Raw genomic sequence first — 121896 nt, forward strand, 5'->3', positions numbered from 1 at the left:
AGAATTAGGAACATTTTCACTGCAAATGGGCAAGGGACTAAAAAGATAATTCACAAAAGAGCTATAAGTGGCCAACAAATATTTAAGTGGTAATTAAAGGGAAAAAAATAAATATCTTGCCTTTCTAGTAGGAGTTGTATTTCAGAGTAAACAAGTGGTCCCAGTTGATGAGAGAAAGCTCTATTTAATAAAATAATAGGAAGTAAATGTAACAGAAGGAATGATAGAATTATAAAATCATCATTTTCCACCTGAATGAAAACACTGATTTAAGCAGAAATTAACTATTGGTGGTAAAGTCTGTAGGTGAATGGTGGATGCACACAGGACATTCCTCTGGTGCAAAAGTGCACCACACAGATTACTGAGCAGTTGCAAAGGGGAAAACCCACCTGTGCAGTGGAGGGAGAAGGTTGTCACCACTGTCATCAGGGGTCAACCTGAACATTCCTAATGACTGACCACAAGATGTTACAGGTTAGACCCCTGATACGATGCAATAAGAAATACACAACACCTGTGATGTATTCTTTCCAAAAATGTTTAGCTTGAATCTCATGCCTTTAGAGCTAGCTCCTCATTTACAGAAAATACAGGGAATAGAGGATCAAAGTGAACAGCACTGCAGGGAAACAAGACAAATCTGGAAAAATAAAACATTCTACAGACAACTGACCCAATCTCTTCAAAAGTCAGTACATGAAAAGAGAGAGAGAGAAGAAAAGAAAGAAGGAAGGAAGGAAGGGAGGAAGGAAAGAAATGAGAGGGAAAAAGAAAGAGAAAAAAAGGAACTGTAGATTAAAAGAATCTTAAGAGACATAATAATCAAGTTCAACGCATGGTCTTGGGTTGGATTTTGTTTTAAACAAACCCGCAAAGACATTTTTGAGACAACTGGTGCAATTTAACTATCAAATAAATATTCGTATAATATTAAGAAATTATTATGATAAGTTTTTACTATGGAGGGAAATGTTCTTTTCTAAACTACAAACTGAAGTAAAAAATATACTTAAATTTTTTCAGCTACACTAACAAGTAAATACATATTTTAAAAAGGAAAAACATTTTTACCTGTTAAATAGATTTCTTCTTATTATTTTGGTTTCTTTTTATATTTTATTTAAATTAGAAATTAAGCCACTGGTCAGAGTAGGATGGTTGAAGTTTCATTCACTTTGATCCCCTTCTGGTAAAAGTGCAAATTAATTCAGCCTTTCTGGGAGTGAATTTGACAATATGTATTCTTTAAAATACTCATGCCAATATTGCACTCCTCCTCCTTTTATAAGAAATTTATCTTGAAGAAACAATCAAGAGATATAATGGAATATATACTTTATATACATATATATACGTATTCTTTACCATAGTAAAAAATTAGAAACTATCAAATGTTCACTATGAAATAACTGATGGTATATCTACAACATGGTATATTATGTAACTATTAAAGTTATGTCAAAGGTGGTTAATAACATGGGGAAGTGCTCATAATAAAACATCAAGTTAAAAATCAGTACATAAAAAGAAATCAGTGTATGATACCATATCTATAACTCTAATTTTTAAGGATTTATTTTAAAAAGCCAAACAGAAAAATAGGTACAGTTTATTTCTAGAGAGTGAGATTAGTGTTGTTTTATTTTATTTGACAGACTTCTGAATTTTGCAAATTTTCTCCAATAAATAGACATTCTTTTATTATAATTAGAGGGAAAACTTGTGTATATTAAAAATGCCTCTCAGGGCTTCCCTGGTGGCATAGTAGTTAAGAATCGACCTGCCAACGCAGGGGACATGGGTTCGAGCCCTGGTCCGGGAAGATCCCACATGCCGCGGAGCAACAAAGCCCATGCGCCACAACTACTGAGCCTGCGCTCCAGAGCCCGTGAGCCACAACTACTGAAGCCCGCATGCCACAACTACTGAAGCCCGTGCGCCTAGAGCCCATGCTCCGCAAGAAGAGAAGCCACTGCAATGAGAAGCCCGCTCGCCGCAACTAGAGAAAGCCCATGTGCAGCAGCGAAGACCCAATGCAGTGAAAAATAAATAAATTAAATAAATTAATTTATTTTTTTTAAAAAATGCCTCCCAAAACAAGAAGAGAAAATCCAGTAAAAAGTTTGGCCCGGTGCAATGCGGGAGATGGAGAAAGAAATAGCTGTAAGAGCCTATCCATGTAAAATTACATGCTATTTTAAACTATTTTAACAAAAAAAGTAATTTATACTTGTTTAAAAAATTATAATGTATATAAAGTAAAAAAAGAAGTCATCCTTTAACTTTTAACTTCTTTTACAATCTTCTTCTTACTGTTTTAGTATCTTCCATACAAACCTTTTTCAAAAAATGAGATATTCCAAATATTGTTCTACAACTTGTTTTCATGACAATATTTCATGCACAGTCCCTTTTTCTACCCCAGTCAGTATCTGTGGACTTACTTCATTCTTTTTCACAGTGGCAGATGGTAATATGGATTACTGTAAGTGATTGAATCACTTTCTACTAATGGATGTTTAGGTTCCCTTTTCAGGCCATTACAAACATTGATATCGTAAAGACTGTCATATGTGAGTATTTAGGACAGATTCCTTGAAGTGGAATTTCCTGGTCAAAGGGCATGTGGATTTAAAATTACTACCAGATTGCTGTCAAAAATCCTATACTAACTTATACTCGCACCAGTACTGTGTGCATTTCCCCAGTACTCACCAAAGCTGGACTTGTATCATCAGACTGTTTAATTTTTTTCCAATTTGAAAAGTGAAAAAAAAGTTACATCGTTGTTTAGCTTGCAGTTTTTATATTATTAGTGGAGATGGTAATTGTTTTATGTGTTTCTTGGCCAAATGTGTTTCGTCTTTTGTAAGTTGCCCATTCATCTGTTTCTTTGGCTGAACAAAGTGTGAGTACTATTAATCTGTTGAAATTCTAGATTTAAAGCAGCATCTTCGAACATTACAAACTCTGTTAACCAAGGATAAAATGTTTCGGGTTAAACAAGGATTCTAATTTCCCAGACTCTTGTTTTGAATGTTTGTCTGTTTGGATCCAAAAGTCCAAAAATCTTTCTGATGTTCTATGTTTATAAAAAATAGACTCTTACGCCATACTTTCCAGTTAGGTATATTACCATAATCTTCCAGGTGGAGACTCAGAGCACGAAGTGTAGTATTTAAGGTCACAAAATGATTCAGTGGCAGACATGCATCTCAAGTCCATCATTCCATCTTATTTTTCAATTACATGCCTCACATTTTCCTTCTTCAGTTCACTCCCCCATCAGTCTCGTTTGCAGGACTAAAGAGGCAGTTAGTATTCACAGGTTTTATTCAAATACATAAATATGTAAGTTCATGAAAGAATGAAACGATCGCACATAAGCTATAAATTATTTCTTGTTCCTGTTTACGTATAGTGTTTTAATTACTGTATACTTCTTGGCTAAAGGAAAAAATGACTTAGAAATAATTTTCACTCCAACCAAAATTCAGTAAGAAATATGTTTTAGTACAGCGGTGCTTGCTCAGAGAGAGAGACCTCAATGTGACATTGCTGCTGAGGTTTAAGGAAAAAAATAAGCTGCAAGGAAAGAACTTTAAACTTTTATTACAGGAGAGGGTTTTAGGTGGGGGAAGTTCTCAAAATCCAAAGTACAGTTTCCCTACCTGCTATAAATACATCTGTCATTTCTTCACCGCCCCCGTACGGCAGTGACCTTGTAGGATAGATGGAGTGGAGAGAAAAGCCTATTTCAGAAACGAGGAGTTGCCTGTGTGCTATAGTAATCCCTCCTCTTTAACCATTTCCTGGGGACTAGGAAATGTTCTATTAACACTGATAATATGATTAAAAATAACTATTACCATTTCTTTATTTTGTGCTAATTACTTTGCACCCATCTCATTTAGTTTTTCTAGCAACCCTGTGCCTTAAATATTATAATTATTATTATTTTACAGGAGTAAGTCTCAGAAAACTTGGTCAAGGTCCCACAGTTAGTGAATGTAAGAGCCAGGATTCAAATCCAGGCTTGCTGACTCACATGCTGGTTCTTTTCACAGTGACGCTTTGCTGCCACTTGCAGCTGGTAGTTCTGTAACAGGGAAGACAGACCAGCTGTGCTAGGCCTGTCATCTTAGGACACTTCACATGTCTTAGGGATCCAGCCATGTCAGGGTTTGCCTCTCAGCTCTGCAAGTTCAGATAGCCAATATTATCTATGTGTTGGTTCATCCTGGAGTGGAGTAAACCACTGGGCCACGAGCATCCCGAGGGAAGAAATCTAAGATCACGCAAGGGGAGTGTGAATACACTCAAAATCTGCAGGTCTGTGGAGGGAAGAGAAGGCAATGACCAAGGAAGCCACTGAGACTGGAGACAGGGATACAAAAGCAGGACAAGAGATGTCCAGTCCATGCCAGGGATCATAGCAGTCTATCGGGAGCCACGTAATGTAGTGGATAAGTTTTTCCCGTGGCCAGACAAATGGCAGCCAGGGGCAGAAAGGCCTATGGGAGCCTTGGCTTCTCTCACTTGGGGAGAAGGCAGCCTGTGCAAGTCTGGAGGCCTGCTGTGAGTTAAAGGCAAACTGAGCTGAGGATACAGGAGTAGAAGGCAGGCACAGCTCTTTGAGGTGCATTGATTGACCCAGCTAGGAAACCATACTAGAGACTAAGTTGTAGGTTACTCTCAACTTTCCCTTTCAGCTTAAGTTTTGGACTCATATTCCTGAAAGGATTAGTCTGTCAATTACATGATTCATTCCCACTTAGCCACAGCTGATTGGACCATGTGACCAAAGGAGCTAGGTAGCAATCAATCAGACTCTCTGAATTTGACCTAAGAAACACAAAGAATGGGTTGGTCAGATGCCACGTGCATGGAGCTAGCTGCAAGGTCTTTTAGAGGGTGGGCCAGAGAGTCTACGAAGTGCCACAGGGGAGCAGACATTTAGAACATAGCAAAGGAAGCCCAAGAGAAGTGAACAAGACTATATCTCCTCAGAGAGAGATGGGGTAGGTAACTCATTTTATGGTTCCCAATGAGGATAGGTTATTTCTTGCAATTAAGTCTCTGTCAAGGCACTTTTCCTTTTGGGCACCCTATCTCCCAGGGACCAAAATACTAGCAGCCACCCATGACAGCCCTGTCCTCTTGGGGCAGTGTGATGGCTAATGTTATGTGTCAACTTAGCTAGGCCACAGTGTTTGGTGGTTGGTCAAGCATTATTGTGTGATGGTGTTTTTTGCATGAGATTTACATTTAAATCTGTGGGCTTTGAGAAAAGCAGGTTGTCCTCCATGATGTGGGTGGGCCTCATCCAGTTACTGGAAGGTTTAAATAGAACAAAGACTGACCTCCTCTGAGCAAAAAGGAATTCTGCCAGCAGACAGCCTTCAGACTTGAACTACAGAATTGGCTCTTTCTTGGGCCTCCAGCCTGCCAGCCCACCCTACAGCTGTATCTTTATCTATCTATCTATCTACCTATCTATCTATCTATCTATCTATCTATCATCTATCTATCCATCCATCCATCCATCCAACCATCTATCTCTCCTATTGGTTCTGTATCTCTGGACAACCCTAAGTAACACAGGCAGTGATGGATAACTACTGCTAGATTCCCTTTTTAGTCTGTATGAGTTAGGGGCATTACTTCTAACATCTTGGGCTCATAGAAAAGAGTGCTCGAAACCACAAAATAGGATATGTTACAAAAACTCCCTTCCCTTGTATATTAAACCTCATTAGGTTCCATATTAGAGAGTAACTTACCTGACCTTGCCTTCAGATTCCAGCTTAGCTCAGTGCTTCTAACAGTGGGAATATATAAATTCACCAGGATATTGCTTGTCATACTTTAACACCAGCAATAAGAAGTGCTGATTCTGGACCTATATTCTTCAGCACCATCACAAATCTCCATAACCTCTAACCACACACAAATGTCATTGATACCTGCAAGTGCCAGAGAGGAGATGCTAATTTGAAAACTTTTATTGGCTATAATTTGTTTGAGGATGATGAACTGAATCACAAATCAAGCTAAAGGTGTGTTTCCGCTCTTCGTGAGTATCCAGAATTGTTGGAAAGGTGTGGGGAGCGTGAGCCGATCTGAACTTTTAGGTCAGTCAGTTATATATACTCTACTTTGAAACATTATTGGTTTTGTTATTTTGAAACATTATTTCCTAATTTCAATCAACCAATAAATGTTTTGGAGGGAAGACGGAACAGCAGATGGACAGTATTTATTAAAATTATATTGTGAGCCTTGTGGCAAATGACAGTGATATTATTTAGACTACAAGAATGCCTATGTTTTAATAAGATAAAATTAGTATTACTAATAATTATTATTTCATATATTTCAAACTAAAAGGCAACTTATAAATAATCCATAGGTTAAAGGAAAAATTATAACATAAATTATGACCATTAAAATTGTACAACAATGAAAACGCTCCTTATGAAAACTTGAGTGAGGCAGTCAAATAGAACTAGAAGAAATACTATACTGTCTGATGGTTTACGTTGGGAAAAAAGAGGGGTGGTAAGTTAATGAGCAAAGTGTTCAATTCAAGGAGTTAGAAAAAGGGTAATAGAATGAACACCAAAAAAATGGAAGGAAGAAAAAAATTAAGATAAAACCAGAAATTACTGAAAATAGTAAACATACAATAGAATGATCAGCAAAACCAAAACAGATTCTTTGAAAGGTGAATAAAGAACTCTTGCCGTCCTGTTCAAAGAGGAAAACAGGATAAGAAAAATCACAAATGAATATTGTTATAAATGAATTAATGGAAAGGGTGACATAAATATATACCCAATATAGATTTCAAAACACATTGGGGAATAATACAAATTAATATCCTGTCAATAATCCTGAAAACACCCTTGAAATGGAAAATTTTTCAGAAAAAAATACCAAGATTGTCTAGAGAAGGAATATAAATCCTAGATAGACCAATAACTAATTTCAAAAATTGTATCAATAATCAAGGCCAATAATCAAGGCCATGCCCCAAGGCATGGGGCCTAGATTTTTTTAACTTTTTATTTTGAAATAATCATGGATTACAGAAAAGTTGTAAAAATAGTACAGAGAGTTCCTGCATAATCTTCACTCAGCTTCCCCTACTGCTAACAAATTACATCACTACAGTATAATTATCAAAACACAGAATTTAATGTTGGTGCAATAACTAAAAAACTATAGACTTACGGAGAATTTTACAAGTTTTCCCACAAATGTCTTTCTGTCTTGGGATTCAATCTAGCATCCCACATTACATTTAGTAAACATTATCTCCTTAGGCTCCTCCATCTGTGACATTTCCTTAATCTTTTCTTGTTTTTCATGACCTTGATACTTTTGAACAATAACAGCAAGTTATTTTGTAAAATGTCCCTCTGTTTCCTTGATCAGGTTGAGCTTATGCACTTTGGGCAAGAATATCCCAGAAGTCATGTTGTGTCTTTCTCAGTCTACCATACACTGAGGGGTACGTGATGTCAATATGTCTTATTAGTGGTGACTTATTACAGCTGCTGGGACAGTTCTGGCCCTTGAGGCCTTCTTGTTGGCTGCAGGACATGGCATTCATCACTTTCCTTTGCTCTGGGAAGAAGGAAGCCTTGTGGTTGTGGGAACGCCTATCTCCAGGCTCTGCCAGGACCAGAGCTCTTCCTTGTCCTAACCATCCCTCCATGTGTGACGTGCACACCCAAGCCTCGGTTTCTTCTCAGGATCAGGCCCATGACAGTCATGCACGCTTGAGTTTCAGCATCCCCACCGCCCATAAAGTCAGCTCTAGTTTCTACTGAGCCTGGCTTGGTGCAGAAGCTGACACTGACTTGGCTTTTTGAAAGGCATCTTCTTGACTCCTGCCTTTTTCCCTGGAATAAAGCCACTGTAAAAAGTGCTTCAACCTTTCCCCCAATTTTCTTTCTGCAGGAATCTGTTCATTCTGTGCCAGGAGTTGTGGGGTCTTGCTTACAAGAATCTCTGTTCTGACCTGGGCATGCTGGCTCTACCCTCTGGCTGGGGAGGTCCTCAATTCTGCCTGCCCTCCTCCTTGCTCCCCTGTATTAGATCTCTTAGAGTCCTCTCACCCTTCCATTGGGGATAAACAATTGTTCTGGCTTTTCACTGGGGCCAGAAGCTCAGAAACAGTGTTCCCACTGTCCCAGGCGGCTCCCTCTGGCCTCCACAGGACACCCAGTTCCTGAGAAGCTGCTGTGTCCCCACTGGGCACACTCTGGCCAGTGAGATCTGAGAAGCCAAACTGACCAAGAGGCAGACCTGGGACTGGTTCTGTGACTTCATCTCAAATTTGAGCTTCAAATCACCAGCAAGCTGCCCTGTAAGGCATGACAACAGCATTCCTTATGGTGGAGGGCATCCCTGGGTATAAATACCCTGATACCCATTTTCCTTTGGGGAGTCTCCCAGTTCACTGGATCCAGGGACATCTCCTGATTGTAGCTGAGGAGCTCATCCTTGATCATTTTCTTGGATTCTTTGACCCTTGAAGGAATTCCTAAGTTAATTTCTCACATTGTTTTCCTAATGTGGAAATCAGCATAGAGGAGCCCACCTTCTTAGGCAATTGACCTGGAGGGGTCAGTGTCTGAGATTCTGGGGACAGAACAGGCCAACCAACAAACAGGGATTCCATGGAGATGAGCTCTGTGGGACAATATTCAGTGGGACTGGATTAGAGTTAAAGTGATGTGTCAATATATTGAGTCAGGTTGAATCAGAGTTAAAGTGATGTGTATTGGGGGCCAGATGACAGGGAAGGGCCCAGTGACAGAAAGTGAGGTCTAGTTGGTGACGAAGATTTCAGATCTGAGCATGCCCCAAGGAGAAAGAAGAGAAGGCAAATGATGGGGGTGGAAGACTACCTGTTAAGAATGTGGGATCCACCCACTCCTGGGTATATATCTGGAGAAAAACATGGTTCGAAAGGTTGCATGCACCCCACTGTTCACTGCAGCACTGTTTACAATAGTCAAGACATGGACGCAACCTAAATGTCCATTGACAGAGGAATGGATAAAGATGTGGTTCATATATACAAGGGAATATTACTCAGCCATTAAAAAGAATGAAATAATGCCATTTGCAGCAACATGGATGGACCTGGAGATTATCGTACTAAGTGAAGTAAGTCAGACAGAGAAAGACAAATATCATATGATATCACTTATATGCGGAATCTAAAAAAATGATACAAATGAACTTATTTACAAAACAGAAACAGACTCACAGACTTAGAGAACGAACTTATGGTTACCAGAGGGGAAGGGTTGGGGGGAGGGATAGATTGGGAGTTTGGGATTGACATGTACACAGTGCTATATTTAAAATAGATAACCAACAAGGACCTACTTTATAGCACAGGGAACTCTGCTTAATATTCTGTAATAACTTAAATGAGAAAAGAATTTGAAAAAAGAATAGATACATGTATATGTATAACTGAATCACTTTGCTGTACACCTGCAACTAACACAACATTGTTAATCAACTATACTCCAATATAAAAAAGAAAAAAGAATGTGGGATCCAAAGGAATTAAGTAATTTGGTGGCAGAGAGGTGCCAGTGGTGAAGGGTGAAAGAAAGGAGAGAAAAAAACGTGATTGGAACTGGTGGCAAAAAGGTTCCTGGTGACAGGGAGAAGGCCTATATTGAGTGGGAGAGAAAGAAAAAGTTGGGAGGAGTAGAAAGGACTCTGGTGGTAAAGATGAGAAAGCTGGTGATGGGATAAGAAAATGATAAACCCAGTGGCAAGGAGGGTTTTGAGACAGAGGAAATAAGAGCATTGGTAGGAGTGGAAAAAAGGTAAGTGAGGACAGGGGAGCAATGGCAGAGTGGTGGCAGAGAGAAAACAGTGACAGGGGAAAGGAGTGAATGGAGGTGGTGTTAGGGTGCACCCAGAGGGAGTGAGACAATGAGTATAAAAACGTCAGAGCCAAGATGGGGCGCCAGGCCAAGAGGCTGCTGATAGGCAGTGATCCAGGGGCCTCACACAGAAGGGCTACCAACTGGTCTTCTAGAGGCTACAGTGAGAGTCTGGGTGCCAGGGTTAGAGATGGCTCAGTCAGAGGAACTGTGGCAGCCAAGGGGAACCAGAGGCAGTGTCATCTTCCAAATTCTCAGCCACCAACACAATGCTGCCTTCATCAGGGTACTTGCCTGGGTGGCTGCAAGAGACAGAAGAGGGAGCTGCACTGGAAACAGGATGAGCAAGGACGTCCAGGCAGACCTGCCAGGGAGGGGGCACGGGAAGCTATAATCCCCGCACTCCCAAGCATCAATTCTCAGGAAATTCCCTCACATGTACACAAGAGGACGTGCTCAAGAATATCCGTATCAGCGTTGTCCGTCATAGCAAAAATAAACTTCAGTCGTGTGTGTAATAAAACAGATGGCAGTGGTATTTGAATGAATTAGAACTGCACACATTAACAAGAAAAAAATCTCCCCAAAATTAAAAAGCTACAAAAGGATACTAAGAATATGATATCAATTATATAAAGTTTAAAATCTGTAAAATAATACTTCTGTTTTAGATGCATATATGATTAGTAAAAGCATAAAGACTTACCTGGGAATGATAAACATGAAATTCAGGATGCTGGGGTTTTGGCAGTGGAAGAATGGAGGGGAATATGGGGTCAGGAAGTTGCCTTCAACTGTGTTTGTGAGATCTAACCAAGGAATGGACACAGTGATGCTCTTCGTATTCTTTTAATGCCTTTATAGATATATATGAAATAAATTATTTTTCAAAGAAGAAATTTAGAGGCTTGAAATTTATTATATTATTCTCTCTACTTTTCTGGAATTTGAAGTTTCTTCAAATTAATAAAATACCATTTTTTTTTCAAAAAAAGTCAAAGTTGTCAATATTCTTTTTAATGATAAAATATATACTCTTTAAAATAAAATAAGCTTAGAGACAAAGAAATGAACTTCAGTGACTATCAGTATATTCCTAAGAAAGGAAAGCTGGCGTTTTATTCCAATTCCTGTGGTATACTGAGTTATTATGATAATATATAATATCAGGAAAAGAAAAGCTTTTGATACCTCAGAACTGCAACATAAAATGAATTTAATTGGGGAAATTAAATACAGGATTAAAGGATAATAAACTTCTTCTTGGAACTTTTCATCTTAGTCATCTGATCTTTAATATAGAACCTCACACAAGAGATGATTCGGTCTTATACTGTGCGTTGCTTTATTTATTTATTTATTTAGGCCAAAATACCACACTTTTTTTAATCCAAGGAAATGTACCGTTATTTTAAGACATATTAGAAAATACCATATTTTAATATAAACTCTACATGCATAACTTCCCCTTTCTTGTCACCTGTATTTTTCTACTCATATGAATTGAAGGGAAGATGAAATTATTTCAAAAGTAGTGAACCAAGGCCTCCTCTGCTAAGAACCAGAACTTGAAATAAATTAGGTTTGGTTTAGTCTGGAATATTAATTGGATTTAATTATTTATAAGCTAAGTGTCATATGTGTCCCTGATCCTTAAAAGAACTAATCACATTTCAAAGGGCACTGAAAACCATATAAATGTAATAAAGTTGCACAGTCTAATTATCAGCACATTATCTGAGAGTCTGTGGAGAAAGTGGCTTATTTGACATTCTAGAAACTAGCCTAGACTTTTGCATCAGACTTTGTACAATGTCATTTAATACCCATGGAGAAAAACAAAGATTTTACACACACACACACACACACACACAACACAACACAACACAACACATACTTCATAAGGATACATGCATATTTAAAAACATATATCAGGTGCATTGGTGGATGACTATCTGGGAGAGAGTAGAGATGAATGGGTAAAAATAAAATTATATAAAACTAGAAAGGGACCTTATATGGACTGACAATAATTTGCTATGAATTTAAGAATAAGATTAATCCAGCTCTCAGCACTTGAGATTACAAAAAAATTCAAAACACAAAAAAACAAAAACAAAACAACCTGGACCTTCCCTTGACCTTAAGGTGCTTATAAATTAGAGGAAAAAAGATTTTGTAATATAAATGTGATAGCTTGTAAGGTGCTAAGAACTTCTGGATTCTTAGCCAAAGAAATAGTACAGTAATCTTTCACTTAATGAGTTACCCTAATGCATTAGTAATTTGGTTACCAACACAATTTTTTTCCAAAAAGGGGGAAAGACTATCATAATGCATTCAGTGGAAGATAGCTCATAGTTTATACCATTCTTCATGCATTCATCTCTTTTGAACTGTCACATTTGGCTACAAGTGAAGAACTAAGGCACACAGGTTAGAGAGAAGCCATAGGGAGAACAGTGAGCCTGGTGAAAGATGTTACAGCCCTGACATGGGTAAACAGGAGCCCCTCTTTTGTTTTGGAGTGAAAAGAATGTAAAGGCAAATATCCAGGTGATGCTACACATAACATGTAAGGATGCAGACTGCGTGAACATCTGATCCTAGCTACATTACTAAAGCAGAATATATAAACCAAAATTATTCACAGTTACTGTGATAGGACACCAACCGTCTAATGGGAGAATTCGGGAGTTTCTGTGTTAAAATGCAGGTTTGTTTTAGATAAGACAAGGTAGGCTCAATACAATAAACTTTTACGCATTGCTCATGTCATGGTCCAGTGTCTCGGGCTGCTCCCTTAGCAGCTCTTCTCCAAAGGGGGACCCAGGGATCTTGGTTCCTTCATCTAGAACACATGGCATCCAAGGGAAGAGAGAGCTGGAGGATCATTACAGGATGCTTTAAGAGTCAGACTGAAGGTTGTTTCCATTGCTCCCCCTGCATTTCACTGCAGAGAAGCCAGTCATAGACCCCACAGCATAACTATAAGGAAAGCTGGGAAATGCAGAACCCCCCGCCCCCCAGCATCCAAGAAGAACAAACAGAATGAGGAACGCCCTGAGTTGCCTCTGCCAGACAATTGGTATCAGGAAAATTATTGAAGAAATCAGAAATTGCTACCTTCTGATGCTTGTGACAATACACAATATGTGACCACTTATTTATAGACACAAAATGCTAGTCATTAAAACAATTAATCCCAATTTTTCAGGTTGATCTGGACAGCAAGTTTCAGAATAAAAAGAGCAAAAATCCAGCCCAGTTTTCCCCTAGTTGTGCAGAAGCTCAGTAAAATGGTAGAATTTATGGTGCTCCTGTTGAGACAGATCTGATAGTAGTAAATAAACCTGTATTTCATTAAGGTTCATTACTCTGTATCTCTTGAAGTGTAGTCTTGAACCCAACAAGGTAATTTTATTTAGTTGAAAAAATTCAAAATTCAACCATTTATTTGGATGTGAATTTTAAAAAGAAGAAAGAAAAGGAGCAAATTAATTGTACATAGCAGCAAAACTGAAAAAAATACCATTGCCTGGCTTCCCTTTGGATTCCACAAAGCTCACAGAAAAAAATAACCAGTATTAGGAATTCAAAATGTCCAGGACACCAAAAGAATGCTTTTCTCAACATAATCTGCAAAAGCCCTGTGAGTCAGGGAGGTACCCTCCTTGCCCTCCTCACTTACAACAAATGACCAACTGGCAGACAGAGGGCCTTGCCACTGAGGGTGGTGGTTCTTAACCCTTTTTGGCATTGTGGATCCCTTAGTACTACCACCACTAGTACTAATACCACTACTATTACGACTCCTATCCCTAACTTACATTTATTGAGATTGCCATATGCCATGCACTCTGTTCTGCACTTACACGAACTCTTCTATGTTAATGCTCAAAACAACCCAGTATGGAGAAATCATCATGATGTCCTTTGTGCAGAAGAAGAAACTAAGGCACAGAGAGGTCCAGGTGACTTGCCCAAGATTGCATAACTAGCTATCAGCAGCCTGGAGCAAGGACTGTGACCCAGGTCTGTCTGCTCCAGAGATTGCTTAAGCTCTTAACAGCACTGCCTCACTGGACCTCTGATATTACATAACAGTTATTACTGATATACTTTATACGACAATGCTCATTATGAATACTGGTTAACACCAAAAAATAGGAAGCAAATGAAAATCAACCTGTCATCCTACTATCAAGAGGTAATGGCTACTAATTTATTGCTCTATTTCCTTCAACCATTTTTAAAACAGCTTTGGGTCAAAATAAAGGTGTCATTCTTTTTCCTGTTTAACTGCTTTGTTGAAATATAATTCACATACCACATAATTCACCCATCTGAAGCCTATGGATTCAGTGGTTTTAGTACCTGCACAGAGTTGTACAATCATTACCACCATCTAATTTTAGATTATTTTTGTCTCCAAAAAATGCTCCGCATCTATTCCCCCACACTCCTACCTCCCAGCTCTGGCAACCACTAATCTACTTTCTGTCCCTATTGATTTGACTATTCTGGACATTTCATATAAATGGAATCACACAATGTGTGGTCCTTTGTGACTGGCTTCTTTCACTTAGCATGATGTTTCTAAACATGTATCAGAACCTCATTTCACTGGATAGCATGTATCAGAACCACATTTCATTGGATAATATTCCATGGTATGCATATACCACATTTTGTTTCTCTAGTCATCTGTTGTGGACATTTGGGTTGTTTGTACTTTTTGGCTATTATATACAATGCTGCTTTGAACATCCATGTATAGGTGTTTTGTGTGGGCATACATTTTCATTTCTCCTAGGAATGGAATTTTTGGCTTATAAGGTAACTCTATGTTTAATCTTTTGAGGAACTTCCAAACTATCTTTCAAAGCAGGTGCAGCATTTTACACTCCCACCACAATGAATGAGAGTTCTAATTGCTCCACAACCTCTCCAATGCTAGTTGTTGTCTGTCTTTTGATTATAGCCAAGCTACTGAGAGTGAAGTTGTAGCTCACTGTGGTTTTGATTTGCATTTCCCTAATAATTAGTAAGGTTGAGCATCTTTTCATATCTTCTTTGGAGAAGGAGAAGTCTATTTAAATCCCTTGTCTCTTTTTAAAATTGGGTTATTTCTTTTATTGTTGAGTTATAAGAGTTCCTCGAATATTCTGGATACAAATCTCTTATCAGATATCTGATTTGTAAATATTTTCTCCCATTCTGTGGTTGTTTTTTCACTTTCTTAATGGTATCCTTTGAAGGACAGAAGTTTTTAATTTCCATGAAGTCCAATTTATTTTTTTTCTTTGGTTGCTTGTGCTTTTGATGTCATATATAAGAAGGTCATGCCTTATTTTTAATAAAAATATTTTTAAACAAAGCAGAATCATATTAGATGAAACATTTTGTATCTAGATTTTTTTCACATCATATTTCATCATGTGCATTTTCACCTGTAATTCACCTTAAAAATTTCCCCAAAATTTTACTTTAAGGTTATGCTATTTAGTTTTATCAAGGCTTCAGAGATATAGTGGGATTGGAGAAGATGCTGGAAAACATTGCAAAAAAAAAAAAAATCCCAAACTAGCTAATCAAATCTCCAATCCAAACATTTAATAACATTCATTTTTAAAGTAATATAATTACATTACAAAAATGTAGAAAGAAGAGAAAACAAAAATACCCATAATCTCATCACCGTAACAGCCCCATCATTATCATTTTAATGTATTTTCTTCTGGTACTTTTTTTTTAAGCATATCTTTGAAGAATTGCAATCATACAGTATATACAAATTTGCATTCTGCTGTTAAAATTTAACACACCATAAGATTTCTTCCATGTTTCTCCCTAGTTTTCATAACTATCATTTTTACCAGCTGTAGAATATATCAAATGAATGTACTATAATTTACATAACTATTCTTTTATTAGATATATGGCTTTTTTTCTGGAACTTCTCCCTCTTCCTTTTTTTTTTTTCCCTATTATGAGTAATGCATAGATTAATGTTTTCTTGCTTATAACTATTTCCATGCTTGGGATTATTTCCTTAAGATACATTCCTAGAACTGGAATTGCTAAATTGAAAGTTATATTTTTTTTCTTGTCTCTCAATATTATATTGCTTGATTACTTTCCAAAAGAGTTGAATTACTCTGAAATGCTATTGATGATGATTGATGATGATGCTTTGGGTACTATCATTTTAAAAATACTTTGTTAATTTAAGTTTTTAAAAAAGCTTCTTGTTTTAATTTGCATTTCATTTTATTACTCCTTAAACAGCCCACATAGATGGAATGTTCTGGTTTCATTTCCTTTTAAGTTAATTATTAATGTGAGGAACACAGTTAAGCCTGTCATATATTAAATATGTAGCTAGCTATATTTATAGATATATGAATACGAATATATATTTCAGGGGATCCACTACTTTCAAGTTTTATTTCAATGGTAAATTTATGTTTATAACTTTGCCATAGAGATATAATTCTAGTAAATTTCTTCTGTACTTGCTGAATCAGGGTCTGTATATTAGTGAGAGTTTTTTTCCCCCTAAGCAGAAGGGCAAGTGGGGTGAAAAGATAAATTAGTAAAAAAAAAATTCATTTAGATAAGGTATTATTATATCTTGATATTGCTCATGTTAAAATTTTATAGCCAAGTTCCCATCATTTTGTAGACATCTTTTAGTATGTATTATTTTAAATATAGTTTATTATTTTAATTATCTCCAATTAAAAGCACTTTTACATATCAGTGTGTATTCTAGTAAAAAGGAGCTTTGAATTCTTTCCATTTTGTAATACGGCCTCTATTTCTCTCTTTAAAGTAATTTTAAATATAGCCAATAAGTCCCAAGGAGTTCCTTTAGAAAAGCTATGAATTTTACAACTAACCCACATTTTATTTTATTGTGCTACAGAATAAATGTTAAAGGATTTTCATTAAGTGTTTTTGTACCTTCACTAAGTACTTTTCTTTTATCTGATTATTCACACACTGCTTTCAATGAATACTAACTACTTCTATTTGGCATTCTATTTCTTAGTGAGAAGGTGGATTCACCACATCCTAATTATCATTATGATTCCATTACTCAGGTAGCCCTTGGAGACCACAAGAATTTGTCCAGTAACTTGCAGTTACGGTCAATCATTGCCACCTGAAATTAATACACAATTAAGTCAAGTCATGAATATCCCGATTCAGATGTCTATCTTGAAAAACCGAAGTTAAGAAGGCATTTTGGGCAATTTCAGAATACATTTTTTCTTCACTGCTTTTTAAAAGAGCCCATCAAAAGTTTACAAAATGGGGCTTCCCTGGTGGCACAGTGGTTAAGAATCTGCCTGCCAATTCAGGGGACACGGGTTCAAGCCCTGGTCCAGGAAGATCCCACGTGCGGCGGAGCAACTAAGCCTGTGTGCCACAACTACTGAGCCTGCGCTCTAGAGCCTGCGAGCCACAACTACTGAGCCCACGTGCCACAACTACTGAAGCCTGCGCGCCTAGAGCCTGTGCTCCGTAACAAGAGAAGCCACTGCAATGAGAAGCCCCCACTCATAGCAGCTAGAGAAAGCCTGTGGGCAGCAACAAATACCCAACGCAGCCAAAAATAAATCAAAAAAAAAATTTTACAAAACGATATCCATTTACTTACCACTTAACTTTGGATTTTTTAGAAATTTAGGAAGCTCTGAGGGTGGGCACTTATTTGAATCAAAACGAGGACATTTTTCTGTTCCACTTCCCCTCCTCCATTATTATTTTCACCCCTCCCTGTGGTTGGTTCCTTCTTTCTTTCCCTATTACTCTTTTATCTTTATCTAATCCAGGTCCGTATTCCCACATTATACCCTCCTTCTGGGTGCCCCTCCTCTTGTCTTGCCCTGCCCTTTCTTTGAACACCACCAAATATCTAGCTGTGTCTCTAGTTATCTCATTTTTCATAACTCCTATTCTTTTTTTATATTAATATTTGTTGTCCTAATTTTCATAGAGTATCACAGTAATTCATGCCCATTATAAAGACTGCAAAAACACAAAATGTAGGAATAAAAACCACCAGTTATTCCAAGAGGTAACTACTATTAACTCATCCTTGTATGTCTTTTGTCTTCTTTTCATTAAAAAAAAAAACAACCAAAAACTTAAATCAGGATCTTATTAGATACATTTTGTATCTAACTTTTCTCACTTCATATTTCATCACAAGCATTTCACCTCTAATTTATCTAAAATGTGTACTACCTCATTGAAAAGAAACTGGAATATCTAGAAAAGCAAGATGAAGAAAATGAAAATCACCCCGAGATAATCACTTTTAACATTTTGATCTATTTATTTCTGGTCTTTATTCCTATGAATATTGTTACAAAAGCTGGATCATACTCTACATATATTTTATAAAATACTGAATTTTGTGTAAAAATTTTCAACATTTCCTCAACAAACATTCATTGAGCACTTAGTATGTTCTGGGTGTTGGGAAATATAGAGGAGACGGAAAATGCCTTCACTTTCATACAGCTTACTTTCTAGTGAGGAAGAAAGACAATAAGCAAACAAATAAGAAGAGATATGACATCCTGAGGGACAGGTGCTATGGAAAAAGAAAGCAGAGCAAGGGGATGGAGAACAATGTAAAGGGTGCTGGCTCCTTTGTATGGGGTGGTGAGAGAAGGAGGGGCGCCCAAGGAGATGATATCTGAGCAGACATCTAAAGAAACAAATTTAAAAAAATAATAAAAATACAGTATTTTTTTCCTGGATTTTGTGTTATTTGTAGTGGATTTCTGCTTTTTAAGTGTTTAACTTGAGATTTCTCCTTTTTATCCTTTCTTTTTTAAGATTTTTTGATGTGGACCATTTTTAAAGCCTTTACTGAATGTGTTATAATATTGCTTCTGTTTTGTGTTTTGGTTTTTTGCCCACGAGGCATGTGGGATCTTAGCTCCCCGACCAAGGATCGAACATGCACCGCCTGCATTGGAAGGCGAAGTCTCAACCACTGGACCGCCGGGGATGTCCCTCTCCTTTTCATTCTAAATAAATATCTGCCTTTATCCCAAATTTTGTATTCTTTTTCTTAAAGAGGGCCCCTAAATGGAATAGGCATCAGTGCTCACAAATCGCGGATCTGTGGCTGGCAGTGCTCTCTGCGATGGGGGCTGGCAGACATAACTCTTAAAGGGAGAATGATGTTGGGCGTCAGTCCTTAGACTCCACCATACTGATGGGTGGTCACTGACTCAGCAGATCAGAAGCCCAATCTGGCAGTGGAAAAGCCCAGAAGCAGATTCACATTACATAATTCTGGGCAGGTTTAAGATTTGGGTCGGGAATTCCCTGGAGGTCCAGTGGTTAGGACACGGCACTTTCACTGCCATGGTCCGGGTTCGATCCCTGGTCAGGGAACAAAGATCCCACTAGCTGCGGGGGCGCGGACAAAAAAGATTTGGGGCCCCAAGTACATCTGAAAGTGATGCTGGAAACAAGAGGATGGGTTGAATACACATATAGCAGAAAGTTATGTGCCCAGATTCCACCGCCACCTCATGCATCACCCTGGCTGATGGAGCTTGGTTTACTCCAATTCATTCTCTGAGCTACCGCTATCAGCAATTTACCTTCTTCAGACACCTCTGTTTTTTTCAACATGTCAAAGTCTTCTGAAAACCCAGGGTCTGCTTGCACTCAGATAAGCCCCTCTATACCTTCACGGGTTCGTTTATTTCTTGACAGAAGAATTTTGAAACCCAGACCAATTTGTTTCCACACTGCAGAAAGTGGAAGGTTTGAAAGCAGTCAGATGATGAAGGAATTAAAGTCTGTGACTGCTGAGGTTCTAACATCCTGTCAGAGGAGACATTTGCTCAGCACACTCCCACCCTCAATGCCACGCAGAACACTCAGTGATGTGGCAGCGTTTGAAACGCCATGTTCCACACGTGCTGCTTATTCTATGGTCTGGAAAAATAGAGGGGTGGTATTATTACTGTCACTTACTTTGCTGCCTTTTGAGTATTAGAGTCAAGATTATTTCAGCTGCATAGATCCTGTATTGCAATGATAATGTGGATGGATTTACATATATAGCTCCCTAGTGAACGTTTTTTAGAAACAATTTTCAGGAGAGTTAAAGGCAGCAATAGATGAAAAGCAACTTAATTACTTAATCATAATGAAAAATTACCAACCTTTCGGAGGATAACGTTGTTGGAAAAACGTCTTCCCCTTCATTTTTCCATTTTCCCAGCCTTGGTTCCATATATACAAGTAAGCACCGCACTCTGGTGAAGCCTGCCGTACTCAGCCCACCGTTTCTGAACTCCGGCTGCACTTCAGAACAACCTGGAGATATTTTGAAACATATCAGTGCCAGGACCCCATCCCCAGAGACTCAGGTTCAGTTGTTTTGGGGGTGGGGCCCTGGCTCTGATAGTTTTTCAAGCTCCCCAGGTGGTTAATCATTCAGCCAGGATTGAGAACCGATGCACCTGGGAAAAGATGGGCAGCAATGTGATCTATCCTTTTCCCAAAGAGCGAAGTAGCAGACAATACTGGTGACTGCAGGGAACTCAGCCCCTGGGGTTACCAGTTTCCAGTGACAACATGCTGATGTCACCTCTTATTTCCTTTTCCTCATCATGAGGTACTTAGGGCTTGAAATAGGAGGGCATCTGGGGTCTGTGGGGCACAACTCTCAGCTCAGGCTGTGAAGGTAACTGTCATAGAAAGGATGCCCTCCCTCTCAGCTAAATACTCAGAGTCGGAGATGTGGGCCAAGAGGATGAGGACATTCTCAAAGTGATTGAGACTTTATTGCTGGAAGTGGTTCAGTGAAAAGAAAAGGAGGATCTACATAAAAGAATCCAATGGCGGTTGAACTGGGAGGAGCACAGATCACAAAGCACAGGGAGCAAGGAGGGCACACGTAAGAGGCCTTGAGGAGAGTTCCTGGAAAGCCTAGCTACTGAGGCTCGCAACAAAAAGCTAAGACAGCAGAAAGGGCTGTTTTAATTAAGTCTAGAGTAAGAGGTTCAGGGAGGGACATCTGGGCTCACTGTCTGGAGCCAACTGCATAATTGTGATGGATGAGAAAAGAAAGTGAAACTCCACACCTTTTTATTTCTGTTTACTCTGTCCAAGAACATGATCACTGTACTGAGAAAGAGAGGATGGTCTTTGGTTAGAAAGAACTGAGATCCAAGATAGAAATTTTAACTGAAAAAAAAAAAAAAAAAGCCAAAACAGCTAAGAAAATTCTATTTAAAAAGAAAGTAATTAAAATGGGATTTAAAAATAAAATAAAATAGGAATAGATAGATCAGTGGAACAGGGCAGAAAAGTAAGGCATCTGAACACATTTTGAAATTTACCATATGATAAAAGTGGCATTTCAGTGGGGAAAAGGTAAATTAATCAAAATGATGATGGGGCAAGTGGCTAGCCATCTTGAAAAACAAAAAAGCTGGATTCCTACCTCATTCCTTATATCAAAATTAATTTGAGGTATATTTTCAGATATCAGAAAAGCACCAGTAAATATATATATATATATGATCTTGAAGTAGAAAAGAATTTTCTGAATCTATATATCTATATACACATACACATATACATGTACACACATACATACTCACACATAAAAAGCACACTACAGGGACTTTCCCGGTGGTCCAGTGGTTAAGACTCCGCGCTCCCAAGGCAGGGGGCCCGGGTTCGATCCCTGGTCAGGGAACTAGATCCCGCATGCTGCAATTAAAGGTCCTGCATGCCACAACTAAAAACCCCATATTCGGCAACGAAAATCCCACGTGCCGCAACTAAGACTCGGCACAGCCAAATAAATAAATAAAATATTTTTTTAAAAAAGCACACTACATGTTTGTTTATGAACCAGAAAAAAAAAAAAAAAAAAAAGCCCCAGACAAAATGCTTGGCAGGATACACACCACACTTAACAGAAGTTATTTCTGGGGCATGAAACTGGAGGGCAATAAAGTAAGACAGTTTCTCTCTCCTCTCTCTCTCCATTTATATTCTCTCTCTATATATAGAGAGAAAGATACACATGTAGATGTAGATATATATACACTAAGTTAATAACTAAATACATATTTTATATATAATATAAATATATAATATATATTTAATATGTATTTAGGTATTAGTTTATTTAGTTTTATAGAGAAGATATATAGAATTTTAAAAACTGTAAAAAATCAACACTGGTTAAGAGTTTGAAGACAAGCACTTGCTTGCTCTAAATAATTTCAGATTTTTTTGACCCAGACAAATCTCCCCTCAGGGTCCTGAAAGAATGTGAGACATGGCTAAGTCATAGTCCAGGAAAGGGAAGACTTACTGAGCTGGCGTTATGCTGGGAAGCTCAATACTGACTAGTGGGGCTTGGAAAGGAAGCAATAATTACTAGAAGCAAGCATCACCAATGGAAAGTTTTGTTGGTCATGGCAGTAAGGAAGGAAACCTGCATTGCATCTGAGCTCTGCTACTTACCACCTCTGTCAACTTTTATGAGTTACCTAAACTCCCAGAGCCTTGGCCTCCTCATCGCAACAACATGGAGTTGTGTGAGCGTTGCATGAAAGGGTCCTAAAAATGACTCCCGACTGTAAGGGGCTGTGCACAGGTAAAGGATTATTATTTTTTCACAGGGATATTAGATTGGTTCATCAGAGGAATGTGGTAGACACAGTATATCCAGACCTCAACAAAACATCTGACAATATCTGCCACTGTATCTTTTAGGAAAGGTTGGAAAATATGAGTTAGATGCTGGGACAAGTGAGGAACTTGCAGAATGACTGTGCCTAGGGAAGCTGAACTAGTAGACTGACAGGAAATTTATATTGGCCTGATACAGGAGTCTAGGCTACACTCTATCTTTTGCAATGTTTTAATTCTCATCAAATTTGCAAGGGACATGAAGTTAAAGACAGAAAACTTGTCAGAGACAGAAACCGAACCTAAAACATCCTGGCAGGCTAAAACAAAGAATTTTCAAGATAAAAGGTAACTAGAATAACTGTGTTTTATAATTACAGTTGACCTTTGAACAACTTGGGGGTTAGGGGCACCGATCTTTTGCGTGGTCGAAAATAGCGTGTAACTTAGAATCGGCCCTCCACATCCTCCAATCCTCTGTATCCGTGGTTCTGCAGCCATGGATTCAAGGAACCGTGGATCAATTGTGTAGAATTATAGTATTTACTACTGAAAAAAATCCAGATATAAGTGGACCTGCAAAGTTCAAATCCATGTTGTCAAAGGGTCAACTATATATCAAAAATAAAATGTGCAAAGATCTTTACAAAAATATAAATCCCAGAGCTAACAAGGGTTAGGAAAACAGGTTACTTCATAAACTCTTGGTAAGAGTATAAATAGGTACACTGCTGAAGGAAAACTGACAATATATATCACTGGCCTTAAAAAAACAGGCCTTAAAAACAAGTATATTCTTTGACCCAGAAAGCAACTTTTGAAAATGTGTAAGATGCATAAAATAACAAAACCAGAGCTGGCCATCCCAGCATTATTTATGATAGAGAATAATTATATATAACATATATATCTAATGGTATGAATTGATAAGTAAAGGATAGTATTTACATAGGATAAAGTACTATAAAGCAGTGATTCTCAGCTGGGGATAATTTTGCCCCCATGGGACATTTGGCAAAGTCTGGAGATATTTTTGGTTGTCACAACCTATAGGGAAGGGGAGATGCTGCTGGCATTTAGGGGGTAGAGACCAGAGATACTGCTAAAAATTCTACAGCGTGTAGAAAAGTTCCCCACAACAAAGAATTATCTGTTCCAAAATGTCAATAGTGTCCAGAAATAGTGTTGAGAAACTCTGCTGTATGGTCTTTTTTTTTTTTGGTCAATGAATTTAATATAAGGTGCTCATACAAAATACATTTTACATAATAAAAAATATTTCACAGTAAAAGGCTATTGAATTTATAAAATATATAGGGAAGAAGGAGAAAATTATTCTCAGATAAACTTTTGTCACCTTATGATCTCAGAATCATCACCTGAGTGATGAAAATACTTGCACTGATGAGGAATCTGCGAAAGAAAAAAAAATTTTTCAAGAAAATCGGTGTGAAATGCTGATTAGCTAGTGCTACAGAAATAATCTGAAGTTTAGAATCTGAAATGGGAAAAACCCTGAAAGTGAGCTATTGTCGTTAAACTGACCAAAAGCTGCTGTATGGTCTTAAAAATTATGTGGAGAAAGAATAATGACAGGAAATGATCCGGGAGAGTGTTTAAACATTTTGCAAATTTTTTAAGTTATAAAATACTAAGAGATTTTATTTGTGTGTGATTTTTAAAAATTGGAAGATGATATGCTAATCAATAGTAATTGATGAGTAGCAGGGCTATGAATGATTTAAATTTTCTTTTGTCTGCTTTTCTGCATTTTTCAAAGTTTCTTGTAACACATGTATTACCTTGAAAATAAGAAAAATATTCAATGAAAATTAATTATCAAGGATTGGTCTTTTCTGTGAGCAGTGTGAAAAAGTTTTGATGGTTTTTGCTGACAGTGAGCCTGTAATCTTAGACTAGATTAATGGAGATATATCCTATAAGATCTGGAATGAGGGATTCATGGTCCTCTCCCCCTTGTGCTGGCCAGGTCTCACCTGGACTCTTATGTTCAGGACTGGCCATCACATTTTATCAGGAATGTAGAAGATGTATATTTACATTCTGCCTATTTATATAGAGAAAAGTGTGTGTGTGTGTGTGTGTGTGTGTGTGTATTTTCCTATTAATTGATTTAGTAGAAGTGGTTATCTCAGTCTGATCCAATAACTGAAAGTTCTCTTTAGGCAACTCTAGGATGGCTCCCTAGGTAAAAGTCCAGTCTTTCAAAGCCCCTCTTCTCCATGAGGTGTGGACAAAGTGAAACTGACAGTCAGAGAGAGGGACCTAGATTCACACCAGGCCCTGCAGATCCTAGCGCCCCCTGCTGGTCAAGGCTGCACCTGGCGTGGTGGCTGCTGAGGGTCACAGGGTCCTGCTCTGGGGTATTCTGTCGCTGTCTGCTCCTAAAGCCTGTGCTCATGCACTTCCTTCCTTCTCTAGACCTGGCTGGGCACCACCTCATTCCCGCTGGTGCTGTGGACCCCCGAGGTCAGCCTGTGATCTCGCTGAGGTGACAGCTTCTGGTAAGCACATTACCTAGATTATCAGCCCATTTCTGCACCCCTCTGTGCGGGCACAGAGGAACTCTGGGTCCTGGCCAGACAAGAAGCAGGGCTGCCTAGAGAGAGTTGAAACTCAGGCCCTCTTTGCTAAATTGGGTCACTTAGTTTATATATTTAGGGCATGCTCTTTTTAGGGCATGTGTAATTTTTTGGGGGGTGTGGGGGTGTGGGGAGAAGCACTTTTTATTTTGATGTAATTTCACATGTTAAAAAGTCACATATGCCCTTTACCTAGATTCACCAGTTATTTACATTTTGTCTCTTTAGCCTTATCTATGTGTGTGTTTGCACATATATATATATTTTTTCTGAATCATTTGAAAGGATATTAAAATCCCAGAAAAAATTCATATATAGATAAGATTATTCTAAAATTTATACGGAAAGGCAAAGGAACTCCAATAGCTAAAACAATTCTGAAAAAGAAAGGTAGTGGGAGAAATCAGTCTACTTGATTTCAAGGCTTACTATACAGATACAAGTAATTAAGATTGCATGGTGTTGGTGGAGGGATAGATAGAGATCAGTGGAATAGAACAGAGAACCCCAAAATAGACCTCTGTAAGTACAGCCAACTGATTTTTGACAAAAATGTAAAAGCAATGCAGTGGAGGAAAGACAGTCTTCAACAAATGGTTCTGGAGCTATTGGACATTGACAGGTCAAAATATGAACCCTGACTTGAGTCTCGCATCTTATATAAAAATTAATTCAAAATGGATCATATATTTAAATGTAAAACTTTAGGAAAAAAAACAGAAGAAAGTCTTTGGGAACTAGAGCTTGATGATTTTTGACTAGCGTGCCAAGACTGTTCAATGAAGAAAAGATAGTCTTTTCTACAAATGGTGTTGGGGAAACTGGATATCCACATGCAAAACAATGAAGCTGGACCCTTACCTTATACTTAACTCAAACTGGATCACAGTCCTAAATGTAAGACCTAAAACTATAAAACTCTTGGAAGAAAACAGAGGAGAAAAACTTCCAACATTGGATTTAGCAATGATTTGTTAGAAATCACACCAAAAGCACAGAAGACAAAAGAAAAAATAGAAATATCAGAGTTCATCAAAATTAAAAACTTTTGTGCATCAAAAGACACTATCAAGGAAGTGAAAAGACAACCCACAGAATGGAAGGAAATATTTGCATATCATATATCTGATAAGGGATTGATATCCAGAATGCATAAAGAACTCCTACATGGGACCAATAACAACAACAAAAAAACCACACAAACAATCCATTTCAAAAATGGACAAAGGACTTGAATACACATTTCTCCAAAGGAGATATACATATGGCTAAAAAGCACATGAAAATATGCTCAACATCATTAATCATTAAGAAAATGCAAATCAAAACCACAATGAGATACCACTTCACATCCATTAGGATGGCTATTATTAAAACACACACACACACACACACACACACACACACACACACACAAACCCAGAAAACAACTTTTGGCAAGGATGTAGAGAAATCAGAACCCATGTGCATTACATGCATAGGTAGGAATGTAAAATGGTGCAGCCACTATTGAAAATAGTATTATGATTCCTCAAAAAACTAGACATAGAATTATCATATGATCCAGCAATTCCACTTTCAAAAGAATTGAAAGCAGGGACTCAAAAAGATGATTTGCACAGTTTTGTTCACAGCTGCATTATTCACAATAGCCAAAAGGCACAAACAGCCCAAATGTCCATTGACGGATGAAAGGATAAACAAAATGTGGTGTATCCATACAATGGAATATTATTCAGTCTTAAAAGGAAGGAAATTCTGACACATGCTATAACATGATGAACCTTGTTCATCATGCTAAGTGAAATAAACCAGACACAAAAGGGTAAATACATGCTTTCACTTATATGAGGTACCTAGAATAGGCAAATTTATAGAGACAGAAAGTTGAATGGTGGTTACCAGAGGCAGGGAGGAGCGGGGTATGGGGAGTTGTTGTTTAATGGATACAGAGTTTCAATTTGGGATGATGAAAAAGTCCTGGAGGTGGATATTAATGATGGTTGTATAACAATACGAATGTACTTAGTGCCACTGAACTGTATACACTTGAAAATGGTAAATTTTGTTATGTGTATTTTACAACACAAAAAGGCACACACACACACACACACACACACACACACACTCCTCAGTTGCAGTAGCTACATTTCAAATACTTAATAGCCACATGTGGCTAATGGCCACTGTGTTGGATATTCTAGGCCTAAAATAAAGGATTTGGGGGGAGACATATATTTGGCGGGCTCATAACAGTAATTTGATTTTCACATGTAGCTCAAGGATATCAGTTTCATCTTTCCAGCCTTAACATAATAAAATAATGGTAAACAGTAAGAGCATGCCGGCAGGGAGCTCAGTTCTGACCAGCAATGCCCAGTCACTCTAACTGGGAGCCTCTTGAGAACAGGACTGGCCCCTCCTCCATTCTGTGTGATCTGGGCAAGTCACGTGAGCCACAGGCTTCACCTCTGATACATAAGAGGGCCCGGTGCTTTCCAGATGAGATTCCACATCTTCTTACATTGGTGGAGCAAATCAGTTCCTGAACCCAGAGCATCACCTTCCTGTGCCTGGCACAGAACAGTTTCTGGAAGCCAAACATCTCTAGAAAGGGAGGGCACCATGTGGGGAAGAGGAGAAGGGTTGGGTGGCCAGCTCTGGGAGCTCTGGTTAGTGGTGATGGGGAATCACTGGTGGGCGAGAGGCATGCGGGACGCAGAGTAAGGCAGACCCATGGGGAATGGAAACAGAAGCAATGACCCAAAGCCGGGGAATTGAGGTTATGCCAAAGCCACCAGAACGAAGACTGGGAATCAGTTCTCTCCTAACTCTACACTTGCTTCTTGCAGAGAAATCAGCCCGCAGAGGTAAGATCTAGGGGAACCGAGGGGATAATGGCAGGTCCTTGAGTGAGGGCTAGGGAGGGGTCTGCACTGAAGATCAGTGAACCCCAAATGAACCAAGCGAGGCCACTGGGAATGGAACTAACCAAGGGCCATGATCTAACCAATCTGCAGAGCTCCAGAATTGGGGCACGGGGTTGAGGGGTGGGGGACGGGGGGAGTGGAGGAGGGGAGCTCTGTCTGCAGAGGCAGCTGCCCAGAGCTGGGATGAACTTGCTCAGGTCATGCCCAAAGTCATGGTAATCACTAGACCTTCCGACAAAGGCCCCATAATTAACAAATCCTGCAAATAAAGAGTGAAAAGGGTGCCATTTCCTGATGCTTTCAAGTCCTCACACAGAAGCCAACCCAGGCTATGGAACAGATGGAAAGAAAGCCCTGTGCCTTGAATGTGAACCCCCATGGTCCTCTGCCAGGAAGTGGATTTTGTCAGGTATTAAAGATGCAGTTAAAAAACAGCAACGTTTTTGGAGGCACAAATAAATATGTTCCTCCACAAATACTCCATTAAGTGTGCCCACGTGCACACACACTCCCTCATGAGCCCCTTGCAGGACAGGGTACATGATATTCAGCGTCAGGATTAAATGGCTCTTTGTCTGACAGCATACAGCACCAGCTGAGCTCAGTAAATGTGACATTTAAACGTGTGCTTCTTTCATACCCATTCACCTGTGGGGAGACCAGGGGCCACTTAAAAATGTAGGTGCTTAGGGAAAAGAAAAGGCTGACCTTAGGGAAGCTGGGACACGGCACCAGAACAAGGGCTTTCAAAACCTTTGATCTCACTTAACAGAGCTGTGTGCAGTGGCACTTCATCAAGGGCGCCCTGGGGAACTCTGCGGCTCTCACCCCCACTCTGGGGGATACATCAGAAAGAAGGCAGGGGCTAGTCCAGGAAATAGGGCTGTGCCCACAGGCCAACTCCCCTGTAAGGCCACCAAAGTGTGCTGCCCAGTGCTGCAGCTCTGGCAATGCCACCTGTGAACTACACCGAGGAGCCCAAGGCTAGGACTGCTGCTTACCATGAAGTCAAGACAGGGGAGTGAAGCTGCTCTACTCCCTTCTTCGCCCCATGGAGAAGGACCACGGCTCTGGCAGCAGCACCAGGCACAGGCCTGGTGTTAGTCATGCAGGGATGCAGAAAGCAGACCTAGTGGGAAAGACAGGAGAGAGACATGACAGAGGCAGAGTGAGGCCTGGGTGGCGCCCATCCATGAGAATGCGGTGCAAAGATGTGGAGGTTCCTGTGGCAGGGCGAGGGGAGCTGGTTTACAGACCCGGCATCTGCACACAGAGAAGAGACCACCACGTCCCCCACACCGTCCCTTCTAGCCAGTGTGCCGAGCAAGCAGCTGCACAAAGGCCCCTCCCCAGCCCACCTGAGATGCCCCTTCCAGCCTGCGCTTGGTAGCTGCACTCACCCCTAAGTGGAGACTTACTTTTCTTTAAAGGGAGAACTGGGAGGGAATGGAGAGAGCAAGAGAAGACAGAAATAGCCGGAGAAAGAGAAATATGTAAATGCATTCCAGGAAAACACACCACAGCAATGATCCAGAAAAAGCTAATGCTTGGTTCCTGTCAGCTCCACAATCCCATTTTCCTTGATCATCTTAACGTATTTCCCCTCAGAATCAGTCATTTTCCAACAGGAGATTTTGTGGTCCGACTCCCCTGTTCCGCTCTCCAGTGGCTGATAGGGGCCCGTATCCCATGCCTCCCTCCTCACCCACCTGCCCCCCAGTCCCTTCTGGGCAGACGTGACCATGGCGTGGGGCTCTCCACCTCCCAGGAGAGGACGTGGAAGGAGGGAGAACACGGGTATCTCTCTGTTAGAACAGGCTCCCTGGAAATAAGCCACACCACCAAACAATTGGTTTAATTTTATTTCAAAATTGTACAAAACGGCCGTAAGCGGCTATAAAAAACTTCATCTTCAGAACACGTGGAAATTCAGAAACAACAACAAAACAGGTATCGTTCACAGTGTAATGGAAAAGCTTTCTCTGAGGCAGAAATTACAACTCCTCCTTCTTCTTTCCTAGTCTCTCATGGTCTCCCTCCCGGAGTGTTCGAATAAAACTAGTAAATCCCAACTCCTGTAGGGGAGGGAAAGAGGAAAAAAAAGGAACTTTAACCTGATGCGGATGTGTGCCCGGGTCTCCTTACTCCCCTTCCCTGACCCGCCGCCGCGTGCTCACTCCTCTGGACACAGAGAGGCGGCCGGGGGGCTGGGGAGCCGGGGTGCTGGGGAGCGGGGCGGCGCGGGGCTGGGTGGAGCCGGTGGGGGGGTGGCGGTGGTGGCACGGCGGCTGGCCATGTGGGGAGGGTCTGCTTGGCTACAGAGAAGCCCTGAAAAGTGGGTGAGGAAACTGTCCCACGCCCTGGAATCCGCACCGCACCCCCGCACCCCCCCAGTTCTGGGGCCAGGACTTGGGTGAAAACCCCTTGGGATTTTCTTTCAGCCCGGCCAGAGCCTTGCCTTCTCAGCTCTGAGCATTGCAGCTGACCTCTGTGCTGTCCGGGAAGCCTCCTCAGTGGCTGTTTCCCTGCCCGTCAGCAGACAGAGCTCGGGGCAGGTGCCTCCCTGCAACTCACCGTCGGATTGGTGTCGTACTTTTCTGCAAACTTCCCGTAGTGGTAGTAGTGGAAAGTGGGGTAGGCCTGGATGGCCTCCTGCTGACACAGGTCCTGGTTCTTCTCTCTGATGCAGTCAACAGCGGCACAGGCAATCTGCGGGGCCGAAGAAAGGGAGGGTCAGCACGGGGGTCTCCAGTCTGAGAGCTGAGGCCTGGACCAGGCTGCACTTGAGGCCCACATCATTTGCTTTTCGATCTCCTCCCCAAAAGCAGGGATACGCTGAACCAAAGCATCCCCAGCCCAGAGCTCCAGAGACTGAGAGTGCCTGTTTTCAATTCCCCAGGCAGACAGGTGAGGTTAGGGGACTTAGCTTGGAATGCCCTCAGACTACCCTTTAAAATCAAGAGTATAATGACTGTAAAGGAAATTATGACTTGAAAGCATCTGTAAACACAAGTTTTGTGATGCTTTCTGTGAGGCCCTGTGGGACTCATTCGTTCATCAACTTAATATTTCTTGAACATCTTTTGGGGGAGGCAGGGTAGTACCAAGGTTAAGAATAAGAGCTTTGAAGTCAAGTTTCCCATGTGCAACTCCTGGCTTGGTTGCATACTAAGACTTGAGGAAAATTACCTAGCCTCTTGGTGCCTCAATGTCTCGTCTGTAAAATGGAGATAACAGTACCTAGACTATCAGGACATTATGAAGACTGAGTGAGAGAAGTCAGGTGAGGTGAAAGCGCACAGGACCTGGCACGTGGTTAATGGTCAGTACACGTTAGCTGCTGTTATAATGACTCCTACCGGCCCCGGACACAAGCTCTGTCCCCAGTAGGAGCTCAGCATCTGGTCAGGGAGTTGGATAAAGAGGTGAATCCAAGGCATGACAGGAGGTGTGTGGAGGTGGTCCAGGGTGCCAAGACAGCCCAGGGAGTGGCACAGAGGTGCTCTGCAAAGTTTGCCACCTGGGCCAAGGCCTGATGGCGGAGGAGAAGCAGGTTCCAGCCAGGGGGAGCACATTCCAGAAATCAGGACAGAGTTCAGCATGACTAAAGCAAACAGTCTTTGGTCAGAAGGAGGTTAACTGGCCGTTGGCCTATTCTTGCCCATTGAACAAATTCCACATGCAGGGTAGTTTTTCCTTATTTATTGTTCTTTCCCAATAAGAGGGTAAAAAGCAGACATGGGAAACTTTTCTCCTGTTGAGGGTCACAGAGCAGGGAAGGAGGGGAGAGGGTCAATTAATGGCAACAGCAATCCACAAGCATTACAGAAGAGGGGCCGGCAGCTTCTGATGAGAGGCGGCACTGATGGAAGTCCTGCTATGGGCCAAGCCTGTTCTAGATGCTACGAGGACAGTGGTGACCTTGACAAAGTCCGTCATCAAGTGACTGACATTCTTACTGCAGGAAGGCAGTTAACAGACACATAACAAGCGAGATCACTGCAAAGTCCAAGGGACGCTCTGAAGAAATCAAAAGAGGGTGCTTGGATAAGACCATGGCCAGAGGGGTTGCTTTCGCCACGATGGCCAAGGAGGCCTTTCCAAGGAGATAACATTTGATCTGAGACCTGAGTGATGAGGAGGCAGCCAGCTGCGTGAAGGCCCGAGGAAAGAGCACCCAGCTAGGACCAGCCCATGCTGGGACCTGCCTGGGAGAGGAATGGGCGCGGTGCCTCCGAGGGCTGGAACCCACGCAGGAGCCCTGGCACAACTACTACCACGCTGGAGGTTTAAAACTACTGAACAGCCGCGACTCACAGAGTTCTCTGGCTGCTGGTTATTTCCATTTGGATGGAGGCCCCCTTTCCAGGTAGGAGAGCCCTGCAGGCCGCCAACAGTCAACGCTTACCGGTCTCTTACCTGTGCCCAGGTGAGCGGGGCTACCGTTCCGCAGGCAGCAGCGCTGACAGGCAGTGAAGAGTGAGTTGCGGCCTGCACTCTGGTTACCAGTCACTCATCCTCCCTCACCCGCCCTCACGCCCCGCTTCTACCGCTTCGGCTACGTTACGTTCTACATGATGAGACTTCGTAGAGCAGAGTCTGCAAACTCTGCACAGTCCCTATCTGGCTCTCAGGCCTGTTCTATTTGGCCCACGCAGAATATTTTAAAAACATAAATCTGAATTAGCTGCCAACCTAGAAAAAGAGCCAGAAGATTTCATGTAAAGTTTGGCTCTCCAGCTTCTCTTTAAAAGTCAAATCTGAGGGCACTTACCCTGCCTTCCCACAGGCAACGTGTGGCTGGAAAAGAAGGGCAGCTGTCCCCTTCAGGCAGGGTCAGCTTGCTGTTTGCCTGCGTCCATGCACACCAGCAGGCTAGCCCCTGCAGGCTTCTGAGAACCCCAGCTTGCCCTCCAAAGCCCCTCCTGAATTATTCAGAAACGTGAGGCAGAGCCTCCTCTGGCCGTCCTCAGGGTTCCGTTTCTCGGGGCAGGTGCTGAGCGGCCGACCCAGGGGGGACCATGCACATGGTGCAGCCTCTGTGTCCGGCCCTCGGCTAGGGGCCGTCGCTCCCCTGCTAGGCTGTGAAAGTGTTTGATGAGCATTGCTCCGGGCCGCTGCTCTCCCTGCATCCAGTTTAAATTATGAATTTAATTTGTACTCGTGCCCTGGAGCTGTGGGAAGTGTCGTGTATAGTTTTACAAATCGACTAAAATAAAAATGGGTCCTTATTCTGAATCCCGTCAAATAGCTGCCAGCCACACACACAAAGTGCTACGTCTGGCTGCAAAGGCTCCTTTGCTCTCAGTCTCTGTAGGAAAAGGGGAGACAAGCACAGGCCCCTCTACAGGAAGTGACTGAGACTCTTTGGAAAGAAGGCAGCAAATAAACCTCTTCGCATCTAACCCAATTTCACCTAAGCGCCTGCCCCCCTTATACTCACTCAAGATCTGCACCGACTCACCTACAGCACCAAACGTACACTGACTTCTAGATTTGTTCCATGGTAGGCGGCTGTCGTGCCCTGCAATGTCCCCTCCGCCCAGCACTTGACTTGCCACTGGCACCTGCAACTCCTGGCTGAAGGGAGCTAGAAGTAAGGCCCACAGTGGACGGGGCTTGCGGACACGTCCCCTGGCTTTCTCGCCTCTGAGGGGGATGGCTCTGTCCCTGCTGAGGTCTCCAGGGACTGAGCCTAGTTACCCATGCGGTAATTTGCTCATTAACGCACCTGCTCTGGCTTCCCTTCCTCCATCCCCTCAACTGCTTCCTAAGACCACCTCCCCCAAAATCCCCTGCACGAGAGTCCCAGGCCCCGAGTCCACATCTGGGAGACCTCTGACGATGCCTATTCTTTCAGTTCTGATGCTGCCCCTTTCCAGCTGGGTAACTTTGGGCTAATCATGTAACCTCTCTGAGAGTCAATCTCCTCATCTGTAAAATGAGTAATAATACCTAGCTGACTAAACGACTGTGAGGACAACACAACATAAGGCTTTAAAAGTACTAGCAGAAAAGGCGCTCTTAGGAAACACCAAACACGTCATCCAGTCAACGTTTACAGAGGTTTCAGGCGTCAAGACTGTGGGGGAGTCAAGGACAAACGAGGTCCCTGCCCTCAGGGAGCGTTCCCTTCTGATGGAACTTGGGGGCCCATACACAGCACATGCAACACGGCCAGAGCCTCGTCAGCCAATCACAGAGGGGCTCCTGCTGCCCCAGAGCCCACTCCTGGGACGACCTTGCACCTGGCTGGGAGCTGTGCTGCACTGCTGTTCCCTCAGCCCCTACCCCCAGGCTGGGACACCTTGAGGTACAGGGAGAGACAGGCCCCACTTTGCCAGCCCAGTGATCCCCTGACCCCCGCCTGCACCCACCAGCCTTCCACCTGAGACCCTTGTCCTCCATGGCCACATCCAGAATGCTTCTGTTCCAACACTAACAGTGAGCAGCCCTTTCTCCTCTCCAGCATGTCAACTGCTAAAGTCCCCAGTAACCTCCTGGGAGGGGGAGGCTCCCCAGTTAAAATATGAGCTGCCTCATGCGGCTTTATTGATTCAGTAAAATAAATCTCTGCAGGAGCTAATATTGACTTTGGCTATGAAAATGGAAGTGAACAACCAACTGCATATTGATTGGGGAAGGAACAGGGACCAGCTTCTGGGTGGAAAAAAAAATGCAGTTCTGGCTCAGAGGTGGCAGCACGGGGTGTCAGGAAGAATCAGGAGTCAGGAGACCCAGTTCTGGCTGTCAGTGACCCACTGCGTGTCCCTGGGCAAGAGACGCAGCTCCTCTCTGGGCCTTGATCTGCTTGAGGAGAAGGAGAGGGCTGGACAGGCCAGTGGTCCCCAAACACCAGCCTGTGGCCAGCAGAAGAGCCAGCTCTTAAAAATCACACATTCCTGGAACCATCCCCCAGAGGCTCTGAGCTGATAGCTCTAGGATAGCACCCAGCCATCATGGCACCAGTACCCCAGACCAGAGACAGGATGCTTCCCTGGTATTACTGAGAGCCGCCTCTAGGAACCCCAGGCCTGCCTGCTGCCTGGGACAGAGAAGTTAAGTGTGTTCCTGAAAATGAATGAGAGTGACGCCTGGCTTGGAATAAAGGAAGTTGGAAGGAGGGACAGAGGGAATAACAGGGGGAATGACTACAGGAAAAGGTCAGCAACATTACTGGCCCAAGTTAAGACAATTAAGCAAAGGCATATCAGTATCTCAGAGAAGGAGGGGGTCACCATGGAAACGGGACCCCTGTGCATCAGCAGATGGGACAGGGAAGAAGAGGAATGGCCCTCAGCTGCCTACCACGGGCACGGCCAGCCTGGCCTCGTTGGGACTGATGCGATCCCTTCACAGACCCTGGAGCGCGGAGACCTGAGCATCTGGGGGGGCAGGGAGCCCCCACACCTGTCACTCTCCTGTGTGTCCAGAGCACCAAGTGTTCTGGGTAAAGAATGATGGGAGTTGATATGGAGAGACTGCCAGTCTAGTCCTGGCCCCAGGGAGTAAAGGCCTCCCCACACCAACCAACACCCAGCCCCACAGGGACGAGCAGCCTGGGCTGTGCCGGAGCTCCCAGACTGGGAGCAGCCACTGCTCAGGCCCCGGGTGGCAGAATCGGGTGGAGTGGTGAGGGAGACAGAAGACAGGAAGTCCCTTCTTGCCGTGCCCCTCTCAATGCAGGCCAAGTGGCAGGGAGAGGAGAAAAATTTTTCTGGTCCTTGTATTCCCTCCTGATGGTGAAGGGTGCCTCAAGGGCACAGGCAGGACATGTGGGTGACAACGGGACTCCCCGAGTTCAGGGAAGGGGCTTGCAGTCTAAGTCTTCACATACGTGCCTGTGGCCTATCCTGGCTTCCTCTGACTCACTGTCCCTGTACAGCTCTCACCATCCCATCTCCACCACTGTAGGGCTGATGCAAGGTGATCTCAGCATCTGTATCCCACCTGCCCTGGCTGCACCTGACAATTCCACCCGGGAAAATAAGGCAGCAGGCAGAGATGCATCGGACTCTGGCCTTGGGTGTGCGTGAGCGCATTTTGGGGGCCTTTCAGGGGACAGGTTCCTATGATGGAGCCCCAGGCTGGGAAGAACCTTTGAGACCATCTAGACCAGCACCCTGACTTTAGAAGAAGGGAACTCGAGGCCTGGAGAGTCTTCCAGCTCACGTAGTTTAGCAGCAGCCCAGATGCACCAGTCTGAGTTCCGGGGTCTTCTCCCTGCCATACACCCCCTCAGCCTTGGAGTCTGCCCTGGCTGCTGGAGCTGCCTGGGGGAATGTGCCTGGGGCCCCCTCCCCGCTCTCTAATCCAATCTGCAGCTCTGGCTTGTTAATTTTATGCTTCAACAGTCAGCACCTGCAGGAGCCTTTCACTTAGGCGGGATGAGGCCCTGCACACATGGCCGTGCTCTCCTCCACCTTGGCCGCCTCCAGTTGACTTTTGTTGGATTTTTTTTATTTGTACTTTTAATTATACAAGTAATGCACGACTACAAATCCTACTGTAAAAAGATTTGAACGCTAAAGAAGAATAAACAAAATGACCCCTTTACCACCCCGTCCTCCAAGGAAGGGCTGTAACAGTTCAGTGTATCCCTTTTAGTTGATTTTGCAGCATAAATGCAGCCTGTTCTATCCTCCCTTGTGAAAAGGATGTCCTGGTTGCCAGGAATCCCCGGGTCTCAGCAGAACCTGTCTGGGGAGGGAGGGCACCTGAACAGAAGGGAGGAAGGTGTGGGCACTGGTGGCAGGGGGAAGCTGGAGGCGGGACGAGGGGTGAAGAGGAAGGGGGTCCTTACCTTTCGGTCATCTTTGAAGGCATCAGCAGCGGCAGTAAAGTGTGGAATGACCTTCTTACAGTGCGGGCACCCTGCGTGAGAGGGGAGGAGAGAGTTACACACGTGAGGGAGGCTGCAGAGCCAGGGGTCCTGCCTGGAACCTCCAGAGAAGCCTATCCAGGAGTTTCTCTCCACCCAACAGACTTTGGGGTTCATCTGATTCCCACCCCCTGCACACCCCACTGTCAGGGTTCACGTATCAACCCCACCACTCAGACCCTCCACTGTGCGTCTGCCTTCGGCAAGAGGGCTCTGTAGGAGGCCTGTGCCAGCGTCAGGTCCACTCCTGCCCAGGACCTCCCACCCCACACTCTCCCATCACACACCCACCCACGAGGCTGGGGGTCGGGGAGACGGACACTGTGGTCTTTCTCTGCAAGCTCCTTCCACACAGGGCTGCCCTCAGGGTCCAGAAGAGCCTGATCCAGGGTGCAGCGGGAGCTTTGGGCTTAGAAAGGAGGACGCATGCTCGGGATTCTCTGAGCCTGTCACGAGGTCCCTTCTCTCGCCCCAGTGACAGTAGCAAATCTCTCCACTTCACGACTGAGAAAGTGGGGCTGGGGAAGTAGGGGGCTGGGAGCAGCCCCTCTGCCTGACCCCGGCAGCTCATGCTTTGCCGCTGATTCCCACATTCCCAGCAGCCCTCACCCCAGACTGAGCAGCCAAACCAGGCTCCTGGTCCTCATGCTGTCCTTCCTCCCTGCTCCACAATCCACCCGAACCCCACATCCAGGAAAGGGAGACTCAAGGTCAGGCTAAGAGGAGGATAAGCTGCCGGGAGTCCCTGCCGCTTCTCAGGGCCTGGGTTCCCAACCCAGGGACGAGGACCCGTAGTTTTGGAGGCCCTGGATGGGACAGAGGTGTATGTGGTGCCCTGAGCCCCTCCAGCTCCAATGACAGGTCTCAGGCCCGGGGCTGGGACCTGTGTGGGGCCACTTTCTCCTCCTGTTTCAGCAAGCCCGGGGCAGCATCCACTGAGCAGAAAGCCCAGGAAGCTGCAGGCCACTCTGGCCCAGACCCGCTTTCCTGGCCCTTCCCTCAGTGTTCGCCAGTTAAAACCCAAGCCCACCCCTCCCAACCACTCTCCGCACACTGAACGCAACTGCCAAGAGAACAGAACCGCTTTGAGGGAAGGGGTTCCCTGACTGTGGTAATTAATTCTGATCAAAACACAGGTGGGAGAGGCCAGATGCCCCATGGGCAGACTTGGCTCCAGCCAGCTTCCTGACAAACAGCTGGGCCAGGCCTCCTGGCCCTCCCACGGCCTTGGGGAAACCCAGGCGGGGAACTGAGACAGCTTGGCTCATCTGCTCTTTCCCTTTTTAAAATAAGATAATAATGATTGGCATTTCAAAGGGCTTTGTGAATCCAAATTAAGGCTGAGCTACATCTGAATTTAGCACTTGAGCCGGTTCCTGAGATGGGTGGGACCACCCATATGGCCTAGCTGGCAGAGTGGCCAGCTGGCCCCAGAGCAGCGTGGATGGTGATGGGGAGGCGGCTTAAGGGGATTTTCCCAGCATCCATCACAGGAGCAGAGAAGAGAGCTAGGCTGGTTACGTGTTACACCAGAACTGAGATAAAGTACCCAGCAGAGCCAAACTCATGGCAGGTGCTAATGGCAATTACAAAAACACTGTACTAATTTGACCCAACAGAGGCAAGAATGGCTCAAATTCATGAAAACATCATACTACAAAGGAATGATGGTATATAGCTTTCAAAACGTGCAAAGAGCACAGCGTGCTGGTTGAGAGCGTGTCAAAGCGTGCCCTGTGGCACCCAGAGGTCCCCTGTGAGCGGCACATGGACACCCATTAAGACATCAGGCTGGCTGGAAATAAGCTACTCCCTTCCCCCAAGTCTGGTGTCACTCCTCATTTCTCCTTTCTAACCTCTCTGCTTACTGAAAGTATAAAGGTCACTGTCAGCCTAGTGCAAATTCCTGCTGCCATCAATTTAAAGCATCTAGGTCTCAGATTAATGGCCTTCTGGTACATCTCATTTTCTCATTATCCAAAAGAAAGAGCATGGCAGATGAATAACTAGAGGGGAGGCTGTTTCAGAAAGGGCATGAAGATGTTTCCCAGACGTGTCAGCTGGGCCAGAAGAGGCATGATTTTTTAATTTGGGCTCTTTAAAAAGGTACCACCTCTGTGTAACTGGAAACGAAAGCAGCCTCCCAGAGTGGGGAAAGAGGAACAAAGACCAAGGACAGGACAGAAAATTCCAATTCTAGAGACTCAGCCAAGCTGGCCTAAGCAGGGCAGTCACCATGACCAGACCATTCAGAGCAATGTGGGGGGGCTTGGAACAGAAGAGAACAATGAAACAGCAGGAGGAAGAGCTGTGTAGAAACTGGGCAGGTAGGAAGTGGGGGGAGAGGAGAAATGGGGGTTGGTGTTTGCTTTTTAACTTTATACCTACCTTTATCTGGTGTGCGACCTTTCTGTACTATTTAGGTTCTTTATATATAAGTATATGTTCTATACTACATAAATTATAAATAAGGATATATTATTTTTATCATTGAAAACATTTTAAAGATGTTTTTTGTCTTTAGCTAGTTCCCGCTTTCCCTGCCTCTGTCCACTGATGAACACACACGTCTCAGGAGCCTGGAGCAGAGCTCAGGACAGGAAAGTGCAGCAGGGGCGATGGGAGACTCCAGGCCCCAAGCCCTCTGCCAACAGCTGAGTCGCTCAGTGACGGGGCCCCGTGCGGACTGTGTTTAGTTATTTTTGTCAGGACAGTCTGTGAGGCCCTTGAAGCCGGCAGGGACCAGGCCTCCTTCCCTTGTATCCTGGGTCCCTGACAACATCCAGCACACAGCGGTTACTTGAGGCAGGTCGTTAGCACCCCAGCAGGGCAGGCGTCCCCTGAGGTCTGGGGGGAACGGGGGAGCATTTCTAGGGAAAGTATTTAGTCTGGACGTTCTCAAATCCACCCAGCGGCTGGTCAAGGACTCCTACTTCTCTGGCCAGGTTCCTGCCGGCTGCCGGGAAAGCAATCACCCTCCGAATCGGGCCTGTGACTAAGAGAGAGCACCAGCCCAGGCTGCAGGAAGGGCTCTTGTCACTGACTTGCTGCCATGCCTTGGGCAAGTCAGGCATCCCCTGAGTCTCAGTCCTGCACCCCCAGCTCTGCCCAGAAGGAAGACAGCTTCTTAAAATCCACTCAGTCTCCCAGGCTTACTCTAAGGACAGAGGAGGACAGCAAGAAGCTCTCTGAGGAACCGACACAGCACAAGGTCCACTTGCGGAAGAAAAGGCAAAAACTGAGGGAAGTGTCAGCTGCCTGAGGGCGGGCTCTGCGGCTGGGCCAGGAGGCGACCTGCCCGGACAGTGAGAACTGAGGAGGGACTTTACAGATTATTGACACTGGAGAGGTAGGGGCAGGAGGTTAGGACTCGACTGAGCTGCCTGCTTCTCTGAGGAGCCCAGCTTTATGATCCCCATTCCATTACGCTAAGCTGTAACCTGGGGGAGAGAGAGGGCAACAGAAGAGTGAGAAATTCAAGAGCCTTTCCTTTACGTATCAGTGAACAACTTTAAAATGGGAATACACAAAATTTGAGATCACAAACACCAACATGAGCAGACGTGTCATTCCCTCAACTTAGGCTTTGATTAAAGCGGGGATCACGGTCAGGAGCTCTGAGTGACTATGGCTGTACTTTTACCACAGTTTCAAATCCATGGCTTCACAGCCACTTGGGAAGGTCAGGGAAAGGAGGCTGGGCTGGGAGTGCTCAGCAAGATGGGGGAAGCGGAGGCCTAACTGGGCTGGCTGAATTCCCAGCTGCTAAGTTCCAGGGTTCAAAGGTGAAGTCAGTGCCTGCAGGGATGGAGGGAACAGACAGGAGGGAGGAAGCGGCTGGGTGGGAATTTCCAGGGAGTTGAGGAGACTTAATAATTACAAGGCAGGCCCCTGGCACAGACAGAAGCAGAGGGCTTTAGGACTGATGTGAGGACAGAACCTGACAGAGCTGGACCTGGATTTTGAAGGACCTCAGCCTGGAACGAAACCTGCTCACAGCAGACAGCCCAGAGTCGGCTTGAGGCTGCCCTGGTCCCTGGAGGGAATCGTCTCAGTTCAGTCAGGCCCACCCCTCTCCCTCGCCCCTCAGCGAGTGCCCCAGCTACTTACAAGGGGCGTAGAACATGACCAAGGCGTGCTTCTTCCTCTTCAGGGTCTCCCGGAAGTTGTCCCCAGCCAGATGCACCACGCTGGTCTGCTGCTCTTCCCAGGCGGGCTCCGGGGGTGGAGGGGACTCGGGGCTGCAAGAACCGGGGGTGGAGGGGAGACAGTCATTAAGAGAAGCTCATGTACAGGCAAGTGCTTCCACCACCCCCAACCACTCAGGGGAGCACATGAGAAAAAAAATCACTTTGCATCCTTTCTAAAACTGAATTTAAAACCTCAGTTTAAACATGAAGAAGTGTGAACCATCCGCAAAGATTCCCTCTAAGGAGCCTATTAAGAAGCCATTTTGTGAAGGTGTGGAAGACCTGAGTCGCTTTTAGGACCTCTCCAGTCGTCTCCTTGCCATGGGGAGAAGCCCCTGCACCTGGGCTCCCTTCCCCTCCCTCCTGCCTCTTCTGGGACCCTGAAGCACCCTCCATTATCTTCTGCTCCTGAGCCTTTGTTCTGGTGGAGAGAGCATGCGCCACAGAGCGAGGTGGGTCTGGGTTCAAATCCAGATTACTGATCACCTGTGTGACCTTAGGTAAGTTACCAAACCCCTCTGAGCTTCCATTTTCTTTTCTGCTAAATGAGTACAATTGAGACCTACTTCCTGGGCTCCTTATGAAGAGCAGAGACAGTGTATGTAAAGCACCTAGTCGGTCAAGCAACGAACAGTTGCTAAGAGCCTATTATGCTCTCATAAATGACAGGCATTCGATAAGGGTTTATAATTTTTCAGTTTCTTTCTGTTCACTGGTTCCCTCCACTCTGCCTCACAAAAGTATAGATCTCCAGGGTCTTTTAAAGCCTTTGCTGCCCTTGTCCCCCTCCCTACAACCATACTTCTCTCTCCCTTCTCTGAGAAGTGTCTCTGGGGAGCGGTCCGGACCCCGTGCTGCCACGCGCACCCCCTGTACTCCCTCCTTCGCGCCGGCACCACTTGGCTTCTGACCACCAGGCCTCAGGCCTCGTACCCAGCGAGGGCAGCACAAGTGCAGCACCAGGCACCCCACGGCCACTCTCACCTTTCAGAAGCCCTCCTACCAGAGACCCCTTCCCTACCTTCCCGACAGCCTTCTCTCTTCTTCTGGTTCTACCTCCGTGCCCCTGCAATTCTCATAAGATCTCATCCATCTGCCTGGCTTCCATAATCCCCTAGGCTGAGGATGACTCGAGTCCTGGCCTCTCACCCAAGCCCCCTATTTCCAGGTGCTTTTCAGGTATTTCCACCTGGAGGTCCCACTGTCACCCCAATCCCAACAAGACTTAGAAATCTTCCCTCTCCTCCACACTTCCCAAAACAGCTTTCTTCCCCAACTTCTTCGTTTTGGTTAATGGCACCCCTGCTCTCGTGACCGAGACCGGCCCCTCCCACCCTCCCTGTCTTCCCCACTTCTTTGCCCTCCAGGTGCCCCATCAAACACCATGGACTCTTCGGCTGATGCCAACCTTCTGCTCTGCCCTGTCCCTGCATCCTGCCTCCCCGGGCTGGCCTGCTGGCGGGCACATCTCAGTCACCCAAGCGCGGCCACCTGTGCACAAGCCTGGAAGTGCCATCAGCCTCCCCCGACACTGTCCGCTTGTCCTCCTGCTGGCGACCTCAACCCTTCATCTCAGAGCATCTGCTGTTTATGCTATGCCTGGAGAAGTCCTTCCGAGCTCCCCAAAGAACCACTATTTGTCCCCAGGCAAGGCCCTTCACCTCTCTAAACCTAAGTTTCTTCACCAAGGAGATAGGAAGAAAAACTCTGGCCTCAGTAGGATCTGAGTATAAAATGGGGCAACAGCTCTCAAAGCACGCTGCAAAGGCTGGGAAGGTTCTAGCACTTAGGGGGCGGTGCTGTCAGTTACAGCGCCGCATGAGAGCTGGAATCAGTAATAAACACAGCTTCCTCTCTTTGAGTATTTCCACACACCATGCACTGTGCTAAAGCACAATAATCCAATTTAATTCTCTGGACAAGTCTATGGGAAAAGTATTGTCTCCACTTCACAGATGGGAAACCGGGGCTTAGCAGAGTCAAGTAAATGGCTTGGGGTCACGATCTGAGTGCAGGGCTCTTAGACTCCAAAGTCCATGCTCTTACCCTAGTGCTTTTCAGGCGCTCAGCAGTGGTGACTATGGACGGGACGGACAGAGACCCTCCATGCTCGCTATTTGTGCCCAGGCTTCCGGAGCGGGGATTAGCAACGATTAATGCTCTGGTTCCCCCAGCTCTCTAACCACAGTGCACGCACCAGGGACCTCCCCTGAGGCCCCACCCCACTCAGTCCTTCCCAGTAAACCAGCACTGGCACCAGAGCGAGGCCAGAGAGGCGGGTGTGAAGAGCAACCTGCCTCCTGCACCAAAGGCCCGGAGGAGAGAGCACCTCGCCCCTCTTGGAGATGAACCACTACTCCGTTCTGGTCCCTAAGACAAGGCCTGGCTACTCTTAGAACCTACCCCCAGTGACCAGCAGGAAGCTGAGACCTGGACCTGGCCAGCCCACTCACCTCTTGCCCGGGCCTCTCCTGAACCTGGTGGTTCATCCCATTCCATAAGCTGGCGTTTCTCAAAACCCCATGGCTGAGGGTTTCATTCACACCTCCTGAATCAAAGCTTCAGGGACAGCAGCCCTAGCATCTGCACTTTGAGAAGCACCTCAACACCTGTAACGCTTACGTCCACCCAGGTTTGAGGACCGATGTCCTAACAAAGTGACTCCTTCTGGATGCTGCCATTTTGCACAGTTCTCACGTCACTTTGTGACCCTAAAGTCTTGGTTCTCACGTGGACATCATTACCATGTACCAGGGGCCTCTGCAAAGGCTGAGTATGTCTTCTTTTACTTCATGTTCCCCCCCAGTGCTGAAATAAGGCAGTATTCTCAAATATTCAAGTTATGTGTGGATGCAAGCGTGTGTGTGTGTGTGTCTCGGGGGAGGGGTGTGGACAGGAGAAAGCACCTGTGTGGTGGCCCAGTTAGTCCCCTCACAGGAGGGGGAAATGCTAAGAACTGTGGGTTCCACGGTCCTTGGATGAGCAATTGCAAGGCTCCTCGTGTTCTCTGGACTTGCAGGCTGTCGTGGGCTGAACTGTGTCCCCTGCCCCAAATTCACATGTTGAAGTCCTAATGCCAACTACCCTAGAATGTGACTGTATTTGGAGACAGGGTCTTTAGAGAGGTAATTAAGTTAAAATTAGGTCATTAGGGAAGACCCTAACCCAACCTCACTGGTGTCCTTTTAAGAAGAGGAGATTAGGACACAGACACTGAGGGAAGACCGTGTGAAAACACAGGGAGAAGATGGACATGGAGAGGCCTCAGAGAAAGCAACCCTCCTGACATCTTATCTTGGACTTCTGGTCTCCAGAATTGTGAAAAAAATAAACTTCTGCTGTTAAGCCACCGGCTCTGTGTTCCCTGTTGTGGCAGCCCTAGCAAACTAATACCCAGGCTGAGGGAGCTCTTCAAACCTTTACTTTCAACCCCAAACCACCACAGCCTGCACTGTGGACACTACTGAAGGCCCAGACTTGGGCCCCTGTGAGTCCAGCTCTGGATGTGAAGAGATGTGTGTTTCCTTCGTTCACTCAAAGGGAATGGAATAAAATGTAGACGATGAAACCTGGGGCCAGGACACTGGGGAAGGAGTCCTAAAAACAGAAATACACGGTTTACTGGAGCTGATGAAACTGCACCCAGAAAGGCTACCCGTGACCTGCTGGATGAGTACACGTGATCAACACACCAGAGGTGGCGTCAGGATTGGGAATACATAGCTGTCTTGGCTCTCAGGCCCTGAGCCAAGGTCAGCGGCTCCTAAGGTTTACTTCGTCTCCTCAAGGCCCTCTCCAGTGGCCGACAGCCAGGGACCAAGATGTGCTATCAAGACCATCAGACTTACTTTTGTATCCACTCAATAAAGCTCTTCTTTGTTCTGAGTGCGGGCACTGCATACTTCTCTCCATTCTTAAAATACTTGAGTGTAGGAAACTCGGAGATGTGGAATCTTTCTGCCAGGGCCTTGTTGACGGTGGCATCAACAGCTGCAAGGACACCAGAGCTCTGGGACGGGGGAGAGGCCAACCATGCACGACAGCCTCAGATGCGGTGCTGGCAGAAGAGGAGCCCAGACGCCAGCCCCCAACCCACCGAGGGCCTGCCGAAACCTCACAGGGCGGGAACTTCATACATCCTGAGAACAACTGGACACGGGCATGTCCATCATTCTCATTTGTGGGCTGAGATGAAGACTTTTAATCTCCCCCACCAACCAGGCTGTGTAGACTGTGGCTGTTCCCAATCAGCAGGCTCCCACAGAAAAGAGGGAGAAACTTGGGGCTTCACCCCAGAGCCATGACCTGGCAGAGGTCACCTGGAAGGGTATGGGAATGTGACCCTAATCTCCCTGCACCCCTCCATCCCTGGTAGGGGCCCCACCTGTCTGACTAAGACACATCTACTCAGGGACACAGAAGTCCCGCAGGCCTCCAGGGACCAGGAGAGCTGCTACAGAGCTTGCAGGGGAAAGTCACTGTAATGATTCCTATCACTGACTCTTTAGGAGACAGCGGTGGAGGAGTTAAGGAAAGGAAGCTTACATCTGCTTCTCTGTGGAGGACTTCTGCTGCATTCTCAAACTCTGGTTTCATTTTCTTACAGTGTCCACACCCTGCAGGAAGAAATCAAGAGAAACCATGTCCATGGCACAGAGGCTCCAGGGATGTCCCCTGCCTCCAGAAGAGAGCTGGGTCCTAGTCCCAGATACCAGGGGTACCCAGGAGAAAAGAACAGCACCAGCTCAGAGAAAAGAAATCTTTTGCCTGATCCACTGGGGGTGGGGGTGTGGGAGGGGCACAAGAGGCAAAAATGAAATAATTACATCAACAATACTGGTGATATGCATATAGGTCCTGTGTGCCAGGCATGGCTCTAAGTGCTTTATACCCTCACAACAGCCCTACAAGGTATGAACTACATTATCTCCATTTTACAGATGAGAAAACTGAGGCACTGAGAGGGTGGATGACTGCCCAAGGCTACATACACAGCCACAGGTCACAGAGCTGGGCTGAAAACCCAAGCAATCTGGTTGGAGGCCACAGCCACTGGCAGCGTGTGCTTCCCGGCACCATGCTACTGTCACCACTATCATCTTCTCCAGGGCAGAAGGGATTCGGGGCCTTGAACTGGGAATAAGAATTCGCATAAGCAAGAGTATGGGAAAACATCAAGTTCCAATTGTCCCAATAAGGGAAGAGGTATGATATGACAGGCACAGTGATCTGACTTGTCATTCCCAAATAAATTGTATTTTCTTGGGATAAAGACTGCTTTGCCCTCCTCTCCTTACAACACTTGAATGCAGTAATATGTTATGAATAATGACATTTGATACATTAAAAAGGAAGCAAGCACTTTGTGTCGGTGATGACAGGACATTTGTAAATTGCTTTCATTTTAGTAGAAAGAGTACTCTCTGGCATCTACGCTGAAGGGGCTGTGAGGCGAGTAGGACCAGACTGGCTCAGGCTGGAGATGACTCTAAAGGGAAACCTGGCTCGGAGTGGGGGGTAGGGGGGCACAGACAAGGTTAAATGGATGGCGGACATGTGACTTGGCCTTCTCATGGGGTGTGCTACTGCTTGGGAGCTTAGAGCATCACAATTCTACTACTGATTATTGGGAAAAAGAAAGACAAGAAAGGAAGACACGTGGAGACCAAGCAACATGCTACTAAAAAACCAACAGGTCAATGAAGAAATCAAAGAGGATATCAGAAAATAACTCGAGACAAATGACAATGGAAACACAACTTTCCAAAATCTATGGGATGCAGCTAAGAGGTAGGTTTATAGTGATACAGGTCTTCTTCAAGAAATAAGAAAAATCTCAAATAAACAACCTAATCTACCATCTAAAGGAGTTAGAAAAAGAACAAGCAAACCCCAAGATCAGCAGAATGAAGGAAATAATAAAGATCAGAGAGGAAATAAATAAAACAGAGACCAAGAAAACAATACAAAAGATCAATGAAACCAAGAGCTGGTTTTTTGCAAAGATAAACAGAATTGATAAACCTTTAGCCAGGCTCATCAAGGAAAAAAGAGGACCCAAATAAATGAAAGAGGAGAAATAACAACCGATATCAGAGATACAAAAAATCGTAAGAGAATACTACAGTCGTATACCAACAAATTGGACAACCTAGAAGAAATGGACAAATTTCTAGAAACATACAACCTTCCAAGACTGAATCAGGAAGAAATAGGCAATCTGAACAGACTGATCGCTAGTAATGAAGTTGAATTTGTAATAGAATCATACACCATGATCAAGTGGGATTTATTCCAGGGATGCAAGGATGGTTCACTATCCGCAAATCAATCAACATGATATAACACATTAACAGAAGGAAGGATAAAAATCACATGATCATCTCAATAGATGTAGAAAAAGCATTTGACAAAATTCAACATACATTCATGACAAAAACTCTCATCAAAGTTGGTACAGAGGGAACACAGCTCAACATAATAAAGGTCATTCATGACAAACTCACAGCTAACATATTCAATGGTGAAATGCTGAAAGCCTTTCTTCTATAAATTTATTTATTTATTTATTTATTTTTGGCTGTGTTGGGTCTTTGTTGCTGTGCGCGGGCCTTCTCTAGTTGCAGTGAGTGGGGGCTACGCTTCGTTGCAGTGCATGGGCTTCTCACTGTCGTGGCTTCTCTTGTTGCACAGCACGGGCTCTAGGCGTGCAGGCTTCAGTAGCTGTGGCACGTGGGCTCAGTAGTTGTGGCTTGAGGGCTCTAGAGCTCAGGCTCAGTAGTTGTGGCGCACGGGCTTAGCTGCTCCGCGGTATGTGGGATCTTCCTGGGCCAGGGCTTGAACCTGTGTCCCCTGCCTTGGCAGGTGGATTCTTAACCACTGCACCACCAGGGAAGCCCTGAAAGCCTTTCTTCTAAAATCAGGAACAAGACAAGGATGCCCACTCTTGCCCTTTTCATTCAACATAGTATTGAAAGTCCTAGCCGCAGCAATCAGACAAGAAAAAGAAATAAAAGGCATCGCATACAAATTGGAAAGGAAATAAAATTGTCACTATTTTCAGATGACATGATACTATATATAGAAAACACTAACACCTCCACCAAAAAACTATTAGAACTAATAAATGAATTCAGTAAAGTTGCAGGATAGAAGCTTAATATACAGAAATCTGTTGTTTTCTTTACACTAATAATGAACTCTTAGAAAAAGAAAGCAAGAAAACAATCCTGTTTAAAAACTGCATCAAAAAGGAAAAAACACCTAGGAATAAACTTAACAAAGGAGGTGAAAGACCTATATTCTGAAAACTATAAAACAATGATAAAGGAAACTGAAGATGATACAGAGAAATGGAAAGATAACCTGTGCTCATGGATTGGAAGAATTAATATTGTTAAAATGTCCACACTGGGACTTCCCTGGTGGCGCAGAGGTTAAGAATCTGCCTGCCAACGTAGGGGCCATGGGTTCGAGCCCTGGTCCAGGAAGATCCCACATGCCATGGAGCAACTAAGCCCGTGCGCCACAACTACTGAACCTACACTCTAGAGCCCGTGAGCCACAACTACTGAGCCTGCGTGCCACAACTACTGAAGCCTGTGCGCCTAGAGCCCGTGCTCCACAACAAGAGAAGCCACCGCAATGAGAAGCCCTCCTCACCGCAATGAAGAGTAGCCTCCACTCGCCGCAACTAGAGAAAGCCTGTGCACAACAACGAAGACCCAATGCAGCCAAAGATAAAAAAAAAAAAAAAAAAAAAGTCCATACTACCCAAAGCAATCTATACAGATTTAATACAATCCCTATTCAAAATACCCATGACACTTTTCACAGAGCTGGAATAAATAATCATAAAATTTATACAGAACCACAAAAGACCCTGAATTGCCACAGTAATCTTGAGAAAAAAAGAACAAAGCAGCTGGAGGTATCACTCTCTCTGACTTCAGACTATACTACAAAGCTACAGTAATCAAAACAGTATGGTACTGGCACAAAAACAGACACAATGGATCAATGGAACAGAATAGAGATCCCAGAAATAAACCCACACACTTACGGTCAATTAATCTATGACAAAGGAGGCAAAATATACAAAGAAGAAAAGATAGTCTCTTCAAGCAGTGGTGCAGGGAAAACTGAACAGCTAAATGTAAAAGAATGAAATTAAAATTACATTTTCTCACACCATATATGAAAATAAACTCAAAACAGATTCAAGACCTAAATGTAAAACCTGAAACTGTAAAACTCCTAGAAGCGAACACAAGCAGAACACTGACAAATTGTAGCAAAATTTGTTTGGATCTGTCTCCTAAGGCAAAAGAAACAAAAGCAAAAATAATCAAATGGGACCTAAGTAAAATTAAAAGCTTTGTACAGTAAAGGAAACCACTGACAAAATGAGAAGAAATCCTACTGAATGGGAGAAAATATTTGCAAATGATATGACTGGCCAGGGGTTAATATCCAAAATACATAAACAGTTCATACAACTCAATATCAAAAAAAAACCCCCAAAAAACAAAAACAAAAAACCCCAAAAAAACCCCTAACAAAAAAACAACCTGATTAAAAAATGGGCAAAAGACCTGAACAGACATTTTCCCAAAGACATCGCTAATCATCAGAGAAATGCAAATCAAAACCACAATGAGTTATCACCTCACACCTTTCAGAATGGCTCTCATCAAAGTCTACAAATAACAAATGTTGACAAGGATGTGGAGAAAAGGGAAACCTGGTACACTGTTGGTGGGAATGTAAATTGGTGCAGCCACTATGGAAAACAGTATGGAGGTTCCTCAAAAAACTAAAATAGAATTACCATATGACCCAGAAATTCCACTCCTGGGTATATATTTGAAAGAAACAAAAACACTAATTTGAAAGGATACATACACCCCAATGTTCATAGAAGCATTATTTACAATTGCCAAGATACAGAAGCAACCTAAGTGTCCATGAACAGATGAATGGATGAAGAAGATAGATACATATATACAATGGTATATTACCCCGTCATAAAAAATAATAAAATTCTGCCATTTGTAACAATGTGGATGGACCTAGAGGGTATTAAGCTTAGTGAAATAAGTCAGACAGAGACAAATACTCTATGTTATCACTTACATGTGGAACCCAAAAGAATAAAACAAGCAAATGTATATAACAAAACAGTAACAGACTCACAGATATAGAGCACAAACTGGTGGTTACCAGTGGGGAGAGCGAAGGGGGAAGGAGCAAGACAGGGGTATGGGATGAAGAGATACAAACTACTATGTATATAATAAATAAGCAAAAAGGACACAGCACAGGGAAATATAGCCATTGTTTTGTAATAGCTTTAAATGGAGTACAATCTATAAAAATATTGAATCACTATGTTGTATACCTGAAACTAATATAATATTGTAAATCAACTATACTTTAATTTAAAAAAAAAGAATCTGGACCAAAAAGAGAAAGAAACAAAGGAAGGAAGGCAGACAGACAGACACATACCAGTATTATCACAGAAGACCTCCCACACCCTCCAGGAGCCACTGAGCCATGTAAACAGCTTTCCTGCCTCCATCTGAGCACTTGGCTGGGACAAAAGTTCCTCTCTCCTCCAAGGTCATTCCTGCAGAGCTCAGCTCCACATGGCACTGAGACACAAACAGGTCCGTTCCATTCCTGCCTGTTCCAACTTCCTTAGTCCATTCTCAACTTGTTCCTCCCAGGGACAGAGGGTCCCACAGTGGCTACCCTAACTGCCCCCTCAACACACACACACATGCTGATAACAGAAAACCCAGGCCAGTGTTGTCAAGCCCTCCTCTGGACAGAGTGCTCTGGGGGAGCCATGAGATGACTCGGTGGAGGAAACTCACTGATGGAATCCAACCCAGGGAGTGGCTACAATTCTCAGCCGTACCAACATGTTGGTCCTTCTCAAATGGGCCCAAGCAAGGGGGAGGGACACCTGTGGGCTCATGGTCTGACTAGAGAGCCCACTTGGGACCCCCATGAACCATACAGGTATCAAAGTCATCATGATATTAAAATGTAAGAACATTATTTCCCAGAAATGAACACTTAGTGTTATCACGACCCATTTGCACTTTCTAAACAACTGAGTCACAAAAGCATTTTTTGTTTTGTTTTGGTATATTGTTTGTTTGGAACTGAAAATGTGATTTCCCCACAGAACCAACCTTATACACAGATTCTACGCAGAGTGTCGAGAGTGACCACAAAAGCCCATTTAACAGGATGTACCTGAAGCATGTAGAGCACGCAGTGCTGTTTCTACTTCACTGAGCCGTGCCCCAGGTGGAAAGCACAGACCACGGTCCAGCTCGGGACTCGCAGTGGGCCTCTCTCCCTGCAGGCAGCAGCCGCCACAACAGCCAAAGGGAGAGCATCTTCCTCAGCTCGGGGCAGACTCTGGGCTTTTCTGGGTCACTGACATTGTTGAGAATTTAAGCTTCTCCCCCACTCCTCCCGTACTGATGCATATATGTTCCATACTTATGCATAACTTCAGAGGGCTCCGAATGCCCTGACCGGCTCATAGACCCCTGGTTAAGAGGCCAAGGCAACGAAGGGCTGACTGCGAGGCAGTCACTTTCCCGGCGGGGGGCCGTAGAAGAACAACAAGCTGTCCCCACAGGTGTCCAGGCTCAGGTATCCTTCCACGAAGATCCGCATGTCTGGAGTAAATCGGATACCCTAAGGAGGATTCTACTGACTTAACATGACATATATTAAGACTTAAGCTTTTTTTTTTTTTTGATTTTCACTAAAATAAGAAGAATAAATCACTCTTTGGGGCTTACAGTCAGGAGGCTCTACAACTCTCAAAGGAACCCCCCCCCCCAAGGCCTGCCTCCAGGCTGACCGCTCCCTGCACCCTGCCCCGAGGTGACCTCCCCATTCTCCCGCTCCCAGGCTGACCTCCCCTGACAGGGGCACAGGGAGCTCACCCTGCGTGAAGAGACACGGAGAAAAGGAAGCTCAGAGGCTCTCCTGCTGATGGAGGGTCTGTCACCCAAGAGTTCGGTCTCCCCTGGAGAGTAGGAAGTGAGCGGCCTGAGTGAGAGCCACTCAGCCCAGCAGAGCACAAGGGAGGACGCCCGGGCAGGCCTCAGGAGACCCGGGCTTCAGGCCCCAAGTGGTCTCCATGGCAGGCGGGAGGGGCAGGAAGGGGATGTTCCCCTGACCAGCCTCTCCTCTACCAGGTTATGACTGGTGCTGTCAGGCCAGTGCTAGCAGGCCCCACGGTCAAGGTGGGTGGTGGGACTGGGTGGGAGTGGGGGGAAAGAAGACAAAAAAAGACAAAGCCACTCATAGAAAACCACTGTTTCTTTCCAAAATGTCCCAGTCAATGAGGAAGGACCCCTGAAGATGAGAGAGTTCACCTTCATAGCTTTGCCAGGCTCAGCCCTTTGATGCCACTGCCCGCTGGGGAAGCAAATAGACTCCACATCGCCTGCCAGCTTCTATCAGTGGCGGGCCGGAGATGGACTCTTAAGACAGAGAATTGGCTCACTGGGAAGAAGAGCTGTGATCGACCCACGATGTCTGCTCTGGATGCAGGATGGGTGGCTGGAGGACATGCCAGGAGGCGCCAGATCCTTTGGCGTGTACTCACAGCTCTCTCCTGAACCTCTGGCCCCATCTCCCAGGACTCTGCCAAGTAATTAAAGCGCTCGCTCTCTGCACTGGCCTTCAACACACTATCTCAGCAGCCCCACGAGACACAGGGCAGGGATCATCAGAAATGACGGCTCTGGGAGATAGTGTGATAAACTGGGGATCCCAGGGCCACCGTTAAACAAGATGGGATTAGAAGGTGGATCTTCTGGCTGGAGCTGTGACCACATGAGCTGACCTTTTCCCTGAAGTTCTGTCCCCCAGCACCCAGCTCACTTCATCACAGCCCCTGCCGTGATAGATGAGACCTCTCCATGCGGAGTGTCCACCTGGGCTCTGGCCCTTACTTTGAGTCTCCAGTTCACTCCAGCCCCACCGAACCACCTATTTCTCTTCTACTCACAAAAGACATCTTATTCATATCCTCCTATGGCATTTCATTTTGTAGTGCCCTGTGACTATTATATTGCTGTCTCTTGGTATTTAGGGGCGGCCAGGGCATCTTTTCAAATCATAAATCATATCAAATTCCCTTGGTCAAAACTTTCCAATGGCTCCCATCACAAGTGGATCGAAATCCAAACTCCTTCTCACAGCCACAAGTCCCACACCATCGGACTTTCCTACCCTCCAACCTCAACTCAGGCCATCTCCCTCCTGTCCTCTACTCTGCAGCCTGTGGCCTCTTTCTGCTTTCCTATCTCACCAAGCTCATGTCTACCCCCATGGCTCTTATTGGGCTGTTTGCCTGGAACACGATCTTCCCTCAGGTCTCTGCGTCTGATCACTTCACATCATGCAGGCTTTAGTTCAAATTTCACTTCTTCAGAGAAATTCCCCGACCACCTGACCACCTAACCCCAAGAAGCCTCAACCCATCACACTCACTTCCAACAGCCTGCTTATTTTCTTGACTGTACTCAAAACAGCTGGAGTAATCTGCTTACTTGAAACTTCCAATCCCCCAAGTGGATGTAAGCTCTCTACAGGCTTGGATGTCCGTCTCACTCACCACCTCATCCCTGGTACTGAGGGTGGCATCCCACACACTTTGTGAATGAATGAACCTCATGGCTGTGTTGTTCAGGTTATACCTGTGCACACAAGGTTTAACTGAACTAAATCCTTTTGGGGCAAAAGTCACACCAAATAGTTGCTAGTTTAACTAAACACCTCTACTTAGTAAAACTAGCAGCCAAGCCAGTTACTATGTGCATACCCTCCTCTCCACACCACCATTTACATACTTCCCCTGCTCCTTACTAGGTCTGGAAAACATCTTTGGAAATCTCCAACATCTCTGGATGTTGTTCTGAAGTTACCCATACATTCCCAAGAGTTCTCTTGATAGCGTTACGGTTTTCACTACTAACATCAATTCCCTCTGCTCCCTAGACAAGATACTAAGGCTAAGCAATAAACCTCTGTAAACAGAGTTTATGACGAGGAGACCAGCCAGGCCCCAAGGAGGAGAGAGGTCTGGCGGAGCAAGCGTCTCCCTCGCTAGCACCCACCTGTCCTGGGGAACTGTGGCTCACGAGCAGTGACTGCCTTGACCCCAGCCTCCGGGCCTGGCCTTCAGGCTGTCCTGGCAGCGTGGGCTGCAGGAGAGCCAGAGGAGGACGGTCAGAAGCAGGAGCAGGACTCCAGCCCACTGCGTTTTACTGTCCTGATTGTGATTTGATGGGCCATTAAGTTTTACTGCCAAACTTCCTTGTTGGGTTTTTATCAGCTGTGTAAGTGCACTTACACTGACTTTCATGACCTGGCAAAGAGGCTGCCCGTCAGTTCCTTGACCACACTCTTTTCTGGCTGTGGGAATGTTGGCCTCCCGTCAATCCCAAACCTTCAGATTCCTCTGGATTCCGTTAACTTCAGTTACACCTATGATTTTATTGCAGGCCAGCTATGGAGACTCTCCTGGCTCCTGGAACCAGAATTTTCCAGGAGACCAGATTACTCTGGAAAGCTCCCTAGTACCTGGTTCTCAAGAGGAGCCTGGATTTTCCTACCCACATTCCTGCTGCCTTGCCTGGACCTTGACTTGGGCGTGCCAGGGAGGTGGGGTTCCTACAGATGCTAGCAGAAACAATGATGCTGTAACATTGTGATGGGCCCCCCAGAAACCTCGGGGCTCTTTCGAGGCTTCCCGTTGTATACGCACCAAAGCGGACTTGTAGACACTCTGGGGCAGACACACACTGATGAATGCCTCGTCTACCACGCAGCCCTCTTCTTGCACAAAGAGAAAGTTGGGATTTTTTTTCTTCCTTTACGTTAGTGTAAAATGTAGATAACAAGCTTTAAAATTTTTTCTTCCAGGCTTCTATCCTAAGGAAATAATCTGACATGTGGACAAATATTTATGCGTGAAAATGCTCTCTGCGGCCTGATTTATAGTGGGGAAATACAGTAAACAACTCAAACCTTCAACATTATGGTGCTGGTTAGGTAATTTATGGTGCCATTATATAATGGAATATTATGTGACCACAAAAAGTATGTACAAATAAGCATTTTTAATAAGAAAATACCTACAAGATAATGTTAAGAAAAATGTAAAGGAAAAAGCACGGAAAAAAGAACTTAACGAATAAAATGAAATCCCTTCCTCCCACGTGGCACAACAAACAAATGAAAAATGCAGATGAATTAAACAAAATGAGAAAAACAAAAATATTATCACAAAATGCAGGGCACTACTTTTATATCCCGGATGTCAGGATGGGAAAAGGCAGCCTCGCAGAGGGCTTGGTGATGAGGCTGTGGCCTCTAGAACTTGGGTTTTAATCCTGGCTCTACCTTTTTGGCTATGTGACCTTTCGCAACCTTCTCAACCTCTTGGTGCCTCCCTTTCCTAACCTGTAAAATGGGGATAATCACGTTATCCACTTCACAGGATTTGCTGTGAAGATTAAACGAGTTAATATATGGAAAGTGCTTCCAGCAATGCCTGATCCACAGCAAGTGCTCAATAAACATTCTAGCTTTTATTTGACTACAAAAATGTAGTGCTCTTTTTTTTTTAAAGTTTTTTTTTTTTTTGATGTGGTCCATTTTTAAAGCCTTTATTGAATTTGTTACAATATTGTTTCGGTTTTATGTTTTTGGTTTTTTGACCACGAGGTACATGGGATCTTAGCTCCCCGACCAGGGCTCGAACCCGCACACCCCTGCGTTGGAAGGTGAAGTCTCAACCACTGGACTGCCAGGGAAGTCCCGAAAATGTAATGCTTTTGTACACTGAAAGGCAGCATAAAGAAAGTTAAAGTAAGCAACAGACTAACAGAGAACATCTGAACACAGAAAATAGATAAAGATTAATATCCATAAGTATGGAACTCTAGGTCAAGAAGAAAAAGACAACCCAGTAGAAAAATGGGCAAAGGGAATGAACAGTTGGTTCACAGAAGAAATATGGAAGGCTGATTACCACATGAAAAGATGCTCACCTCCCCTGGAAGCCAGGGAGCTGTGGACAAGTTGCCCCTTTGCCCTTTTTAGCAGCAATGTAGACAGCTGATACAGGAATGTTGTTAACATTGTTCTTAAATTATTTGTGTAATTAAAAATTAAAAGTGGTAGCACAAAGGAGTTTTACAGCAAGATGGTTACACAAATCTACACGTGTTAGGAAAACAAATCAATTTAACTTTATGGTAATTTAAAAAAATAAAAGTTAAAAACGAGGGAAAGGGCTTCCCTGGTGGCGCAGTGGTTGAGAATCTGCCTGCCAATGCAGGGGACACGGGTTTGAGCCCTGGTCTGGGAAGATCCCACATGCCGCGGAGCAACTAGGCCCGTGAGCCACAACTACTGAGCCTGCGCGTCTGGAGCCTGTGCTCCGCAGCAAGAGAGGCCGCGACAGTGAGAGGCCCGCGCACCGCGATGAAGAGTGGCCCCCACTTGCCGCAACTAGAGAAAGCCCTCGCACAGAAACGAAGACCCAACACAGCCAAAAATAAATAAATAAATAAATAAATTTATAAAAAACAAAACAAAAAAAAAACCAAGGGAAAAATAAAAGAAAATGCAACTAGAAAGAATGATGACAAAAAATGGAACGTGGTTCCTACCTATGGGATTATAGGTAGTTTTTTTCCTTAATCATTTATATTTCTCTGTACCGTCTACATTTTCTACAGAGATCACATATTACTTGGGAATAAGACATAAATGACGTAAGAAGCAGAAATTCTGGAGTCTGACAGGGACCTGCTGCCGAATCCAGAGAGGCAGCCCAGCCCTGGAAGGCAGGCCAGGCCCCGCGGCCTCCCACACACCTGCTGCTGGGAGTTACGGCAAAGGAAACATCTCATCCCAGGCGGCCCATTGCCAAGGAAAGGGGCAGAGCTGTGGACGGGCCGCCGTAGGCCTGGGGAAGGGGCAGCAGGGGTGCCCTGGTGCCCCAGCAGCTTCTTCTTAGGCCCCTGTCTGCCCCGTCAGCACCCGCATGGGAGAGACAGGGTCCCCCTTCCTGGGAGCCGCACTTTGTCCCTTCTACCTCCCCGTGCGAGTGACACTCACTCAGGGGGGGACATTACAGCATCATGTCCTTCCGGGCCTAACGCAGGGCTGCAGGTACACGGAGAGGGAGGAGCAGGTAGACATTACTGCAGCAAAACGGACAGTGACAAGAGAAGACAAGTAGCAACGTACAGTGACTCTTCTCGTTCAGAACGCTGCGGAAAGAAACAAAAGCCACCATGGGGCGGTGGCCGCTGGTGTCCTGCTGCCTCGCCCTCTTCGGACACCGCTTAGTGCTCTGTGGGATCAGGGGGCCAGGCCTGGTGCTGCGGCCTCCCCCATCCACTCAGGGCCCCGCGCCGAGGGCCAGATGGACGGCAGAGGGGCCCGGGCTCTGCCCTCGCACCTCATGGTGCTCACGCCCCTGTAGGAGGCCACTGCTCGCATCACACTGTCCTTCCCACGAGGCCCAGGATCCCGGGCAGTGGGCTCTGGAGGGCACACCTGCTTGCGAATCTTGGCTCCCCCTGCTCCCTTGGTGTGAGTGGGGCCGGGACTGGAGCTCACGTACGTACGTGGAGGGCCCCGCACTGTGCTGGGGGGCTGAGCTTATTGGTTCAATGACAACTCAGGCACCAGGAGTACAGGCTGCAGAAGAATCTATGTGGGGTTTCTAAGGGACTCCAGCTGGGAGGGGAAGGGAGGAAAGGCTGAGATGGGAATTCAAGCAGCAGGAAAGCTGGAAGGGAGGGTAAAGAAGCAGGGGGCCAATGGAGATGTTTACTAATATGCAGCAACCAGCGGCCCAGGTGCCTTTCCTGCCAAGAACCAAGGAGTGCGGCTCCTCCGAAGGCACCCAAAGAAGGTTCCAGGCAAGTGGGACCCGGAAAGAAACGAACAGTGAGCATTTCCTCTGTACAGAAATCACACTGCAAAGAGAGACCATGGCTCTTTCTGGGAGTCTGTATCAGGAATAATGTTAATCCTCTTCTCTGTATTTTCCTATATTTTGCCTTTATAAAACATACACGCACTCCTTTTTAATTATCAAAAAGTCATCAAGATAAATTCAGCTTTTTAGTTTGAGCTCCACTATTTCAGTCTGTGGGGATCTTTTAAAATCTTAATACAATTGTTCGATATTTTAACTAGCTTCCTTTTTCCAACTCTAACCCTTGCAGATTTGAAAGTTTGCCTTGTTTTTTATAGTTTCAACAAAACTGCTTATAAAAAAACAAGTACCACCCTCTAGACAGAACCAGGCCAGACTCAGTCACAGAGCACCAAGGGGATGGTCCCCTCATGGTGGCCTCATCCTGCCTGGTTCTCCCTACTGCACTTAGGAAAACAACAACTCATTTTTGATAAAAGAAAGACACACTAATTCATCAACTTAGCAATCCTATCCCAAGAAACAAACCACGCACATGTGGCAATCCTTAGTAGAATCTATGGTCTTCTATGTTGATAGATCCCAACTTGTTTCCCTGGGTCTCCAAAATGGTCTGTTTCTTAACCACTCTCTATTTGGTCTGGGATCGGCACCTGTAACACTGTAATTTCTGGAATTCACATTTTATTCGCTTGGGAAACATGAGCCGGCACTGCCAGTCTCTGGCCTCCTGACATTTGTCCTTTTCTCTAGGTCCCTCAAACACCACAAAAGTGGTTTCCTGATCAGTGTGGGTTCTCGGGAGCACTCCGGCACGAGATGCCCAGCTAGGCAGCTAAGAGGGCCCTGCTGTCAGTTCACCCCTCCTGGGCTCAGATTCCTCTCTAAACCATGTACAGTCCATCCCTTCTAAAGCCCACACTCCTAGATGAAGGAGGAGGACTGTGTAGAGAGATTAGTTAATGCAGAGCCCCTCCCATCGGATGGGAACTTAAACAGGCAGTTCGTCAGGGAGCTTCACCTCGGGCTTTTGCCCGGATCCCCTCTCACTCTGCCAGTCCAGCAGAAATACATACATACACACACATACACACACACACACATACACACACATACACACACACACACACACACACAGGCAAAGCCGGGGGGCTGACAGACACCTCATCAGAGAATGCAGGGTCCCTAACAGGCAGCCACCCACCAACAGAAGCCTCAGATATTTCCATTTGCTAAATTTGAATCGGAACCCTCTCAACAAGGGCAGTGTACTCATTAACAATGACTAATGGGGAAAACAAAAGCTGCCATCTGGTTTCTAGTTCACATTCTCTAATTTAGCTCTCAACAACCTCATTTGTTCGTTTTCTCATTCATTAAGCCCTTACTCTATACCCATAGGTGACTTGGATTGGGGGAGTGATGATCATTCTGGTTCAGAGAGCGAGGAGGGTGCCTTATAAGGGGAGGGGGCAGGGAAAAATTTATAGCCAGGCTCTGGGGCCCAGACCCTGCAAGCATCAGGTACTACAATGGATTGCTTACAACCTAAGAGTACAAGAAAGAACACAGACCAAAATTTTTGCGGGTCTGCAACCAGGGTTCTATAAAGAAAGGGCTTAATAAACAATTATTAAACAATTCCAATCTATCAGGTACATGTTGTTAGGATTCATCAAAGGGGATACGTACTCTTCGTGCTGTGATGCATAAACCACAAAGCACTGCTCAAACCACTCTGTGCTCTTCCAGGAGCCAGACGGCTCTCTTGACACAGACTGGAAGGACTGACACACAGCGGGGGAAGTTCCTAGGGGGGAACTGAAAACAGTGAGCTGGTGTCTGCTTCTACTGCTGGGACAGGGACGCAGGCAGGGTGAGTTCAACCCTGGATGCAGCATGACTCCCTGCAAGACTTGCTTCCATCAGCAACTCTGAGACTGGCCGGGGGAGCACACCTCAGCAGGGAGAGCACTGCAGTGCTGCCCGGCGGGCATTCATCAGGTACCTTCAACCACAGGGATGCCCTCACGGAGCCCCTGCAGGGCTGGGCGTGATGTGCTCCTAAGGCCCTCTCTGTCATTGCCCCTAATTAGGAGGCCCTTTGAAACTTCGTGTTTTGGGGGGTTTTTTTTAGGTTTTTTTGGGGTCATTTTTCTAGAAATTCAGAAGAAGAAAGGCCAAAAATAATTTTCCTTTGGATTCTCTTTAGAATTTGGCACTTACAAGAAAGGAGGACTTGGGGAAATCCCCAGTAGCGGTCTGTACATGAACAGTTCCTGATTAACCAAACCCATGTGATACGACAGGGGAAGCGGAAGACGGGAAGGCCAGGGCTCAGCAGTACAGGGCTCACAGAGCAGTGCCATTTCTCCGTGCAATAGTCTCCTTGTCTGTAAAGTGGGGCTAATCATATTCGCTTTGCAGCACTGTGGGTAAGATAAAAAGAGATGACCCTGCGGGCAGCCACTTTGCCACCGTAAGGCAATACACAATGAATAGCGTGAGGATCTCTACGACAAAGATGATTAATAAAGTATTCTCTCACTACAGATGCCTCTGTGGACTGGGCAATTATGACACTGATCCATGAAGTAGTTCTTTTTGCTTTTTTTTCCTCTTACCCACCATCACTGGGCCCAAGAGCTGGCAAGAAGTTATGAGAGAGGAGCACCCCACACACATGCACTCTGTCCCAGGGTGCTGGGGACCCACCTTCTTCACCCATCAGGATGGGCCCACCTTCCCCAGGAGCTGCTCCCTGGAACTCTGTGCCCAGGGGCTGTCATCCCCTTGCTCACCTTTCCAGAAGCAGCCTTCTCCCTCTCAGAAACGAATTACAATCAATTTTCCATTCTCCGCGGGAACGGGGAGGACACTGGCCTAGAAAACTCCTGAGCTACAGGGCTTTTCAGCCAATACTGCAAACACATTTTACAGCATTCACATGTTTTCCTTCCTTGATCCACCAAGGCTGCTTCAGGCTGTGACGGACGCCAGCTGAAGCAGAAAGAAGCTGTTCTAGATGCTGCGGGGTCTGAGTCTCCAGCCCTGGCCTCCCTGTGCCCTTTCAACTACTGGGCAAGATTCGGGCCCTCTTGGGGCCTCAGTTTCCCCACCTGTAAGTTGAGGGATGACTGCCGTCCTAGGTAATATCTAAAGGCTCAGAGCGGCGCCCGCCCTGCAGCGCCCGAGGGAGGGAGGCTGTGGCAGAGAGGAGCAAGGTTCCACTCACATGGGGCGTGGAACAGGACGAGCACAGAGGAGTGTTCCTTCACAAACTGGTCAAAGTCTTCATCGGTCAGGTGATAAACGGAGCCGCCCTCATCTGCCCAGGGAGTCTCGGGGACCTGGGGCTGTGGCGGCTGTGGACTGGAAGACCAAAAACAGGCAGAGCTCAGAGCACGCGCCGGGGCCCGCGCAGCCCTTACCCCCAGCGGCTCGCACGGCCTGCTTCAGGGGCGCACCGCCACCCCCCGGAGGAGCGGAGCAGGACTCCTCAGCCCTGCCCACCTCCGCCGTCCCCTCAGAGCCCAGAGGTGCTCAGCGGATAGCCTGTGGCAAACAGTGGCTTCAGCTGCAGCTCTCTGGGCAGATCAAGAAACCTCACTTCCTCCCTAGAATCGGGGGTGTTCGTTAGTATCTCAAGCTCTTTCAAACGTTCAGCCAACTGGCAAGAATAAACAGCAACAGCAAAGAGTGAGCTTTGGCAAAGTTAACTGTTGTGTTGCGTGGTGCCCACAGGGTGGGGAGCGGGGAGAGGGAGTTAGAAGGGAGGGGTGGTGGTGAGGAGGAAAGGCAGAGGTCAGGTGTCTGAGAAAGACCAAATACCCGGGAAGGGCTGGGGGGCGGGGAGGCGGGTGCAAGGCGTTCACCGACCAGCGTGGGAGGAGGGTCGTAATGAGGAAGAGTGAGGCCCAGGGGAACAAGGCACCCTAACTATGACAGCATCCAGGCTACATCACGAATCCTTCCTAGAGACTGGAACAAAGTTATCTGGTTCTCCAGAGGCAGAATGCTGGAGCAGAAAGGGCCAGGCTCAGAGGTCAGTCCAAATCCGCGCTCTGCCACCACGAGCTGCAAAACCTCAGGCTGGTGCTTAACCTCCCTGGAGCCTGCCTCCACCTGGGACAGCCATGTGCTGACCTCTATGTCACCAGCAGTTGTGACGCGGGAGGCTCACAGCTGGCCTCTCTTGCTCCAAAGTTGAGGATAAGGCTGCTAGTGACACAAACTCCCTGATGCTTTATGAACACCTTTGCCAGAGCACCTTAATCGCTACTTTGAAAAAACGCTTTAGGATGACAAATGTGAAAAGACAACCATTGTTTCCTGCCTTTGAGAGCTTACAGTAGAAAAAAAGTGTAAAGTTCCAGCAGCCAGGGCTGAGAATTCATGAGACCAATGTTGCCCACGCAATGGACTCTGCAGCCCTCCCATGCAGCTGACACAGTGGAACCTGTCAGCCCCACCCCACGGCAGAGCCTGGGTCTGACGGCACCTTCGGAAGCCCTCTCTGGTGCTTTGGACGAGGCCCCACTGGTGGCTTCAGCCACCCTGGTCTGAAGCAATGGGAAGTGGCAGGGAGAGGGCAAACCACTCTGAGCCCGTGCACATCCAATGTCAGGTAGCGCTGATGGCCAAGTCAAGCTTTAGAATGAGTCACCAGCCAGACAACGGTCCCAGACCAACACCAAGAAACCTAGGTTCCAAAACCGGGGCTCAAAACACCGATCCCTGAAAACATCACCAATTCCACTTCTGGGAATCTGTCTTTCCAATACACCTGGACACATGCAAGATTACGTACATTCTAAGGTATTCATTGTAGATGATTTGTCATAGCAAAGACTAGAAGAACGCAGTGTCCCTTGGTAGGTAAACTGCAGTCCTTCTGCACGATGGAGGGCTGAGCGTGGTAAAGGAGGACAAAGAAGCTCCCCTACACTCTGATGTGGGTAGACTGCTGGGATATACACAACAGGCCATGATATGCTAACTTCTGCATAAAATAGAGAGAGATAAAAAATACTTACTCATGTTTGCGTGTTATCTGCATAAGGACTAATTAAAGTTGTTACCTCTAGGGGGTAGGAGGGAGAATAGGATGGAGGAACCAGATAAAAGGAAAACTTCAATGTAATCTTTAAGTATCTTTTAAAAAATTATTTTAATTATGTGAAAGGAATCTATTCTAAGATTAAAATAATTTTTAAAAATCCAGCAAGAATATACACACAGAATGGAGACGCCGTGCCTCAGCAGCAGTACAAGCATATGAAAGTGCCTGAGAAATTTCTAGTTAAACACGGAGGACATACTCCAAAACCACTAAAATAACAGTACAAGAGTTTAAAAAAGAAAAGTATGAACCCACAGGAGCAAAAAGAACAGGGAAGAAGACAACAGCAAAGAGAGAAAAAGAGGTCAGTGCAAATTTAGAAGCTAGAAAGCCGACTTAGCAAAAAACTTCTGCCTTTCTTAGAGGGTGGAAACTTGAGGTGCTGGGTGCTCAGAGGGGGCAGGGGCCCAAGAACCACCCTAATATGCAAAGGCTCCGAAGGGCCAGGAGGACCCCCTTAAAGCAGGGCTGTGGCCTGGGGCTGAATGGGGGGCCCTCAGATCCTGTCCATCTCCCCAGCAGCCAGGTGGGTGCCCCTCTCCCACTCAGTGGACAGCAGGAAGTTTGCTTTCTGGAGAGGCCTGCAGAGCTGGGCACAGCAGTAAGAGGGCACTATGCCTGAACTATGCTTTTTACTGTCTCTCTCCTTAAAGAATGGGGTTCCCTCTAGATTCTCTCTCTACCTCCTACACCTAACACAAAGCAGATACCCAATAAACTCTTTCTGAATCAACAAGGGAATGAGAGAAGAATAGTTGAAGGAACTGGAGATGTCTAACCAGGAGACACGGGGAACACAATAGTTGTCTTCAAACACTTCAGACTGCACTGGGAAGAGAAACTAAGATTTATTTTCTATGGCTCCATAAAGGAGAACCAACACCAAGTGGAAGCTCCAGAGAAAGAAACTTTAGCTCAACAGAACTAAGAATGTTCTATCTACAACAGATAAGAGAGAAAGAGCCGGACTGGGAGTCAGAAGACCTGGCTTTGAGTCCTGTTTCCTCCACCTTCCAGCTCTAGAGGCTTAGGCAACCAGCCTGACTTAAAACATCTACAAGGCAGTATATCTGTAGGCCCTTCTTCATCTGCCTTGCAGGTACACATAGACAGATAATGGACGTGAATGTATGAAGTACTACCCAAATGTTCCTAGGTATCATTCATAACCTCAATAAGATTCATTCAAACATGAGTGGACACCCTCAAAATGAGTCGAGGCCCTGTCCTCTGAGGTGTTTAAGTGGGATGGAGTAACTACATCTGTCTGAGAGGTAACACAACACTGAAAGAGAATTGCTGGGGGCAGATTCACTGACTTCCACATTCCCTTCCAATCCTGCAACTCTGACTTCCCAGGTTCACCAGGACTGGGAAGTTCACACAAAGCACGTCCTTGACTGAGGCAGGTGCACATGCCATTGATAAGAAGATGCAACTCAAAACATGACAAGTCGAGAAGGCTTTGTGTTTGTTTTCAGTCCACTTCCGGTTAGTATAAAAATACACAGGCAGAAATGGGTAGCTAGGTCAAAATGGATTGCCACTTCTGCACCCTCTACCTGCCAAGCCCAACTGAGTAGCAGGAAATCTGCAGAGAGTGGAATGAGAAACGCAGCTGCCAGAAGCACCAGAGGGCACACTGCCAGGATCATCGCATCTACCCCAGAGCCCTGGGGCACTCCGACACCAGGGATGCCCTGCCTGGCCCACTCGCCAGTCACATGTCAGAGGGCAGGATTTGGCTCTTCTCTCCTGGGCTTCTGAAAGTCATCTAGAGCAGCGGCCCCAACCTTTCTGGCACCAGGGAGTGGTTTGGTGGAAGACAATTTTTCCACGACGGGGGTGGGGTGGGGGGGGATGGTTCAGGAGGTAATGTGAGCGAGGGTTCAGGCGGTAACGCAAGCGATGGGGGGCGGCAGACGAAGCTTCGCTCGCTGGCCCGCCACTCACCTCCTGCTGTGCGGCCCGGCTCCTAACAGGCCGCGGACCACTACTGATCCACGGCCCGGGGGGTTGGGGACCCCTGATCTAGAGAATTAGCAAGGCTGGATCCACCCTCATCCTTCTACATTTGGTGACCATAAGCCATGAGCAGCCAATGGAGAGGCCCAAGGAAGAAGTGCAGGGCAGCAGGAAAGGTAGGATCACTGCTACCCACCCACCAGGATTTGGTGGAAACCTGGTGAAGACTTAAAACACCTGGCACCAGGAAAACACACACACACACACACACACACACAACACACACGCACACACACAGCTGGGTATATGTTGGGGGGAATCTAGAAGGAAATTTGCCAAATATCACCACACATTATCTTTGGGTAGTGGAGTAAGGGGGCCACTTTTCCCCTTGTTTAACTAAATATTTAAGTTTTTCAATAATGATATAGCTCACTGAATAGCCTTAAAATCAGAAAGGACTTTTTAAAAAATTAAGCGAGCTGGCAGCACAGTGACATTGCTAGGTCTTGCTGAGGCATGAGATGAGGCAGCTCACTGGGGGTCCTTGAGGAAGTCGCCTCCCTGCCCCCGGCCGTGCTGGGGGAGTGGGCTATGGTCATGCCTTTGGAGGAGCTGCCCCCATGTGTGCACCTCCAGCACAGGGACCACAGGTGGTTGGGCGGCTCCGGAGGTGCCGCCCAGGGGGACCCGGATGCTGTCTTCCCTTCCCCGGAGTTACCCCACCAACCTCAGCCGCCTGGAGACTGGAGACCCAGGGTGAACCAAAAGCTGCTAACAAGGTCTCCGGCCCATGGGGGTGAGGAGAGGGAGGAAGGCGGAGGTGGGAAGTGGGGAGGGCCAGCCCAGGACAGGGATCAGGAGGCAGCCCTGGGGGTAGGAGTGGGGCCCGGGACAGAGTCTGGTGGAGGAGCTGCGGTGGGGCTGGATGGGGTGGGGGACGGAGTGGTGGAGTCCAGTGGGGAGATAATACCCCATCTCAGAAAAGCCACTGACGTGCTCCCCTGGTCCAGGGCTAGCAAGCAATTCTGAACACTTTCTAAAAAAAATAATAAACCTTACCCTTCAAGAAGATAAGAGTGTATTTTGAAGCCAGAAAAGGTTAGAGGAGGGGGAGGGAAGCAGATTTTATGCTCTGGTGACAAATGAGACTGCCATTTGTTGAAACCTTCTCCCAAAGCAGAGCGAGATATGTCTGGCTGGAGGAGAGGACATGCTTATTATCAAGTGAAAAATGAAAACAGGGGTGCGAAGGCCCAGGTTAAGACATTGAGTAGAGGATAATGGGGAGCTGCCTTCCTGGGCAGGGGCTGGAAATGAGGTAATAGATGGAGACAGAGATGTGAAAATGTTTCCAAGAAATAAAGGACACCATGCAAACACAGTTCTGCCATGGTGTTTTATCTCCTGGGCCCCCGGGAACCCACGGAACAGAAGATTGAGAGTTTCAACCTTTAGAATCAAACAGTTTGTTGTGGGTTTGGGGGTATTTTTTTTTTTTTTTTGGTACAAAATTTATCTTCCTTTCCCATTCTGAAAATACACACTTTCAACCTCACTGCTTTGGATAACTAATTCTTTAACCCTCTGCCCCTGCGGTAACGATGTCAATAAATATCCACCGTGCTGGCAGCTGGGGAAAGGGCAGAGGCTCCGGCCAGAACTCGGGGGAGCTGCTGCCGGGGGCCAGCACTAGCCCTTCTGTTTGTCAGCTGCAGGAGCTTGGACGAGCTGCTTCATCACTCTGCTTAGTCACCTCATTCGTGAAATAAGGGTAATAATAATATCTTCCTTATGGGGCTGTCCTGAGGATTCCATGAGACACAAAGTGCTTAGAACAGGGTCAGCCACAAAGTGGAGCTCCAAAATGCTCCAAAACGCCGTTCTTATTCTAAGCGCTGTGCACAAATAACCACACACCGGCAGTGACTGGCAAGTGCCAGGCCGGTGACAGGCACAGCCCAGAGCAGGTGAGTGTTCCGGGGCGGGCTTCAGGAGAGCTCCGGCCACGGAGAAGGCGTTGGGGAGACAGATTCCCCATCCAACACACCAGTCAGGGTCCAAGCATCACGCAAAAGTCACATACCTAGCATGGGGGGCGGGGGACTCCAGGTGCACGGCTGGTTTGGGTTATAAGGATCTAATCACATTATAAACAGGACCACAGGTTGCTATGAAGCAGCTCCGCGGGGCTGCATGGTGAACGGCAAAGCAGTCTGCAAATCTAAGGCATGAGGGCACTTCTTAGCTTCATGGCACATAATACAAAGTGTTATGTTTAAAATGAGTGTTCGACTGACAACTCTATTTTCAGAGAGACTTGCAGCGGAACCTCTCTCAAACCTGCCATCCTGGGTGAGAAATACTTCTAGCCATCAGGTAGACTAAGGGGAAAAAACCTATCTGAAATGCAGTCATCACGGCCAGTCACACGAAATCCGCCCGACTCGCACATTCTGCACGCACAGATCCCCACCCTCACCTAGATGCAGCCCACAGACAGTTGCGTGGGCAGCACAAAATGGTCGTTTCTTTCCTCATTCTCTTCCCAACCACCAGCCGGAGCCCTGTGACCAGGGAGACCCTGGGGCCCGGCAGATGCCCCTCCCCCTCTGGGCACCCTTCCCCGCCCCCCAACCAAGGCAAACGCCAACTTACTTCTTCAGCCACTCCACGATGTCCTCAGCTGTGGACCCATAGCTGTCGTACTGGAACAGAAACCGTCCTTTCCTGTGAAACATGGGGAGACACCGTGGGCTCAGCCAGGGAGGCAAACGCCGTCAGGGAGGGGAGCGAGCGTCAGCAGAGAAGCAGGGGACTTACTCGAAATAGCAGATGGTGGGGTAGCCGCGCACGCTGTACTCCTCCTTGATGTTTTCAAATTCCGAGGAGTAGACGTTCATCCCGGCCAGCACCTGGGAGCAAAGGGAGAACAGACCTGTCCACTCTCCGCCCGCAGACGCCCTCACCTTGTCCACGCCTGCCCAGCTGTCCCACCAGAAACAGACGATGGGGACGAAGCCTCACAGTCTGACGCACAGCCCGGGGCAGCGGGGGAGCAAGGCTACCCGAGCCAGCTGCGAACGATGCCCCAGTGCTCTGGAAGAAGCAGTCATCTGGGCCCAAGTGCTGCCCCCCATACCGGCATTCCCTCCTGCCTGCCCTGTGGGAAAAACTATCCCAGAGCAAAACAAAGTTCTGAGGGTTGAAGAAGAAACCTGGCCTTGTTACCAAGGTCAACCAGGTCCGAGAGTGGGTTCACTGCCATCCAAGTACATATTATGCCTTTTCTCTGCCCATGTCAACTAAGGTTGTACCCTTCTCCCAAGTTATGGAATCACCACTGAGTCACTCTACCACTCTAAGGCGTCCTTGGACACCTTCCTGGATAGCTCAGTCTGTCCGCCCCGGCTTCATGTGCAACATTCTCAGATCTCACAGTTAATGTGGCCAAGGAGGTTGCATGGTTCTCATGACCATCTGCCTGCCTAACTCTCCTCCCTCCAAACCCTGTTAGGCCTCCTGTGGGTGACCAGCACCTACAGCATCATTTGACCATCATCTCTGAAGTCTGAACATGTTCTGGTTGCAGGGGTCCACATATCCAACACCCCTGAATGGGGAAGGGAAACTGTAGTAGCTGTGTTACAGATGACAAGCCTATGTACTAAGAACAACCCAGAATGAGTCCCCTAGAACTCCTTTCCCGAAGCAGGAACTTTTTTCTATATGGCAGGATCAGGTGCCCGGAAAAAGGACTTTGAATCTGTTCTCACGAGAGAACACAGTGTGGTCAGATGCAAGAAGGCTGTTCCACAATGCCGGGTGGCATAGAGGGGCGGGGAGAGGAAGTTCAAAAACGCCAGCACCAGTTACAGAAGCAGAAAGAAGAAACCAGGAAGCGGAATTTTGCTGAATAATATGTAAGGAGGCATAGGGAGAGAAAACGGGAAAGAGCAGTCTCAGTGGACAGTGAACTTGATTCAGAAGACTCTTTCCACTTGGCAGTCGCGTGACCTTGGACAAGTCACTCACCCTCCCTGAGGTTCCCTGTTTGGAAGGTGTGGGTGAGGAGACTATCACAGGGTTCTTAAGAGAACTGAATGGGATGACCCAAGTCAGAGGTTTTAGCACAAAACTGGTGCTCAAGTTCTTTATTTCCTACCAAATCCTGGGTGATGGGAGCCACCTGTGCCTCTGGCAGCTCCATCCCTAGAGGCGTCTAAACATATCTTATGAACCATTTTAAGTACCTAGCACAGTGCCTGGCATACAGCAGACACACAATAAATGCTTGCTAAATCTGTTTTTTTTTTTTTCTCCCACCCCCTTGTGGGATGCTACAAGGAATACAGGGAAAATAAGCCTGAGACAGAACTTACTAGAAGCCCTGGAACACTCTAAAACCCCGTCTGCTCATCTCCCCAGACTGATTCAGCAGCCTGTTCCAGTAATAATTGTCTAGTTTAGAGTTCTTTTTAAATGTCTAATTGATCTCCCCAGTGTCAGTGCACATTCACCACAAGATTAATCTTCCACATCCTCCTCTTTCATTACACCACTTCCCGGTGCAAAACCTTTCAATTCCACTGAATGCAGGCTAAAGTCTAACTCCACACTCAAAGACCATATGGTCCCTATCTCGTTTTTTAATTCTTCTTCCCTACAAAACCCTTAATTGTGCACCTGCTAGGGTCTAGGTTTTTAATTCTCCCAGGAATGAGACAGTCTGAGATTTCTGCACAGGGAGGAAGTTGGACTGTTTGCCGTCTGGGGCCCCTTGCAGATGAGAATATACCACAGTGGCTAGGAGCCTGGGCTCAGGGGTTAGGATGCTGGGTCTAAATCCTAACTCCTCTCTCAGTAGATGTTTTCCTTGAGCAAGTCACAGTTGCCTCTGTGCCTCAGTCTCCTCATCTGCAGCCCCCTCCTCTGGTTGCTGTGAAGACTAAATGAGATGGTACAAGTATCTACAACGGTCAAAATCTGTTAGCCGTCTTCACTAATACCACTAAGAAGCTCTGCAGATCTGCTCACACTCCCAGAACCCATGCTGTATTCTCCTTGCCCTGACTTCGAGTATTCTACCCCCTTTGCTCAGGTTGCCGGCTACCACCGAAGACTCATCCATCTTTTAAGGCAAATCAAATCCCACTCCCCTACGCGGCCTTTCTAAACCACCTTTGCTTGTGATGAACTCTTAATTCTCTGAGTTTCTGTAGCACTTCTGACTACTTTGGGGTCATTTATTAATGAGATAACTGTTTTTTTGAACAACTACTTACAAACACTTTTTGGAGTTTGTGAATCCAAATGAGGCAAAACTGGTCTCAACCCAAGGAGAAGTTAGGGCCACCATGCCTGACACCGAGCCATGTGTGCTTGGGGCCAGTCGGCTGACACAACATGATCTTCCTCGTGTCCAGCCCATGTTGTGACAGGAACCATGAAGGAAACTCCACAAAGCAGGAGCGTGTGAGCTAGTGGTCAAGGAGGGTAAGATTTCCACAGACATTCCAGGAAGAGAAAATGGAGACAAGACAAAACAAGACGTGGCTCAAGAACTGAGACCATGTTGGTTTAACTGTAGGACACACAGAAGGGAGTAGGGAGAGAAGGCTGGGCGAGTTCACTGAGGTCGCTGTGGACCAGGCTTTAATGTCTAAGAAACCAGGACTTTATTCAGGAGGTGCCGGAGAGCTATCGGGGGTTGCAAGGGGAAAGTCACAGGTCAGGGAGACAAGTCAGCAGTCTTTGGCAACCACCCTGTATGGGCTAACCAGGGTCTGACCTGGGCTGGTGGGCAGGGAGAGGATGGAGGATGTGAGGGGGAGAGATGGATGACAATGGCCTGGCAGAAAGGCACACCGGCAGAGGAGCCTGCAGCGCTCGGGAGGAGTCGTGAAGGAAAGCTGGCCACCTGCCAGATGGAAAGACACTGAATTGTATTTTAGACATCCTGCATCTGGGACCCAGGGAGAAGAATCCAGACCAAGATGGGAAGCAAGCAGTCTGACATGTGGTACTGGAGCTTAGAGACTCAGGCTCCATGGAGCTACATTTTGCTGAGCTATAGATGTAGATACAAATCACTGAGGGACAGTCCATAGCAGACAAGGAGAGTACAGTGCCAGGCCCTTGCTCCAATGTGTTAATAAGAAAGAAAGGAGGGTGGAAAGCAGGCCCTTGGGAGCACCCCGTTCGGTGAGTGGAAGGAACAGTAAGCACAGAGCAGTGAGAGCCGGGTGGAGGTGTCAGTCATCTGTATCTGTGAAGTGTCTGCAGGTTGTAGAGGTGTCTCCACACACCAGCCCATTCGCTCTTCCAACAGCCCAGTGAGGTGGGCAGGGTTGGTGTTACCATCCTCATTTTAAGGATGGGGGAAGTGGAGGCTCCAAGGCAACTTGCCCAAGATCTCCCAGTCGGTTAGTAACAGCCAGCACCACAGTCTGATCTGCACAAATCTGTCACCGAGACCGACACATTTCACTGTTTACACCCAGATGGCCCATCATGGCCCAGGTTAACAAAAGACTCAGTGTCAATGTCAATAACTGGCAAGGCTGGGAAGAGGAGACAGACAAGGATGGGCTCTGCTCTGAGACAGGGGAGCGGCTGCTGATGGGGATGTCAATTAGTAGGAGCAGATGGGACAGATGCCGATGACTCACCAGACATCAGTGACAGCAAAAGAGAGGCAGATCTGAGTCTGGAAAATGGCAAAGGCTGTGCATCCCTGACCCAGCCTCGCTTCCAGCTTAATGACATCATTAGGTTGGACACCTCCCAAGAAATCTGTAGAGGAGGAAGGTTTCTAACCCCTGCCACAGACACGGCCAGCCAGAAAGGGCCCAAAGATGACAGAGATGAAGAGGAAACAGGAGGTGCTAACCCAGCTGGATTTCAGCAGTGCGGTGGGGGGCAAGCTTTTGATTTCAGGGGACCAGCAGCCCATCTCTGCCCCGTGTGCAAGGACAAAAAGGAATCCACACCTCTGGCTGCCCCGTTCCTGGGAAGCTGTGGCTGTACCATGAGCCCTGGCCTCTAGAGGCCTCCTGAAGTAGGTGATGTCCCCGGTGGCTCGGACCCTTCCTCCTTTATGGAGCTGGGAAAGGGTGAGAACTTTTCAAAAGGTGCTTTCCTAAGAAACTAAGGGGAAAGCAGAACAAAACAAACCCCAAGTAAGAAAATACAGAAGCAAAGTAATGGATGAGTTCACATAACACAGAGGTAACTAACACCTGGCCAAAGCTGGGCTTGATTGGCCAGCCTCACTGAGTACCTGAACAATCCCACTGACTTTTCTATAACATTGTCTAGGGAACTGGGAGGGTCACCTTTTTCTATTTCTTGACCTGGGCCCAAGCAGGAGAAGCAGGCACTGGCTTTTTTTTGGGGTTTTTTTTTTCCATTTTTGGAAGCAGGTACCCTTAACAAGTAATCTTCAGGGCTAACCTTGCAAGTGAGCCTAGTGTGAACCCAGGGCCAGAAAAGAACCCAGGGCCCTTGTCCCACAAACGTCCTTCCCACTTTGCCTCCGTCCTTAGGAACTGATGCTCTGAATTCCTTTCAAAAAGGAGAATATCGCTTTTAATGTAAATATAGAGCTTAAAATAAAATGTACCCAGTAAGCCACATGCTCATTCATTCATTCATCAGCATGTGTTGGGCACCTATTCTGAGCTTGGCCTGTGCTCTGTGCTGAAGAAATGCTCAAGAGCTCACATCTCAGTGAGAAAACCTAATTATAATTAGTATCAACTGGTGGACAAAGTGATCCAGAACAAAAGCAAAGATGAGCAGACATGACCATGCAAGGCAGGGACAGGCTCTGGGGGAGCACAGGAGGGGCCTGGAGGAATGCTGAGTTTGGCAGGTAGAGGCAGCATTGGCTGAGAATCTTCCAGAAAGTGCACGAGACTGGCACCAAGACCTCACCTGCTCTGACGGAGCTGGCCAGCTAATTTGTGATCTGATTGGGGCTGGAGTTCTTTACCCTCCACGGCACCACAGAGTTAGGAGGGTGAGCTGAACGGTTGTCTTAAGTGTATGCGGGTGCAGCAGAAAGAACTCTGTGGGTAATTAAGTCTCTTCTCCAGGCGAAATAATCTTAAAATATGGTATCTATTGAGGCCCCAAAATGTGAAGTGAAACTTCCCCAGAGTGATATATGTGTGCCCCAGGGCCAAACGTCTCCAGGCAAGTTGCTAAAAGTTTATTAGTGAGAAACAAGCAGGACGTTGGTGTCTCCCCAGAAATGAGGTCAAAAGAGAAAGCAGCTGGTTCTTTGCAACCCAATCCTGGGGCCAGCTAGCAGGGCTGTCACCATGCTTAGGGGCTGCCATTTAAACTTTTTTTTAATTGACTCTGAACTAATCAGCAACTTAATTTGATCCATAAAGATCATGATGCAGTTTTAAGATCTCAGGACTCCCTTGGTGGGACTCTGGCCCGCCCCACTGAGACGGCACCTGATGACCTTTCATGAAAGGAATATGGATTTTGCCATGCTCTCAGAGGAGCTAGCAGTTATTTTTCTGTTGCCACCAAAACAAAAAAAAAAAGAACAAACACCCAAAACTAACAGAACAAAAACCCCCAAACCTCTGTGGCTCGGAGTAAGTGCAAAAATGGATAGACCTATGGCACAGAAGAGACAAGCCTGGCAAAGTGAAGGACACACAGAGACGACCAGGCCCATCAGTGACTGATGCTCAGCCCTGGGTGAGGTCTGACCGCCCCGGCCTCCCCTCCTCCCTCACTGACCATCCTGGTTGCTCCTACTTCTCTGAAGGCCCGTTTCCTCAGTGGCTCCCCTTCCCCTCCTGTCTCCTAAAGGTGGACATCCCTGAGACAACCCTGTCTCCTGTCCGCTCCCCGGCACACTCTCCTTCTGAGAACCCGTGGGCTCAGGTTTCCAGCTCCCCACCGCCTCTCCCCGCTGTGGTTCCAACGTTCTTTCTGCCCCACAGGAACCACAGAGCCCTGCAAGCCTGGGCAGGAGGCTGCCTCGTGGACCCTCTTGTGCTTTGGGCCCACCCTTGGTGTCACCGTGCCCCCCTTTCTTTGCCACTGGGCTCCCCGGCATCGGGAGAGCCTCGGCCTGCTTTGGAGCCCAGCCCCCATCATTCTAGACCCCTGACGGTCTGCTGTTGGCCCCTGGCCTCTCGGCGACACCGAACGTGCTTCGCTGGTTTCCTGGCTATTTCATTACTGGTCTTTGACGGGCGCCAAATTCTCCTGGTCCCAGTAATTCTGGAGAGTTCTCAGCATCCACTGAGGACAGGTCTTTGAACTACACGCCTGGGGCAGCAGGGGCAGCAGTAATAGAGTAAGTCCTTCTCGTGATTTCAAAACCTGCCCTCTCCCCTCACCCTGCACCTGTCCTCCGCCATCTCCCAGGGAGAGAGGGAGAAGTAGGGAGCTGGCAGGCAGCCCCGCCTGGCCCATGGCGCCTCACTTACGAACTGGCCCCGCAGCTGGGTCGCAGCCTTCTGGAAATGCGGCATTATCCTCTTGCACACGCTGCACCCTAGTCACCGGCAGGAGAAAAACCAAACGGTTACAATTGGCCCCATGCTCCGCCCTCTCTCCCCTCAGGCCAGCCTCCACCAACAAGCATTTATCCCACCTCCAGAAGCCAGGGCTGCCCCAGGCTCTGGGAGCACATGGGGACAAAGGCAGAGGCCCCAGCCCCGCAAGAGCTGACAAACTGGATGGCATGAACAGGACCCAGCCCAGCAGTCACTCAATAAATGCGGGATTGACAGGCAAATGTGAAGCAGCTGGGGGAGGGCAAAGCACTGAATAATTTAGAGCTGAGGATGAGCTCAACGGGGATTCAGGGAGCCACAGCAGGTGCCAGGAAAGCACCCCCTTCGTGCACAACTAAAAGCCTCCCCTCGCTGCCCAGCCAGGGGCTGCAGATGAACCTGAATCAAATGCTATTAGGAGGAAAAATGTGCAACCATACATACAGTGGCTTTGGGGATTTTCTGCCTCTTTTCCTTCATTAACAGTGAATCACACCATGGCTAGAGGCAGCCGAGCGCTGGCCAGGATCAGACACTCAAGTTCTCATCTTCCCTCGACCTGCTGGATGGCCCTGACAGGTCACCTCTTTGGGCTGCCGCCCCTTCCGGCAAATGAGGGGTGTTGGACCAGATAGCCTCAGGCCCCTTCCAGCACTGACACTGGGGAACTCTGTGATGTCTTTGACTCAACCCTCTCTGGTCCACCACGGTCACACTCCCCTCCTGGGTGGTGAAACCTCCAAATGTGGGGGGCTCAGGGCCAAGACAGCCAGGCCCCAAACACCCACTACTACTTCAGAGAGACTCTGATTTAAACCCACCCCTTCCCTTCAACCAGAACAAGCCACACATAGGCACTGACCCCACAGGACACGAGCCCCAGTTTCCTCAGACAGGAGGAATTCTGACACACAAGGCTGTTACTCTTTCTGACAGCCGCTCTGCTGCAAAACAGGCTCTGAGATGCTTCTGAAGGCCACAGATACCAAAGCTGCCTGGAACCCACGTCAGTCTGGATGTCATCTCGACACAGTGGGGACAGGGCCACGCAGCGGCAGATTGACAAGCTCTAATCCACGTTTAGCTAATGCCTTGGCAGGCTGTGGGCAGAGTAACGCAGGTAGAGAGCTGCTCTCAGCCACTGGGCCAGATATAGATACCGTAGAACCGTGAGCAGGTCAAAACTCCCCGGAGACCACCTGAACCTCCCCAGCACCAAGTCTACTAGACAAGATGCAATGCAGGATATTTTGACATAAAACTCTCAAAATACCCACAGCCCCCTCCTTGTCGTTCCTGCCTGGCAAACAGATGGACACACACACACACATCAGCGCATTACGCCTGAGCTTAAGTACATGCCGTTAGTGCGGGCTCAGACTCAAGGAGACACAGGAGCTGCTGTGAGGTCAGCCTGCAGCGCAATCCCATGGCATCTGCCCTCAGAAGACAAGAGGCACCTCTCCCCAGCAGCTGCCACCACAGCATGGTTCCCACAAGCACTGGAAGGGAGGAATGTGACACTTGTCAGGGGGCCTTGTTCCCTCTGTGGGGATTCGGAGAGGAGAATGGAAACAGAGACAGCAATGCCAACTCCCCGGGGTGCCCAAGCTCCACCAGGTGGATGCCACGTGGTAGGGATGGGAGGCCGCACGGCAGAGGCAGAGGCGGGAGCTCAGCTCAGGGGAGAATGAGACCCAGGTGTGCATCACCCCTTGACCACTGCTGCCTGTGTGACCCCCGGGCTAGCAATGTAAGCGGTCTGAGCCTCAGCCTCCCCATCTGTAAGGTGGAGACAACACCTGCCCTGCAGGCTGAGGGTAGAGCCAACACCTGGGAGGGCGGGCAGAACTAAGCACCAGCAGGGGGGCCTCTACCAGCACAAGGCCTGAGAGCCTGCCTCCCCGTCCATGGTGGGGTGACACTTCCACCGGGAATGGGGATGTCACTCCACTCCCCAGGAGAGAGGATGAAGGGGGCACACATGAAGCCCTTCACCCCCCACTTCAGTCAGTGACTTGATGAGATGGAGGAAGTGGGACACCCACTGGGTCACATTCAGGAGTTTACTGCCTGTCCTCACAAGTGTGGCCTCTCTCCTCCAGCTCGGCCGGTCTACAGCCTGCAACAACATTATCCCCCGTGACTCCTAAACAAGTGTCAGTCAGCCAGCTGTCCCCATGGGTGGAGTACTGGGTGAAGAAATTATTGAGGGGAAGAAGAGATGGAAGAGTAACAGGAAGCTCTGGGCCAAGCCAGTTGCCACTTGAACTTTACGAAAAATAGAGCTCGTACTGTGATCCCTATTGGAGTTTATCTTTCAACTGATTCACTTGGGAGGAAGGGGAAGAGAGAAGACTAATTACCACTCTCAAACCCCAAAAGTTAGAGCACCAGCCCTTTTATTTTCTCATTAATTCAGTCAACAAACATTCACTGAATAATCAGTAGGTCCTCGGGACCGAGATTTGTCACAACTAAAGGCTTCCACTGCCTTTAGGTTCCTTCATCCCAATCTTTGATCATTTAGGATCAAAGAATCCTAAAGGACTTCCCAATTAGGGAATTTGTGTTTCCCAGGAATAAGCTGAATTATGAGGCCATGACTGCTTGGTTGGACTAGTAAAATAAAAGCACAAGCTTGTTTCATTAAAAACAACAGCAACAACACAATCTGGGGATACCTGGGACCCAGGAGGCCAGCCAATCTGATCCCTCACAAGTATAAACTTAACAGCTCCGAGTTTTCTCCCTCCCTCTCCACTACTCATTGTTCTATGACACCTACAAGGAACCTAGCTTCTTCTGTCCCATCTTTCTATTCTACAAAGATAATAAGCCTGCTCGCAGCTCTGCCTGCTGTGATGAGGAGGATGGTCGCCCTTCCAGACAGCCTGGGGAGTCGGGGTGAGGCAGGGGGAATGGCACACACACTTCGGTGCACACTGCTAGTGAACCTCTCTCTGTGATTACCTACTGTCATTATGCTGAAACCTGCACGGTTATACCATGACCCTGCCTTGTGACACATACTGTATACTGACATCACTGTTTTAGTCTCATTTAACCAATGTGTTGAGACCTGAAGGGTTCTAAGATAAACAAAGGGAGGCCGGTCCTCAAGGGACTACGCAGGCAGGATAATTCCTGAAGCAATTCACAGCTGGGCAGGTAGTAAGATCCCTCCAAGGAGAAAAAAAAAGGGGTGAAACCAACAAGTGAATATTAATAGAGAGACTGACCCGGGGTTAAAGAGCAGACCGCCTGGGCAGAGCCAGCTCTAATAGGAAGTGGGACTCCAGGGCCTCTTTCCATGGGCAGGCACACCCCTGGGGCAGGGAGGGGTGGGGGGAGGCTGGGTGGGGGTCACCCAGCAATCAACATGGGCTGGGGAGAGGCTGTTGTCATAGTGAACAAGCCACAGGCCCAAGTCAGGCAGAACCCACAGAAGGGCATCCAGCCTGGGGAGGCATGGTCAGCAGGGTTGAGATGGGAGGAACCTGTGCTGGGAGAACTTCTCAGGAAGGGGGATTGGAGGCAGGCTTTTAAGAGGAAACAGAACCCTGTGCCACAGCCTGTGGTACCCACTCGAGCCACAGACATGCCTGGGCACACCCACCTCCCATCACACACAACCCCCTCGCTCCGGCCTTTAGTCCTTTGGCTTCCTGAAGGCACATGCAGCTCACAGAGATACAGCTCTGAGGCCACACACAGGCTCTAATCCGAGGTTTTTCAATCCATGGAGTGGGGGGGGACCAGTTAGACTTCAGAGGTGGCCCAGATGGGGGAATATCCGTGGCTTTGAGGACATACTGTCAACTACTCTACTCCACAGTTGTAGCTTGAAAGCAGCCACAGACAACGTGCAAATGAACAGAGGTGGCTGTGTTCCAACAAAAATTAATTTACAAAAAAGGCAGCCGGCCCACAGGCCATGATTTGCTGACCGTTTATTAGAGGGTTACGAAGTAGTAGGAAAAACCAATTAATGTTTAAATAAAACAATGAAAAAGAGAATATCAACGTGCTCTACATCTGGTGGAGTGGATGGCAAGTAGTAAGGGTTAAGTATGGTTTAGTGAAACTTTTCAGCTTACTTATATACACTTTATATACCCATAGTACTGGGCTGCAATGTAAAATATGTTTAATACTACAAATACAGTCCAAAAGTTTGAAAGCCACTGCACTGATCCAACCCCTTCCTTCCCTTACAGAAATGGGAACTGAGGCACAGAGTGGTGAAGGACTTGACCAAGGTTGCCCAGCCTGCTGGTGGCACAGCTGGAATTAGAACCCAGGTCTTCTGGTCGTCATCTCAATGATCCTTCTGCTGTTCCCACAACCTCTTGCCTCATACAGAGACCGAACCCCAAGAGTGGGCCCCTTTCTCCCTGGTCCTGATCCCTCGGCCCTCCCAGGTGGCTCTGCAGGAGCCAGAGCTGGACGTGCAGCCGCCCCGAGGCCGGCCAGGCTCCGGGCGGTCAGCAGCAGCAGCCAAGGAGAGCGAGCCAAGGCCGAGGTACGGCTCCACCGGGCACACGGCTGCCAGCAAAGGGCTACAGGCCCGCAGGAGGCAGAGGGCGGGGAAGGCGGAGGGACCTGGAGCAGAGACCCATGTTGCTGCTGGGGGAAGAGGGCAGAAGGATGCGGAAGCTAGTGAGAGGAAAACTGATGTGGACCGCAGGAGAGGCGGAGCCAGACGAAAAGGCAAAGACAAAGGAAAAGAGGTGCAGGCGGAGACGGTGTGAGCACCGTGACCGGGCGTTCTAAGTGGAGGCCCGGGGCTAGCTCCCAGTCCCCCTCGCGCCCCCAGCGGCCCCACCCAGAGTCTGAATGTCTGACTTGAACCCAAAGGAGAAAGTCACTCACAGGAAGCATAAAACATCATCAAGATCGGCTTCTCTTCCTTCTTCAGGAGCCGTCGGAAGTCCTGAGGCACAGAGAACACTGCAGGTTACAGACAACGCAGGAATGGAGACGACATTCCCGGGGAACCACGGTGGCGGGAGGAGTGCGGTAGGGGTTTGGAAATCCCATGGTCTGACTTGGGGGCTGGGGGTGCAGTGCAGAGTCCTGGCACATCAGGGGTGGAAAGACCCTCACGAGACCATCTATTCTAGCCACCTCACATGTTACAGATGGGGAAACTGAGCGCCCGAGGGGACAAATGGCTTTCCAAAGGCCACCTGGTGGGATGAAGTAGTGGGAACCAGGTTACCAGCGTTACTTTCAGCCCCCACTGAACAATGAAGACTGCAAGGAGCTAACTGGGTCCCGTGAGGCTGTCTCTTCTTATTCGATCTGTGAAGTGGCTCTGTTGTGGTGGTGCTTGTTTTCATGGAGGGCCAACTTGGCCAGGCGCGGATCTGCTCATCACATAACATGGGGTTAACCCACCGCTATGAATCTCCCCCAGCCCAGCCCTACAGCCACCATCCAGGGCCCGAGGAGACCACGGTGCACACAGGAGTGTAAGGATGAGATGCGCCCCCATCCCCGGGAGGCTACAAGCTAAATGGATCATTTCTGTTTGTAAAACCTTTAGAACAGCGCCTGGCTCGTTATCAGACAATATATAACCATTTGTTAAATGAATATAATAAAGGTAAAAAGACAAATGGTCACAACAGTGCTAATGGAGATACTTCAGTGTAAAGCAAGGTAGGAGACTTTTCTTCCAACCAGAGTCAATGATGTTTGGGAAAAAGCAAATCTGTCAAGGACTGCGGAGTAGCACCATGACAGAGCATATTTTGATTAAAATAAGCTCGTCTAACCAGTTTCCATGGAAGAAAATTAGAGGTTTTTCTCTCTTGAATAATAAGGAAAATAAGAGGAAATTTCAAAATGCAGCTTTCTGGCAGCAACAAGGCATTAGGTAGATAGATGATGGTACATCCCGCACAATGGAATACGACTGCATCATTAAAAATGATGAAGAGGAATATTTCATGTCACAATAAGATGTGCATGTTACATTAAGTAAGGGTGAAAAGCAAGTTACAAAACAGCATACAAAATGTGATGACACTTTTGTGAGTAACGATATTTATGTGCGCATTAAGCAGAAAGCCTGGAAGGCTACAGAAAATACTGGCAGTGGGTATCTCTCAATGGGGAGGGATGGGATGATTTTTTTTTTTCTTTTATGCTTAAGCTTAATTTTCTAAATTTTCAACAATGAACATATAGTACTTATAATTTTTCAGTTAGACTAAAAAGATTACAAATATTTTGTGGGAATTTAAAACATTGCATAACAAATTCTGAAAATGTTTACTCTTATTTACATAACTAGCGGGTTAAGGCACTCATTTTAAGACAGAATTAGTAACGAAGATCTTTGACCCTGACTAGGGGTGGAGGATGCTTTGAAAATGATCTTCTGGAATCCCTGGAGCTAAAACCGGTAAAAGATCTGAGAAGAAAAGGTTTTTCTGAGCCTGTAGCAATTTGGTTTCATACCCTGAACAGTAACAATATCACATTACATTCATAGATGCTTAATTACCTTCAAATTAAGTGTGGAACTCTAAGCTTACAAATAGAAATCGGCAATTCAAACTTGAATTTGGAACTTGTTATTTTACGTGGGGATTCTATTAGCAGAAAAGCAGCAGCACACAGTATAACAAGAGGATTGCCTACAGGTGTGGAAAAATATTTCTGTTTAATATTTCTAGTTACAGAAGAGCAATTTCAGGAGTTTCAGGACATGAACATTTTGGGGGAGGCGGCAGGCAATCACTTTCCAGAGAGGCTGAAAACACGTATTATCACAAAATATACCCGGGAGAAACCATCAGTTTAGGCTGTTTGTCTTTTCTTGACTATAGGCACAGGTGCCACCACCTCCTGACACCTGCCTCTCCTCCTTTCCCCCAACATGCCTATTAAAAAGGCTTCATCTTCAAGCTGAGGACACTGGCACTTTCTATCCCAGAAACGTTGATGCCCATCCCCTAAATCGAATCACCCCTCAATTGAAAGGCCCACTTGGTTAGCCCACGATGATCACACATGATCTCTCCTGCAGAAAGTATAAATGGCATCATTTTCTTCTGAGCTAACAAGCATCAAGAGTCAATAATTTTAAATGAAAAGGGGAGGCAGAGGAAGATAAAAGGCACATTTTATGTTATCAACAGAAAAACGAACATTCTCCTTCCATCTACAAAAAAGCACTGTTTGCCTCACAGGCCATTTGAAATATGACAAAGAAGTTCTTGCCCATCCTAACGTAAAGGCACAGCCAAGCAAGTAAGGCACACATGTGTGCATGATACAAACACAGGTACACATGGATAAAGAGGCACATGCAGGTCAGGCGGGGCAGGCTTTGAAAGGAGGAGGGTCAGGGTTGTATGGAGACTGTACATCAGAACCACCCTTCTGACCCCAGACCCCACACCAGCCAAATCCAGAAACCGAAGTAAATAACTTGTTCAAAGTTAACACAGTGACCCAGAATTGTGAAGACCTGACCCAAGTCTCTGGCAATCCAACCCAAACCTCACAGATTATTCTCAAAACACAAAACAAAAACAAACAAAAAAACAAAACCCACTTTAAAATAAAACCCCCAAAACACAAAGGCAGTCCCAACAACCGAATAACCTAATGAGGAGAAAACATTTAAACAATATTCCTATAAGGAAAATCTAAACACGTTAAAATACATTATATAAGGCAGCGAAGAACAGGGGAAGGGCTCAGGCAGTCAGCCTGTAATCTCCTGTTAGTTCCGTCACAGAGCTGGGAAGGGGAACCAAATGTTAGGGCTGGCCCAGCTCCCTTCGAGGTCCCAAAATACTCCCACTTCTCAGTTCCTTGGGCATCTCTCCTGGGAGACCCTGGTTAAGGGGGAAGCTTCCAGAGCCCATCAGAACTGATACGGAAAAATTACCTTTTCACTGTCAATGTGGACAACATCTTTGGCTCCAGGATCTTCTTCCCACAGTGGGGGCCCTTTTGGATCCTTCAGAAACGCCACTACGGACTGACGAAAACAGAGAAGGGAAAACTCGTTTTAGCCAGGAAAAGAGGGAGGTGGGGGAATCAGGAACCTGTCCTATTCCCTACCTGGAGACCCGAGTGCCTGGAATGGGATGCATGTGCCCTATGGGCAAACGACTGGGGGTGCGCCATACCATCACCCACTGACAGCTTCCTAAGGGCCCTAAAAATGCAGCCCATCAGGACTTTTCAGCCACAGGACACCTAACTCTGGTCCACTGACACCTACGATGCTTCTTCATGGACAAGAGAGGAAAGCTGAGACAATTAGTTGGCTTATTCAAAACAAAGGCACGTGCTTCTAATAAATCTCACCTCCTCCAGAAAGTCTCCCTGATCAATTTGAATAAAGGTCTTCAATCCTGTGCAAAGATACTTACACATCAGGCAGCCACTAAAACTGTCAATCGCATAAGCAAGTAATCACAGCTGCTTGTAACCGGCTTGGTATTTCATGATCTAAACTGGTCTGGGAGTGTGTTAGATCCTGATCATCCTCTGTGAGGCTCAGGTGGGAAGCCCCCAGGACAGGGTGCTCATCGCTGTGGCCCCCTGGTTGCTGGATTTCTCTCCTTAAAGACCCCCTTCGAGACGGACCAAGACCTTCAGGATAAAGGGCTTACTTAGCCTTTGACATGTGGACAAGTGAGCAAATTCAAATCTCTGCTCCCCTCGGGCAGGACACACATGGAGCAGGAACAGGGGGCACATCGCTCTGCTCCCCTCCCCACTTGCCACAGTTCACTGATCCAGGACAGAAGCTGCATTCCCTTCCCTCTCAGACAGTCATGTGGGAAATGCTGCTCAAAGCCTGTGAGAGCCATAAACGGGTAACAGAAACCAGCCGGGCCTCCGTCCCTCCAGCCCTGGAAGGGAGCTGCTGGCCGTCCAAGTCAACAGATGAGCCCTCAGTGTCCCCCAGTTTGATGCAAGATTCTGTTACTCCTGCCCACTTTGACCAAGCTCCAGTGAGCAGATGAGGAACTGGGTGTGCTGGGGTGGAGGAGGGAGGGAGGTCTGCGGTGAGAAAGGAAACACCCCCGTAGTGAGCCTGTGCATCCAGCCCACCCACCGGTCACACACAGAGGACCTGGGAGGCTTGTTATTTCTGGAAATTCCTATTTGGAAAGAGCACTATGGGAGAGTGGGAGACAGCCAGGACTTCGCAGAATTTCATTCAGGTAATGCTCTCTGTCTGTCCAAACAGAGCTGTGAAATGCCTGCTGGCAAGAGAAGTGGGCCATTTCCACCACGCAAAGGCAGATCGGCCTTCTCTCAGTCCCTAGTGAGAGCTTCACCGTGACGATACCAGCCAAAGTGGAAGCAGCAGGGCCGCCCCGAAACCCATACTCACTCACAGCCACGAGCCATGTGAGAAAGATGCTTATAGGTGCCCACCCGCCTGCTGTTCCAGAAGATCCAGTGCCGGTGCTCTCAATTTGGGGTACACAGTGGACTTTAGGAGTCTGTGAAGCCCCAGACTCACAGGAAAACACTTCCTTCAATGTATGCATGCTCACTGTTTCTAGGGAGAAGGTCCATGGCTTTCAGGAGATTCTCAGTGGGATTAGGAACCCAAAATAGGTAGGACCTACTGCTCTGGGAGGCTCCTGTCCCATCCCAGCATGAGCTAGTAAGTTAAAGGGCTAGCACCACCACGCCTGCCTCAGCATCAAGGAAAAAAGACGAACGTGGATGGAAAAAGGAAAAATAATCACTTCTTTTAATGTAGTAATTGAAACATTCATACTACCAATCTTTTGCTTTTCAGGTGATTATTCTTCTTTAATTGAAGTTGAATAATTCCATCCACAGGTTCTTAGTCTCCAAATCAGTCTAACCAACAAGATCTTGGGTAGAAAGGTCTGCAGGGAGGAGCACCTGGGACACTGCCATCAGCTGCTGTCCTATTCTGGGTGCTCTGAATCCCAGGGAAATTGCCCAACACCCTGCACCTTGGTCTGCATGGCTGGGAAACCACACCCACGGCCACAGGCCTTCGGAGGTCACCCGAGGGCCCCCTGAATTTCGCCTTCCAGGCACCTCTGGTCCTCACCACTCATATACAGTAAGGATTTTGCTGGACAGTCGGCGGACAAGCAAAAGGCCGCTTATACAGGAAGGCCCCCTCTTTGAGTTCCCCACTCTTTACACTCTCATTTATCTGGCCTCTGGACTCTAGGGACCCCGGCCTAGTCCCTGTGACCTGGCCCCCGCAGAACCGTACAGGGTGACAGCAACAACAGCCAGACCATCAGCCTGAGCCTGTGCACCCACCCTGCTGGGGGGCTCCTTCATCCTTCTGGAGTTAGAGGCTCAGGAGAAACCCTGAAAGGAAAACTGATCCGTGACCAAGGAGGGCTTTGTTCCTGGCTGCTCCCTGTTGGAAGCAGGAGCCATCAGGCAGTCACGGGGAGCTCCGCCATCGCCCCCCACCCTGGAGAACCCCAGGGACTCTACTCCAGTCCTTGATGGCCCCATGCACTTCGGGGACCCTGGGACCAAGGATGCCCTCTCTCTGCCCAAGACCCTGACCCCGTACAATGCTCAGCCCACTTCTCCAGCTTCTTGGTGCTGAAATCGCAGGAAGGACGGGAGCAAGCAGGTCCCACACACCTGGTCTTTGTAAGGAGGCAGACAGAGGCCAGAACTCGGCCTCCCTCACCCAGGCAAGTCCAGACCACCTGGGCTCCTCTCCTGCTACTGCGGTTCTGAGCAGCTGCCGGTCTCTGCTCCACAAGCCCAGGAGAGACTCCTCAGAGGGCCAGCTAAATATAAACTGAACACAACCTCCAAACACAACACGAGAAGCCCCCGCCCCCTCTCTCCTTCAGCACCTCCCCCACCCCACCCAGCGAAATCTGATTCCTACGGAGCACGTGTTCCCTCCAAGGACTTCAGCTGAAGGCTTAACACAGAATAAGAGGGGTTAAGTAACTCTAGTTGGGAGAATTTTCTCTAAGTGGTTAAGTGGGTGTTAAGATGATGAGTTATCAGGCTGAGCCTGTGTAAGGTAAAAGCTGCAGCAACTTAAAAAAGAACAAGTGTTAGTGGATAAACAAGAAATGACCAGGGAGGTGGGGAGAGAGAGGCAGAGGGAGAGGGGCACAGCTGCACAGACAGATGGACAGACAGAAAAGAATGGAAGGAAACAGATGGAAAGAGAGAGACAATGAGAGAGAAGCCCAGGGTCTAACGCAGTCTGAGAAGCAGGAGAGTCAGAGAGGGTGGGTTCAGTATATGCTGGAACAGAAGAAACACATGGCCCCAGACAGGGCAGGGGGATGCTGCCTGGACCAGAGGCAAAAGATGACTGATTGGAGGAAGGGAATGCACATGTTGAAGGAGGAGAACCCAAGGGCAGTGGAAGGACTCAGGGCTGGGGGAGCTGCTACGTGATGAACAGGACAGCACCTGCAGGTCAGAGGATCTCCATTTTTGTTTTCACTGATGCGTTTCCATCTCCTTCTGAATTGCATTTGTAGCAGGGAACGTCTCACTGACATGGGCATCTCATCTGCAATGAGCTGCATCAGCCCCAAAGGTGCTGCCTTGCCCGGGTCCTACAATGCTGTGCTCACCTGGGCACAGCTTGCCCCCTCCAGCCTGTGGGCGGCCCCTGTGGACACCACTGCAGAGGTGAGGGAGGGCTCTGAAGCCACAGCGAAGGGAGACTCAGGCCTTTGCAGGGGAGGGCATGATGTCATACGTCTCACTGGACAGCTGCTGACAGAGTCACAAACTGTCTACAGGTCGGTTATCCCCACTCGTTTAACAGTTACAAACTTTTCCAGGTATTCTGTTGATCCATGTTCTAGAGATGAGAATCCCTCAGGTCATTCGGGAGGGCATTTGTACACTCTGCCCCTCCTCCTCTGCTGAGAATGAGGGAGGGGAATTTACCTTAAATGTCACAGCTCGGTTATATTCAGTATGAAACGCACCATCCCTGTCAAATGAGGAGAAAAATGTGTTAACTTCACGAATGGTTGTGAAGACACTTACCTTTGGTTTCTTGCAGCATCTTAATTAAGATTCAGTTATTGAACACAGGTCAAGTTTTTTGTTTTAAGAAATAATTGTAAACACAGGAAAAAAACCATTCTGAAATAAAATTAATCTCACTAAAAATCGCGGTTTGCTGAGAATACCAATGAAAGCTTTCAGCATTTACTTGGAAATTGGAAATGCCCACATGTACTTACTGGTAATGGAATAATTCGACCTTTTTGTCCTTTGCGCTTAGGTCAACTTTCATCTTCTTGCACAATTTTCTACTCTCTGCGTCACTGAAAAACACAAATGTCAGGAAAAAGCACTTGTTACCTGAAGCCCTCACGAAGGTGCTAATGGAGTAAAATTTGCTGGTGGCCCAAGAATAAGGCAGGTAGCTTGGAATTCTCAGTAGCAAGTGAGGCCCTCACTACGCATGGGTTCTCAGAGAACAGGAGGCAGTAGAGAAACCAACAGGATCTGGACTGATTTGGAAAGACAGGGGCAAGCAGATGGGGAGGACACATCACTACTTGTAAGGGGCAACATGATGGATCCAGACAAAGGAAGTGCCCCAAAAGCTTAGAAGGCAGATGGCCCATTCTAAGAAGGAAAATAAGCTCAGGATAGTGGTTCCCAGTCCTGGCTGCTCATTAGAATCACCTGGGGAAGTTTTTAAGCATACTGATTCCCTGACCCTCCCGCAGATCACGACTTCAGAAGCTCTACCTGCAGCCCCAGCAAGTTTTTGTGTTTAAACCTCTGATGTGTGCCGTATGCCACCTGCTATATACCATCAAACCAGAGTAGGAGGGAAATGTTCTGCGATGTAGAAGGAGTTATGAAATCTGACCAGGTATTGACAAAAGCCGAAAAGAGAAAGGGGAAAGGTTTGGTGAAGTGCTAGCGTCTGCAATATCACACTCCTGCAACTCGTCTAATAAGAAGAGTATGCCGGGCGCCATTCACCATTTACCGGGTGCTCGTGCACGACCTCCTCTAATCTTGGCTCCCTTTCCGTTAGACCAAGGATCTCAACATGTGGTCCCCAGACCGGCAGCATCACCACCACCCAGGAACCTGTCAGAAGTGCAAATTCTCAGCCCCATCCCAGACCTGCTCAGTCCAAGCTCCCGGCGGGTCCTCGAGCAACTGTGTTTTAAGGAGCCTCCCAGGTGATTCTGACACCTGCCCCTGCCCTGCCCTGCTCTTCCTCCTCTCCCCGACATCTCTGCCCCCTCCACGAGGTTCGGCTTCCCCTGTGCCCTACGCCGGCGCCCCCAGAGACCTCACCTGCTCTCACAGCCTCCCCACCACCTCACCACATTCAGCCAGGTCTGCCCAACAGCCAGCCAGAGGCAGCCAGCTACCGTGCCCGCAGGGCCCTGCTCCTCACTGCAGGACCCTTCCCCACATCTCAATGGACTCAGCGAGGGCATCTCCACCACCCCCCCACCCCCACTGGTCCCCGGTGACTACACCGCATGAGAAACCTTGTTCTGCCAGGGATGACAGCCACCTGAGGGAAGTCCTGCCGGCTCCCACCTGTTTACCTACCTCAGCACCTTCGACAGCCACCAGCTTCACACAGCTGAGCACCAGCCCCACAGCAGATGGACTCATTACACCATTCAGCTCAATTCTAAAAGCCACACTCATCGATGGACAAGCAAAATTATGGGACCTCGTTTTAAGTGTAAATGTGCAATTTGCAGTTCAAGAGGCGTGTCTTGCGGGACAGGTGTGTGGGTCGGAGAGGGAGAGTGTCAGGTACTCCCAGGGCCCCCCCAGCCCAGCCCAGCCCAGGCCCAGAGCCTTCCCTCCCTGCGTAGCCCTACCTGTGGTGGCCATCACTGCAGCCGCTGCAGCTTCCAGCCCCCCATCGGCACCCCCAGCAAACAGGGGACTAAAGAAACACACGAAGAACTTAGGAAGGAAAGGCTGTGGCCTCTCGCTCAGGCTGGAAAGGGCCTTCTGAGATAGGGAGTCCAGAGAGAAGGGATAAGCTGGGCTGCAGAGGGGACCCAGAAGGGCTGAGAGCGTGCATCAGGAGGCCCTATTAGGGCAGCCCACGCACCCAGTGGCTGAACTCTTACCCTAGAGCCCTGTGGGGTTGCCGGGCTCACCTCCGCTGATGGTGCACTGTCCTGAGGGCACTCTGTGGAGAAGCCACACTGACAGGCAGAGGGTCTGTGTGTAACTGCGTCTGAGGCACCGTTTCCCTGCCCCAGGGGAGACAGGAGGGCTCGACTTGGATGTTTATAACTGTTCCCTTGGCACTTTCCCTGTCTGGCTTTGTTCTGCTGCGTGCAACTGTTTCTGTGACCACCCACCGTGCACCCAAATGTGACAACAAATAGTGGCTGCAGCAGGAACCAGGTCCAGGTGCCCACGGCCCCCCTCACCCCATGCTGGCATCCAGCAGGGGCACCCAGACTGCAAGGCAGCCCCATGCCGGCTCTCTCCTCCGTTGAGCCTGGCTGGCAGCCTCTGCCTATGACTTTACAAAGCAGAGAGAGGAGCGACGGGGCCCATCATTGCAACCCCAATCCCTGCCGGCTGTGCGCGAACCCACTCCGTGGAAAAGTCTCACTATCCCGGTGAGCCCAGGCCAGGCTTAGGAGCAACATTCCAAAGAGACTGGGTGAAGCTGGAGGGGCACGGAGGTTCCCCGAGAGCACATCCAGCCCAGCCCGCAGCCTATGGCCCCCCCGGCTGTCCAGTGACCACAGCTCTGTCTCTGCCACAGGATTCCTTGTGGAAGACTCTGTGCAACCCTCTCCGCTCCTTAAGTTATAGGACACTCCCCGAGGATTCTCTCCTCTTCCCTGCCCCCTACACACACGCACACACACACGCACACGCACACACACATGCACACATTCTCAGAGGGGTAGGTGGGGAGCCAGCTTCCCGTCCTCTCTGAGCATCTCTGGCACAGACCCCAGAGCCTCAGCCCCCCTCATCCAGCACCGTCACACGCCCTTCCCCGCTGTCTCCACACCTGACCAGCATGTCCACTGTCACCCCCCATCAGAAAGGTTTGCTCCACCAAGCCGAGGGCTTTGTTTTGTTCACAGCTGGTTCCCCAGGGTTACAACAGCTGCCGGCACATAGCAGGCGCTCTATAAATAGCCTGAGTGAGTGAGTGAATGATGCCGGCTGTCGCGCTGGGATGAGGCGCTCACTGCTGGCTCTCTGGGCTCTGCCTATTGAGCTCCAGGAAGCCTGCCAGGTGAAAATTCCTGACTGCGCTCTCAGATTGGCTCCCCTCCCTCCTACGATCCTGTCTCTCAGATTGTGCGTGTGTGTGTGTGTATGTGTGCACTAATTGCACAGGACAATAAAAGTCATAAGAGTTCAGGAAGGGGAGAAATTACCCAAGCTCAGGGACTTAAAAGGATCTGGGTTGATAGATTATGCACAATTAATTGTGCTGCCGCCCTTCCCTAGCCAGTGACTGAGGCTCTGGGGGGAAAAGACAAAGGCAGTGAGCAGGAAAATGAGCTGCTCTGCCGGGGATGGAGAGGGAGGGGACAACCACAGAGAGTGGACTGGCCATGCAGAGGCCCTTGTCTGCCACCCCCGACTGTCCTGCAGGAACCAGCCTTCTCTGCTGGGGAGGCTGGAGCCTCAACACCCTCTGCCCGTTTACTCACCCATGACCTGCTACATCCCCTCCTCCCCCGCCACCCTGGGCTCTCCTCTACAGAGAATGTGAAAGAAGGTCACCGAGGCCTTTTCACACTTCCCTCCCCATCCCTGGCCCAGACAGACACATACACATGGGCGTTTTCGTTTGACTTTGTTGTGGGTTGCTGGCCAGCAGTGCAGAGTGGCTGCAGGTACGTGGTGCTGTGTTTACTAGATCTGCACGTGCAGTGACAATCATTCAAGAGACTGGCAACTCACACTCCTGGGAGTCAGACCCAGGGATGAAAGGTGGGGGGTGAGAGTAGGAAGAAAGAGAAGAAATAAGGTGCTGGAGGCTCGGGAAGGGGAGGTACTCGACTTTGAGAAGTCGCAGCCTAAGTATCAAACCCTCCCTGGAGTCACTGTCAACTGGAGTGACTGATGGCTTCTAGAGTGGCTCTGCCGCTAGCCAGCCTGTGACCTCTGGCAGGGCCCTTGGTTTCCTGAGCTGCAAAATGCGGGAGTTGTCCATATGAGCTGGATGGAGCTTTCTATTCCCCTGCAGGGTCAAGTATTACTAAAGCATCAAGGCAGGCTGCCTGTATCCTGACGGATGGACCAGGAGCCAGAAGCCAGGACAGATGGTGGAGACTCAAAAAGATGTGAACCTCCACCTTCTCTCCCCTAGCCCACCAACCAGATCCTCGCTTGGCCAGGCGACATTCCTTACATCCACACAAACCTTGGGCCACCTCTGGCAGCGGGTAAAAAGCAGGCTACACTGAGGACCAGAGGCGAGGCCCCCAGCCTGTTTTCGACACTGTGTGCCTTGGCCAACTCAGCCTTCCTGGGGTCCCTTTCCCCATCAAAGAAGGGGTAAATCTCTTTCTTCCATATGCTCGGGTCTAACACGGGATTCTGAGCGGATGGACCTGTGACCCCAGAGGGTGGGTAGCAGAGGAGAGGGGGGACGTGCCCCCACTTCAGAGACATGAAGAAAATGCAAGATAAGGAGCGAGTGAGCAAAACACCACCGTCAGCATGCCTGCAAGGTGCCCCATGCAGAGGACAATGTGGAAGGAGGTAGCTGGAGGACAAAGGCAGGAGACAGAGAACAGCCTAGAACAGCTGGGCCTTCAACTTGCCCGGACCTGGGTGGCTGGTCACTAGCCCTGATGACGAAGGGACTCCCACAACAGGAGTCTGTCTGTCCTCCTTGGTGCCAGCCTCAAGAAGGCACATGATCAAGCATGAATTATGTAGCAGAGTTCATGAAAGCAATGGGATACGAGAAAGAGGAGCGTGCCTTCTCATCCTCCACCTGCCTCCCCCGCCCAGCAGTTCTAGGGGGGACATGTCACCCCCACGAGGGCACAGCAGTGTGCCACAAGGTGTCTGAAGCCACGACACAAAACATGGCGCCTCTTCTGGAAGCCTGCTTTATCCCATGGTAATTTCAACACGCTTACATGTAAAGGAGCAAATGCTAAGTTCGAATAATTTTTGGAAGAAAACATGGGCTTCAAAATACGTTATGCCTGCCCTGGCAGGCCCCACATCTTGGATCTGGGAAGCCAGCACTGCTCCAGGGGAAAGAAAGCAGATGGGAGAATGGGAGCAGGCGGTAAGGTAATGACCTTAAACCCTCAGGAAAAGAAGGCAGCAGGCGCCCCGTCGGGCAGCCTCAGCCCCGTGAGAACCAGCCCCAGGAATTAGCACCCCGGGCACGAGTCCCGCCTGCTGGCTCCAGCTCCGCCGCCCAGAAAGCAGCCCTCCATGCCAAGGCCGAGCCCCGATGCCAGGCTGCAGGGCACGTGGGGAATACCAACTCCCTCACACTCAACCCACTTAAGAGCTGGACAACTACCACCAGCCAACCCGAGCATGGCAGCTGAGATCTGAGCCAGGAGGTGGAGTGAGGGGAAGCGAGAGCTGACAAATCCCTGGACAGAAGCCAGAAACCCTACGGACACTTCAGAGCAACAGGTTACGGGGCCCGGGGCCCAACGGAGAGGGGTGTGTGTGCCTGCCAGCACGCAGGCAGGAGCAGGGAAGAAAGCGCCAGAAAAGCAAGAAAAAGAGAAGAAATATCCACACACAGAGAGAGGAGGAAAAAGACCAAAAGAATGGGGGAGGCAGGGACCTGAGAAGGTTAGGAGCAACAGAAACTATCAAGGGAGAGGGAATAAAGGGGGAGAGAGGAGAGATGCTGAGAGGGAGGGACCAGAGAGACGTATGAGGCAGACACCCAGGGTGGGGAGAGACACGAAGACTGGAAGACACACCCTCCCACACATTTACATGAATACACGGGCCTGTGTACACATGCATACACACGAGCACGTATGTGTACACACGTATGAGCCTGGCAGCTTCCAGAACGCTCTGAACCAGGCTATGCAGGGATGAGAGCAACCTGGAAGATTCAACTCCATATTTCACACAAGGGCAAACTGAAGCCCAGAGAGGGGCAGTGACTTGCCAAAGGTCCCACAGCTATTTGCTGTCAGAGCCTGGACTCAGAGCCAGGCCTCCTGACCTGCAGTCCTACAAGTTCCAAAGCACCCCATAGTTCTTAAGGGCCAAAGCAAAACACCCTGTGCACTGGGGCTGACTCTCACACCCAAAAGTTTCTTCAGGGGCATCCTCACAATGACCAAGGGGTCCTCACCCAAGGAAAAGCTCTTGAAGACAAACACACCATTTCCCTCCCTCCAGCTTCTTGGAATGCCCTGACAATCTGGCCCAGATGAAAAACAACAAGCGTAGAATGGCATCTCACATTAAATTCTATTCTACAAAGATCTTCAACACAGACCTGGTAAGAAGGCAGAATATGTATTATTGTTCCATTTCACAGATGAGGAAACAGACTCAGGGTAACCAACCTGTCCAGGGTCACGGGGCTAGTAAGTAGTGGAGCTGACCCCTCAACCGGGGCCTGTGTCATTACTGCACACACCTCTACAGACGCCTCACCCCGGAGCACTGTCTTCTCTCCCCCTAGGATGCCCTCTGCCCCCCTCACCTGCCTTTTAAGGGGGGAAAGCAGAGGGGCCATCACCCACCCCAAGCCCTGGCATCCCCATTCCCACCTCCGACCCTTCACTGGCAGGGCAGGAAGCAGAGGTGGGGAACCACACACAGCAGGGCCTACTCGAGGGCAGCTGTGCTCTGGCTGCCCACCTGCTGTTCCCCTGCTCACTCTCCCGCACCCACCGGAGCGCTTCTGCCCATCCCAGGGCGTCTCATTCAGACTCATAAACACAGGCTGAGTGCGTTTAGGACAACAGCTGAGGGCTGTCATCAAAGGGCCCGGAGTGAACACGGTGGGTTCCCTTAATTTACGGGGCACATTCAGAAGTCTCAGAGCAGGAGTGGCTGAGCAGAAGGGCAGAACCAGCTCACATCCTTGGGGATCCCTTTGTGTAACGGCGATCCGTGAACTGCCACCCAGCGTGGCCTGCATGGACCAGAGGTCCGAGTTCTATCCCTTTGGCTGTTCTGGGAAGATCTAGCTGTATCCTGCCTCTGACTTCAAACTCGAACCCAGGTATTCCTGCTTCCATCATCATCCATTATAGCTCCATAATCCACCTACCCATCTAAACTTTGAAAAGCTATTTAATATTGCAGTTTATACTTCCTCTTAGAGGCATAAATTGAGTAGCAATTATGCGAACAGTCAATCCTTTTGTCTTAAGGTTACCTCTTTTAAGCTCTAAGGCGCCCCCCAAGATTTTCATTTTAGAACATCAAAAGTCACAGGATTATTTCTCCCATTTGCACTTTTATTGATTCCAGACAGCATGTCTCCAAATGAGTCCTGAATTCTATTCTTCTTGGTCTGTCTTCACACACTAGCCCCGGCCCCATAAAGTCCTGCCTGTCCAGGGAGCAGAACAGGACTACCATCTCCATACCCATCGGCCAGATGACCCGAGGGGCCCACACCACAGGGAGCTGCCTGCAGGGAAAGCCAGGGCACTTTAAAGACCTGCTACTCTGAGGTCTTTGCCCCAAATTTGAATTCGACCTCCTCTGTGAAGTTTCTCTCTACCTTTCCAGGCAGAACGCAGTGACTGTCATCACCTGGCTAGGTGTCTGCTTCCTCTCCTCCTTGCACACTGTGCTCCTCGAGGACACTGTTAGCCATGTGTGTACCTCAAAGCACAGAGTACGTGCTCGGGAATGTCTGCTGAACAGACCCAGGTGGATGGCGCAGTTAAACGAAGCTCTTCTGCCCACTTCTGCCACCTACAAGCCTGACGAGAGCTCCCTGTGATGAGGCTCCGTCAGCTTGGCAGGACTGATGTCATCTTCGGGTATGCAGATTCCAAAGCACCCCGTCCCCTCTAATAGGCTTTAGCACTTTGCCAGTCACACAGATCACTCCTGGTAAAATATGGGAGACAGAAACACACCTGGAAGATAAGAACACTTCCAGACCAACTATGAACTAGAAGTAACCAACAGCTACGATCTCACCAACTGTCTAGTAAGCCGTCTGTTCCATTTCGCTGGTGTTTGAATCAATTGGGATGCATGAGGCCAGACAGGCACATGTGTGTGTGCATGCATGCGCATGCACAGACACAAACACAAACACACACACACACACACACACACACACACACACTCACACACCCTACAGCAAACACCGACTGGCTAAGACTTCTTCTCCTGGTCTCATTCAGTGCTTTGTCAAAATATGAATCTCCTTCAATTCTCTCCAACGATGGGCAGGACCAGCTTGAGGCTATCAACTTATAAAACAGTTGTGTCCCAGAAGTTCATTTGCAAAATAGCCACTTAGAACTCAGAATGAAGAGGAAGAAGACTGCACTGGAGTGGAGCCCATAAAAGCTCGCTGAACCCACAGGGCAGTAGCAGGGCTTGTGACTCGGGCAAGGACAGAGACAGTAAAGGTTACGAAGACCTTTATGGGCCATGCAGGAAAAGAACTGCCTCTTTTCCCAGGAGAGCCCACCTCATCCCCGTACTAACAAGCCTGAAATACCGCCTATGCTCCTCTCCTCTCCTCTTCCCAAGCCCACACTCCCGATAAACCCCAAGTCCAGGTGAGGAGTGGCTGGACTCAGCGGCTCTGGAAACACCTCCTGTCCTTGGTCAAAAGGACACGTAAATGCTGGCACCCACCAAGTGCAGCGCAGTGCCTTGCGTGCAGCCAGTGCTCAACAAACGTGCAAAGAACAAACCTATTCTTCCCGACCTTTTCCGTACGTTTCACTGTCTACGTGTCTTTGCTCTGTTTTTGCCGATCTATGCCCAACTGGGAGCTAATTATGTGACAAAAGGTGTGTGTATAGAAATCCCAGCAGCAAAAGCACCGAACATGGGGAGATGTGGCAATTACTGCTAACGACTGAAAGGAAAGGGAAGCTGAGCACACCGTGGACTCAAAACTCCCAAACTCAAAAGCATCAGAGGAATTGGAGCAAGAGCCCCCTTCGCCACACTCAGCAGCAGCTCTCCCTCCTGTGGGCCGGCGCCTGATTGTGCCACCGCAACACCGACAAGGAAGTCTCCGGGAGGGGCAGGCGAGGCCGGAGGAGAAGGAGCTCACGGCATCATCATCAGGACACGTGGGGGTAGGGACGCAGGCCAGAGGAGAGAGCCGGAAGGACTGAGCCACCTGCCCAGGACTGACACATCTAACGGAGCCACCTTGGGAGCCAAGGCAACAGACAGGTCGTCAGCTGACTCCACCGCTTTTGCACCGTGGGCACTGGAGACCTCTATTAAGGGTCTGGGCTATAGGCAAAGCCCACAGTTCTTGCTGTGGCAAGCCCCAATAAGCAAGCCCCCCGAGTGGCCCTGAAAATCATCTTGCCTCTTTGGGCACCAAGGCCCCCTCTGCCACCCACTGAGAAGGCAAAATCAAGTGACACATGACAACATGAGTAAAAAGTAAAAGCACTACAGAAGAGGGAAGAAGAGGGGTGGGGCCGGAAAAGACAGGAGCGGGAGCCACAGCTGCCCCTCCTCCAGCCCACAGCGGTCCTGCAGCATTGCTGGGCCGGGGATGGGGGGGGTTGGTCCTTCTGCAGCCATCTCGCCATCACATCCCCTCTCCCAGAGTATCAATCAGGAACAATTCCCACCCCACCCACCGGAGCCCACGCCCGGCCCTCCAGCCACCATACCCCACGTCCCCAGGACATACCCACAGTCCACCCAGCAGATGGTGCCTTGTCCTTTCACTGCCTGGGCCACAGTAGACAACAACCTGAGATGACTTTCAGCTGCAGCCTCTGTGAAAAAACAAAAAATTAAACATCTGTACCCAAGTGCAGCATGGCCTCCCCTGCCATCTTCCCTCAGGGGCAGGGAAGGACGGAGACCAGTCCTAGAGGTTGAGGTCCTGAGCACCAGTTAGAACGCTGTCCCTGTGGCAACGGTTCTGTAAGAACAGCCCAGCTCTTCTCAGAAAGCTCTGCTCCCGCCATCTTCACAGACGCAGAACCCTAACCCAACCCTAACCCTAACCCTAACCCTAACCCTAACCCTAACCCTAACCCTAACCCTAACCCTAACCCTAACCCACCTTCAAGCCACACCTTCCAAGGATCTCGCGGCCGGATCCTCAACTTCCAGTAGAATCTCTGACTCATTACCTTTCTGGGACACATTTTGAAAATTCTATAACCGAACAATTACAATTCTATAACTAAGCAGGGACCGAGTCTGCTGATTCCACACTGGTCTGCCCTGGTGTCCAGCCTGGGAGCTGACAAGGGAGGGACCAGACCCTTCCTTCACTTGTGCGTCACACGCTCACCTAGGGACTCGGTACAACGTGGTGATTTAATGAGGTTTACGTGTGACACTAGTCTCTGATGGACCGATACTAAATGTACCCAAGTCACTTTCACGGCCCTCTTCCCCAGCACTGGCAGTACCTTGAGGGACAGCTGCAGGACCGTGGACTACGCCTTGGGGCCGGGCGGATAAACACGAGAAAGGGAGAGGCTTTGGGCCAAGCCCCTGGAAACTAGGAGGGCGGGCGCTTAGAAACGGAGCCTCTGTGGCCGGGATTTCCATGCTGCCAGCCTGCGGCGGTCCACCGCTGGGTGGCTGTGGCCAGGTGTCACCTTGCCCCGTCACCCCTGTGAGCTCCCTGGAAAGGGCCTCCACGCAGACACTATGGAGAGCGCAGGCTGCCTGCCGCCCTTCCCCAGCAGAAACCACACGAGACGTTCCAAAGCCAAGCAGAAATGATATGTGAACTATCTGCCTCCTCAGATCTCCTTTTCTAGTGTGGCTAGCGGAAGCTGTTTGTGAACACAAAGCATGCTGAGCCTTTCATGCAGCGAACAGAAAGCATCCTGCAAGAGCTGTGCACGGAGCCACCTGCAGGACGCCCTCCCAGGAACCCCCCCCCAGGCCCACAGGAGGAGGGGGCGCAGCCGAGGTGGGAAAGGCCGCCCCCCACCCTTCCAACTGGGCTCTGGGAGGCAGGGGAGGGATGTAGAGCCATGTGAATCCCCTCCCAACCCTGCCTTTCAGCCGTGGAAGGGGAGGCACTGGTTGGAAGAGGCGGGGGTGTGGGGGGGAGAAGCCAGTTACCGGCGCTGCTCCCAAAGCCCCTGGAGGTCCCCAGTCTCAGGGGCAGGGCTGGGCAAGAGGCAGGGAGGCAAAATCACCCAGCCCGCGACCAGCGGTCCAAAGCAGGGAGGAGCCGGGCACACGGGGAGCACTGAGAGCTCCACTACCAAGAGGCAGAGACAGAGGCTGGGCGGGGGCCCAAAAGAAAACAAGAGTGCTCCCAGCCCTGCCTCCGGCCCCTGCAAGCCCTGGTCTAGACACCTCGCCTTCCCACTCTCTCCTTTCCGAATCCTTTCCTGGTGGCGAGCCTCCTGTCGCTGCAGACTCAGAACATTTCTCCGCGCGCTGCAGCAGAGGAAGCGAGGCAGAGGCAGCAGCGGGACCAGCTCTACCGCCCACTGGCTGGTAGACCTCAGATCAGGCAGCTATTCTCCCTGAACTCCAGTTTCCTCCCTCAACTGGACATTACCCGCAACCTCACAGCAAAGCGGCAAATGAGAGCGTGTCACACAAGTTCCTGTCAGGGTCCTTCTAAGAAGATGAGCTTATGTGAGAGGACCTACCCAGGGAAGGAACTGAGTGAGTCCCTGGAGGGCACTGACGACCCCCCAGCTCCGGAAGCACCCAAGGGGGCGGAGCCACGCTTGTCCAGGGCCCTAGACCCCAGGCCTCAGGAGCAACCCTGCTTTTCCCCTGCCTCGGTTTCCCCCTATTCTCGACAGGAAAGGAATGCTAGTCACACGCTGGGCTCCCAACAACAACCCCAGGAGTGTGTGCCAGGCCCTCAGAAGGGCAAAGAGCAGCAGGTGCCCGGGTGCTTGGAGGATGCAGGCTTCAGGAGGGACTCATGTTCAAAACATCCATCAGTCCCCCATGCCAATGGGAGTCGAGGAGGAGCTGCCAGGGAGAGCTGTGCCCGGAACCAGCCCAGCCACTGGCTACTGCTTCTTCAGGGCACCGAATACTTGGCATTCTTAGGAGCAGCGAAAACACTTAACTCTGCTGGAACAGCATCAACAGTCAGACGTTCAAAGTCGCGGCCAAGAGCTGAGCAAACCTCTCCCCATCCGTGATGCCCTCGCCAGCTTCAAGGTCAGAAGAGGCAAACCACTAGCCCCACCCCCACTGAAGCCACCCTGTCCTGAGCGCGGAGCCCACTCCAAACTCAGTCTCTTGTTCTGACCCCAGAGCGGGACAGACTGGGGCCAGGCAGGGCCAGGGCTGCCAGCCTGGGTGCGTGCCCCCAAGCCTGGGACCAATTCAGCTGGCGACAGGTTGGCCCAGTCAATGAATCAACAGCTCTGGCGAAGCACGCCCTGGCAGGGCTGTCCGTGCTGTCCAGAGAGCCAGAGCGTCCATGCCGGGTGGTCACTGTCCTCTGTCCTCCTTCACACACACGTCCTCTCCCTCCTGAGGTACTGAGGGACTCCAGAGGGCTTTTCCTAAGAAACACTGGTAAAAGGAAACTGAAACGCCCTCTTAGGGATCCAAAAGCAGCAGAACTAACACCCCTGCATCTTCTGATGGACCTTCCCTGAGCGGTTTTTAGTCCTGGGGTCTCTGCCTCCCACTTCTGTCCCCGCTCCTTCCTTTCCATCCCGCCGCATCCCTGACGATGGCCCCAAGGCCAGGAGGGGCACTCACCAGATTTGGAGTAAAGCACCAGTACATTATTCCGGGTCCTGAGAAGTTTTTTCAAGTCCTTGGGGTCAGAGATTCTCTCGATGAGTGAGGAGAACTTTGTAGAGGACAGCCACGTCGGCAGGACCACCTGGGGATCAAGGAGCCAAGGACCGTGAGTCTCAGGTCCCAGCTGGGCCTGAGCAAGAAGGGGTGCCCCAGATGTGCTGCCTCTAGGCACAGTTGCCTTGGGAGGGATAAGGCTCACCCCTCCTTCTCTCAACTCTACACCTGCCTTTCGCCTCATCCCCTCTCCAAATCGCCCCCCTCCCACAGGGACTCTTCCGGACCACTCCCAGTCGCCAGCTCACCCTTCCTCTTCTTTATGAAGCCGTATAGACTGCACAGGTACATAAGCATGCTGCATGGACATTCTTGCCACCCTTTCAATCAAGACCTCTCTGGGAGGTCAATGTCTGTACCCTACACTGCAGCCAAACACCACACACTGCAGCAATGTGAAAACTCCATCCCACCTAGCAGCACCAAAGCCCCAAATCCACGGAGAAGTACGATCACCTCTTAATGTGATCCCATTTAGGATGGGAATGGATGGGTGAGGGGTCTTCCACTTTCCCCACTTAGCCAATGATCTCAGGAGATCAGCCAACAGGAAACAAGCCCATTCTCCCAGAGAAAACCCTAAAAACCTTGGGCCGTAGAAGTAGCAGGCACCTCCGCAGGCATGATGAGAGGTGGGCTGAAAGCAGGGGCAGGGAAGGGGAGGTTGTTAAATCTTTGAACAAAGAGCTGTCACACAGCAGATCCCCTCACCCAGCCCACACAGCCCCCTGCCTAGCTGGCAGAAAACACAGGGGTTACCACCTACAAAGACTGACTAAGAAAAGCTCTGCCAGGAGACACCAGGCAAAGGTGGGAGGGAGTATGGACAAACTGAACCTTGAGATCACCCATCGCCCCTAAGGCCCTACCCCCCAGCATCTCCCTTCCCTTTTCCAGAATGTTGCCAATCTGATCCCCCCAAGCAGGTTAGAGAATTTTCCTCTAGGTTAACTGAGGAGCATAAGAAAAACAACCAAAAGATAGTGATTTGGAGACTCTTCCAATGAAACAGCTGAGTTCCCGTTCAAATACCCACTGTGAGACCCTCCCAGTAAACAAGTGCCCTCCACCCCCTCCCCACACTCAAAAGAGTCTGCAACCCACAGCCTATGTCTTGATCTTCATTACACACAGATAACCAAGATTCACCAGACATCTGAGGGAAGCCCTCAACACAAAGACAGAGATGAGAACAAAACAATGGAAAGATGAAACTTAAAAAGAATAGAAGAAAACAACTAAAATTATTATTCTCAGAGAAATAAAATGGTACATCCATAAGACAAGAATAGAATGCTATGAAAAAGGAATAGTCAAAGAGAATGATGAAAACCTCTTAGAAAGTAAAATCCTTGCAGAAATAAAAAATTTCAATAGGGCTGAAGGTAGAACTGAAAAAACTCCTATGAAATAAAAAGATCAAGAAATAAAAAGCAGAAGAACAAGATAAGAAAAATAATAGGTATTCATTAAGTGCAAGAGCCAAATTAAAGGAACTAAAGAAAAAGAAGAAAACAGAGGAAAAGAAATTATCAAGGAAATAATTCAAGAAAATATCCCAGAACTGAAGGATGTGAGTTTCCAGGTGAGAGGGCCCAACATCATCAATAAAAAAAAGACTCTCACCAAGTACATCACTGAAAATTTTCAGAACACTGCTGACAAAGAGGAGATTCTGAAAGTTCCAAAGGGAAAAAAAACAAAACAAAACAAAAAAACCACCACACACAAAAGATCAGGGGTCAGAACTGGCATAGGACATTACATCAGCACACCAAAAGACAATGAAGCATTGCCTCCACAATTCCCAAGCAACATGATTTCCAACTGGAATTCTATAACCAGCCAAACTACCTGTCAATTGTGAGTAGAGATTGACTCAGACAGACTTAAGGTCTCAGATATGAAAAATTTACCACCAAATTTCCCATTCTCAGGAAGCGACTGGAACTCATGCTCTACCAAAACAAGAAATAAATAAAAAATGAGAAAGACATGGAACCTAGGAAACAAAGGATCCAACAGAGGAGAGAGGCAAGGAGTACCATGTTGATGGTGAAGAGAAGTCCCAGAACAAATGTCCTGACCCCACAGAGCAACCAGCCCAGAATGGAACAAGGACAGAGGACAGAGGAACGTGGTCAATAAGAAGAGGCAACTACAGATTATCCGATATGCTTGATTTTATAGATCAGTTAAATAATCTGACGAAAGTCACACAGCTAATAAGAAGCAGGTCCAGCATCTGAACCCCAGTCTCTCTATTTGACCCCAGGCCCTCTCATGCCACTGCCTCTTTGTAGCCAGAAGTCTCGCATTGAGTCTGAGCTCTACCACTCAATAGCTAAGATGCCCGGGCAACATCACTCAACCTTTTAGATGCTTAGTTCTTCGCATCTGACGTGGAGAAAATGATACCTCCCTCATGGGATAGCTGTGAGGATGAAATGGGGTAACTTATCGAAAATGCTTTATAAATCATAAAGCACTCTAATAGGATCAGTTACCGTAACATATAATACAAATTCCCATCTCAGCAGAGTAGAAGATGGAAATGTGGCCATATTTTAGTGTTTCTAAATATAACCTGCCATTGGATCCAACTTTACCCTTCTCCCCAGGGTAAAACCATCAGGAGGAGTTGTCCAGGAATGATTTCTCCTTTATTCTGCCCCAGCAGGGCAGTGCACGATGCCTGAGGACCCCCTGCCCTCATACGGCGACCTTGAGAGCTCACCAAAAAGTTCATTCCACCTTATTATCACGTTATTCCATTGCTCCCAGGGAGCTAATGCACTTCAGACTAAAAGGTCCATAGCACAGTGCACACGGTTAAAGAAAAAAATAAAAGAATCTGTTGGAAAAACATGTTGACACTGCTGTTTTAAATCCTCAAATAACCTGGCCAGTCAAGAAAAACAATTACCCTTGCCCAGTGCCTCAGGACTCTGACCCGAAGACCAGCTCTCCTGAGACTGGCCGGCACCTGCACTTCTGGACTGGGGAGCAGGAAAGGGGAAGGGAGGGCAGGCCCAGTGCCCACCTGCCTGGGTAGCACAGCAGGGTGCAGTTGGGCCAAGCGACAGCAAAGTGTCTACAGCAAAAACCACAAGAGCACCAAGTTTCAAGGCTTATCCACAGCTTCCTTCCTAGAAAGCCCAGAGAATCCCTCAGGTCATCTAACCAACAGCCACTCTCAGAGTAAACAAACCACTTTTCAGCCAGCCACCAAAGCCTCTGAGCCAGTGTTTACCCTCACACAGCAGAGAACTTCAGCTCTGCCAGAAATACAATGATGCTGGGGCTTAAACTCACGGTCTGCGGCCAGCCTGGTTAAGAACCCTTTATGGAGGGTCCATCTCCTCCTCATCTCGTCCCATCCCTATTCCACCCCCTAGACTAGGAGCACCTGGCCCCTTGAAAGCCCTTAGGAGATATGTGTCCAGCGTACTAAACATGACAAACACACTGGCTGCCACACTCTGGAGCTTTGCAGAGGTACCCCGCTGGGAGCATGTTACAAGGTGAGTCCGTGACAGCTCTCAGGAGACCCAGAGGGACCACGGAAACCAGACAGACCCAGGGCAGTCAGGGAGGGTCTGGGCTGGAGAGTGGTGGGAGAGGGCAGATGGGGCCAGGCTGGGGTGGAGGGTGGGGTCTTGAAAGCCTGGCTCAAGAGCCCCATCTGGCCCCATCTCAGACTGGACAGTCATCAGAAGGCTGGAGGTGAAGGGACCTGCTGGGTGGCTGCCCAAGTGGAGAGAAATGGGCCACTCCAAGAGCCTCAAGGGAAAAGCAACAGAACTCAATGACTATTCATATGTAAGCAAGGAAAGAAGAGAGTCGAGGCTAAAATGACCCAAGGATTCTGTGCTCAGAAATGGAACAAGAACCAAAACTGGAAGAACTGGGAAGCAGCAGCAGAAGAAGAGGCTTCTGTCTTATGTTGAGGAAGGTGATAATAAGCTTAGGTGCAGACATGTGGACAGGACGCCCCAATGCAGCTGTCCTCCAGGCTGGAGAGTGAGCCTCGAGGTCAATGAAGTCTCAGGGGTCGGGGTCCAGAGGGAGAAGTCAGGAAACCCCTCAGCTGAGGAGGAGGAGGAAGGACCAGGAGAAAGGTGGGAAGAAGGTAGGAGGTACCACAGACCTGGTACCTGGTCAACACAGACCAGGGAGGAGACACACAGGAAATCAGGTGTGACTTGCAGGCAAAGGTCAGGGCCAAGTCCCCAGGGATGTTCCGAGAGCATTCTGGTGATGGGAGGGCGGCCGGAAGCCAGGCTGCAGAGGGAAGCACACCCCACGCAGGGGGGAGCACAGGCGGCCGCAGGGTCGGGAGAAGGATGGGCTGTCTCCACCTAAGATGGGGAGCTGCATGGACATTTGTGGGCACTGGAGAGGCAGGATTTGCAGGGAGAGGATCTGAAAATTTGGGAACAAGAGGAAAATAGGATAGGTAGATCCAGGGGGAACCAGGGGGAACCAGGGGACTTTGGTGTGCAAAGAGCTAAGATGCTCAGTGTAAGATCTCTGAGAGAAGAGGGGGAAAGGCCCTCGTGTCTGGCCTTAGACAGACCCTCACCTTAGCAAGCAACCACAGGGGCAAAGGGAGCATGGCCCTTTCCTCCCTCCCCTAACCCCAAGGGGACTCTCCTCTAGCCACTTAACATTCTCCTTTCTCCTCCACTTCAGTCGATTTTAACCTTTCCAGTGTGCACGCTCCTTCCTTTCCTTAAGATACAGCTCCAGTAAGCCTTGGGTCTCCTTGCCAAGAGCCTTCCTGCAGACTTCATAAGGCACAACCCACAAACCTTGATAACAACAATAACTAAGGCAACTATAACAACGTTAATGATGCACAAACTCTCTGCTTTGTCAAACCCTCAGGGGGGATAGGGCAATGTTTGAGAAGGAAGCCAGCCACCTTCCGAGCCAGCCATGGAACTGTTCCTGGGTTCCGCAGGCTCTTTACATTCTAAGTCCTTTCCCTTTGGAGTTAGAGAGAAAAAAATCCCCTTTGTTCCCTATGCAAACTCCTTCTGACTTTCCCCCATAATTGTTTTCTTTCTGCCCCAGCCTTAACAGTATTTACATCAGGACTAAGCTACCCCATGGGCTGGGCTGAGATCCATAAAACCTTTGCCTGGGTGCAGGGCAGAACACTGCCAGGAAGGACGGCTCCCTTCCTCCACTGCTGGGGAATACAGGCCCCCAAAGCCAGGCCCTGCTTGCATCAGAGAGTCAGTGCCCCCACCCCCCACCCCCGTCAAAGTACCGGTCCCCCCAGCCTCCAACCCGTCATAGTACTACATCCGCCTCAGAACACTGGGCCCCTCCATCAGAGAAGCAGCCCCCTCCACCCCGAGCCCCTTCCCCCATCAGAGTGCAAGGCGCTCTGCAGAGCCCACTCAGGGTGCCTGGCATGGAAGTCCTCACCTCCACCCTCCACCACGGCTGCAGGCAATGAGGTCGAGGACACTGGCTTCTCCCCCTCACCTTCCAGACTCCCTGCAGTGCTCTCCTAACAGGCGTCTGCCCGGTTCAGGGACCGCCAGACAACGGCCCTCCAGCCTGGAGGCTCACGCTCCTCTCCTCCCCTCGTGGTTTCCCACCCCTCAGACACCACAGAAAGAGCACTGCTTCTGGAGTCAGACAGACCTGGGGTCAAAGCCAGGCACTATCACTTAGAGCTAAATGATCTCAGATGTTACGAGTGTCACTTCCCTGCCTATAAAGTGGAGAAGATAATACTGATATCTGCCTTGCGGGGTTGGCTGAGGATTAAAGGAGGGGGAAAAAAGTACATAGAGAACCTAACATAATGCTTGGCACACAGTACACGATCATGGTAATTATCTGTATTAGTACCCTTAGTGAGACAAATCACAGAGCAAGGGCAACAGAAGAACCGGCACCACCTTTTCCTCTCCAGGGCCCTGCCGGCAATCAGGCAAAACAGCACATCCAGGCAGGAAGAAATGTGCACGTACACACATCCAGCATCAAAACCTCGAATGATCGCCCATCTGCACAGCAAGCAACAGGCCACACAGCACATGGAGGACGGGCCTTCCAGGTTTTGTGCCCATCTGCCCCTCACAATAACCTGATGAGTGGGCACTGGCCTCATCCTACAGATGAGGAAACTGAGGCTCAGAGAGGTTAGCTTACTTACCAAGGTCACACACAGTAGGTCAAGTTGCAGAGCTCGGGCCTCCCAGGTCCTGGCCAGAGGTGTTTGCTTCCCTCCACCCCACAAGCTCCCCGGACTCACAGCGACCCAAGTGGACCACCTTCCCAGAAGTACCTCCTTCCCAGGAGCACCTCCTTGCCCAGCCAGGCCCATCAAAGCAGCCAGGAAAAGCCCAAATCTTCCAGAATCCCCTGGCAAGGAAAGTCCCAGCAGGGATTTACACTAACCCTCTGCTTCCCGCAAGCCTAGAGCACCCTGCTGTCGATCACCCTTCTCGGGACCCTGGGGCAGTCAGCCCAGATCTGCCATTAACCAGAGGTGTGTACAGGGGTCTGGGCTCCCCTCTGCCTCGCTGTCCCTCTAACACACCACACTCACAAGCTCCTCTCTTCACTTAACCTCACCCACCATCACCACCAGCCTAGACATAAAGAGTCATACAATTCTGGAAAATAACAGGGAGAACAGTCCTTGCCACATTACACCCTCAGCTTTAAAAAGCTCCAGATCTCTGGGGCGCATGCCAGCACCCTCACATTCTCTATAGCCCGGAAGGCTGTCTGTCGTTATAGATTCACTATTCAATGCAGATCATGAAGCCAGAGGTATTCTATTATGTAAAAGCAACTTGCTAAAGGAAGAAGAGTTGAAGACAGAAGGTTAACATTAAGGAAAAAGGGTGGAGGTGGGACTTGACCTTTTTTGCTCTGTCACCTGAAAAAAGATACCCTTCTTATGTTGGGAACTGTGAAGAAACTGGTTTAATTTAGTGTAGCCCACATTTTGCTCAAAATAGTTTTGAAATGTCATAATCTAAGTCTAGACTCTTAGGAAGCTGGTGGTAAAGGGATCTGGGAATAAGGTTAAAAACAGACGACCTGAACCCAAGGTCAGAGAACTCCAGCTGGCTGAGTATTTGAGAGCTAGAGGTTTGGTAGAAAGAGTCAGAGACCCAAGTTTTGTGCTGGCTTTGATATTTACTGACTATGTGACCTTGGACAAGCCATGTCTCCTTCTCTGCTCCTTTCTCTGTAAAATGAAGGGGTTGAAAGTGATTTCCAAAGTCCCTTCCAATTGTGATATTCTGCAAACCTAGTTTCATGACCAGTACCAGAGAAGTACGGTGAGGTAATTACACCTCATGAAGGAACTGCTGAGTTGCCCTGGGCATGTGGCCACCCACATTAAGTCAAACCTCTCAGTCTTCCTTGCAGCAAGTGCCCCTGGCATGTAAACAGAAGTGTTATGTGGCAACTTTTAGGAACTGTCCCTCATAGACACCTGGTATGAGTCTTCGTAGCCTCTTCCTCCTTCCTGCTTGCTAGAATTTGGAAAGATGGCTGGAACTCAAGCAGCCACCTTGAGACAATGAGGTAGAAGGAGTTGCTAAAAATGTGGAGTTATCAAGATAGAAGGTACCTGGGACCCTGATACCACAGAGGGATATACTGGGCCTAGAACACCCCTTTCCAGCTTCTATGTGAGTGAAATAAACAGTCGCTTTAAGGCACCATCATTCTGGGTTTTCTGGCACACATGCAAATAGATCTTGTGTGCCTACTGAAACAAAAGCTTTAACTAGAAAGAAATACTAACATCTGCTCCAGTTGGGATATTTCAAATCATCGAATCATGCATTATACTTTAGATAAACTGTTACAAGGAAGGAGACAGCGAGACTATCAAGGATCTGATTTACTGTGTTCCTCCTAATTACCCGAGTTGCACTATGCCTGTTCCTAACAGTATCTTGGTCACTTGGTGACAGCTACCCACAAATGAAAGGAAAATTAGCTAGTAACTCTCCAGTTTCCCCACAACCTCAGCCCTTTATTAGTAAGGGGACCACTGCAGGCCACCAGAAGGCCAGGACATTCCTTGTAATTCACAGGCTTGAGCTGGGCTGGTTGGTTTCCTGGATACAAGACTCTTCTCAACATTCCTCACATGCCATCTCCAGCCTCCAGGTAGCCCTCCAGAGCTAAGGCCTCAAAATCTCCTGAGGCTGCGCAGTACAGAGGAGCCTGGAAGGCTGTGGAAACTAAACATGTTAATACATAGAAATCTGTGTCCTACCATTTCATTTTGGATGGCTCCAGTCATTAGAAAGTCAAATTCCTCCCCCTCCCAAGCCATTCTGCCAGCCTATCACACTCTGAAGACAGCAAACACATTCCCTCTTAGGATTCTGTAGGTGAAATTCTCCGATTCCTCATGTGCCCCCAAGCCCCTCACTGTCCTGAATGATCTGCCCTAGACACCGCCATGTTCCTGGTTCCCAGAGTGACCGACCCCAAGGCTGGGAGCACGGTGGCAGAGCCTGAAGAGGGTAACGTGCCATATTACACTATAATTTACTTTTGGAAATAAATACCTATGCTTTCATAATTCAAAATACAGGAAATTAATCTCAACACAAATCTTGATTTTTGGATCATGGTTTTTTTTAAAAAATTGAGAAACACCATTACTGAATCTCTTAAAATATGGCACCCAACCGTCATACAGTGCTGGCAAAAGCCTAAACCAGTACAATTCTTTTGGAAAGCTATTTGGCACAATTAATCAAGTATCTTAAAAGTATTTATGCTCCTCGACTTGGTAACTCTACTTTTGGGAATGTGTCCCGAGGAAATTAGCAGAGATTCTGACACAAACATGACTTGCTCGGTCCTACTCATGAGTCAAAAATTGTAAACGACCTAAATATTCAACAGCAGGGGAATGGTTACTTAGAGTAAACCACTCAACAGAATAAAATGTGCATTTAAACGATGTTTTCAAAGATTGTGCAATGAAAAGATATTTTTTTAATGTTAAGTTTTTAAAAATAGAATTCAAAATGTACATGGTATGATTACAACTATACACAAAATTATGCTCAGAAAATGACTGGAAGAAAAAATGCACCAAAGTAAGGCTTCGTCCTTGTGCATATTTTTCTAACTTACCATAATAGGCATGTCCAATAGAAATACTTAAAGAAAAAAATTTACCATCATTTGACTACCGTCATGGAAATAATTAACAATCTCAAAGTATTTCCCCACCACAAGTAAATATAACTTTACAGTTGAGAAACCTGGCAGAAACCTCCTCAACTAAGGGACCAACGATAACACCACCAGTAATGGGTCAAATCAACTTATGTCTCCTGATACAATGCACTGAAGGGAAACATCATCCAAAACCAAACTGAGGGACATTCTTCAAAAATGTCAAGGTCCCTAAAGACAAAGACTGAGAAACTGGCCCAGATTAAAGGAGACTAAAGAGATATGACAATTAAATTCAACATGTGATTCTGGATGAAGTCCCAAGCCAAGTGCTACATTCCTGACTTTGATCATTGTACTCTGGTTATGTAAGAGAATGCAAATACTGAAGTGTTTATGGGGCAAAGGAGAGTCATGTCTGTAAACTTTATATATGCAGAGGGAGAGTATGATAAAACAAATGTGATCAAATGTTAATATTTGTGGAATCTGGCCGAAGGGCAGATGGAAATCTTTTATATTCTTCTTGCAGCTCTTCTCTAAGGCTATTTCAAACTTAGAGTTAGGGGGAAAACACCTAACATAAGACAGAAAAAAAAGAGATGCCTAGAATACAACCAAATACTGCCCCCACCTCTTCCACAGGCTTCCTGAAACCCTCGGCCATCTATCCAGTGTCACTGGCACTTCCCCACGTAAGAGCAGTGCTTATCTGCCCTTCTTCACTTCCAGCTGACTGACTGCTCACTCCCCTGCTCACCTGACATTGTGTAGTTTTAAAATAAGAACTATTATACAGAATCTGCAAAGAACTTTGCATGCAACACATACCTAGAATGGCTTTGATCAGTGGGGGGGAGAGAAATGCTAATTTTTAAATACAGGTAATTTATGCCCCTTAAATGGGCAAATTTTAAGCATCTGTCACCGAGCACTACGGCTAAATACCCTCTTCACAAGGAGCTAAGGCCTAACCTCAAACCTAGTTTGCAGATTTCACCACTGATATTTCCCAATGTTCAAATAAATGTCCACCACCCAGCAGGCTTTGAAGTAAAAATGAGCACCGCCTGGATGGCAAGTGTGTGTGTGTGTGCGTGTGCATGTGTGACAGAAAGACAGAAGTCTGGCCCTGGGATGTGGACCCCTGACTAGCTGCAGCTGAGGAGCTAAATGTGCTTAAGAAAGAGAGAGAAGTAGGAAAGCGCTTGGCTGGCACAGAACCCAAGAGAGGATTCTTTAATCCCTACATCGAGGGCCTAGCAATGCAGCCATGATAATGATAAGAGCTGCAAGTACAGAGTGCTTGTTGTGTGACCAGGAGCCAGCTAAGCTGCTCATGTGACTATCTAGTTCATTCTCTGGGCAAGTGAATTAAGTAGGTACTTTCATTATACTTATTCTATGGATAAGGAAGCTGAGACAAAGGACAGTTAGAAACTTGCTCAACGTCACTCAGCAAGTAGGTAAGAGAGCTGTGACTCAGACCCAAGATGAAGTGGAAAGACCGATTCCTAGAGCCACACACGTCTCACCGCTTGCTCCTATAAAGGAACAGCCAGCTGCATGTCTTATATTTTGCTTCCTTTAAAAGCCACACCTTATACGTGGGCTACACAGTTTTCCCACCTGTTTCCACAGCACAAACGTGGCTGTCAACAAGGGACAGTTCAGAGGCAGGACAACTGATCTGAGAGCTTATGAAAACAGGTTTTCTTATCCTGAAACTGCAACTGCAGTGCATTTAACCAGGACTTAAGTTCTAAAGCTTTTAATGTTGTGGAAAACCTCTTCTAGAGCCAAGAGGGCTCTGGGTTGCTGCCAGCCTGGTGTGCCAGGCCTGCTAACGAGGAAGAGCTCGTGGAGGAAGCAGAGAATTAGGTAGCAGGGACGAAGGAAGATCAGGTGAATTCCCACTCCGGAAACCCAACCCTGCCTCAAAGCTCCATTAATTGAAAAGAAAATAACAATTCAAGTGCTCATGACTCATGAGGTACATCTGTGCTTTGACATACAGTATCTCATTCAATCCCCTAAAGTTGAGGGTCTAAACCGGCGTTTTCTACCCCTCTGGCCTTAATCCAAGAGCCAAGTCATAAAATCACTTCGGTGGGTTACCACCAGCATTTTTTTAAATAACATTAAAAAGGAAACATCCGTGCTTCCCTGGTGGCACAGTGGCTAAGAAGGCAAGGGACATGGGTTTGAGCCCTCGTCTGGGAAGATCCCACATGCCACGGAGCAACTAAGCCCGTGTGCCACAACTACTGAAGACCGCACGCCCTAGAGCACGTCCTCCGCAACAAGAGAAGCCACCGCAATGAGAAGCCCGCGCACCGCAACGAAGAGTAGCCCCTGCTCGCCGCAACTAGAGAAAGCCCGCGTGCAGCAACGAAGCCCCAATGCAGCCAAAAATTAATTAATTAATTTTTAAAAATTAGAGAAGAAAGGTAACATCAGTCTGTACCATAAGCAGCAAGACTGTATTTGGTGAAAAATCTGCATCTGTTATATTCATATAGACATATATGTACTTGGTTATAATGTAAAATGCAAAATTGTTCTTCCAGGAGTTGCAGTAATAATGTTTGAAAAACTGCTATAAACAATCTGTGTGGGAGGTGGTACCATCCCCACTTTAGAGATGTGAAAACTGAGGTCCAAAGAACTTAAGGAATTCAACTTGGGTGAAGCCTGAAACGGCAGAGCCGGGACTCAGAGGTCTTCTGGGCACAGATTAGAAGCTCTTCTCTTTGCCCATCAATGTGCACGCTTCCCACTGGTATCCCTCGAGGTCTCTCCACTCCCCAGAGCTCCACCCAGAACAAGACCCGAAAGGCCAGCAAGTCTGCTTTCCCTTCCCATCTAGCTACTGAGCACAACCAACGAGAAAGAGCTTCGATGACTGCCTGAGCCATCTTCCCTGCTACCTGCTTGTGCACACTTCCCTAAATGCCTGCGGAGAAACGCAAAAACGGCACATGCTCCAGCCAAATGACGCCTCACAGGGTCACTAGTGTATGTGGCTTGTAACATGGGCAGAAGTTGTGCCACACCCTGCGGCCCAAAGCTGCAACCTTGGCTGGCAAAATACTGTCCACCACGTAAAATTAATGTTAACTTGTAAATGCCTCTGGTTTGTAGTTGCACAATTGCAATAAGTATAAGCTTTTAGGAAATACAGATTCCTGGGCCTTCCCCTTGAAGAAAATCATCTCGTGGATCTGGAGAGCCCAGGAATCCATTTTTACGCATACCTCCCTAAGGCAGTTGGATTCACAGCCAGGTTGGAAGGCCATTATTCCATCTTTTAAAAACCCCCTGCCTGGACCCCATACCACTCCCCTCTCCCTCACAGCCAGAATGTTCCATCTCCCTCCCCGCCTTCTACCCACTCCTCAGCATTGTCAGAGCTGTCCCCCCACCATCAAAGAGGCTCTTGGTGGAGGTTCAGCAATGACCTCCACACGGATAACCCAACGGGCACCTCCATTTCTTGTTTTGGTCAGCCTCTTGAACCCAGGCAGAACTCGCTTGGTCTCCCTTCTACCTCTCCAGCCACCCTTCTTATCTTCTTCGTAAATCCACCTCCACCATCCTGCAAATGCGGGAGTTCCTCAGGGCTCACTCAGTCCATCTTCTCTTCCTGCCCCACACCCTCCCCTGGGGTCCCCCACCCGAGCAGCACCCCTAAATTAACATCCCCAGCCCAGACCTCCTTTCTGAGCGCCACACCCTCACATCCTGCTCACTCAGCGGCTCTTAAACCGGGGTCAAGTATAATTCTCAAATGTTAAAAACCCAATTCTCATACAAACAGAGACTGAGCATATTTCAAAGGGTTATTAACTCATTAATAAGGGACCCACTAAAATGACAAAGCTTGGTCAAAAGAGGATATAAGAAAAAAAGGTTAATAAAAAGATTTTAAAAAGAGGTTATAGGGAATTCCCTGGCGGTCCAGTGGTTAAGACTCCACGCTTCCATGGCCGGGGGGCCTGGGTTCAATCCCTAGTCAGGGAACTAAGATCCCGCAAGCCATGCAGCACGGCCAAAAAAAAAAAAAAAAAGAAGTAGTTATAAGAAACTTACAAGTGGTCGATGAAAAAAAGGTATGATATGATTGCTAAATGAGATACCAAGCCAGTTAATGTCCTGAAGGATCTCTCTTCTCTACCAAACAGAAATCATTTGCATCCTTTCTAACTTTACAGAGTATGGGTCCTAAGGAATAATAAACAAAGTGACATTCCCTAAAGTACTGGATGCCACTGAGGTGGGCTTCCTAGACAATGCTCCAGTGTGACATTAGAAAGTCACTAGATCATCTTTTATTTCCAAGTTTGGCGATAATTTTTCTTACACTGGGGTCTATGAATTTGGATGGGGAAATATCACATCTTTATTTTCACTAATTTCACTGAAATTTAGCCTTCCCTTTATTATCAATGTAGGTAACTAATTACAGTAGCACTGACAGTGTCTGTGACTTTGTGACTTTGCCACCAACAGAAATCACATTTTCTCATCACAAGAGGATTGCTGCAGATATCCTGAAACACTGTCTATGCTTATCACTACTTAAAATTACAAAAATTATCAAACTTGCCACTAGATCTTCTTATATGACGCATTAAAAAAAATACATACTATTTTGTCACAATTTATTATATTTTAATAACTATATTTCAATATCACTGGTTTCTTTTGTAATCCTATGCATTCTGTTTTATACATTTAAAAACATTATTCTAAGAAAGGGTCTATAAGTCTTCAGAGAGGCCTTTCCTGACTCCCTGAAGTAGGATAGGGACCCCTGTTTACACATTCTCTTACCACCTTATCTTCCTCCTTCCAGCACTTACTACCTGAATCAAATAATAAATTAGTGGCTCTCTCACTAGGCAATGGGAGGAAGGGATGGTGTCCCTCTTTATTTATATTTTGTCCCCAATGCCTTGGCAGAGTATGTCTGGCTCATAAAATACTCTCAAGAAGTATCTGTTAAAAACAAAAAAAAAGGGGCTTCCCTGGTGGCACAGTGATTAAGAATCCGCCTGCCAATGCAGGGGACACGGGTTGGAGCCCCGGTCTGGGAAGATCCCACATGCAGTGGAGCAACTAAGCCCGTGCACCACAACTACTGAGTCTGCACTCTAGAGCCCGTGCACCACAACTACTGAGCCCACATGCCACAACTACTGAAGCCCGTGCGCCTAGAACCCGTGCTCCGCGATAAGAGAAGCCAATGCAATGAGAAGCCCGTGCAGCACAAGGAAGAGTAGCTCCCACTCGCTGCAACTGGAGAAAGCCCGCATGCAGCAACAAGGACCCAACCCAGCCAAAACTAAATTAATTAATTAATTAATTAAAAACGAACAAAAAACCAACAAAAAAGAAAGATCTGTGGAATAAATGAACATCTGTGACATGTGTTAACATGCAGACGGTGGTCCATGTTTCTTTGAAACAAGGAACATGTCCAACACTCTGCCCAGGACCCAGCGGGTCAGACCCCTTGACGACAGCAAACCTGCTTGTTCCTCGGGAGCCTGCCCTACTTGGCCCTATAACAGAGCTTTCCAGCCAAGCCCACATCTTGGCTCAGAAGCTAGATCACCCTAGTGTTTTAAGCCCCAATGTAAGGCCCTCGACCTAGATCTCCATTAATACCTTCCACGGCAAGGATTAAAGGATCTGCTCACGAATTAAAGACATCTGCTCGAGCCAAGGGGTTAGAGGAATGGTGGGATTCTTTGGGGCGATGGATTCTCTACCCCTGCCCCAGCCAGCTGTGAGGAGTGGGGAACTCTGAAGCGGGGCACAGGCTCACCATCAGGCCATCTGGGAACAGAGCGCACATCCACCTGGGGGCTCAGTATGACCTCGCGGGATAAAGAGACGCAAAAAGGCTATTCTAACGTCATACTCCTTCTGAGTGTTTAACCCCGACTCCCCCCCCACTGCATGACTGCAAAGCTAATTATTTAGAAGTGGTCATAAACTGGTGTGTGGAAAGAGGCCCTGCTGGACGTAGCTGATCAGAGGGGACAGGTATCTAGAGCCATGAAGGAGGGTGATGAGAAGGGCAGGAAGGATGGTCAGTGAGCACCTGACTATGGCCCCTACTCAGGCCATCAGGGAGCTAAAGAGCAAGGTTCACGGACTCCCCAGGTAAATGGCTGGTGCTGCGATTTCAGAAAATAGCACCTGCCAAGGAGGCTGCTCAAACATTCAGGCGACCCACTCAACCTGTCTGTGTCCTCCCCTTCCAGGCCATGACCATCAATGGTCTCTCTCTTCCTGCTCCGTCCCCCTACTCATCCCTCTTTCGGGGTAACAGTACTCAACCAGCTTACCTCACCCAGCTCATGTGGGACTCAAAACTACACAGGTGTGAAATATGTGGAAATGCTTTGCAAACTCTAAAGCCCTCTACAAATGTACCAGGTGTCTTCTAATTCTCGTTGCCAGGTCGAATGGGTAGCCAGAGGCCTGGGTCAGGGCCGCAGGATGGGCCAGGCAGGAGCAACAGAGCAGCCCAGTGAGCACAGGGCTCCTTCCCTCTCCCACTGAGACCTAGGACACCAGGTGTGGGGGAAAAGGAAGCGGGGGGCAAGTAAACCATGGAAGTCCGGCAACGCAGGAGAACTTAGGCTCTCCTACACCCCATGCGCACTCTCTGGTCCACTGTCACTTAGCCTCCAAAACCTACCACAATCACCAAGGGAGACACAAGAGCCCCATAGAACAAAACCACAAAGCTGGGGCGTACCTTCCAGGGCGGCGGTGTGGTTGGTATCTCCATTCTCAAGAGAGGATCCACTTTCAGAAGAAAGGGGAAACACAGAGCACTTAAATCCTCAGTTCCTCTGTCCGCATGCACGCGTGCCTGTGCACGCACACACACAGACACACTCTCCCCCCATCCAGAGGCTCTGCAGCGGCGCAGTGCAGAGGGGCAAGGAGCCATCAGGAGCTCGGCTCCAGGGAACTGTGACGGGGAGAGTCCTGGCTGCACGGGCCCCCCAGCCATGTCTCGCAGCCTCCGCTCACACCCGCTCTGGCCCTTCACTGGCTTCCGGGCACCCCTTCTCCAACGATCTGAGGTGACTGCTGTGGCTCCTATCTATTGGGCACGTCCACGTGCCACACAGTGTGCTGGGTGCTTCCTGTATTATTTCTGATCCTTTCAACTTTGCAAGATGGGTAACATTACCACCACTGACAACAAGAAAATAGGCAGGGCCCAAGGTCACATAGCTCCTGAGTGTCTAGCTGGCTAAAGGCCCATGTTCTTTCTGTAACATCACACTGGACTACATCTTGTAGATAACAGAGAAGAAAGTAAGAGGAAGAAAGTGTTGTTTTGGGAAAATTAATCCAGTCTCTCCCGCTCCAACCCAACCCTCCACTGTGGCGTAACTGCTCTTGTTATTAAAAGGGCCGCTTTCATCATGTCTCTCCATTGCCTAAAGAATCAAGTCCCAAAAGCTTTGTCAGGCATTTAAGATTCTTTCCAATTCACTTTTCCAGTCTCGTTTCCCCAACCCCACACTCAAATCCTCCCTTCCATCCAGCCCGGCCCATCACTCCTCATTGCCCACGTTTCTGTCTTGGATTCCCTGCCTGCAACACTAATTCCTTCAACCAAACACAGACTGGGGGTGACTGCATGCCAGGTCTGGGCGCGGTGCTGGGACAGGAAGGGTCCCCGCTGTCACAGAGCTCAGAGTCTGCCTTCCTTGTGAGGCATGAGCTGCGGCCCTTCTCTGGTCCCTTGGGGCCCCAGAGCGTGACCCTGGTCCGAATCCACAGCACTGTGTTTGCCACTCCTGTGGCACTCAGCCATTCCAACTCGTGTGCCAGTTCTGTTTTAAAACTCCCTCTGTGTTTATTTCTGTGGGAAAAGTCCACTCCAGGTTCCAAGCAGCATTATCAATGGCAATTAGGCTCTCAGACCAGCCCACAAAAGCCTATTAAATATATAGAGGTGTAGAACCTAAATACGTGTACATTAAAAGCTCTGCAGGAGAGACCAGGGCAAACGTCTGCTGCTTCCTGCACCCCTACCCACTGTGAAATCAAGTTCTGAGCTTCACGCCACCCTCTGGGGCAGAGGCCTGAGCAGTGGCTTGGGAGGAGGGAAGCAGGTGGGAGCTGGCACTACAGAGATGGAGGGGGAAGAACGCTGATGTGTAATTCAGGGGCCTGGCTACCATCCCCACTCTGCCTTTACAAACTAGGTGGCCTCAAGTGGGTGAGTCCCTTCCCTCTCAAAGCCTCACTTTTCTCTTTTAAAATCAGGGAGCTGAGTTAGGTCAGTAGTTCTCAGACTTCTGAAGCTCACAGATTGGCAGGATGTATTTTTAAACATGTATTTAAAGTATATGTTTAAAATATGTTTAAAAATATATAGTGTGTATTACATATATATTTTAAAATAAATTTTATCAATTAAAGGCTTTTTTAAAAAATCACAATATACTATCACTGCTTTCATTTTTTTCAAAAGGACACTATAAAGCACTCCTCCACCCCCCCCCACCCCCCCACATGCACTCCCTCAATATGGACACTGTGTCAGAGAAATGAAGTTTTTAAACCGGAAATATTTGGAATCGTGAAAAAAAAAAGCCATTCACCATTGTTATTTTTCCAATTTGTCTGTGAACCAGTGGAAACTTCATCACAGCCCAGCTCCAGGCCTCAGCCTGACGTTGGAACCCTTGAGCTGGGTGAGGCTGAGTCCTCTCCAGCTCTGACATTGCTCCATTCTGAGCGAGCTCTGGATGGAGACTATACAACAATCAGCATGGATGGCCCTGGGGAAGGGTCAGCTAAGGAAGGAGCTGAGTGGGACAGCAGGAAGGGGCAGTCGGCTGCAGGGGTAGGGACAGGACAGCCTGGTCTCCCCAGCCGCAGGCCCAGGGCAGAGACACCCAGCCTGGAGGGCTGGAACTAACCTGCCCCAAGTGTTGACTGCCACTCTTTCCACCCCAGAGTGTGGAAGGCTGGGAGTCCCCAAAGAAACTTTTTGAAAAGTTCCTTTACTAACTTTTCTGATCAAAAACTAATGCACATTCATATAGAAAACTTGGGAAGTACCAAAAAAGCATAAGCAAAGAAGTAAGCAAAAGTCACCCACAACTCCACCTTCCAGAACAATCACTGTAAACATTTTGATGCACTGCTAATCCCTCAAACACTTTTGTAGCTATCTTCAGCCACCCTGGGATTCGGTTTTGTATCCTGCTTTTCCCCTAATTATCACACTCAAATACTTTTCCATGTCCTTAGACATTCTTCATAAGCATCATAACATATTTTGATAATAAACCCAGCATTCTAGTAAATACAAATATTCTTTATAAACATTACTTTCCATGGTATGGATAGGGCCAGAAATCATTTAAACATGCTGCTATTGTTAAGCATTTAAGCCACTTCCATATTTCTGCTATTGTAAAAAACGTGGTGGGTGTACACCCCTGTCCATGAATCTCTGTAGACCCCTTTACACTTCTCTGTATCTCTTGGGTCGCAGCCCAGGGTTCTGCGCGTATCTGCCCCCAGTAAATACTGAGTGGACAAAGAAACCCAATCCACTCCCAGGAGCTTCGGAACCCTTATCAGATGGACGTAGAGTTTATATTTACAGAGGCCCGCCCTGATGTCCACCCACCACTCATCACTGACCGTACACCTCAGCCTCACACCTTCTAAGTCAATCTTGGGCTTGGGGAAAGGAGAAAATGTCAGTTCCTTGTTGAGGCCTCCCAGGTTCTAGGACTCTCAGCAAACCTACCCACTCTCTACACCTCCAGGTGGAGGGCATCAGCAGACCTCAGTTGCCTAGAGGACTCCCACACCCCCTCCTGACGGCTCAACCCACCCCTCAGGAAAGTCATGGCTGACCTCCCTCTAAATTAATGTATGGCTCCCCTTCAGGGGTGCTCCCAGAACTTCGAGTATCAGCACTCACTGTTCTGTCTTTATCTGCTCACAGGACTGACTCCCCTGCCCAACGCAGGGCAACACCAGAGGGCAGGAACAAAGTGTGTTTTGCTCCCTGCCCAAAATCCAACCCAGTGCCAGCCAAACAATGGGGTTGATAAATAAATGTTTGCTGAAGGAAACTTCTTTCTTGTCTGAGTCTCAAGCCTTTTATTTTCACAGGAGGGAGAGGAAAGGGGAAGAAGAGAGGAAAGTAGGACCTCCTGAAACAGCCCAAGTGCAAAGACCTGATAGGGGGGGCACTGGAGATAGCCCCCTCTGCACAGTCCAGCAGTCCTGCCTGGCCTAGAAACCAGCCCAGACCAGCCGGCAGCAGGAACAGAATACAAACAGATCAAACACACCTAGATTTGGGGAAGTGACACTGCCCCACTCCAGCCTCGTTTCTCTCCAAGAGAATGGTCAGATCTAGAGGGGCAAGGACCTTCCTTTCCCACCCATTTTCATACAACTAGAAAATACAGGGCCACTCCTCACTGGTGATCCCAGAAGGGCAGGGCATTGAGAGATGGAAGTATTTAAAGCAACTCAAGCCACACTCCATTTTTTCTCCTCACGTTTTGTCCAGCATCCTTGCCACACCCAGAAGAAAAAAACTGGAAAATCTGGGTTGGAGAGAGTGCCGGCAGCAGGAGGTTCCCTTCAGGAACTTCAGGAAAAAAAGGAGCCAAGATTGTCCTAAAATAAGGCAGACCAGAAGTTATACTAGAGGTGTGGAAGGAGGCCATATTATCCTATCACACACCCACAGCAAAACCAAGGCCAAACCCGGGGCCCAGGGTGCTGTGGACACACCCATTCCAACCCCTCTCAGGGATGCCCTGCGGCATTCCTCCCCCCACCCCACAAGGGTAGCAAACTCCTCCGGAGAGCCTGCACTCCCATCACCCTGGCCCACCCCTTCTCCACTCCTGTACGGTTTTGCAGTTTAGAGCTACCTCCTCTGATTTCTCATCCGACCCTCCTGGTAACCTTGTTAGAGTGGTATTTAAAGCGTCCCAATTTCACGGATGAGAAGATTAAGTCAGGTACATTAAATGATAGGCTGCATCACAAGCCAGAAAGTGGCTGAGGTTCCAGCCAGCCTCAGTTGGGTGAAGGAGCTGAACTCCCCCGCGGTGACCCCACCCGGCCCCGCCAAGCCTGGCCGGCGGGCGGGGATCCACGTGGTCACTGGAGGTTCGCGGCTGCTCAGAGCCGAAACCAAGAACTAGGTGGCTGGCTCTAAAACAAGGTTTCCGGCAGTGCTGGTGGCAAGCACCCCCTTCTTACCCCGTACTCACACAGGTGCAGGGCCCGGAGTCGGGGGTGCAGCACCCCCGCAAGCCGCCGGCGTCCGGCCCTAGCTCGCGGCCGCCCCCTGACCTGCGCCCCTGCAAAGTTGTGTCCGCGGCGCAAGCCCCCCACCCCCGCGAGGGTCGCCCAGCGCCCCCGGGGTCCCCCACCCGGGCTCCTTTCGACCTTTGAGCCCCGGAGCACTCCGCTGGGAGGGCACGGCGACCGCCCCGCTGCCTCCCCCGCAGCCACCGGGTGCCCGCCTGCTCGGCACGCACGCCCCCACCCAGGCGCCCGGAGGCGTCTATCTCCCCCGCACATCCCGGGAGGGCCGGGAGCAGGGAACTCGGACCCTCGCCGGGCGCACGTGCCGTCCCGGCCGGACCCCAGCGCCACAGCCCTCACCCAGACCGCCAGCAGCAGCAGCCGCCACGCCGGCACGACCCGCGCCATCCCCGCCGCAGCTGCCCACGGCCGTTCTGGTCCCCACTCGGCTCCCGCGACCGCAGCTCCGCCGGGAGCAGCCACCGCCGCCACTTCCCAGCCGCTCCCCGCCTCCGAGTTCCCGGTGCCACGTCTGCCAAAGCATGCGCACCGCGCTGGCAGAGCCTGCCGGGGAGAAGTGCGTGCTGGGAGTTGTAGTTTGCAGCATGGCTGAGCAGGGGTCCGCGGGTGTGAACTTGGCCCCCAGGCCAGGTAGAAGCATGAGTGGAGTGCGACATGGTCAGGGTCAAAGAGTAAGGGAAAGCAGTTAATTTGGGGGGCTTGCTCTGTGCCTAGAACTTTAGAAACAAGATCTCCTTCAGCTCAGGTAAGTTTTATTTTCCCCACCTTGAGGATGAGGTGGCGGCCCAGAGAACTTAATATGACCCAGATTACACAGCCTGGAAATGGCAGAGTCCAGTGCTGCTTGTGGAGGATAGGAAAAGCCGTCGTCCCTGCCTCCCTCCTACTGTTTCTTTTTTTCATTCAGAAAACTTTATTGAGCTGTTGGAAAACAGTTTGACATTTCCTCAAAAAGTTGAATAGAGATTACCTTATAACCAACAATTCCATTCCTGGGCATGTACCTAAAAGACTTGAAAACAGGTATTCAAACAAATACTTGTACACAAATGTTCATAGCAGCATTATTCACAATAGCCAAGAGGTAGAAACAACCCAAGTGTCTATTGAGGGATAAATGGATAAACAAAATGTGATATATTCATACAGTGGGATATTATTCAGTCATTAAAAGGAATGAACTACTGATATATGCAACAATGTGGATGAAACTCGAAAATATTATGCTAAGAATGGAGCCAGACACAAAAGTATGAATATTGTATGATTACATTTATATGAACCATCCAGAAATAGGCAAATTCATAGCGACAGAAAGCAGATTAGTGATTGCCTAGGGCTGGGGGGAGGAGAAATTGGGGAGTGACTGCTCAGTGGGTACAAGATCTCTTTGGGAATGATGAAAATATTTTGGAAAAAGACAGAAACGATGATTGCACAACATTGTGAATGTACTAAGTGCCACTGAATTGTACACTTTAAAATGGTTACTTTCATGTTATGTGAATTTTATCTCAATAAAAAAATTTTAA

At 47.9% G+C, this 121896-nt stretch overlaps 1 protein-coding gene across 1 annotated transcript; it reads right to left on the bottom strand.

The window, feature by feature from the left end:
• Positions 1-30002: 30002 nt before the first annotated feature.
• PDIA5 (protein disulfide isomerase family A member 5) lies at positions 30003-120878 on the bottom strand. Its single transcript, XM_036850150.1, has 17 exons — positions 120704-120878; positions 99716-99842; positions 96690-96777; positions 87082-87165; positions 86780-86825; positions 82767-82859; positions 79730-79790; positions 74786-74853; positions 68145-68236; positions 67980-68051; positions 61470-61606; positions 45775-45845; positions 45078-45238; positions 41150-41280; positions 36962-37032; positions 30733-30867; positions 30003-30233 (listed from the first exon to the last, which is right to left on the bottom strand). The coding sequence occupies exons 1-17, from the start codon at positions 120749-120751 to the stop codon at positions 30153-30155; spliced, it is 1566 nt and encodes a 521-aa protein (XP_036706045.1). The 5' UTR covers positions 120752-120878; the 3' UTR covers positions 30003-30152.
• Between the last annotated feature and the right edge of the window lie 1018 nt (positions 120879-121896).

Source organism: Balaenoptera musculus, chromosome 4, assembly GCF_009873245.2.
Source record: "Balaenoptera musculus isolate JJ_BM4_2016_0621 chromosome 4, mBalMus1.pri.v3, whole genome shotgun sequence".
In the NCBI taxonomy this organism is placed as follows: Eukaryota; Metazoa; Chordata; class Mammalia; order Artiodactyla; family Balaenopteridae; genus Balaenoptera; species Balaenoptera musculus.

Bases quoted from the DNA above. Each gene is read 5' to 3' on its own strand.
- PDIA5 (XM_036850150.1), bottom strand. From the start codon at position 120,751: ATGGCGCGGGTCGTGCCGGCGTGGCGGCTGCTGCTGCTGGCGGTCTGG. The intron at 99,843-120,703 runs GTGAGGGCTGTG...CTTGATCCCCAG, and splicing joins TGCTGCTGCTGGCGGTCTGG to GTGGTCCTGCCGACGTGGCT. The intron at 61,607-67,979 runs GTAAGTTGGCGT...TTGGTCTTCCAG, and splicing joins ATCGTGGAGTGGCTGAAGAA to TCCACAGCCGCCACAGCCCC.